The sequence below is a fragment of the Salarias fasciatus genome, chromosome 9 (genome assembly GCF_902148845.1).
Source record: "Salarias fasciatus chromosome 9, fSalaFa1.1, whole genome shotgun sequence".
Classification (NCBI taxonomy): domain Eukaryota; kingdom Metazoa; phylum Chordata; class Actinopteri; order Blenniiformes; family Blenniidae; genus Salarias; species Salarias fasciatus.
Genome location: NC_043753.1, coordinates 20,708,345 through 20,834,493, shown reverse-complemented (window position 1 = coordinate 20,834,493; position 126,149 = coordinate 20,708,345). Strand labels below are relative to the sequence as shown.

The 126,149-nt window shown below is 44.8% G+C and overlaps 8 protein-coding genes across 14 annotated transcripts; 5 read left to right on the top strand and 3 right to left on the bottom strand.

The window, feature by feature from the left end:
• Positions 1-12,802: 12,802 nt before the first annotated feature.
• On the top strand, positions 12,803-25,679 carry LOC115394137 (sialoadhesin-like). 2 transcript variants are annotated; one of them, XR_003932009.1, is made up of 10 exons: positions 12,803-12,893; positions 13,189-13,234; positions 13,341-13,733; positions 14,126-14,440; positions 14,519-14,773; positions 15,304-15,379; positions 15,496-15,532; positions 15,869-16,423; positions 23,907-23,961; positions 25,603-25,679. XR_003932009.1 is itself a non-coding variant. In XM_030099360.1 (8 exons), the coding sequence occupies exons 2-8, from the start codon at positions 13,201-13,203 to the stop codon at positions 16,124-16,126; spliced, it is 1,368 nt and encodes a 455-aa protein (XP_029955220.1). In that variant the 5' UTR covers positions 12,803-12,893; positions 13,189-13,200; the 3' UTR covers positions 16,127-16,684. The 2 variants fall into 2 exon arrangements, 1 of the variants encoding a protein (XP_029955220.1); XM_030099360.1 differs by lacking the exons at positions 23,907-23,961; positions 25,603-25,679 and having other exon boundaries at positions 15,869-16,684.
• Positions 25,680-26,257: 578 nt separating this feature from the next.
• LOC115394143 (sialoadhesin-like) lies at positions 26,258-29,502 on the bottom strand. Of its 3 annotated transcripts, none has more exons than XM_030099367.1 (8): positions 29,424-29,502; positions 29,086-29,131; positions 28,587-28,979; positions 27,879-28,193; positions 27,546-27,800; positions 27,027-27,111; positions 26,899-26,935; positions 26,258-26,706 (listed from the first exon to the last, which is right to left on the bottom strand). In XM_030099367.1, exons 2-8 carry the CDS (start codon positions 29,117-29,119, stop codon positions 26,656-26,658), a joined length of 1,170 nt encoding a protein of 389 aa, XP_029955227.1. In that variant the 5' UTR covers positions 29,120-29,131; positions 29,424-29,502; the 3' UTR covers positions 26,258-26,655. The 3 variants fall into 3 exon arrangements, 1 of the variants encoding a protein (XP_029955227.1); XR_003932011.1 differs by having other exon boundaries at positions 26,680-26,706; positions 27,027-27,282; XR_003932010.1 differs by having other exon boundaries at positions 26,680-26,706; positions 27,027-27,800.
• Positions 29,503-36,840: 7,338 nt separating this feature from the next.
• On the top strand, positions 36,841-44,124 carry LOC115394144 (sialic acid-binding Ig-like lectin 14). The gene is made up of 11 exons (XM_030099368.1): positions 36,841-36,882; positions 37,175-37,220; positions 37,327-37,719; positions 38,242-38,556; positions 38,635-38,889; positions 39,800-39,884; positions 39,976-40,012; positions 40,202-40,891; positions 41,013-41,152; positions 43,308-43,356; positions 43,811-44,124. The coding sequence occupies exons 2-8, from the start codon at positions 37,187-37,189 to the stop codon at positions 40,250-40,252; spliced, it is 1,170 nt and encodes a 389-aa protein (XP_029955228.1). The 5' UTR covers positions 36,841-36,882; positions 37,175-37,186; the 3' UTR covers positions 40,253-40,891; positions 41,013-41,152; positions 43,308-43,356; positions 43,811-44,124.
• Positions 44,125-50,046: 5,922 nt separating this feature from the next.
• On the top strand, positions 50,047-55,456 carry LOC115394129 (B-cell receptor CD22-like). The gene is made up of 9 exons (XM_030099346.1): positions 50,047-50,143; positions 50,390-50,435; positions 50,542-50,934; positions 51,321-51,635; positions 51,714-51,968; positions 52,296-52,499; positions 53,282-53,357; positions 53,467-53,503; positions 53,891-55,456. Exons 2-9 carry the CDS (start codon positions 50,402-50,404, stop codon positions 54,146-54,148), a joined length of 1,572 nt encoding a protein of 523 aa, XP_029955206.1. The 5' UTR covers positions 50,047-50,143; positions 50,390-50,401; the 3' UTR covers positions 54,149-55,456.
• Positions 55,457-56,505: 1,049 nt separating this feature from the next.
• Positions 56,506-61,875, bottom strand: LOC115394111 (serine/threonine-protein kinase greatwall-like). Its single transcript, XM_030099294.1, has 13 exons — positions 61,708-61,875; positions 61,497-61,634; positions 61,277-61,416; positions 60,830-60,918; positions 60,629-60,735; positions 60,378-60,537; positions 60,131-60,285; positions 58,906-59,967; positions 58,609-58,750; positions 58,477-58,491; positions 57,413-57,526; positions 57,233-57,334; positions 56,506-57,097 (listed from the first exon to the last, which is right to left on the bottom strand). The coding sequence occupies exons 1-13, from the start codon at positions 61,873-61,875 to the stop codon at positions 56,940-56,942; spliced, it is 2,550 nt and encodes an 849-aa protein (XP_029955154.1). The 3' UTR covers positions 56,506-56,939.
• A 2,192-nt stretch (positions 61,876-64,067) lies between these two features.
• On the bottom strand, positions 64,068-90,958 carry LOC115394099 (dnaJ homolog subfamily C member 13). 3 transcript variants are annotated; one of them, XR_003932008.1, is made up of 58 exons: positions 90,798-90,958; positions 87,506-87,586; positions 82,956-83,031; positions 82,115-82,264; positions 81,816-81,857; positions 81,473-81,673; positions 81,154-81,360; positions 80,968-81,063; positions 80,696-80,787; positions 80,353-80,519; positions 79,728-79,807; positions 79,451-79,620; positions 79,330-79,362; positions 78,495-78,594; positions 78,289-78,396; positions 78,001-78,156; positions 77,849-77,905; positions 77,624-77,745; positions 77,443-77,518; positions 76,997-77,092; positions 74,214-74,354; positions 73,350-73,367; positions 72,632-72,714; positions 72,404-72,557; positions 72,219-72,322; positions 71,975-72,134; positions 71,825-71,887; positions 71,636-71,737; positions 71,437-71,541; positions 71,111-71,313; positions 70,944-71,028; positions 70,672-70,826; positions 70,468-70,513; positions 70,201-70,355; positions 69,881-70,082; positions 69,684-69,799; positions 69,521-69,599; positions 69,301-69,436; positions 69,027-69,211; positions 68,864-68,938; positions 68,658-68,777; positions 68,171-68,566; positions 67,986-68,099; positions 67,772-67,888; positions 67,498-67,675; positions 67,301-67,392; positions 67,111-67,210; positions 66,931-67,005; positions 66,730-66,842; positions 66,479-66,648; positions 66,354-66,396; positions 66,094-66,267; positions 65,824-66,003; positions 65,579-65,719; positions 65,349-65,492; positions 65,165-65,264; positions 64,833-64,938; positions 64,068-64,424 (listed from the first exon to the last, which is right to left on the bottom strand). XR_003932008.1 is itself a non-coding variant. In XM_030099267.1 (57 exons), the coding sequence occupies exons 2-57, from the start codon at positions 87,571-87,573 to the stop codon at positions 64,333-64,335; spliced, it is 6,813 nt and encodes a 2,270-aa protein (XP_029955127.1). In that variant the 5' UTR covers positions 87,574-87,586; positions 90,798-90,958; the 3' UTR covers positions 64,068-64,332. The 3 variants fall into 3 exon arrangements, 2 of the variants coding, with proteins under 2 accessions (XP_029955127.1, XP_029955128.1); XM_030099267.1 differs by lacking the exon at positions 64,833-64,938; XM_030099268.1 differs by lacking the exons at positions 64,833-64,938; positions 79,330-79,362; positions 90,798-90,958 and having other exon boundaries at positions 64,333-64,424; positions 87,506-87,573.
• Positions 90,959-95,437: 4,479 nt separating this feature from the next.
• LOC115394151 (leucine zipper transcription factor-like protein 1) lies at positions 95,438-101,483 on the top strand. 2 transcript variants are annotated; one of them, XM_030099381.1, is made up of 10 exons: positions 95,438-95,717; positions 96,587-96,711; positions 96,837-97,031; positions 98,534-98,591; positions 98,985-99,056; positions 99,144-99,209; positions 99,300-99,377; positions 99,639-99,797; positions 100,314-100,417; positions 100,530-101,483. In XM_030099381.1, exons 1-10 carry the CDS (start codon positions 95,715-95,717, stop codon positions 100,546-100,548), a joined length of 879 nt encoding a protein of 292 aa, XP_029955241.1. In that variant the 5' UTR covers positions 95,438-95,714; the 3' UTR covers positions 100,549-101,483. The 2 variants fall into 2 exon arrangements, with proteins under 2 accessions (XP_029955241.1, XP_029955240.1); XM_030099380.1 differs by having other exon boundaries at positions 99,621-99,797.
• A 563-nt stretch (positions 101,484-102,046) lies between these two features.
• Positions 102,047-108,334, top strand: LOC115394775 (C-C chemokine receptor type 9-like). The gene is given in 7 exon segments (XM_030100123.1): positions 102,047-102,052; positions 105,865-105,918; positions 106,038-106,093; positions 107,198-107,384; positions 107,387-107,485; positions 107,488-107,604; positions 107,607-108,334. Coding segments are annotated over 6 exon segments (1,191 nt in total). The 5' UTR covers positions 102,047-102,052; positions 105,865-105,914.
• Positions 108,335-126,149: the final 17,815 nt, after the last annotated feature.

Sequence of the window (126,149 nt, the reverse complement as noted above, 5' to 3'; positions counted from 1 at the left end):
ATTTCTCTTCTTTCATACATATTTGAGTAATCTATACGAATTTTCTGTCCAAGCTCGGCCTCCCCTCAAACTACTGGAACCAGTCATGAAGCGCCAAATACACAAGCGTAGCCTCGTGGCAAAGCGCTCAATTTGTTTGCTCAAAAACTGTGTTTATCCCTCCAAAAGAAGAGCACAGCCATCAAAAGTGGCTAGATTTCATATTGAAGAGTATCCCACAAGAAACACCCTTCTTCTCTTCTTTTTTTTCTGCGACAAACATTTCACTGCAGACTGCTTCACAAATCTTGACCAGTTTCAATGTGAATTTTGTGAGACTGACTCCTTAAAATGGCGCAGTTCCTACACTTAAAGCTAGGGTAGACGATGTTGTCCAAAAGCACTGTAGCACATAAGTGCCACCGCGGGTCAGCTAGACACAGGTGAGACCACCGCCAGTGAGTTCAAACGTCCTTTATTGTCTATCAGTGGGCCCAATCCCCACCCCCCAATTCGGCAGGCTTCACCAGCCGCCGCCACACTGAGCAGTCCTTGGTCCTGGTCGTCCTGGTCATCAGCCTTTTCAGGCTTGTGTGCTCTGGCCTCTTCAGCCTGCTGCTGTCAGTCCAGCTCTCCTCTCTTCTCTCCCGGTCCAGCACCCTACTTCAAGCAGGAGAGAGAGCAATCACCTCAATCGCCAGCACCTGCTGCACCTTGGGCACAGGCTCCCTGAACCGCCTCCCTCTCTCCTGCAGCAGAGAGCAAACCACGCCCCTCCTCCACAAGCACTTTTTGTCATACTGAGTGAAATGCTCCTTGCCCCCTGGGAGAAGTCAATACATTATGTGGACGGAAAAAGGTGCGGAAAAAATCTGACAATTGTAGCGGACAAAGGACAGTAAAAACTCCGACTAATCATAAGGCGCGGACTGCTGTCCACCAAAGTGTTTTGGGGTTGTTGGATTGTGTATTTGATGAGTTTGACGAGGGAAGCAACTGTACCATCCACGTCCATTATGTCCGCCGTGAAGCTCTCCTCAGACCCACCGCTGAATAAACAACAGCTCGCCCTCACAAAAAAAGTAAGTATGCTGTTCTAAATGACTAGGGAATTGCCCTAAATGGGCCAATTTGCCAAAATGTTGAAGTATCGCTTTAAGAAACCAATCAAATCCCTTCACCGTTCTACCAGCCCCCTGCGCGTACATTTCAGTGGCGTGCACTGGCCCTGTTCAGTGTGCGCGCGCTTTGCCAAGGCACTCTCAGCGCTTGCGGCTCGCGTGAAAAATAGAACGAAGCGGAGCGGGCGCGCTGCGTTCCTATGCGCGTTGTGTGCAGGCAGTCACAAAGGTTAATAACATTGGAGGCGATCACAAACTCCGTGCGCGCGGCACTTCCGCATCCAGTGCGTTCGCTCCCAACGGAGCTCCTCCAATGGGGTGGGAGCTGGGCGGAGCCTTGGGGAGATGCTACATTCGTGCTACATGCTAGTTTTCCAAGATCGCCGACCCTAGCTTGAAACCATCAGATTAACATACAGTCAGTATCTGACATGCATTCTGAAAATAGTAATTTCCTCAAATTGAATTCCAAGGCGTGTTTAAGTGAGTGACCTCTGTGTTGATTTGTAGAATTACTAATGTTACTCAATATGAAAATACTCCATCCTGCCACAGGTGCTAAAACTACCTATAACAGCCTATGGCTGACTTTGGCAGTCTCTGAAAATCATGATACAGCTGCTTTAAAGACCCATGAAAAGAAAATAATAAGAAATCCAGTCCTGTTCTTTCAATAAACTATCATATTTACTAACAAATATGTAAATTCAGAGCTGAAGTAGTGCTTTGCTCATGTTGTTTATATGTATTCATTGAATCTATTTCTGTTTTGAATCACATAAACATTCTGATATTAGCTTTAGGAACAAAATGTTGACGATACAGCCTTAATTCTTGACATAATAGTTCAAATTACAGTTCTTGTATTTCAACAAACATTTCAAGTTAAAATGTCGACTGTTCAGAAGTTTCTCACCAAATATGTGTGTTCCAGCTGATCAGCTGCAGCTAAAGTTTTCGAGTCAGTTGAAATGTGAACAGAAGCAGAGGTGCTGCTTTGAGAAATCTTCTGAATTCTTGATCTGGCGTCAAAAGAGGAAATTATCTCTTTGTGGCATCTCCAGCTCATTGAGGTGTGAATGACTCATTTCTGCAGCTCAGCACTTCACACCTCTTTACCTTTCGCACAACAACTCAAATTCTTAACCAGTTTTTTAGGCTTGTTTTCAGTCAAATTGTCTAATTCCACATGATTTAAAAGAAATTCATTAGTTGTATTTGATTTTCTGCCAACAGAACAAATGAAAATAGTCTTGATTTAAGAAGCATTATCTTCAAACAAGATTCTTTATCCTGCTGAAACATACTTTTTATCAAGTAGAATTAGTTTGACTGACATCCGACATCCAGCACCCGACCCCCACACACCTCCTCGGCTCTCTTCCGTGTCAGACTGAGAGCTCTGACCGCAGGTTGAATCACTCTAAGAGACAAACATGTTCAACCTGCAGCCCAAGTCCGAAAAACCATGAACTTAAATAGAAAAAAAAAGAATATAAAAACTACAAAAAAATAAAGGAAAATCACAATTATATTACTGTTTTTATTTTATTTTGTTTGTTCTGTCTCACAAAAATCCCACTTCCTTCATTTTGATGACTCTTCAGCTCAGACTAAATGGAGTTCTGCAGGGTTCTGTGTTTGGGTCCATACTTTTCACATTCTACTTCGTGTGGTGCTTACCCCACCTACGGGCTTCGGTATTAGTACTCTCCTCTGGCGCAAGCCAACCACTGAGACCGAAACCGATGCGCCAATCCCCGACGCGCGCTGGCACACTGCCACGCCCCTCACCAAGGGGATATAATCAGCGCGCGCCTGCTCCACTTCCTTCTTCTTTCTCAGCCCTTGAGACATTTGAAGCTCTGTTCAAGACCAAGATTTTCAAGACGGACAAGTCGGCCCGCAAAGAGTCGCCATCCGGCGTCGGGCCGTTCTCCTGCCACAGCTGCGGCACAGCACTCCTGGAGCAAGACCGCCACGAGCGCTGCTTCACCTGCCTGGGCTGGCAGCGTCAGCGCCAGCAGGCATCCTGCCCTGCCTGCCTCGACCTATACCGCTCGAGGAATCCGAGCGGCGAATGACATTCATGGGCGCTGTTTCACCGACTCCCACTCTGGGCGATGCCAGCGCAGACTTCAACACCGTTCCCACTTCTTTCATTGACTGGGCCAAGTCGGGCGGGGATCTCCTCAGCTGCCGCAGCTCTTCTGCATCGGAAAAATCTGCTCAGCACAATGATTCCCTCTCCACGTTCTCCAGAGCCAGCTGTCAGAGTGCCCCATCCCGAGCCTGTGGAACACCTCGCGGGGTTCTTCACCTCCACTGCTGAACACATCGGCCTGGCACTCCCGCCGCAACCACCTGAGCTGACGCAGTGCGACTTCACTCTCGGGCTAGCAACCCAGTCACGGGCTCAGTCCCGGACTGCGGTGCTGTGTCCCGCCGTGCCATCGTTCCACTCCTATGTGCAGCGTGACTGGTGTGCGCTGCTTACCGCCAAGGGGGTGGTGCAGGGCTACCGTGAGTACTGCCGTGTGGACGGCTGGCCGCCTGTCTCCGGAGTACCTATGGTAGAGGACTCTGTGAGGCTCTGCCTGTTACCCACCTCCACTCCGTGGCCCGGCGGAAAACCCATGCTGCCGTCTGAAAGAGACAGGCACATGGCGGGCTTCCTGGATTGTGGTTATGCTAATGGAAATCAAGTGTTCGCCTTAGCTAACAATATGACCTTTCTCCTAGGCTCCATCGATAAGCTCTCCCACAAGCGGTCAAAACTGTCGCTGGAGGACATCGAGGAGATCCAGAACACAGCCAAGGTCCTGATGCGCATGTGCCCCGCCACTGCCATCAACAGAGTCTGCGCCATGACCAGCGCCCAGCTTGCCATGAGGCACCTGTGGCTTGGCCTCTCGTCCTTCGCTGAACGGGACCAGAAGGGGATCCTGGGGCTTCCCCTTCGACTTCCTCCCTCTTCGGTCCAGACATTCAGGTGATCATCGACCGCCTGAAGGCGGCTCTCAGCAGCTTGCCCCCCACCTTCACCCCCGCCGTGTGCCGAACCACAAGGGACGGCACCCTGCAGAACGACGGAGGTCTACCCCCTGGGATGCCGCGGCACCTGACCAGACCTGCTGAGCTGCCCACCAGTCGTCTTCCCCCCGGGGCTCCGACCAGCCGAGATGGTCCCACACTCCCGAGTCACGGTGCGCCTCGTCTGCTCGTCTACCTGCATCATCTGTTGTGAAAAATGTGACAATTAAAGGCCGTCAGGCTCGTTACATCAATAAAGAGCAGCAGTCCTTCCTATCTCACCGCGCTTGCATGACTGAAGCATGTCCAGCTCGGCAGAGCTCTCCCCCTCCCTCTCTCCGGTGCCTCACAAAGCGGAGTGCCGAGTTGACCGGCGTGCTCACGACGGTGCCCGGGCATCGTGACAAGTAGCAGCCCCCTGCCGCGCCCGCCTTGCGGAGCTGTACGGAGTGTGCCTGCAGCTTCTCAACTGCAGCGCTCGCTCCGCCGGATGCCTCCCGCCACCGCATTAAGCAGTGCCACCTCAACGCCGCTCCCTCAAGAGTTACGCCCTGTAGTTCGCGTGTTGCCCGCCTCTTTTCAAGGGGTGCCTTCATACGCGGCTGGCGTGCCCTGCGGGGGTGGCCGCTCATGGCCGATCCCCGATGGGCCCGACGCCTTACTGCAGGCATGGGGTGCCCTTCAGTCTCGCCCCGTCCTGGGCAGGAGACTCTTGGCCTGGAAGCTGAGAGGGTGAGACTAGTGAGACTAGATCTCCCCCCGGCTGTGGTATCCACCATCCAGAGCGCCAGGGTCCCCTCTACTGTCAAGGCTTACAGGTCTCGGTGGCATCTCTTCACGTCATGCTGCTCGGAGCAGGGTTGGGACCCGGTCTCCTGCGCTATCGGCGGGGTGTTGGAGTTTCTGCAGGCTCTGCTGGACAGTGGTCGCGCTGTGTCCACTCTCGTGGTGTTTGCATCGGCCATTGCGGTGGGCCATGACAGCTTCGGCCGCTTCTCTGACATGCCCACGCAGTCACCCGCTGGTGAAGCGGTTTCTAAGTGGGCCGTGTCGGCTGAGGCCGCCCACCCAGGCATGTGGTTTCCCCGTGGGACCTCTACACAGTGTTGGATGGTCTGAGGGGGCCCCCCTTCAAGCCTTTCCAGCAGGCGGAGGACCGCTTTCTCTCCTTTAAGGCTGCTCTCCTGTTGGCGCTGGCATCCGCCAAGAGGGTTAGGGATTTCTGTGCTCTGTCCGTCCATCCCTCCTGCATGGTGTTCAGTCAGGACGGGGGACTGGTGCATCTTTGGCCTAACCCGACCTTTCATCCCAAGGTGATCACTTCGGCCTTCCGGTCAAGAGTGATCTGGATCAGGGCACTTGGCTCTCTGCCTGGCTCATCAGGGGACGACCCTCGGTTGCATTTGCTGTGTCCGGTCAGGGCTCTACGTTGGTACGTTGAGCGCACAGCTGGCTTTTGCACTATGGACCAGCTGCGGTTCGGGACCAGGGGGCATGGAGCCCCGCTGTCCTCCCAGCGTCTCGCCCACTGGGTCGGGGGCATTATTGCAGATGCCTACGAGGTGCTGCATCACCCACCGTCGGCGGTGATTCGCGCTCATTCCACACGGAGCATGGCTGCCTCTGCGGCCCTGTGCAGTGGTGTCACGGTGGGTGATATCTTCCAGGCTGCCTCCTGGGCTTCCGCGTCCAGCTTTGTGCATTCATATCTGATGGATATGTGCACAGACACTGTGGCCATGTCAGATTTCAGCATGAACAGGAGTTCTGTCGCTTAACTGTGTTGGCTCTCGTCCAGTCCGGCTCTGCTTCCCCGGGGGGGATCCAGGCCGGGTGTGGTTACAGCCCGCCGTTGTGACTTGGTGTCTCAGCCGGCGTGTGTGTGCGCTGTTGTTACGGTGCTTTGGCATGTCTGCGGGCGGCGCCTCGCTGCGAGGCTGCCTGCCGCTGATGTTTGGAGGTTTTGGTGTGGCTGTACTGGACGTACGGCCTGCCTACTTCCTTTTTCCACACCAATCCTGTCAGCACGCCAGCTGGGAGTACATTTATGCCAACGGCCTCCGCCTTGGTGAGTACCAATAGCGACGCCCATAGATGGGCGAAGTACACCACAGGAAGTAGTTACTAAACGTAACTTCAGTTCTACAAGTGTGTGCGTGCCCACCCAGCTGTCTTGCTTCCTTTTCTACTGGCCGTTCAGACGAAGGAAGTGGAGCAGGCGCGTGCTGATTATATCCCCTTGGCGAGGGGCGTGGCAGTATGGCAGTGTGCCAGCGCACGTGGGGAATTGGCGCGTCGGTTTCAGATTTGTCTCAGTGGTTGGCTGGCGCCAGAGGGGAGTACTAATAGCGAAGCCCGTATGTGGGCACGCGCATGCACGTAGAACTGGAGTTACATTTAGTAACTACTAATTATACATGCTTCCTGTGGAGCAGCAGTTCACAAACTTTTTCTTGACAGACCCAAATTAAAGCATTTTTTTCTATTTAACCTTTTTCACTTTCATCAATTCAAGAGTCTCATGACTTTATGTCAAAGAAAAAAAATGTATGTGTAAAGCATTAACACAATGATTTTGTGGGAAAAAACCAAAATGAATGAAGTTTTCTATTGTCATTACTTAAATGACCACAACAATAGATACTGTTGAGACTGAATTTGCAATGAAAAAAGGATGCTTGAAACCTGTAAGTCTCAGCACTGGTTCTTTTATTCCATTAAAGAAGATGATCAGACAGAGGAAAAGATCTAAAGGCTAGCAATCAAATCAAAATATGAGACGTCTCGGACCCCCGCCCTGCGAGAACTGATCTCAGTCAGAACCCCAGGCGAAATGGTGTCTGACCGATTACAAACAAGGGATTTTATTCCCTCTGTTTGCCCAGTAAGGGAGGGGTGCTTTCCTCCACTTCTTCCTTGGATTTACGACCAGAGCAGACAGATACCAGACCTTCTTCCCAGTTCACTGTGGCAATTTTAATGGCTTGGCTTATCATGGCAGGCCATGAGTTGAGATGTTTAGACTTCTTCCTCTCTTAAAGCACTTATGCAACAATAAGATGGACTACATGGTAAATGGCAGTGGTGGGCCGTCAGGGCCTGCAAAGCCTTCTCTGCTGGCCTAAAAATTATCTGAATTACAGACTGATGTAAATTATATTTTGTCCATAAATAATTAATAAATGATTCCAAACGGTATGTTCCAGTTCCTTTCATAGTTTTCCCGTGGTTGCGCTGCTTCCAGACATGTTTTTTTCATATTAAATCATTTAACCAATCAGATTTCAGGCATCATCTGTTGCTAGGGTCAAAGAAATCTGCCCGAGGCCTTCGCTATCCGTTCCTGATGGCGCAGTGAAGTAAAGTGAAGCGTCAAACAGACAGCTGCTTCAACCAATCAGACAGTTGCTTCAACCAATCAGACAGTTGCTTCAACCAATCAGATTTCGAGTTGGCGACTCAGCGCCTTCTAGCTTCTAACAACAGCAGATCCAGGCCATCTGATTTACATTCACCAAGAGATACAGTAGGGGGCGGTATGCACCTAAGTTGTTGGTCGCCTACCTCAATTATTCCAAAGAAGAAGAAGAAGAAGACCTGAAGAGAAATAAAACTTATGCCAGAAATACCACAGGGCTAGCTGGACTTTCAGCCCTGGCTTTATGGAACTGAAACGCACGGATAATCGATATGACAGAGCAATTGAACTCTTTTTGAGGAAGGAAAGGAGGATGTATTTTGTTTTCAAATAATCGGGATTTTGGTGAGTAAAATGTTCCTCTTTTCCTAAATAATATTGTTGTTTTATTAAGTTGTTGATGCTCATTGTATGTGCACAGATGTAGTAGGAGACTTGTGCACTTCAGCAAAGGCATTTATTCTGGCTGCACAAGTATCTATCTGCTGTGCAACAACTCTTTATGTGCATATCTGCATAATAAGATTTTTTTTTTTTTTTAAACCAAGTTCACCTCGGTGACAAAATAGTTATTGAGAGGTGGATTGGTTCAGGCGGATCTGTTCTGAAGGCCTTAATGTGAAATGCACGGTCCGCCACTGGTAAATGGACTACACTTATATAGCGTTTTTTACCCTGCACTGACAGAGCCCAAAGCGCTTTACACTGCAATATCACATTCACCCATTCACACTCACACACCAGTGGAGGCAGCTGCCATGCAAGGCGCTCAGTTCATCCACTGGGGGCGATGTAGGGTTCAGTGTCTTGCCCAAGGACACTTCGGCATGCAGACAGGGGGAGACAGGGATCGAACTAACAACCTTCCGATTGAGAGATGACTGCTCTCCCCACTGTTAATCCTCTGACCAAATCTTTCTCCAAGGCTATAGTTTAACATCGTTTATAGCTCACTCAAAGGTTAAACTAAAGTGACCTTTCAAATATGCCGTCACAAGTACTAAAGCAGAGTGGTAAAATCATAGCTCAGTCACACAAATAGAACAGAAATATACAGCAATACAAAGTTCATGAAACCAGGATAAAATGGAAAAAGAAATGCAACAATAAATCGAGATAAAACTTGTTTAAATATACACAGAAAATATGGAACTTCAGTACATGCTGATTTATCTTCAGAATGGAAACAGACATCAGCTCCGTCCAATACTCTGCATGAATATAAATGTCTTAATCCTCTACAGAGCTGCACCACTTCTTATATACAGGCCTGGTTCATGCTGAGATCCAGCAAAACAACAGATTTCATGACAAAAATGACAAACATGCAGGTAGAAATGATCAGAATTAATAAAGCAGGTCACTGATGATGGATTTAACGTCTTGGGTTTCTCCTTGTGGCCCATTATGCTGGACTTTCAATCACTATGACGTCATCTGCTTCTGGTGAGTCCTGTGTGGAAATGAGACGACACACAGCAATAAAGTGTCATCCCCCATCTGAAGGGCGAAGACCCTCTCAAGTCAATTACTATGTTATTAGTTACTTCTTTACATTTGTAACTTAAAGAGTTAACGAAGGGTTGATTTTCTTCTTCTGAATTTAAAGGAATACTCCGAAGATTTTGGACCCACGCCCTTTCCCTATCATTGACAAACTTAGACAAGCTCATAAATACCAAAATCTTCGGAGTGTTCCTTTAACTATTATACTTATTAAAACAAGTTGTTTACCTTCACTTGTTTGCGGCAATGTCTCCATCTGAACCAGCTGAAAGAAGGAGAAAGTAAACCTATGAATATTTTGAACTGTAACTTTACCAAATGATGACATTGTCTGCAGATGGAAAAGTTTGTCATGTACAAAAGTAACATTTTGAGTTTTTGATCAAACAGCATTGGAAAACAACCTGAAATGTAATGTCCCATAATGCACTGGGTGGTGCTGGGTTATTGTAAAGCCCAGTCTGACTTTAATGCAGCTGAAGATGTTGGAGGACTGCCATGACAGTTCAATCATCACAATTCAGCCCCTCAGAGTGAGAAACAGTCACTTTAGAAAACCACGAGACTCAGTGTCTGTGAAATGAACTCACAACTTCCTCTGTTTGCTTTAACACCCTGTTTTTTCTCAGATGTTTATCACATAGATCCTCTTCATTCACTATTCTCCATTTGCCAAATATGATTTTAAATTCTGAGAACTGTGTTGCTGCGAATATAGTTTAAAGTTAGAAGATCAGTCATCATGCCTTGTCTGCATGTTAGAAGTTTAAAGTTCCGGTCACCCCAAACAAAAAACCCAAAGTATCATTATGAAAAACAGCAATATTCTTTAGACCCTCTAATAGATTTGTTCCCCCAAAAAAATCTGCAGAGTAACCCATTTATTCCCAGATGTTATAGCAGTAACTGAGCGTTCTTTCCCAGCTGCCCAGTAAGCCAGCACACCTGCTAACATTAGCACCATGGAACTCAGCACACATTATGAGAGCAGATGAGGAAGATCCTGTCTGATCTGTCTTTTGTTGTCTTCAAGTGTGTTTTCTCTAAATCGGGGCAGGTTTACAGATTCCTGTAGTGTGATGCAGGATTAAGAGGCTGACTGAGGATTGCTGAAGACTCTTTAGGATTGCAACTTGCTGAACAAAAGAGCAACATGGACCTTTAAGCTCATCAAAAGACAACAAATAAGAAATATGTTGAAGTAAAGGCAAAATGTTGACATAATTGAGGTTAATGTTTCATGTTCAATGAGCCAGCATCTTTTGAAAAAGGCTTTTCAGCAGAGTAATGCAGTCAGGGTGAGAGAGCTGCACCAGTCAGGCTAAAATTCAGCATCAAGACAGCCTGGAGAAGAAATTAACATCAGGAAATCCAAAACAGGCGCGGCAAGAATTAAACATTGTGATCAGAAGAGAATCCAGTCCTGCAGTGGTTACCTGTTCAGACTCCACCTCGCTCACTGACCAGCTGAACTGCTTCTTCACCTGTTTCAACATCAACATCCTCAGCTTCCTCCTCCAAGCTCCCACCACACCAGCAGCTGGAGACCTCCATCCTGCACAGAGTAAACCCTGACAAAGCCACTGGTCCTGCTCTGATTTTATGGATAAAGGACTTTTTAAAAGAAATGACTGAGAGGAAAACTGAGGACTTTTAACATGAGAAAAGACATTTTAACTCTTATTTAAAGATCATTCATTGAATCCGGTCTCATCTCCAACCTCTCATCCTGGTTCAACTTCCTCACGACCACCACCAACAGAAAACTCTCCGGCACAATAAACCAGGGCAGGAAAATAACCAGAACATCCCAACGACCTCTGACTGAACTGTACAGTTGCTCAGTGGTGAGGAAAGACAAAAAAAAAAGCACTTTGGCCTGGCTTTGTTTCTGAGGTAAATACTTCTTGATACGGACATGAATATAGGTAGATAAGAACTCATTTATTTCATTATTTAGCCATTATTTGTGCCACACTCACTGTGTTAACATGACTGTAGCTATTAAAGTAAAGCCAGCAGAGAGGTTGGCCCGCTTTCCTGGGTGGAGGTCCCTGAACTGCTTGATTCTACTTCAAATGGTATCTAGAGTTGCTTTTGACGCCTGGTCATGACGACAGTGAAGGCGTCTCTCTTCCAGAGTGTTTGAGCAGCAGTTCAGGATCTTCCCTCTGTTTCTCCACAGGCTGCAGGCTGGAGACTCCAACTTTCCCCTGGATCAACAACCTTCTGCAGTGGTGCTCGGCTTCACACTGTTCTGCTCCAGAGACTTTGTTCTCCACCGTGTGTTCCCATCTCATCCAGGCTCCTTGTTGCTGAATCCCCACCGTCCTGGTTCATGCAGCTCTTCTTGAAGCAGTGCTCACCTCTCCTTCACCTCCGTCTGACCATAGCCAGGTGCCGTTCAGAGGCCTGCTCTCTCCCAAAGTCACTGTCTCCACCAGAACTGTGTTGCTTCTAACAATCTACTGTTTTCCTGACCCAGGATCTGTTGTGTCAGAGTAAACCGTGTTTCTGGTCTATTTAAGTGCTTTAATAAATAAAGGCCAAACGTTGTGTCTGGGGTACATGCAACAGTGATACAGGAAAGGATAAATCACCGAAGCCTCTTTTTCAATGTTTGAATTTGTTTACTACCTCAGCATCAGCATCGGTATTGAGAGATGCGAACACAGTCCAGAATAGTCCCTCATGACCGACGTGCTGCTGTTCTTTGGAATTATATCCCTGAACTCTGCCTGTGTTTCTTCTGAGGACATTTCCAGACACGTGTTTTAAAGACACCAGTTTGCTGTTGCTGAGTCTCCCGCGCCTGATTAATTAACATAGTGGGTCGATTAGGGTGAATCTGTTACTGAGCATGTTTAATATTGCACTGAAGCTTGACCTGAAAAAATATGGCAAATCTAATTGAAATCACAATATCTGACAAAAAATTTGACCTTTTTGCAAAATTGTTCAGTCCAAATTCTGCAGTGCAGGTGGAAATATTCACCTCTTCAGTGCTGCTGGCCCATTTCCTGTTAACCTATGAGCTCAGAGCAACAGTCAATGGCGAGCGAACACTTGAAACATGGACACAATCAAACTTCTATGAACAATTGCTGCTAATCTTTGATCTTCTATTGATTTTCCATATTTATTTTCAAGACTACTGTTTTTTAAGTTCCTGAACGTTTGCTTGTTCTTCAGTTAAAAAAAATATAACAATAGTGATCTTGCAATTTAGAAACCCAGAAGCACAACAATCAACAACGTGGCAACTTGTACATGTTCTCTCTGTGAACGTGATGCTTTGAGCAGATTTCAGTAGCGAAAAAAAACTGTACTTCTGTGACAAATGAAGAAGAGAGAAAAAATAGAATCCATCTGATAAACTTCTGAGATGAACCAGGGTGTTAAAGCAAACAGAGGAAGTTGTTACTTCATTTCACAGACACTGAGTCTCGTGGTTTTCTAAAGTGACCATTTCTCACCCTGAGGTGCTGAATTGTGATTATTGAACTGTCATACAGCCCTCCAACATCTTCATCTGATATTAAAGTCAGACTGGACTTCACAATAACTCAGCTCCACCCAATGCATTATGGGACATTGCATTTCAGGTTGCATTCTAATGTTTGTTGCTAAAGTTAAAGAGATGTGAAGCACTGAGCTGCATGGATGAGTCACTCACACCCCAGTGAGCTGCAGATGCTTCAGAGAGCTAATTTCCTCTTTTTCAAATATCAAACCAGGAAGAAGGGAGACTTTAAGAAGCAGCAGCTCTGCTTCTGTTCACATTTCAATTGATTTGATGACTTTAACTGCAGCTGATCAGCTGGAAAACACATTTGGTGAGAAGCTTTTTAACAGTTTATTTTTGACTTGAGATGTTTGTTGAAATGCATCATGTGTATTTTGAACTATTATATGAAGAATTAAGGCTGAATCATCAACATGTTGTTCTTAAAGCCAGTGTCAGACTGTTTATGGGATTCAAAAGAGAAATGGATTCAATGTTATTTTGATTTAAGTACATGAGCAAAACAAATTTAGGAAAATTTAACATGATTGTTTTTGTAAAAGGACTGGATGTCTCATTATTCTGTTTTCATGTGTCTTTGACATGTCCACTGTGTGAATGTGCAGGTTCCAGTCAACATGTTTCTTCTTCTGACTGTTTTCTTCCTCCCAGGTGAGCTCTCTGTTGATATTATTTAATATGTTTGTAGAATAATCTGAAGGTTTTAAATCAGTGATTCTGATTGTAAACTGAACTCACAAGTTGTTTGTTTTTCCAGCTGTTTTGGTTCATTGTGCCGGTGACAAAGCTGATCTCTTCATCACTGCACCGAGGAGTCTGGAAGCAGTGAAAGGATCCTGTTTGATTATCCCCTGTAGATTCACACCTGCCCCAAGGAAAGAGAGACAGTTTGACAACAGAAGAAAAATATTTGCAGTGTGGATTAAAGATGATGCACCTTTTCAGAATCATCCAGAACGAATAGTTTTTAACAGCAGTGATTCAGTTAACTACCGTTATATCAGCATCATTGGAGACCTGAGAGAAAGAGACTGTACCACCAAGTTTGAGAGATTCAAACTTGAAAAAACCACAAAGTTCTTCTTTAGAATTGAGAATGAATCATTCAAGGCAACAGCTGCTTTAGACCCCGTTGAAATTAAACTGACAGGTAAGACTGCTTCATTTATGTGCTTTTAAAAGATAAAATGTCACATTTAAGATTTGAATCTGACTCCATGACATTTTTGATTGGATAATTTTATCATTGATGAAATGGTTGATTATTTGCTTTTGTTTCCTGCAACAACAGGAAACTCATGTCTGCACTGCTGTATCTAACATAAAACTGTCAGTATTCAGTCGAAAACAATCTGGAAATTATTGTAGTTATTGACTGAAAACTCAGTTCACAGCTTTCTCTGGATTTATTCGATGTTTAAAGTTGTTTTTCTGATTTATGAATTCATCTGAAGTGACAAAGGATTAGTTTAGTTACTAGAAGAACTTGTAGAAACTGTCATATATTGTAGTTTAAAATGTGTGTTTAATGTGAAACTGCAGGTTCTCCTCCGAGGCCCAGATTAGAAGTCTCAGCTGATCTGAAGGACCTGAAGGAGAAGAAGTCTGTCACTGTAACCTGCTCAGCTCTCACTCCCTGTTCACACTCCCCTCCTCAACTCACCTGGAGCCTCCAACAAGACGCTCACAGCCAAACTGAGGAAAACACAGATGGAACCTTCAGCACTCAGATCCAGAAGACCCTCACTCTGTCAGACACACATGATGGATTCAGCCTCAGCTGCTCTGCTGTGTATCCTGTTGCTGGAGGAGAACCTGTGAAAACACCTGAGACAGAGTTAACTCTCAGGGTTTCATGTGAGTGATCCTGTCAGCTCATCACACTTCAGATGTTTCTGATGAATCAAGTTAATCTGAGTCTTATTTTCCCCTCAGATGCTCCTAAAGACACCACAGTCTCCATCAGTCCATCAGGGAGCTGGGTGACCCTGACCTGCTCCAGCAGAGCCAAACCTGCCGTCAGCAGCTTCACCTGGTTCAAGAACAGCGACCATGGACCCATCAAAGTGTCTGAAGGAGACTTTTACACCTTCAATGTGGCCGACACAACAGATCCAGCAAGTTTTCACTGTGTGGCTGAAAAAGGTCTCGGTAATCAGACGTCATCGAGAATTCCTGTGAACAAAGCAGGTAAATGCGATGACATCACTGTGATCTGTTCGTTCATCTGATCTTATTCTGTCCACAACTTTAAATACACTGTTTAAAAAATGTTTTGATGTGAAAACACCAAACCGCCATTGCCTTTTCAGTATCCAGTTACATTACAATGGTGTTTGAAGAGAGTAAAAATACAACTATTTGAAATTGCTGCAAAGATGAAAGTTTTCAGAAATGCTCCATCTCTGTGTCTGAGTAGACCAAAGAACCACTGCTACTGCACATACGCATCTCGGCTGTAGTAAAGAGTTCTTCAGATGGACAATTACAGCGTCTTCCTCCAGTTGAACCCAGAAGACAAACCTTCTCCTGTTAATTTGAAGATAGGACTGTTGCTGGTTCAGATCGGTCTTTATCAGAACTATGACTAAAAGGAAAATCTCCTCCTCACCCCCCTCAGTCTTTTCCTGTTGCTAGATCAGAAACTATTTCAACACTAAAAGACTCTCAGTCATGTCATACTGAACATCTTAGTGTGATTTTCTCTTTGCTCCAAACAGGACAACGTGAATCTTTGATGATTGCCGTTTCAGTGAGCATCAGCTTTGTGTTCATCTTCCTGCTTTTCTCTGTCTGGTCAGTACCTTGAACTAAAACATGTGACAGCAGCAGCTGTGTATTAATGCTGGTTTGACCTCAGTCTGGACTTCTTCCCACTTCATGGATATTTTCACTTTCCTGATGTCTTTCAGGTGGTTTAAGAAGCGTCGGCGCCCACAACAGACTCAGGTCGGTACATTTCACAACGCGTGGTTTGACTGTACTCTTAGATTATATGAACCAGACATACACCAGTCAGTCAAAACATTATGACCAGGTGGCTAATATCAATGTTTTGCTGCTAAAGCTGTGCTTCTGGTGCTCCATGATGTATTTCTATTTTTCACTTGACAAAAAGCATTTCCCACTGTAAACATATATTAAGTATTTTGAATATAATTCACTTAATTCTTTTCCAATTCAATGTTCCTTATTTGCTGGCCGACAGTGAACAGAAGCTGTTCTTCAGCTCTGACCTGGACGATCTCGTTCACCTCAGTTTCCATTCAATCACTTCTTCAACAGACTCAAGCAGCAGAGCAGTTTTCCAGCCACATGGCGGCAGATGAACCAGAGAAGGACGTCAGCGGCGACGAGGGCCTTCAATACGAGCACGTCAGCTTCTCAAAGCGCAGAGATGGAGCTTTGACCGTGTCAGTGCAGGACAGCAGACAGCAGGAGGAGACCGTGTACGCACAGGTCAAAGTTCACGGGCAAGAAAGTCAGTCAAGTCAAGTTGCTAACGGCCCCGAGGATCTGTACGCTAAAGTCAAGAGAAACTAGGTGTTTCTTCACCCTCCACACCCTGCAGATTAAATCATGACAGGAGAACTTCTCACCACATGAGGCTGAGAGCAGGAGTCTGTTTACTGTATAAAGACAGAAGCAACGGTCACAAAATACAGAAGTATTTTTTGAACACATTTCATTTGAAGTTTCTTCGATTTTGTCCTTTTTTCACTCACCTCATCAGCAGGATCCAGGTCTGACCACCAAACAGGAAGAAGGAGGTCCTCCATCCTTTTATGGGGAGTTGAGTGGAGCGTCCCAAGTGTGGCAAACATTAGTGGAGCAATGCTGGTAAAAAGTATTTATTTTTAACATATTTAAAAATAAAACAGTCAGCTCTTATGAAAATTTATATTATTTTCAAATGACAGTAAATTCAACAAAATCGTTGTAAATATTTCAGCCTCATTTAAGTCTCATAAGTATAAAGCGTCATGACAATTTACTATTTGTATGCAATTATGGTGAAAATGTCAGTTTTTTTCTGACTAAAAGTGAACTATATGTGCCCATTGAGCATTTATTTATGAAAACTTGCTGGAAACATTAACAAGGCAAATGATCTGTTTATTCATTGCACCATAATAAACATCTTGATAAACACCTTAATAATCTCAGTCATATTTCATTATTGGCCCAGAATCTCACACAGTGTGTGTGTAAATGATCAGTGTTCAGTCGTCCAGTAGAACTGAGCCACTGTCCTCTTGTTCATGTGAAATCAGTTTTAATGCATCTCGTCTTCAGACAGCAAATGAAGTTAGTGGATTGATTTAAGTTTGACATCCAGATTATCTTCCTCCCACTAACTGATATAAATTCAGCTGATACCCAATACACAGAGCATCTTAATCTCATTACTTTTGTTTTCAGAGATTTAATATTCTTATGTAATTAGTAGTTACTGGATGTAACTCCAGTTCTACGAGTAAGTGCGTGCCCGCCTACGGGCTTCGCTAGTGGCACTCCCCTTGGCGCAGCCAATCAACTGAGACAACAAAAGCTCGACGCACCAATCCCCCGCCGCCCGATGGCGCGGCTCCACGCCCCCCGAGGGTATACCCCGAGCTGGAGGCAGCCATTCTCCCTTCTTCTGAATCAGCCAAGTAAGGGAAGCAGACAGCTGGGCCAGCAGGTAGGCGGGCACGCACTTACTCGTAGAACTGGAGTTACATCCAGTAACTACTAATTCTACTTCGTAAGTGCTTAGCCCGCCTACGGGCTTCGCTAGTGGCACACACCCAGGCGAAGGCCGTAGGTCGATGAATGTACTCCCAGCTGGCATGCTGACGGGATTGGTGCGTAAGATGGAAGTAAACAAACCGTACGTCCAGAACGGTCGCAGAACCCCCAAAGAACGAGGCGGGCATCCATGCGCCGAAGCGCCGCCCGCGACGTGAACAAACATCGCCACAGCGACACACACACGCCGGCCAGGGCAAGCCACAGCGGCAGGCGGGAAACCCTGGTCCGCGACCCACACAGGGAAGCGGCAGCCGGGCTAGAGGATCCAATACAGCGAGCGGCAGAACTCCTGTTCCCACGAACACCGTCACTGTAACAACATCCGCACACCGTGGCAGAGCCAAGCGGCAGGCGGGGAGAAAACTCTGGTCCGCGACCCCACCCGGGACGCGGCAGCCGAGCAAGAAGACCAACACGGCAAGCGGCAGAACTCCCGTTCCCGCTAAGCACCGTCACAGTCACAACATCAGCAGGCCGCGGCAAAAACCAAGCGGCAGGCGGGAAAGCCCTGGTCCACGACCCCACTCGGGACGCGGCAAACAGGCCAGAAGGACCAAAACGGTTAAGCGACGGAACTCAACGGTTAAGCGACGGAACTCGTGTTCTCGCTGAAACCGACATGGCCACAGAGTCAGTTCACATATCCAACAGATATGAACGCAGAGGCCAAGAAGGCAGCCTGGCAGATGTCACCGTGACACCCCTGCACAGGGCCGCACAGGCAGCCACACGCTGTGTGGAATGAGCATGAATCACTGCCAGCGGCGAGAGATTCTGTGCCCTGCAGGCAGCTGCAATAGCGCCCCCCACCCAGTGGACGTCTTTCTGAGAGGTCGGAGGCGGGGGGGGGGGGGGGGGGGGGGGGGGCACGCCCCCAGGCTCCAAACCCCACAAACAGCTGGTCCGTGGTGTGAAAACCAGCTGTGCGCTGGACATAACGCAGGGCCCTAACCGGGTACAGCAACCGCAGCCGTGGGCCGTCCTCAGATGAGCCAGGCCGGGAGCAAGCGTTTGGATCCGGATCACTCGCGACCGGAAGTCCGAAGTGATCACCTTGGAATTAAAGGCCGGGTTAGGCCAAAGATGCACAAGTCCCCCATCCTGGCTGAACAGCCTGCAGGATGGGCGGACCAACAAGGCGCAGAGATCCCCAACTCTCTTGGCGGATACTAGCGCGAACAAGATGGCGGCCTTGAAGGAGAGAAAGCGGACCTCCGCCTTCTCCAAAGGCTCGAAGAGGTGAGCCCCCCAAGACCCTCCAACACAACGTGGAGGTCCCACGGGGAGACCACATGCCTGGGGGGTGGCCGTAGCCAACACGCCCCACACAGAAACCGCTTCAACAGCGGGTGACTGCGTGCAGAGAAGCGGCCAAAGCCGCCGTAACCCGCTATGATGGCTGATGCAAACACCGCAGTGTGGATGCAGCTCAGCCACTGTCCAGCAGGGCCTGGAGGAACTCCATGGAATCCCAGGCACCGCCCACCGCGTGGTGGTCCAGGGTGACTCCCCACCCTGCGAGAGACGCATCCGTGAACACCTCGACGTGATGCGATACGCAGCCCAGGGGGACTCCTAGCATAGGAGAGCAGGATCCATTAAGAGAAGGAGATCCTGGCGTGCCCGAGGGCGGGATCGAGACCTTTCTGCATCCGTCCCGCTTCCCCAAGCAGCAGAGGCGTGCAAACCACCGTAGCAGCCTGCGCATGTGCAGAAGGCCCAACCAGAAGAAGGCCCACCAGGTGGGCCACGGCCATTAAATCCAGGACGGTCCTGACCAAACAGACCCTGACCAGAGGCATGGTCACTGCAGACCTCAGGGCTGAGAGGAGGGAGGCTCGCCTGTCCGCAGAGAGGCGGGCCGTCATAGAGAGCGTGTCCAGCTCCAAACCCAGATAAGCCATGCGCTGAGCTGGGGTGAGTGCGCTCTTGTCCCGGTTCACCAAGAACCCCAGGAGCTCTCCAGGAGGTGTCTGACCGTCAGCATGCGGAACCTCCTGGTGGCTATGTGAGTGTTTAGGACCCGCTGGTTCAAAGCGGGTCTCATGACTCCGCTCTTCTTGGAACCAACAAGTAGGGAGAATAAAAGCCCGAATGCACCTCCTCCGCGTCCAGCTCCATAACCGCGCCCCGGCGGAGGAGCGAGGACACTCCTGCTTCGAGAGCGGCCGCCCCACAGGGCATGCGAGCCGCGTACAAAGAACCCCATTGAAGAGAAGCGGGCGACAGGTGAACTGCAGGGCATAGCCGCTTCTCAGCGTCCTTAACAACCAGGGAGAAAGCGGTCCCCAACATAGCACGCCACGTCCGAAGCAGAGCGTGAGTGGCTGTACCACGGCCTGAGGGGACAGTCCACCCGTCCTCCCGGCCTCGGGAGACGGGGAACCCCCGGCGAAAGGGCTGAAGGACCATGAAAGAGCGCGGGCGGCCGCTTCGGGGCCGCGGACCAGTGCTTTGCTGGGGACAAACCCGGTGGAGGTGGCGTGATCCCGAAGTTCTCGGGTCGCTGACATTGGTGACGATGCCGGGGCGCTCATCAGCGGGAACCCAGGCTGGCACAGCTCCGCCGCTCTGACGCTTCGCTGTGCTAACACAGGCGGAAGCCGGCGGATAACGCAGCTTGGAGCGTTTATGAATGATGCCAGAGCCGGGGCGCTCATCGGCGGGGACCCGGGCTGGATAGCTCCACCGCTCTGACGCTTCACCGTGCTGACACAGGCGGAAATCAGCGGAAAAAGCAGTTTGGAGCGTTTGCGAGGTACCGGCGGGACCTCGACGGCGTTCCTCATCCGCATAGCACACGGTGGATGAGCCAGCAGCCTCAGCTCGTTGCTGTGACCCGCGTCCACGGCTGCAGCATGGCAATGAGGGGGCGTCCCATGAAGGAGCGTGGGCGGCCGCTCCAGGGCCGCGGACCAGCGCTTTGTTGGGGACAAACCCGGTGGAGGCGGCAAGATCCCGAAGTTTCTCGGGCCGCTGACCTCAGTGATGATGCCAGGGCCGGGACATTGCACGTAGCGCACGACGGGTGAGCCAGCGGCCTTAGCTCGCTGCTGCGACCCGCTTTCACGGCTGCAGTGCGACGAAAAGGGGGCGTCCCCTGTAAGAGCGCGGGCGGCCGCTTAGTGGCCGCGGACCAGCGCTTTGTTGGGGACAGACCTGGTGGAGGCGGCATGATCCCGAGGCTTCTCGGGACGCTGAACCTCGGTGATGATGCCGGGACCGGGACGCTCAATAGCGGGAGCCCAGGCCGGCAGAGCTCCGCTGCTCTGAGGTATCGCCATGTCAATACAGGCGGAAACCGGCGGAGAACGTCACTGAGAGCGTAATGAATGAAGCCGGGACCGGGGCGCCCTACGGCGGGAACCCGGGGCGGCATAAGTCCGCCGCTCTGTCGCTCCGCTGTGCTAACACAGGCAAGGGCAGGCGGAAAACGACACAGCGCGGCGGTGAGCGGGTGTCCCACAAAGAGCGCGGGCGGTCACTTTGGAGCCGCGGACCAGCACTTGTTGGGGACAAACCTGGTGGAGGCGGCGTGATCCCGAGGCTTCCCGGGCCGCTGAACCTCGGTGATGATGCCAGGACCGGGACGCTCAATAGCAGGAGCCCGGACCGGCAGAGCTCCTTTGCTCTGAGGCTTCGCCGTGTCAATACAGGCGGAAGCCGGCGGAGAGACACCGCTGGAGGTGGTATGAGTGATGCCGTGGCCGGGACGCTGCGCGGCGGTAGCCCGGGGCGGCACGGCACAGCTCCGCCGCTCTGACGCCTCACTGTGCCAACACGAGCGGAGGCCGGCGGATAAACGCAGCTGGAAGCATTGAGTGATGCCGGAAGCGGGGTGCCTTACGGCGGGGACCCGGGCCGGTGAAGTTCCGCCGCTCTGACGCCTCACTGTGCTGACACGAGCGGAGGCCGGCGGATAAACGCAGCTGGGAGCGTGGCGTGTGATGCCGGGAGTGGGGCGCCTTACGGCGGGGACCCGGGCCGGTGAAGTTCCGCCGCTGCGACGCGTCGCTGTGCTAACACGAGCATACGCCGGCGGAATTTACGGGTGCCGCCGGGGCCGCGATGCCCCACGGTGGGGACCCGGGCTGGCACACTTCGCCGCTCTGACGCTTCATCGTACTCACATGAGCCGAAGCCGGCGGATAGTGCAGCCTGGAGCGTTTGCGGGGTGCCGGCAGGACATCGGCAGCGCTCCGCTTGCGTGACACGCACGGCGGGGAAAGCTAGCGGCCTCAGCTCGCTGCTGTGCCCGCGTCCACCGCCGCCACGCGGCAGAGCGTGGAGGAAAAACCGGTGACGGTGCGTGCGGCCAGGCGGCTCCGTGTGCAGTCCGCTCACCGTTCTACGCCGCTTATCACATAGCGGGGCGAAGGGAGGGAAGAGCCCCGCCGAGCTTGATGCTCAGTCATACAAGCACGGGAAGGGGGAGGATAGCTGCTCTTGAGAGATGCAGCTGTGGAGAGGGCCTCCCATGAAGAGCGCGGGCGGCCGCTCCTGGGCCGCGGACCAGCGCTTTGTTGGGGGCGAACCCGGCAGAGGCAGTGCGGTCCCGACGTTTCTCGGGCCGCCGGCCGCGGTAATGCTACCAGGGCGGGGCGCTCATCAGCGGGGACCCGGCCGGCGTGGCTCCGCCGCCTCGCTGTGCTTAACACAGGCGGAAGCCGGCGGAAAGTAGTTTGGAGCGTTGCGAGGCGCCGTGCAGGACCTCGACGGCGCTCCGTTTGCGCCTCACGCTCGGCGGGAGAGCCAGCGGCCAAGCTCGCCGCTGCGTACCGCTAACACGGCAGCAGCGCGGCGAGCGCGTGGAGGGAGAGCCCGTGATAGCGCCGTGCGTCCGGGCTGCTTCGCGCGCGCTCCGCTCGCCATTCTCTGCTTTATCACGTAGCGAGAGAAGGGAGGGAGAGAGCCCCTCCAGCTTGCGCGGGAAGAGGGGAGGCTAGCTGCTCCTTAGTGATGTATCACAACAGCCGTGCTAATGGTAGCCCCTCACCGTCCTCTTGGCGGTGAGCGGGGCGTCCCAGACACGTAGCACGCAGGCCTGGAACGGTGGCACGGCGGGACACAGCACCGCAGTCCGGGACCGAGTCCGTGACTGGGTTGCTAGCCCGGGTGCTAAGCCGCGCTGCGCCGGCTCGGAGGCTACGGCGGAGGCGCGAGGCCGCGTTGAGCAGCGGAGGTGAAGAGCCCCGCGAGGTGCTCCACGGGCTCGCGGGGGGCTCAGGCAGTAGTACTGCAACAACACATCATGAGTAGGGCAAACTAACCTGTCTCACGGTGGTCTGAATAAGGTGGAGAAGGCGCCGTCGCGTTGCGTGGGCTCCATAGACGCGGGGACGCCGCTGCTGCTGCCGCATGCGCGGGAGCCGGTGAGACGGCGCCCATAAAGGCCGCTCGCCACTGGGTTACCTCAAGCGGCAGAGTGAGGCAGGCAGGCAGAAAGGCCGCTGACAGTGATGCCGTCAGCCGACGCAGACAAAGCAGCGCTTGAAATGATCTTGCTCGATGAGCAGGGTGATAGGCCCGACACCCGATGGCGACTGGTCACGGACAGGTCCATCCATCTTGATTTGAAGAATCTTGATCCGAAGAAACTTCTGGCTTCTTAATGTCTCAAGTGATGCTGAGGAAGAAGAAGGGAGAATGGCTGCCTCCAGCTCGGGGTATACCCTCGGGGGGCGTGGAGCCGCGCCATCGGGCGGCGGGGGATTGGTGCGTCGAGCTTTTGTTGTCTCAGTTGATTGGCTGCGCCAAGGGGAGTGCCACTAGCGAAGCCCGTAGGCGGGCTAAGCACTTACGAAGTAGAACTGGATTCCAGCATCATGTTTCAGCATGATTAATTCAGGATTTGTTGAATCAAATATGTCAATAAACCTCACATTAAAGACTGTGTGTGTGTGTGTGTGTGTGTGTGTGTGTGTGTGTGTGTGTGTGTGTGTGTGTGTGTGTGTGTGTGGCAGACACTGATGCTTCTTTCATACTGGGCTCCATCCTGTCAGATGGTGAAATTGTTTACGGGTCTTCATGAAATGTATTGTGAAACGATGTGACATCAACAGGAAAATGTCTGAAATTATTGAAAAATTATTTTTCAAAAAATGAAACGTGTAATTTTTAATGGCGGACTGTGGCGGACTGGCTGGTTCAGGCTTATAGGTGAACAGTCTAGGATCAATCTGCAGTATGTGGCAAGAGTCATCACTATTCCGAAATCATAGGAGATGGTACGCAGTCGTAGGAAAATGAATAATACCAAATCGGATCATTGCAGATGATTCTATAGCATTGCATGCGACCATTCACCTGACCTTTAAGACTGTTTCACACAGGCAGACACGATGGAGCTTTGGGTAGGCAGAGAGTATCAACACAAAGTTACATTAAAACAGCAAATAATGATGAAACAAATATACATTTTAGTCACAAGTACTTTTTTCATGAAAAAAAAATCTCTTATAATTTCTTGGCATATCAAATTGTTTTCTGAGCCATTGTTATATTTCTGTGTTTATTTTCAATCTGACAGTTTCGGTCTGCCATAGTTTTACAGCATCCTGGAAAACATCAACTTGCACAGAGAGGTAAGATTAAAAAGCTTGGAGAACTTGATTTTCTGGCTTCAGTGAACTGTATAAAGTAACTACAGCCTGGCTAAATTTGGCCAGTATTTCATTTTGTGAGGCTGAGAGCTGACCTCATTGGACTGTAGCTCACAAATGATCAAAGAAAATAAATCACCTCATGAACTTCTTGCTTTTGAGGTTGAAAATGACCCTGAACACAAGGTTCCACTGGGGACAAAGCTCCTGAAGTTGGTGTTGAACAATCAGGCCACCACAGCATCGGTGGAGAGGTCTGCAGCCATAAGAGGACAGAGCAGGGAAGACTTTCACCTCTGGCTGTGATGTCCATTGAGAGGAGTGGCTCATCAAACTGAAGTCAAAACAGAGGAGTTTCACAATGCTGTGATCAACAACGTTGTCAAGAAGGACAAACACTTGGATTTAATCTTCAATTAAAGTAACTCTGATCTCTCTCCTGTTGACGGTGTTCATTGTGTAAACCATTAGGTAACAATGCTCAAACGTTGCATTGTTGTTTTATGGATATGAAATCCGTAATATCAGATGTCAAACGGATAACCGTGTGAATGGCATGAAGTGAGGCCACATAGGCACAGTGGAGCATTCAGCATGACCTGCTTCTTTTTGGTTGTTCAGTTCACGTATTTTTTCTTGAAGTGTGGATTTCGATGAGGACCAGAGGGAGAGAGAGAGAGAGACGTTTCAGCACCACAGACAGCTCCGCGTCCGAGTTTCATGGTGGTGAAGAGACCAGCCGGAACACTGGTACACACCCCACACGAGTCGAGTTTTAATGACTGATCTCACCTTGTCAAGTCCAGGACTCTGACGCCCTCTAGTGGTCTGAGGTTTTCTCCTGAGAAAAACAAAAGCACCGTGGATTAAAGTTCATGCAGTGGATTGTGAAGAGGCACATCTCCACATTTCCGGTTTGTGCAGAAAGTTTCACAGATCATTCTCAGTCCCAGGCTGTCAGCAGCTGGTTCTGTGAGCAGCCGGTGTTGTGCCGAGATCTGCATCCCCTGCTTATAACAGCAGTTAAGGGGCGGGATGCATTATTCGGCAGATTGGCATCCCCTGGTTTTCTGGGGCAAAATAAGTTCCACGTTTATATAATTAACATGGTTTGGTAAACGTGAAACTTATTTGGGCCCCCTTTTAAAAAACAACAACAACAACAACAACAACAACAACAACAACAAAAAACAGGACACGCAAATCTCGGCAGAGACAAAGTGTGTCCTGCCGAACAATGCATCCCCCTCTTTAATGTTATGGACATTTTTCGGTCAAAACACACAAAACACGTTACAGATGCGGGTCTTTTAATCAAACCACGTGAATTATATATAAACGTGGAATAAACTATCCTGTCTTTATTGTAAATAAATGAGCTTCGGACATATTTTTCGGCATTACATTTTGAATTTCGAATCTGAACTTCAATCAAATGCTTCAACTGCGAAGAAATCCAAGCTTTCATATAGCATCTTTTCATTATCAAAAAGTACTTTGCCGTAGAAAACAGTTTGGTATCTCATAGTTTCCGTTTTAGCGGAGCGGACGTGCTCCCGCGACCAGGGGATGCAGATCTCGGCAGGCATGCATAATTCGGCACAACACCTGTTCCCCCTGCAGGAGTCCCCGGTGGAACCATCCTGTTGATCCCCGGTGACGGAGCGGACCCGCGGCGGTGAGCTCCGGAGGCAGCGGTCCGTACCTCTGAGTGTGTCCGACATCCAGCGCCCGACCCCCGGACACCTCCCCGGCTCTCTCCCCCGCAGCAGCGAGCTGAAGGCGGCCAGACGGAGGGCTCCGACCGCAGGTTGAATCACTCTGTGAGACGCAGACATGTTCAACCTGCAGCCCAAGTCCGAAAACCACAAAGTTAAACAAACAAAAAAAAACCCTTAATAAAAAAAATGGAAAATCACAATTGTATTACTGTTTTTATGTTGTTGTTGTTGTTGTTGTTGTTGTTGTTGTTGTTGTTGTTGTTGTTGTTGTTGTTGTTGTTGCTCTGTCTCACAAAAATTCCGGTTCCTTCATGTTGATGACTCTTCTACTCAGACTAAACGGAGTTCTGCAGGGTTCTGTGTTTGGGTCCATACTTCTCACATCATACATTCTTCCTGTGGAGCAGGAGTTCATTACCTTTTCTTGACAGACCCAAATTAAAGCAGTTTTTCCATTTAACCTCTTTCACTTTCATCACTTCACAGATTCTCATGACTTTATATCAAAGAAAAAACTTTATTTCTGCAAAGCATTAACACAATGATTTTGTGGGAAAAAAAAGAAAATGAATTAAGTTTTCTATTGTCATGACTTAAATGACCACTACAATAGATACAGCAAATGAAACCAGGAGAAAATGGAAAAAAATGCAAGAATAAATTGAGATATAACTTGTTTAAATGTACACAGAAAATATGAAGCTTCAATACATGCTGGTTTATCTTCAGAATGGAAACAGACATCAGCTCTGTTTAAGACTCTACATGAATATAAATGTGTTAATCCTCTACAGAGCTGCACCACTTCTTATATACAGGCCTGCTTCATGCTGAGATCCAGGAAAACAACAGATTTCATGACAAAAATGACAAAGACGCAGGTCGAAATGATCAGAATTAATAAAGCAGGTCACTGATGATGGCTTTAACATCTTGGGTTTCTCCTTGTGGCCCATTATGCTGGACTTTCAATCACTGTATTGACGTCATCTGTTTCTGGTGAGTCCTGTGTGGAAATGAGACGACACACAGCAATAAAGTCTTATCACCCATCTCAAGATCAGAGACTCTCACAAGTCAATTATTACATTTGTTGTCACGAAATCACATTAGTAGTGGAGTAACTGAAAGAGTTAATGAAGGAAAGATTTTCTTCTTCTGAATTTAACTATTATGTTTATTAAAACAACGTGTTTACCTTCACTTGTTTGCGGCAATGTCTCCATCTGAACCAGCTGAACGAGAGAAAAAATAAAACTATGAATATTTTGAACTGTAACTTTAAATAATGATCAAATGGTCTACAGATGGAAAAGTTTGTCTCACCACTCAAAGATGATGATTGTACAGTAGAGAGATACAACCTGAAGGATCATCAGTGTTTTGAGGACGAGTTCAATCCTCAGTTCACCTGCAGAGAAACACGTGAGAGTTTTCTCTAACTTTGACAATAATTCCCAGTCTTTGCAGGATCCAAAAGCAACATGAATTAAAAACAGTCTGGTGACAAACTGCTTCAACATCTCCGATAATCCAGCCAGAGACTCAGTTTAATCCGTTAGTGAAGGTCACTTCATGGAGCCTAAAACACAGATGATTTTGAAGAAGTAGTTTGTGCTTTTCAAAGGAAAGACGACACCAGAAAACACGAATTGCAGTTTGTTTTCCCTCAGGTTTCCAGTGATGGTGATATCATGGCTGTCAAATGGGTTTGTAAAAGAGTTTCTGAAAAGATTTTCCATAAAATATCCACATTAAATAGGGATGAGAGGAAAGAGATCATCAACACACATATTAATATAAATACAAACAATTGTACGAAAATTGTAAAAAGATTAAATTTACCTGCTTTGTTCACACGAATCCACGATGACGTCTGATTACCGAGAGAATTTTCAGCCACACAGTAAAAACTTTCTGGATTTGCTGTGTCAGCCACATTAAAGGTGTAAAAGTCTCCTTTAGACACTTTGATGGGTCCATGGTCACTGTTCTTGAACCAGGTGAAGCTGCTGACGGCAGGTTTGGCTCTGCTGGAGCAGGTCAGGGTCACCCAGCTCCCTGATGGACTGATGGAGACTGTGGTGTCTTTAGGAGCATCTGAGGGGAAAATAAGACTCAGATTAACTTGATTCATCAGAAACATCTGAAGTGTGATGAGCTGACAGGATCACTCACATGAAACCCTGAGAGTTAACTCTGTCTCAGGTGTTTTCACAGGTTCTCCTCCAGCAACAGGATACACAGCAGAGCAGCTGAGGTTGAATCCATCATGTGTGTCTGACAGAGTGAGGGTCTTCTGGATCTGAGTGCTGAAGGTTCCATCTGTGTTTTCCTCAGTTTGGCTGTGAGCGTCTTGTTGGAGGCTCCAGGTGAGTTGAGGAGGGGAGTGTGAACAGGGAGTGAGAGCTGAGCAGGTTACAGTGACAGACTCCTTCTCCTTCAGGTCCTTCAGATCAGCTGAGACTTCTAATCTGGGCCTCGGAGGAGAACCTGCAGTTTTGCATGAAACACACGTTTTAAAACTACAACATATGACAGTTTCTACAAGTTCTTCTAGCAACTAAACTAGTCCTTTGAGACTTCACATTTATATATCAATCAGAAAACAAACTTTAAACACTGAATAAATCCAGAGAAAGCTGTGAACTGAGTTTTCAGTCAATAACTACAATCATTTCCAGATTGTTTTCGACTGAATACTGACAGTTTTATGTTAGATACAGCAGTGCAGACATGAGTTTCCTGTTGCTGTAGGACACAAAAGCAAATAATCAACCATTTCATCAATGATAATTTTATCCAATCAAAAATGTTATGGAGTCAGATTCAAATCTTAAATGTGACATTTTATCTTTTTAAAGCACATAAATGAAGCAGTCTTACCTGTCAGTTTAATCTCAACGGGGTCTAAAGCAGCTGTTGCCTTGAATGATTCATTCTCAATTCGAAAAAAGAACTTTGTGGATTTTTCAAGTTTGAATCTCTCAAACTTGGTGGTGCAGTCTCTTTGTTTCAGGTCTCCAATGATGCTGATATCAGGGTAGTTAACTGCATCACTGCTGTTAAAAACTATTCTTTCTGGATGATTCTGAAAAGGTACATCATCTTTAATCCACACTGCAAATATTTTTCTTCTGTTGTCAAACTGTCTCTCTTTCCTTGAAGCAGGTGTGAAGCTACAGGGGATAATCAAACAGGATCCATTCACTGCTTCCAGACTCCTCGGTGCAGTGATGAAGAGATCAGTTTCTTCACCGGCACAATGAACCAAAACAGCTGGAAAAACAAACAACTTGTGAGTTCAGTTTACAATCAGAATCACTGATTTAAAACCTTCAGATTATTCAACAATCATGTTAAATAATATCAACAGAGAGCTCACCTGGGAGGAAGAAAACTCTCAAAAGAAGAAACATGTTGACTGGAACCTGCACATTCACACAGTGGACATGTTAAAGACACATGAAAAGAGAATAATGAGACATCCAGTCCTGTTTCAAAAACAATCATGTTACATGTTCCTAAAATTGTTTTGCTCATGTACTTAATTCAAAATAACATTGAATCCATTCCTCTTTTGTATCACACAAACAGTCTGACACTGGCTTTAAGAACATGTTGAAGATTCAGCCTTAATTCTTCATACAATAGTTCAAAACACACACGATGCATTTCAACAAACATCTCAAGTCAAAAATAAACTTTTAAAAAGTTTCTCACCAAATGTGTTTTCCAGCTGGTCCGCTGCAGTTAATGTCGTCGTTGAAATGTGAACAGAAGCAGAACTGCTGCTTCAAGAAATCTTCTGAAATCTTGATTTGACGTCAAAAGAAGAAGTTAACTCTCTGTAACATCTCCAGCTCGTTGAGGTGTGAACGGCTCATTTCTGCAGCTCAGTACTTCACATCTCTTTGACTTTTACACGGCAACTCAAATTCCTACCAAGTTTTTTAGACTTGCTATCAGTCAAAATGTCTCACTCCACTTGATTTAAGATAAATCCATTTTTTGTATTAGAAAATTTTCTGCAAACAGAACAAAGAAAATAGTGTTCATTTTAGGAACATTGTCTTAAAACAAGATTCTTTATCCTGCTTAAATATGCTTTTTAAGTGGATTTATCTTAAATCAAGTGAAATTAGACATTTTGACTGATAGGTGGAAAAAAAAAGTAACATTTTGAGTTTTTGATCAAACAGCATTGGAATACAACCTGAAATGTAATGTCCCATAATGCACTGGGTGGTGCTGGGTTATTGTAAAGCCCAGTCTGACTTTAATGGCAGCTGAAGATGTTGGAGGACTGCCATGACAGTTCAATCATCACAATTCAGCCCCTCAGAGTGAGAAACAGTCACTTTAGAAAACCACGAGACTCAGTGTCTGTGAAATGAACTGACAACTTCCTCTGTTTGCTTTAACACCCTGTTTTTTCTCAGATGTTTGTCACATAGATCCTCTTCATTCACTATTCTCCATTTGCCAAATATGGTTTTAAATTCCAAGAACTGTGTTGCTGCGAATATAGTTTAAAGTTAGAAGATCAGCCATCATGCCTTGTCTGCATGTTAGAAGCTTAAAGTTCCGGTCACCCGAAACAAAAAACCCAAAGTATCATTATGAAAAACAGCAATATTCTTTAGACCCTCTAATAGATTTGTTCCCCCAAAAAATTCTGCAGAGTAACCCATTTATTCCCAGATGTTATAGCAGTAGCTGAGCGTTCTTTCCCAGCTGCCCAGTAAGCTAGCACACCTGCTAACATTAGCACCATGGAACTCAGCACACATTATGAGAGCAGAAGAGGAAGATCCTGTCTGTTCTGTCTTTTGTTGTCTTCAAGTGTGTTTTCTCTACATCGGGGCAGGTTTACAGATTCCTCTAGTGTGATGCAGGATTAAGAGGCTGACTGAGGATTGCTGAAGACTCTTTAGGATTGCAACTTGCTGAACAAAAGAGCAACATGGACCTTTAAGCTCATCAAAAGACAACAAATAAGAAATATGTTGAAGTAAAGGCAAAATGTTGACATAATTGAGGTTAATGTTTCATGTTCAATGAGCCAGCATCTTTTGAAAAAGGCTTTTCAGCAGAGTAATGCAGTCAGGGTGAGAGAGCTGCACCAGTCAGGCTAAAATTCAGCATCAAGACAGCCTGGAGAAGAAATTAATATCAGGAAATCCAAAACAGGCGCGGCAAGAATTAAACATTGTGATCAGAAGAGAATCCAGTCCTGCAGTGGTTACCTGTTCAGACTCCACCTCCCTCACTGACCAGCTGAACTGCTTCTTCACCTGTTTCAACATCAACATCCTCAGCTTCCTCCTCCAAGCTCCCACCACACCAGCAGCTGGAGACCTCCATCCTGCACAGAGTAAACCCTGACAAAGCCACTGGTCCTGCTCTGATTTTATGGATAAAGGACTTTTTAAAAGAAATGACTGAGAGGAAAACTGAGGACTTTTAACATGAGAAAAGACATTTTAACTCTTATTTAAAGATCATTCATTGAATCCGGTCTCATCTCCAACCTCTCATCCTGGTTCAACTTCCTCACGACCACCACCAACAGAAAACTCTCCGGCACAATAAACCAGGGCAGGAAAATAACCAGAACATCCCAACGACCTCTGACTGAACTGTACAGGTGCTCAGTGGTGAGGAAAGACAAAAAAAAAAGCACTTTGGCCTGGCTTTGTTTCTGAGGTAAATACTTCTTGATACGGACATCAATATAGGTAGATAAGAACTCATTTATTTCATTATTTAGCCATTATTTGTGCCACACTCACTGTGTTAACATGACTGTAGCTATTAAAGTAAAGCCAGCAGAGAGGTTGGCCCGCTTTCCTGGGTGGAGGTCCCTGAACTGCTTGATTCCACTTCAAATGGTATCTAGAGTTGCTTTTGACGCCTGGTCATGACGACAGTGAAGGCGTCTCTCTTCCAGAGCGTTTGAGCAGCAGTTCAGGATCTTCCCTCTGTTTCTCCACAGGCTGCAGGCTGGAGACTCCAACTTTCCCCTGGATCAACAGCCTTCTGCAGTGGTGCTCGGCTTCACACTGTTCTGCTCCAGAGACTTTGTTCTCCACCGTGTGTTCCCATCTCATCCAGGCTCCTTGTTGCTGAATCCCCACCGTCCTGGTTCATGCACCTCTTCTTGAAGCAGTGCTCACCTCTCCTTCACCTCCGTCTGACCATAGCGAGGTGCCGTTCAGAGGCCTGCTCTCTCCCAAAGTCACTGTCTCCACCAGAACTGTGTTGCTTCTAACAATCTACTGTTTTCCTGACCCAGGATCTGTTGTGTCAGAGTAAACCGTGTTTCTGGTCTATTTAAATGCTTTAATAAATAAAGGCCAAACGTTGTGTCTGGGGAACATGCAACAGTGATACAGGAAAGGATAAATCACCGAAGCCTCTTTTTCAATGTTTGAATTTGTTTACTACCTCAGCATCAGCATCGGTATTGAGAGATGCGAACATAGTCCAGAATAGTCCCTCATGACCGACGTGCTGCTTTTCGTTGGAATAATATCCCTGAACTCTGCCTGTGTTTCTTCTGAGGACATTTCCAGACACGTGTTTTAAAGACACCAGTTTGCTGTTGCTGAGTCTCCCGCGCCTGATTAATTAACATAGTGGGTTGGTTAGGGTGAATCTGTTACTGAGCATGTTTAATATTGCACTGAAGCTTGACCTGAAAAAATATGGCAAATCTAATTGAAATCACAATATCTGCCAAAAAATTTGACCTTTTTTCAAAATTGTTCAGTCCAAATTCTGCAGTGCAGGTGGAAATATTCACCTCTTCAGTGCTGCTGGCCCATTTCCTGTTAACCTATGAACTCAGAGCAACAGTCAATGGCGAGCGAACACTTGAAACATGGACACAATCAAACTTCTATGAACAATTGCTGTTAATCTTTGATCTTCTATTGATTTTCCATATTTATTTTCTAGACTACTGTTTTTTAAGTTCCTGAACGTTTGCTTGTTCTTCAGTTAAAACAAATTTAACAATAGTGATCTTGCAATTTAGAAACCCAGAAGCACAACAATCAACAACGTGGCAACTTGTACATGTTCTCTCTGTGAACGTGATGCTTTGAGCAGATGTCAGTAGCGAAAAAAAAAACTGTACTTCTGTGACAAATGAAGAAGAGAGAAAAAATAGAATCCATCTGATAAACATCTGAGATGAACCAGGGTGTTAAAGCAAACAGAGGAAGTTGTTACTTCATTTCACAGACACTGAGTCTCGTGGTTTTCTAAAGTGACCATTTCTCACCCTGAGGTGCTGAATTGTGATTACTGAACTGTCATACAGCCCTCCAACATCTTCATCTGACATTAAAGTCAGAATGGACTTCACAATAACTCAGCTCCACCCAATGCATTATGGGACATTACATTTCAGGTTGCATTCTAATGTTTGTTGCTAAAGTTAAAGAGATGTGAAGCACTGAGCTGCATGGATGAGTCACTCACACCCCAGTGAGCTGCAGATGCTTCAGAGAGCTAATTTCCTCTTTTTATAATATCAAACCAGGAAGAAGGGAGACTTTAAGAAGCAGCAGCTCTGCTTATTTTCACATTTCAATTGATTTGATGACTTTAACTGCAGCTGATCAGCTGGAAAACACATTTGGTGAGAAACTTTTTAACAGTTTATTTTTGACATTAAAGTCAGACTGGACTTTACAATAACTCAGCATCACCAAGTGCATTATGGGACATTACATTTCAGGTTGTTTTCCAATGCTGTTTGATCAAAAACTCAAAATGTTACTTTTTTTTTTTTTACCTATCAGTCAAAATGTCTAATTCCACTTGATTTAAGATGAATCCACTTAAAAAGTATATTTCAATTGCAAGATCACTATTGTTATATTTGTTTTAACTGAAGAACAAGCAAACGTTCAGGAACTTAAAAAACAGTAGTCTAGAAAATAAATATGGAAAATCAATAGAAGATCAAAGATTAACAGCAATTGTTCATAGAAGTTTGATTGTGTCCATGTTTCAAGTGTTCGCTCGCCATTGACTGTTGCTCTGAGCTCATAGGTTAACAGGAAATGGGCCAGCAGCACTGAAGAGGTGAATATCTCAACCTGCACTGCAGAATTTGGACTGAACAATTTTGCAAAAAGGTCAAATTTTTTGGCAGATATTGTGATTTCAATTAGATTTGCCATATTTTTTCAGGTCAAGCTTCAGTGCAATATTAAACATGCTCAGTAACAGATTCACCCTAACCGACCCACTATGTTAATTAATCAGGCGTGGGAGACTCAGCAACAGCAAACTGGTGTCTTTAAAACACGTGTCTGGAAATGTCCTCAGAAGAAACACAGGCAGAGTTCAGGGATATAATTCCAAAGAACAGCAGCACGTCGGTCATGAGGGACTATTCTGGACTATGTTAGCATCTCTCAATACCGATGCTGATGCTGAGGTAGTAAACAAATTCAAACATTGAAAAAGAGGCTTCGGTGATTTATCCTTTCCTGTATCACTGTTGCATGTACCCCAGACACAACGTTTGGCCTTTATTTATTAAAGCACTTAAATAGACCAGAAACACGGTTTACTCTGACACAACAGATCCTGGGTCAGGAAAACAGTAGATTGTTAGAAGCAACACAGTTCTGGTGGAGACAGTGACTTTGGGAGAGAGCAGGCCTCTGAACGGCACCTGGCTATGGTCAGACGGAGGTGAAGGAGAGGTGAGCACTGCTTCAAGAAGAGCTGCATGAACCAGGACGGTGGGGATTCAGCAACAAGGAGCCTGGATGAGATGGGAACACACGGTGGAGAACAAAGTCTCTGGAGCAGAACAGTGTGAAGCCGAGCACCACTGCAGAAGGTTGTTGATCCAGGGGAAAGTTGGAGTCTCCAGCCTGCAGCCTGTGGAGAAACAGAGGGAAGATCCTGAACTGCTGCTCAAACACTCTGGAAGAGAGACGCCTTCACTGTCGTCATGACCAGGCGTCAAAAGCAACTCTAGATACCATTTGAAGTAGAATCAAGCAGTTCAGGGACCTCCACCCAGGAAAGCGGGCCAACCTCTCTGCTGGCTTTACTTTAATAGCTACAGTCATGTTAACACAGTGAGTGTGGCACAAATAATGGCTAAATAATGAAATAAATGAGTTCTTATCTACCTATATTCATGTCCGTATCAAGAAGTATTTACCTCAGAAACAAAGCCAGGCCAAAGTGCTTTTTTTTTTGTCTTTCCTCACCACTGAGCAACTGTACAGTTCAGTCAGAGGTCGTTGGGATGTTCTGGTTATTTTCCTGCCCTGGTTTATTGTGCCGGAGAGTTTTCTGTTGGTGGTGGTCGTGAGGAAGTTGAACCAGGATGAGAGGTTGGAGATGAGACCGGATTCAATGAATGATCTTTAAATAAGAGTTAAAATGTCTTTTCTCATGTTAAAAGTCCTCAGTTTTCCTCTCAGTCATTTCTTTTAAAAAGTCCTTTATCCATAAAATCAGAGCAGGACCAGTGGCTTTGTCAGGGTTTACTCTGTGCAGGATGGAGGTCTCCAGCTGCTGGTGTGGTGGGAGCTTGGAGGAGGAAGCTGAGGATGTTGATGTTGAAACAGGTGAAGAAGCAGTTCAGCTGGTCAGTGAGGGAGGTGGAGTCTGAACAGGTAACCACTGCAGGACTGGATTCTCTTCTGATCACAATGTTTAATTCTTGCCGCGCCTGTTTTGGATTTCCTGATATTAATTTCTTCTCCAGGCTGTCTTGATGCTGAATTTTAGCCTGACTGGTGCAGCTCTCTCACCCTGACTGCATTACTCTGCTGAAAAGCCTTTTTCAAAAGATGCTGGCTCATTGAACATGAAACATTAACCTCAATTATGTCAACATTTTGCCTTTACTTCAACATATTTCTTATTTGTTGTCTTTTGATGAGCTTAAAGGTCCATGTTGCTCTTTTGTTCAGCAAGTTGCAATCCTAAAGAGTCTTCAGCAATCCTCAGTCAGCCTCTTAATCCTGCATCACACTAGAGGAATCTGTAAACCTGCCTCGATGTAGAGAAAACACACTTGAAGACAACAAAAGACAGAACAGACAGGATCTTCCTCTTCTGATCTCATAATGTGTGCTGAGTTCCATGGTGCTAATGTTAGCAGGTGTGCTAGCTTACTGGGCAGCTGGGAAAGAACGCTCAGCTACTGCTATAACATCTGGGAATAAATGGGTTACTCTGCAGATTTTTTTGGGGGAACAAATCTATTAGAGGGTCTAAAGAATATTGCTGTTTTTCATAATGATACTTTGGGTTTTTTGTTTGGGGTGACCGGAACTTTAAGCTTCTAACATGCAGACAAGGCATGATGACTGATCTTCTAACTTTAAACTATATTCGCAGCAACACAGTTCTCAGAATTTAAAATCATATTTGGCAAATGGAGAATAGTGAATGAAGAGGATCTATGTGACAAACATCTGAGAAAAAACAGGGTGTTAAAGCAAACAGAGGAAGTTGTCAGTTCATTTCACAGACACTGAGTCTCGTGGTTTTCTAAAGTGACTGTTTCTCACTCTGAGCTGCTGAATTGTGATGATTGAACTGTCATGGCAGTCCTCCAACATCTTCATCATGCATTAAAGTCAGACTGGACTTTACAATAACTCAGCACCACCCAGTGCATTATGGGACATTACATTTCAGGTTGTATTCCAATGCTGTTTGATCAAAAACTCAAAATGTTACTTTTTTTCACCTATCAGTCAAAATGTCTAATTTCACTTGATTTAAGATAAATCCACTTAAAAAGCATATTTAAGCAGGATAAAGAATCTTGTTTTAAGACAATGTTCCTAAAATGAACACTATTTTCTTTGTTCTGTTTGCAGAAAATTTTCTAATACAACAAATGGATTTATCTTAAATCAAGTGGAGTGAGACATTTTGACTGATAGCAAGTCGAAAAAACTTGGTAGGAATTTGAGTTGCCGTGTAAAAGTCAAAGAGATGTGAAGTACTGAGCTGCAGAAATGAGCCGCTCACACCTCAATGAGCTGGAGATGTTACAGAGAGTTAACTTCTTCTTTTGACGTCAAATCAAGATTTCAGAAGATTTCTTGAAGCAGCAGTTCTGCTTCTGTTCACATTTCAACGACGACATTAACTGCAGCGGATCAGCTGGAAAACACATTTGGTGAGAAACTTTTTAAAAGTTTATTTTTGACTTGAGATGTTTGTTGAAATGCATCGTGTGTGTTTTGAACTATTGTATGAAGAATTAAGGCTGAATCTTCAACATGTTCTTAAAGCCAGTGTCAGACTGTTTGTGTGATACAAAAGAGGAATGGATTCAATGTTATTTTGAATTAAGTACATGAGCAAAACAAATTTAGGAACATGTAACATGATTGTTTTTGAAACAGGACTGGATGTCTCATGATTCTGTTTTCATGTGTCTTTAACATGTCCACTGTGTGAATGTGCAGGTTCCAGTCAACATGTTTCTTCTTTTGAGAGTTTTCTTCCTCCCAGGTGAGCTCTCTGTTGATATTATTTAACATGATTGTTTAATAATCTGAAGGTTTTAAATCAGTGATTCTGATTGTAAACTGAACTCACAAGTTGTTTGTTTTTCCAGCTGTTTTGGTTCATTGTGCCGGTGAAGAAACTGATCTCTTCATCACTGCACCGAGGAGTCTGGAAGCAGTGACTGGATCCTGTTTGATTATCCCCTGTAGCTTCAGACCTGCCCCAAGGAAAGAGAGACAGTTTGACAACAGAAGAAAAATATTTGCAGTGTGGATTAAAGATGATGCACCTTTTCAGAATCATCCAGAAAGAATAGTTTTTAACAGCAGTAATGAAGTTTACTACCCTTATATCAGCATCATTGGAGACCTGAAAGAAAGAAACTGCACCACCAAGTTTAATGTATTGAAACTTGAAAAATCCACAAAGTTCTTCTTTAGAATTGAGAGTGAATCATTCAAGGCAACAGCTGCTTTAGACCCCGTTGAAATTAAACTGACAGGTAAGACTGCTTCATTTATGTGCTTTAAAAAGATAAAATGTCACATTTAAGATTTGAATCTGACTCTATAACATTTTGATTGGATAATCTTATCATTGATGAAATGGTTGATTATTTGCTTTTGTGTCCTACAGCAACAGGAAACTCATGTCTGCACTGCTGTATTTAACATAAAACTGTCAGTATTCAGTCGGAAACAATCTGGACATTTATGTAGTTATTGACTGAAAACTCAGTTCACAGCTTTCTCTGGATTTATTCAGTGTTTAAAGTTTGTTTTCTGATTGATATATAAATGTGAAGTCTCAAAGGACGAGTTAGTTGCTAGAAGAACTTGTAGAAACTGTCATATATTGTAGTTTTTTTTTGCTCAAAACAGGAAAATTTGCCCAGATTTAAGAATATTTAGCTTATTTCTAGTAGGGCTGTTTTTGCAGTGAAAAGATTAGTTGAGTTTTTAGAAGAAATTGAACAAACTGTCATGTTTTACTTGTGAAATGTGTGTTTCATGCAAAACTGCAGGTTCTCCTCCGAGGCCCAGATTAGAAGTCTCAGCTGATCTGAAGGACCTGAAGGAGAAGGAGTCTGTCACTGTAACCTGCTCAGCTCTCACTCCCTGTTCACACTCCCCTCCTCAACTCACCTGGAGCCTCCAACAAGACGCTCACAGCCAAACTGAGGAAAACACAGATGGAACCTTCAGCACTCAGATCCAGAAGACCCTCACTCTGTCAGACACACATGATGGATTCAACCTCAGCTGCTCTGCTGTGTATCCTGTTGCTGGAGGAGAACCTGTGAAAACACCTGAGACAGAGTTAACTCTCAGGGTTTCATGTGAGTGATCCTGTCAGCTCATCACACTTCAGATGTTTCTGATGAATCAAGTTAATCTGAGTCTTATTTTCCCCTCAGATTCTCCTAAAGACACCACAGTCTCCATCAGTCCATCAGGGAGCTGGGTGACCCTGACCTGCTCCAGCAGAGCCAAACCTGCCGTCAGCAGCTTCACCTGGTTCAAGAACAGTGACCATGGACCCATCAAAGTGTCTGAAGGAGACTTTTACACCTTTAATGTGGCCGACATAACAGATCCAGCAAGTTTTTACTGTGTGGCTGAAAATGCTCTCGGTAATCAGACGTCATCGTGGATTCCTGTGAGCAAAGCAGGTAAATTTAGTCTTTACAATTTTTGTACAAGTGTTTGTCTATATTTATATCCATATGTGTGTTGATGATCTTTCTCTTTCCTCTCATCCCTTTTTAATGTGGATATTTTATGAAAAATCTTTTCAGAAACTCTTTTACAAACCCATTTGACAGCCATGATATCACCATCACTGGAAACCTGAGGGAAAACAAACTGCAATTCATGTTTTCTGGTGTCGTCTTACCTTTGAAAAGCACAAAATACTTCTTCAGTATTGAGAACAAATGATTCAGGTTATCAACGACTGCTGATCCTCTTTTCAAAAAACTGCAAAGTGTCACGCCCTGTGCCCCTGTGTCCTCATGGAGGCGCTGGGGTCCTGTTCTGTTTGTCTGCCCTCATGTTCTCCTGCCTCGTTACTCCCTGATGTGCCTCACCTGCCCTGCCATGTATTTAAGTCCCGTGCTCCAGGTGTGTCTTGTTGGCTCCTTGTGGGTCTGTCTGTGTGCCTCCATGTCCCTACATGCACCTCCGCTCCGTTTGCCTTTTTGTTCCTGTGTTCCTGATTTGCCTTGAGTTCTGGATTCCCTTATTTTTTGACAATAAACACTTTTGTACCCCGCCTGGCTGCCTGCGCCTGGGTCCTTCCACCCCGCACCCGTGACACAAAGTGACATTTTTATGTGAATATTTTTTGAGAATCAAGGTGATTTTCAGGTTAAACAGTTAAAATCATCTGTGTTTTTGGCTCCATGAAGTGACCTTCACTAACAGATTAAACTGAGTCTCTGGCTGGATTATCTGAGATGTTGAAGCAGTTTGTCACCAGACTGTTTTTAATTTATGTTGCTTTTGGATCCTGCAAAGACTGGAAACTATTGTCTAAGTTAGAGAAAACTCTTAGTACTAAGATCATGTGTTTCTCTGCAGGTGAACTGAGGATTGAACTCGTCTTCAAAACACTGATGATCCTTCAGGTTGTATCTCTCTACTGTACAATCATCATCTTTGAGTGGTGAGACAAACTTTTCCATCTGTAGACCATTTGATCATTATTTAAAGTTACAGTTCAAAATATTCATAGGTTTATTTTCTTTTTCTTTCAGCTGGTTCAGATGGAGACATTGCCACAAACAAGTGAAGGTAAACACGCTGTTTTAATAAACATAATAGTTAAATTCACAAGAAGAAAATCTTTCCTTCATTAACTCTTTAACTTACTCCACTAGTGTGATTTAGTGACAACAAATGTAATAATTGACTTGTGAGAGTCTCCGAACTTGAGATGGGGGATAACACTTTATTGCTGTGTGTCGTCTCATTTCCACACAGGACTCACCAGAAGCAGATGACGTCAACAAAGTGATTGAAAGTCCAGCATAATGGGCCACAAGGAGAAAACCAAGATGTTAAAGCCATCATCAGTGACCTGCTTTATTAATTCTGATCATTTCTGCCTGCATCTTTGTCATTTTTGTCATGAAATCTGTTGTTTTGCTGGATCTCAGCATGAACCAGGCCTATAAGAAGTGATGCAGCTCTGTAGAGGATTAACACATTTATATTCATGTAGAGTCTTAAACAGAGCTGATGTCTGTTTCCATTCTGAAGATAAATCAGCATGTATTGAAGCTTCATATTTTCTGTGTACATTTAAACAAGTTTTATCTCAATTTATTGCATTTTTTTCCATTTTCTCCTGGTTTCATTTGCTGTATCTATTGTAGTGGTCATTTAAGTAATGAAAATAGAAAACTTAATTCATTTTATTTTTTTCCCACAAAATCATTGTGTTAATGCTTTGCCGAAATAAAGTTTATTCTTTGATATAAAGTCATGAGAATCTGTGAAGTGATGAAAGTGAAAGAGGTTAAATGGAAAAACTGCTTTGATTTTGGTCTGTCAAGAAAAGGTAATGAACTCCTGCTCCACAGGAAGAATGTATGATGTGAGAAGTATGGACCCAAACACAGAACCCTGCAGAACTCCGTTTAGTCTGAGTAGAAGAGTCATCAACATGAAGTAAATTGAATTTTTGTGAGAAAGAGCAAAATAAAATAAAAACATAAGAACAGTAATACAATTGTGATTTTCCTTTTGTTTTTGTTTTTTTAACTTCCTGGTTTTCGGACTTGGGCTGCAGGTTGAACATGTCGGCGTCTCACAGAGTGATTCAACCTGCGGTCGGAGCCCTCCGTCTGGCCGCCTTCAGCTCGCTGCTGCGGGGGAGAGAGCCGGGGAGGTGTCCGGGGGTCGGGCGCTGGATGTCGGACACACTCAGAGGTACGGACCGCTGCCTCCGGAGCTCACCGCCGCGGGTCCGCTCCGTCACCGGGGATCAACAGGCTGGTTCCACCGGGGACTCCTGCAGGGGGAACCGGCTGCTCACAGAACCAGCTGCTGACAGCCTGGGACTGAGAATGATCTGTGAAACTTTCTACACAAACCGGAAATGTGGAGATGTGCCTCTTCACAATCCACTGCATGAACTTGAATAATCCGTGTATCATTCGTTCAATTGATATTCAATTAAGAATCAAAAAACAAAATATTGAAAAATGAGTCGTTTTTCCTTTTTTCGTTTTTAAAATGAAAAGAAATAAATGAAAATTGGTTTGTTTTTCAATATCCCGTTTGTTAAGACAGATCAAATAAAGGAAAGTTGAAAAACGGCCACAGAGCAGACTTTAATGTGATTTTTCAATTTCTTCGATCGCCATGACCCGGAAGTTCTATCGTCTGTGTTTTGGTTTTTGTCGGCGGGAAGGTGGGCGGGTCACGGGACCCTGTGGGTCAGTTTAAGGCCAGCACACACTACTATACACTACTACAGAAGGATCAGGCCGAATTTTGCCCCGATCTTCTCCTCCCGACCGAAGCCGACAAGGTCCGACTGTCGGGAGTAAGATAATGATCTCGGGTCTGAACTTCGTGTAGTGTTCGGGGGGGTTCAGAGAGATGTTTTCAGGTCGGAGCCTCTCGGGAGGCGTCAGAAGGGGAGATCGTAGATAATGAACATGTTTAATATTTCTGATCGCAAATCCTGTGGTGCGTGGAGCTCTGAGAGGCGCTGATCAGCTCCGAGCAGACCTGTCCACACCCTCGAAATAAAGCTCCCTGATTGGCTGGTGCTGCTGCTTTAAAAAAAATCCCCTCTCAGCTGTCAGAGATGGAGATGTATGTGAAATATATTCACTATATGACAGTGAAAGAGAAAAGTCAGAACTCCTAATCTCAGCAGTGAAGAAAGTGAGAGGTTAATCCTCAATACCTGGATCGCTCCTGGATAAACTGTATTTCCTCCATTCAGACCCAAACTCCGATCTGCTCATTCATCTGCATCGCCAGTCCTGCAATAATCCCGATGTTTGAATTCATGTCCACTATTAACCATCATGGAAAAAAAAAAAAACAACAACTTTCCCTGCCTTCAGAGAGACGAGCGACGCATAATGAAATTTACCTAATCGCTTAAGAGCAGTAGCAGACTCTGACAAAGCTACTTTTTTAAATCACCAAATATCTTAAATCATTCTTTTTGTCTCCAGATTGGATAGTTTACACCAGAATAAAATCTCGTTGAGCTTTGATTAGGTAAATTTCATTATTCGTCGCTCGTCTCTCTGAAGGCACGGAGTCAGGATATTAAAGTTTTTTTTTTTTTCATTTATTTTTTTCCTCATTCTTCCGTGATGGTTAATGTAGGACTTGCGATGCAGATCGGAGTTTGGGTCTGAATGGAGGAAATCCAGTTTATCCTGGAGCGACCCAGTTATTGAGGATTAACCTCTCACTTTCTTCACTGCTGAGTTTAGGAGTTCTGACTTTCTCTTTCTTTCTTTCTTTCTTTCTCTACTCGGAGCTGATCAGCGCCTCTCAGAGCACCACACTCCACAGGATTTGCGATCAGAAATATTAAACATGTTCATTATCTACGATCTCCCCTTCCGACGCCTCCGGAGAGGCTCCGACCGGAAAAAATCTCTGAACCCCCCGAACACTACACGAAGATCAGACCCGAGATCATTAGCATACTCCCGGACCTTGTCTTCGGTAGGGAGGAGAAAATTGGGGCAAAATTCGGCCTGATCCTTCTGTAGTGTGTGCTGGACTACAGGTTGACGTGACCCGCCCACGTTTCCCGCCGGCAAAAAGCAAAACACAGACGATAGAACTTCCGGGTCACGGAGATCGAAGAAATTGAAAAATCACATTAAAGTCTGCTCTGTGGCCGTATTTCAACTTTCCTTTATTTGATCTGTCTTAACAAACGGGATATTGAAAAACAAACCAATTTTCATTTATTTCTTTTCATTTTAAAAACGAAAAAAGGAAAAACGACTCATTTTTCAATATTTTGTTTTTTGATTCTAAATTGAATATCAATTGAACGAATGATACACGGATTTTGAATCCACGGTGCTTTTGTTTTTCTCAGGAGAAATCATCAGACCACTAGAGGGCGTCAGAGTCCTGGACTTGACAAGGTGAGATCAGTCATTAAAACTCGACTCGTGTGGGGTGTGTACGAGTGTTCCGGCTGGTCCCTTCACCACCATGAAACTCGGACGCGGAGCTGTCTGTGGTGCTGAAACGTCTCTCTCTCTCCGTCTGGTCCTCATCGAAATCCACACTTCAAGAAAAAATACGTGAACTGAACAACCAAAAAGAAGCAGGTCATGCTGAATGCTCCACTGTGCCTATGTGGCCTCACTTCATGCCATTCACACGGTTATCCGTTTGACATCTGATATTACGGATTTCATATCCATAAAACAACAATGCAACGTTTGAGCATTGTCACCTAATGGTTTACACAATGAACACCGTCAACAGGAGAGAGTTCAGAGTTACTTTAATTGAAGATTAAATCCAAGTGTTTGTCCTTCTTGACAACGTTGTTGATCACAGCATTGTGAAACTCCTCTGTTTTGACTTCAGTTTGATGAGCCTCTCCTCTCAATGGACATCACAACCAGAGGTGAAAGTCTTCCCTGCTCTGTCCTCTTATGGCTGCAGACCTCTCCACCGATGCTGTGGTGGCCTGATTGTTCAACACCAACTTCAGGAGTTTTGTCGCCAGTGGAACCTTGTGTTCAGGGTCATTTTCAACTTCAAAAGCAAGAAGTTCATGAGGTGATTTATTTTCTTTGATCATTTGTGAGCTACAGTCCAATGAGGTCAGCTCTCAGCCTCACAAAATGAAATACTTGCCAAATTTAGCTAGGCTGTAGTTATTTTATACAGTTCACTGAAGCCAGAAAATCAAGTTCTCCAGGCTTTTTAATCTTACCTCTCTGTGCAAGTTGATGTTTTCCAGGATGCTGTAAAACTATGGCAGACCGAAACTGTCATGATTGAAAATAAACACAGAAATATAACAATGGCCCAGAAAACAATTTGATATGCCAAGAAATTATAAGAGATTTTTTTTTCATGAAAAAAGTACTTGTGACTAAAATGTATATTTGTTTCATCATTATTTGCTGTTTTAATGTAACTTTGTGTTGATACTCTCTGCCTACCCAAAGCTCCATCGTGTCTGCCTGTGTGAAACAGTCTTAAAGGTCGGGTGAATGGTCGCATGCAATGCCATAGAATCATCTGCAATGATCCGACTTGGTATTATTCATTTTCCTACGACTGCGTACCATCTCCTATGATTTTGGAATAGTGACGCCTCTTGCCACATACTGCAGATTGATCCTAGACTGTTCACCTACAACCCTGAACCAGCCAGTCTGCCACAGTCCGCAATTAAAAATGAAACATGTTTCATTTTTTGAAAAATAATTTTTCAATAATTTCATACATTTTCCTGTTGACGTCACATCGTTTCACAATACATTTCAAGAAGACCCGTAAACAATTTCACCATCTGACAGGATGGAGCCCAGTATGAAAGAAGCATCAGTGTCTGCCTGAACAATGTGAGCCAGGAAAACACACACACACACACACACACACACGCTCAGTCTTGTATTTCTATCCTCGTGGGGACCGTCCATTGACTCCCATTCATGTCTAGCCCCTAACCCTGACCCTTACCCTAACCCTAACCCACACCACAACAAAGCCTAACCCTAAAGAAATGTTTTTGCACTTTTACTTTTTTCAGTAACAACAACATGGTCAAGAAAACACTGTTTCTCCTACTTAGGACCAGAAAAAGGTCCCCACAAGGCACGTCGTTCCACGTTTTGCTATCCTTGTGGGGACATTTGGCCCCGACAAGGATAGAAATACAAGAACACACACACGCACACACACACACACACACACACACACACACACACTCACACTCACACACACACACAGTCTTTAATGTGAGGTTTATTGACATGTTTGAATCAACAAATCCTGAATTAATAATGCTGAAACATGATGCTGGAATCCAGTTACATAAGAATATTAAATCACTGAAAACAAAAGTAATGGGATTAAGATGCTCTTTGTATTGGATATCAGCTGCATTTATATCAGTTAGTGGGAGGAAGATAATCTGGATGTCAAACTTAAATCAATCCACTAACTTCATTTGTCGTCCAAAGAAGAGATGCATTAAAACTGATTTCACATGAACAAGAGGACAGTGGCTCAGTTCTACTGGACGACTGAACACTGATCATTTACACACACACTGTGTGAGATTCTGGGCCAATAATGAAATATGACTGAGATTATTAAGGTGTTTATCAAGATGTTTATTATAGTGCAATGAATAAACAGATCTTTTGCAGAAACAGTGACTTGTTAATTTTTCCAGCAAGTTTTCATAAATAAATGCTCAATGGGCACATATAGTTCACTTTCAGTCAGAAAAAAACTGACATTTTCACCATAATTGAATACAAATAGTAAATTGTCGTTATACTTTATACTTATGAGACTTAAATGAGGCTGTAATATTTGCAACGATTTTGTTGAATTTACTGTCATTTGAAAATAATATAAATTTTCATAAGAGCTGACTGTTTTATTTTTAAATATGTTAAAAATAAATACTTTTTACCAGCATTGCTCCACACAGAATAAATTGAAAAGAATGTCAAATAACAAGTAAGACAGACAAGCAAATTCTATTTACAAACAGGAATAAGTGATAAAAAAAATGAACTTTCAATATATATGTGTGTGTAAATAATTACGTTTCCTCAGGTGTAGTTCTGTGTGCAGGAGACCTGTTGATATCCCTGTTGCCCCTCCCATGTGACCAAAAATACAAATTCACACAACAGCTCCTCATCACCAACTAACAGTTTCACTAAAGTCATCAATGAACACAAATCCAGGAAAATCAAAGAATTTACAATGATTAAAATATTCATGTTCCATCTAATGTTTGCCACACTTGGGACGCTCCACTCAACTCCCCATAAAAGGATGGAGGACCTCCTTCTTCCTGTTTGGTGGTCAGACCTGGATCCTGCTGATGAGGTGAGTGAAAAAAGGACAAAATCGAAGAAACTTCAAATGAAATGTGTTCAAAAAATACTTCTCTATTTTGTGACCGTTGCTTCTGTCTTTATACAGTAAACAGACTCCTGCTCTCAGCCTCATGTGGTGAGAAGTTCTCCTGTCATGATTTAATCTGCAGGGTGTGGAGGCTGAAGAGACACCTAGTTTCTCTTGACTTTAGCGTTCAGATCCTCGGGGCCGTTAGCAACTTGACTTGACTGACTTTCTTGCCCGTGAACTTTGACCTGTGCGTACACGGTCTCCTCCTGCTGTCTGCTGTCCTGCACTGACACGGTCAAAGCTCCATCTCTCCGCTTTGAGAAGCTGACGTGCTCGTATTGAAGGCCCTCGTCGCCGCTGACGTCCTTCTCTGCTTCATCTGTCGCCATGTGGCTGGAAAACTGCTCTGCTGCTTGAGTCTGTTGAAGAAGTGATTGAAAGGAAACTGAGGTGAACGAGATCGTCCAGGTCCAGGTCAGAGCTGAAGAACAGCTTCTGTTCACTGTCGGCCAGCAAATAAGGATGAATGGAGCACAATGAATTAGAATTGGATGCCATGACAGTTCAATCATCACAATTCAGCCCCTCAGAGTGAGAAACAGTCACTTTAGAAAACCACGAGACTCAGTGTCTGTGAAATGAACTGACAACTTCCTCTGTTTGCTTTGACACCCTGTTTTTTCTCAGATGTTTATCACATAGATCCTCTTTATTCTCTATTCTCCATTTGTTAAATATGGTTTTAAATTCTGAGAACTGTGTTGCTGCGAATACAGTTTAAAGTTAGAAGATCAGCCATCATGCCTTGTCTGCATGTTAGAAGTTTAAAGTTCTGGTCACCCCAAACAAAAAACTCAAAGTATCATTATGAAAAACAGCAATATTCTTTAGCCCCTCTAAGAGGTTTGTTCCCAAAAAAAATCTGCAGAATAACCAATTTATTCCCAGATGTTATAGCAGTAGCTGAGCGTTCTTTCCCAGCTGCCCAGTAAGCTAGCACACCTGCTAACATTAACTCCATGGAACTCAGCACACATTATAAGATCAGATGAGGAAGATCCTGTGTGATCTGTCTTTTGTTGGCTTCAAGTATGTATTCTCTAAATCGAGGCAGGTTTACAGATTCCTCTAGTGTGATGCAGGATTAAGAGGCTGACTGATGATTGTTGAAGATTCTTTAGGATTGCAGCTTGCTAAACAAAAGACCAACATGGACCTTTAAGCTCATCAAAAGACAAAAAATAAGAAATATGTTGAAGTAAAGGCAAAATGTTGACATAATTGAGGTTAATGTTTCATGCTCAATGAACCAGCATCTTTTGAAAAAGGCTTTTCAGCAGAGTAATGCAGTCAGGGTGAGGCTCTGCACCAGTCTGGCTACAATTCAGCATCAAGACAGCCTGGAGAAGAAATTAATATCAGGAAATCCAAAACAGGCGCGGCAAGAATTAAACATTGTGATCAGAAGAGAATCCAGTCCTGCAGTGGTTACCTGTTCAGACTCCACCTCCCTCACTGACCAGCTGAACTGCTTCTTCACCTGTTTCAACATCAACATCCTCAGCTTCCTCCTCCAAGCTCCCACCACACCAGCAGCTGGAGACCTCCATCCTGCACAGAGTAAACCCTGACAAAGCCGCCGGTCCTGACAGGCTCAGCCGCTGGCTGCTCAAGGAGTGCTCGATCCAGCAAGGTGGGGCGTCAACCAGGCTGTTCCAGCACCTCCTGGACACGAGCACCGTCCCCAACCAGTGGAAGGACTCCACCACTGCATGCAGGATCATGCTTGTTGACACAGTCACCAAACAACTGGACTCTATACACACACACACACACACACACACACACACACACACACACACACACACACACACACACACACACAGTCTCGTATTTCTATCCTTGTGGGGACCGTCCATTGACTCCCATTCATGTCTAGCCCCTAACCCTGACCCTTACCCTAACCCTAACCCACACCACAACAAAGCCTAACCCTAAAGAAATGTTTTTGCACTTTTACTTTTTTCAGTAACAACAACATGGTCAAGAAAACTCTGTTTCTCCTACTTAGGACCGGAAAAAGGTCTCCACAAGGCATGTCGTTCCACGTTTTGCTATCCTTGTGGGGACATTTGGCCCCGACAAGGATAGAAATACAAGAACACACACACACACACACACACACACACACATACACACACACACACACACACACACACACACACACACACACACACACACACACACATTTTAATGACGACAGTGAAGACGTCTCTCTTCCAGAGTGTTTGAGCAGCAGTTCAGGATCTTCCCTCTATTCTGCACAGGCTGCAGGCTGGAGATTGCAGCTTTTTCCTGGATCAACAACCTTCTGCAGTGGTGCTCGGCTTCACACTGTTCTGCTCCAGAGACTTTGTTCTCCACCGTGTGTTCCCATCTCATCCAGGCTCCTTGTTGCTGAATCCCCACTGTCCTGGTTCATGCAGCTGTTCTTGAAGCAGTGCTCACCTCTCCTTCACCTCCGTCTGACCATAGCCAGGTGCCGTTCAGAGCCCTGCTCTCTCCCAAAGTCACTGTCTCCACCAGAACTGTGTTGCTTCTAACAATCTATCGTTTTCCTGACCCAGGATCTGTTGTGTCAACATAAACCGACCCACTGTGTTCATTAATCAGACGCGGCAGACTCAGCAACAGCAAACTGGTGTCTTTAAAACAGGTGTCTTGAAATGTCCTTCATCAGAACCAGAAGAGGAGTTTGGGGATTTAAGCTCAAAGAAAAGCAGCACGTCGGCCATGAGGGACTATTCTGGACTATGTTAGCATCTGCCACTGCTGATGCTAATGCTGAGTGAGCAAACTAATTCAAACTGTGAAAAAGAGGCTTTGGTGATTTATTTAAGAAATACACCTTCTCCAAAATCATTCAGTCCGTCTTCTGCAGTGCAGGTGGAAAAATTGACCTCATCAGTGTTGGCCCATTTCCTGTTAACCTATGAACTCACAGAATACAACAGTCAATGGCGAGCGAACACTTTCTGAAACATATACAAAATCAAACCTTTACAAAGAATTGTCGTTTATCTTTGATCTTCAATTGATTTTCCATCTTTATTTGTTTGACTATTGTTTAAGTTCCTGAACATTTGCTTGTTCTTCAAGTATATATATAAAAAAAAAATAACAGTGATCTTGCAATTTAGAAACCCAGAAGCACAACAATCAACAACGTGGCAACTTGTACATGTTCTCTCTGTGAACGTGATGCTTTGAGCAGATGTCAGTAGCGAAAAAACAAAAAACTGTACTTATGTGACAAATGAAGAAGAGAGAAAAAATAGAATCCATCTGATAAACATCTGAGAAAAACTAGAGTGTTGAAGCAAACAGAGGAAGTTGGTTAGTTTGTTTCATAATGACTGAATTCTCATGGTTTTCTCAAGTGACTGTTTTTCATTCTGTGGAGACGAACTATGATTACTGTACTGTCATGGCAGCCCTCCAACATCTTCATCTGACATTAAAGTCACACTGGACTTTACAATAACTCAGCACCACCCAATGCATTGTGGGACATTACATTTCAGGTTGTATTCCAATGTTTGTTGGATAACGTTAAAGAGATATGAAGCACTGAGCTGCATGGATGAGTCACTCACACCCCAGTGAGCTGCAGATGCTTCAGAGAGCTAATTTCCTCTTTTTTTAATATCAAACCAGGAAGAAGGGAGACTTCGAGAAGCAGCAGCTCTGCTTCTGTTCACATTTCAATTGATTTGACGACTTTAACTGCAGCTGATCAGCTGGAAAACACATTTGGTGAGAAACTTTTTAAAAGTTTATTTTGACTTGAGATGTTTGTTGAAATGCATCATGTGTATTTTGAACTATTATATGAAGAATTAAGGTCTGAATTTACATGTTTGAGTCACAGAGTCTCAGGCATGAACTCATTTCTGTTGTCAAATTTAGAAAAATTTAACATGATTGTTTTTGAAACAGGACTGGATGTCTCATTGTTCTGTTTTCATGTGTCTTTAACATGTCCACTGTGTGAATGTGCAGGTTCCAGTCAACATGTTTCTTCTTCTGACTGTTTTCTTCCTCCCAGGTGAGCTCTCTGTTGCTATTATTTAATATGTTTGTTGAATAATTTGAAGGTTTTAAATCAATGATTCAGATGGTAAATTGAGCTCACAAGTTGTTTGTTTTTCCAGCTGTTTTGGTTCATTGTGCCGGTGAAGAAGCTGGTCTCTTCATCACTGCACCGAGGAGTCTGGAAGCAGTGAATGGATCCTGTTTGATTATCCCCTGTAGCTTCACACCTGCTTCAAGGAAAGAGAGACAGTTTGACAACAACAAAAAAATAGTTGCAGTGTGGATTAAAGATGATTCACCTTTTCAGGGTCATCCAGAGAGAATAGTTTTTAAAAGCAGTGATGCAGTTAAATACCCTTATATCAGCATCATTGGAGACCTGAAAAAAAAAAACTGCACCACCAAGTTTAATATTTTCAAACTAGAAAAAACCACAAAGTTCTTCTTTCGAATTGAGAATGAATCATTCAAGGCAACAGCTGCTTTAGATCCTGTTGAAATTAAACTGACAGGTAAGACTGCTTCATTTATGTGCTTTAAAAAGATAAAATATCACATTTATGATTTGAATCTGACTCCATGACATTTTTGATGAAATAATCTTATTATTGATGAAATGGTTGATTATTTGCTTTTGTGTCCTACAACAACAGGAAACTCATGTCTGCACTGCTGTATCTAACATAAAACTGTCAGTATTCAGTCGAAAACAACCTGCATATTGACTGAAAACTCAGTTCACAGCTTTCTCTGGATTTATTCAGCGTTCCAAGTTGTTTTTCTGATTTATGTATTATTTGAAATGTGAAAGAATTAGTTTAGTTACTCGAATAACTTGTAGAAACTGTAATATGTTGTCGTTTTACAGGTAAAATGTATGTTTCATGTGAAACTGCAGGTTCTCCTCCGAGGCCCAGATTAGAAGTCTCAGCTGATCTGAAGGACCTGAAGGAGAAGGAGTCTGTCACTGTAACCTGCTCAGCTCTCACTCCCTGTTCACACTCCCCTCCTCAACTCACCTGGAGCCTCCAACAAGACGCTCACAGCCAAACTGAGGAAAACACAGATGGAACCTTCAGCACTCAGATCCAGAAGACCCTCACTCTGTCAGACACACATGATGGATTCAGCCTCAGCTGCTCTGCTGTGTATCCTGTTGCTGGAGGAGAACCTGTGAAAACACCTGAGACAGAGTTAACTCTCAGGGTTTCATGTGAGTGATCCTGTCAGCTCATCACACTTCAGATGTTTCTGATGAATCAAGTTAATCTGAGTCTTCTTTTCCCCTCAGATTCTCCTAAAGACACCACAGTCTCCATCAGTCCATCAGGGAGCTGGGTGACCCTGACCTGCTCCAGCAGAGCCAAACCTGCCGTCAGCAGCTTCACCTGGTTCAAGAACAGCGACCATGGACCCATCAAAGTGTCTGAAGGAGACTTTTACACCTTAAATGTGACTGACATAACAGATCCAGAAAGTTTTTACTGTGTAACTAAAAATTCTCTCGGTAATCAGACGTCATTGTGGATTCATGTGAACAAAGCAGGTAAATAGGCTCTAATTTTTCTGACAGACAGACAGACAGACAGACAGACAGACAGAGATGTGTTTTGATGACTGTCTATTTCCTCTTCCTTGGCCATATTTCATGTCAGTACAATATTCAGTTCCACTGCTATGCAGATGACACTCATATCTTCTTTTCCATAATTAGAAACATTCAAACCCTCAACTTTTTTAAAACTCATCTTAAAACTTTTGTTTTTATACAAGCATTTTACTTTTGACCCTGTTGGTTCACTGCTCATTCCTGATTGTTTTTTACTTGTTCAATTGATATTACTATGTGTTTGATTTTTTTTAACCCTTAAAGACACGACAGCCTCCATCAGTCCATCAGGGAGCTGGGTGACCCTGACCTGCTCCAGCAGAGCCAAACCTGCCGTCAGCAGCTTCACCTGGTTCAAGAACAGTGACCATGGACCCATCAAAGTGTCTGAAGGAGACTTTTACACCTTTAATGTGGCCAACACAACAGATCCAGCAAGTTTTTACTGTGTGGCTGAAAATGCTCTCGGTATTCAGACGTCATCTTGGATTCCTGTGAACAAAACAGATAAATGGGACAAAATCACTGTGATCTGATCCTTTATCTGATATTCTGCCCACAACTTTAAACACACTGTTTAAACAATGTTTTGATGTGAAAACACCAAACCTCCATTGCCCCTTCAGTTTCGAGTTACACTACAATGGTGTCTGAAGAGAGTAAAAATAGAACTTTTTGAAAATGGCTGCAAAGGTGAAACTTTTCAGAAATACCCCATCTTTGTCTGTGCAGACAGAAGAACCACTGCTACTGCACATGTCAATCATGGCTGTAGTAAATAGTTCTTTAGATGAGCAATAACAACGTCTTCCTCCAGACTGCCATGACTCCCAGTTCAGATTCTCCTGGACTGGGTAGTTTTAGAGTTGAAAGTCACCTGTGGTTCCTCCTGGACTGGCGGTGTGGTCTTCTCTGAGTTGATTCTCTGTGGCTCCCTCAGGTTTAGTGGAGTTGCTGTGTTTCTTGGTTCTGGGCTTGTTTGCCTCATTTACCAGCAGTGATGTTGCTAAAAGCTGCTCCACATCAAGTTCCAGTTGAACCCAGAAGACAAACCTTCTCCTGTTAATCTGAAGATGGAACTGTTGCTGGTTCAGATCGGTCTTTTTCAGAACTATGACTAAAAGAAAAATCTCCTCCTCACCCCCCCTCAGTCGTTTCCTGTTGGTAGAGGAGAAAGTATTTCAACACTAAAGACTCTCAGTCATGTCATACTGAACATCTTAGTGTGATTTTCTCTTTGCTCCACACAGGACAACGTGTTCCTTTGATGATTGCTGTTTCAGTGAGCATCAGCTTTGTGTTCATCTTCCTGCTTTTCTCTGTCTGGTCAGTACCTTGAACTAAAACATGTGACAGCAGCAGCTGTGTATTAAAGCTGGTCAGTCTGGACTTCTTCCCACTTCATGGATATTTTCACTTTCCTGATGTCTTTCAGGTGGTTTAAGAAGCGTCGGCGCCCACAACAGACTCAGGTCGGTACATTTCACAACACGTGGTTTGACTGTACTCTTAGATTATATGAACCAGACATACACCAGTCAGCCAAAACATTATGACCAGGTGGCTAATATCCCTGTTTTGCTGCTAAAGCTGTTCTGACCTGTCAAGACATGAACTCCAATAGATCACATGATATTGTTCTGTGGCCTCTGGCTCTACGTGATGTGTTTCTATTTGTCACTCAACAAGAAACACTTCCCACTGTAAATGTATATCAAGAACTTTGAGTATAATTCACTTCATTCTTTTACAATTCAATGTTTCTTATTTGCTGGCCGACAGTGAACAGAAGCTGTTCTTCAGCTCTGACCTGGACGATCTCGTTCACCTCAGTTTCCATTCAATCACTTCTTCAACAGACTCAAGCAGCAGAGCAGTTTTCCAGCCACATGGCGGCAGATGAACCAGAGAAGGACGTCAGCGGCGACGAGGGCCTTCAATACGAGCACGTCAGCTTCTCAAAGCGGAGAGATGGAGCTTTGACCGTGTCAGTGCAGGACAACAGACAGCAGGAGGAGACCGTGTACGCACAGGTCAAAGTTCACGGGCAAGAAAGTCAGTCAAGTCAAGTTGCTAACGGCCCCGAGGATCTGTACGCTAAAGTCAAGAGAAACTAGGTGTTTCTTCACCCTCCACACCCTGCAGATTAAATCATGACAGGAGAACTTCTCACCACATGAGGCTGAGAGCAGGAGTCTGTTTACTGTATAAAGACAGAAGCAACGGTCACAAAATAGAGAAGTATTTTTTTGTGACCTCCACCCTGTTACAAGTGTAGAATTTGTACACATTTCGTTTGAAGTTTGTTCCGTTCAGTCATTTCTTCACTCACCTCATCAGCAGGATCCAGGTCTGACCACCAAACAGGAAGAAGGAGGTCCTCCATCCTTTCATGGGGAGTTGAGTGGAGCGTCCCTGTATGGCAGAGATGAGAGGGAACTATATAATATTGTTGGATTCTTGTTCATTGATGACTCTGTTGAAACTGTAAGATGGTGATGAGTAGCTGCTTTGTGAATTTGTATCTTTGTTCCATTGATGGTCACATGGGAGGGGCAGCAGGGACATCAACAGGTCTCCTGCACACAGAAGTAAACCTGAGGAAACAGAGCTAACCACTGCGCCACTGTGCCTCAGCACACTTTACAGCGATATGTTTAAAGTCCTTTTTTCTCATTTATTTCTGTTTGTAAATCATGTTTGCTTTTCTGCCATATTTGATGTTCTTTTCTATTTATTCTGTGTGAAGCAACATTGTAAAACAATGAAGAATTTCTATTCTTTCTTTATCTTTGCAACATATGTATTGGGAAATGTCACATTTTTTGTGACAATAAATTGCAATAATAGCAAATTGTATGAATCTGATGTTAACATTTTTCCAAATTATGGTAAAATAAACAAAATGCAAATGAAAAATTTCACCTAAAGTCTGACAAAAAATACGTTTATGGAAAATTTACTATTGATGTTCAATTATGGGGAAGAAGTTAAACTTTTTATGACTATCCGAAGAAAGGCTTAATAATCTCAGTCGCATTTCATTATTGGTCCAGAATCTCTCATAGTGTGTGTGTGTGTGTGTGTGTGTGTGTGTGTGTGTGTGTGTGTGTGTGTGTGTGTGTGTGTGTGTGTAAACATCACTGGGAATCATGCAGTTTAAAAGTTGCATAGTTCTGCTTTAAACTGCAGAAATTCGGTGTCGGTGGAGGATCCCCCTGTGAGCAGAGAGGAAAGCTGATGAAATACGAGGCGGACGCCACCGGGTGGGAGCAGAAGCACCAGAACCGCTGGTCAGACTTTTCCATTACTGTACCGTTTAGCTGATCTTTTCACCATGAAGTGAAAACATGTGAAGAAACTGTGTATAAAAGCAGCTTTTATAAACTCTACATCTGCCATGCAAAATCCACACAGGATGATTTCAAAGCTGGAGCTGTGAGGATCGTTTATTAAATATATTTGTCAATAAATACAGTAAATTTCTCATTAGTCGTGTTTGTATGGTTGTTTTTTTTTTGTATACCTTTATTTGAACAATGATATGAAGACTCTGCAGCATCCAATTATATTTTTTTATCAATCCATGATTATTTCAGAAATGTCAAACTAAATATATGTGTTATATGTGTATTCCTATGCAAACATATGTATTTCTAGATAGGTGTGTGTACATAAGATGTATTTAATAGGTGTATATTTATATTCATAAAATGTTAGATTTATGTATTTTCAGATAGAGCTGAGGTTAAATCCGTTTCTTCTTTCATTTTCTTTGAGTTTTACACAGTAATTACTGTCATTATGGCTGAATATTGTAAGTTATATCTCTTTGCATATATAAAAAAACTGTTCTCGCCCTTCCTGGGTGGTACGTCCTTCAAGCCCGGGTCCTCTCCCAGAGGCCTGGGAGCTGGAGGGTTCTGCAGGATCTCAGCTGTTCTGTGCTCGGTGGCTGCGGTTGGCTGAACTGAGTATCTGCCATCAGGTTTAGTTTCTATTACCAGCGACAAACTTCTTTGATTTAATACCACATATGACGGGACAATGATACATATACAAATGTTTATGCTGGTTCAGACGTTACATTTAATAGTGGTATGATTTATAACACTGAAATATGACTGACACTCTGGAAATCTGCTGTTTTCTCTGATCTCTCAGCTGTGAACACCTCTGATGTTTTCTCTTTGACTCTTAATCAGACGTCTCTCTTTCACACGCTGAAAGCTCATCCTGCGACCCTGCTTTAGCCCACAAGCCACACATTTGACACACCTGCCCTCAAAGCATTCAGAAGATCACTGAACTCTGAAAAATGAACATTATTAACAACACTTATGTGGTCTCACCAAATGGAAAAATAAATTGAAACATACAATAATCATGTTACAAACACATTTTATTTGTATTTTTCTTTTCTCTTACAGTCAAAACATACAAACTGAACTAGTAGTGTGGGACGACAGGAAAGACGTGACATCAAAACTAGGAACAAAAGCAACATATTAACAGAAAAAAAAACATTTTTGGAATAATATCAAGTCTTTTAAAAATATTGAAAATATTGAGATAAACTAACTAGCAAGATATACAAATGAAAAAATGTCATTTGCCATGTATATATTAGTTGGTGTTCTCTTCAGAAGCATTGCAACACTCAGCAGCAGTGTGTGACAATGAGAGGAAAGAGGAAACGCACACATTTCAAATCTATTTCATCAGGAAGAAACAAACCGTATCTTTAATGAAGCCGATGTTAGCAGTCCATGCTCGTAACTCAGTGTCTCTTATAACTGGTGATTGCACATGTATAAAATGGTTTAAAAAGAGACCAAACATTCAAGAATCCCCATTAATGCAGTGTATTGTGAAGGAAAGTGACGGCGAGGTCAGGCTGAGCTGCGTTCACAGGCTGAAGCCGGACACGGCGATGTGCTGCGCGCTGTTTCGGGCGTCGAAGTACGAGGTGTCCGTTTCGTCCTCCGGCTGCGGTATGAACGGCATCGCCTGGTTCTGCAGGTTGTCCCAGTCCAGGCCGTCAAACAGGGGGTGGCGCTTCAGCTCTGGTGGAGGGAAAACACACCTCGCATTAACACAGCACCAGGACATCTCGGTTTTCTTTTGAAAAACTAGAAAATTTATTGCCGATGAGCATTATTTATTATCAATTTGTGTCTGAAACTGAATGAGGCCCTCACCCTTTAGTCCCGCCCGCTTGGTCATGTCCATGGTCAGAAGGATTTCAATGGCGTTCCTGGCGTTAGCAGACAGCTCCTCTTCCCCCTCAGGCCAGGGGATATCTGAAACGATTCATACAGTCTTTTTTCTCTCTGCTGACCCCCGTGTGTGTGTGCGTGTGCGTGACGTCTGGTTCTCACCTCTGTTGAGGATATTCTGGAAGACCAGCTGAGGCGTCTCGTCGTTGAACGGCGGCACGCCGGTGAGGAACTCGAAGAGGCAGACGCCGAGCGCCCACCAGTCCACCATGCAGTCTGGCAGCGTGCCAGGGGAAAGAAAGCGGAAGAGTCACATTTTCTTGAGGTTTTGAAGACGTCCCTGTGTGCTTCCTGTTAGAGTGAGAGCCCACTGTATGCACTGCGGTGGCAGAAGCAGGTGCTGGCGTTAAGCTGGGGGCCGAGGGAAGGAGATGAACTCATTCTACACATCAGCATTCATACTGGAAGGAAAGCTGCACTTCTTATCACACAGCTTCGTTCATGTCACAGAATCAGCGCTCATGAATTCAAGCAGCAATCCAGTGGAAATGTCACCCCCGGGGCATTAAAGCGTTATCACCAGCCGGTCAAGATAGCTGTTATTAGACCACATTTAGTGTGTCAGCGGCTGAACATGAAAAGTGATGCAGGCTCAACGTCCAGACACCCATTAGAGTCCAAAATGTTTCAGCTTGAACGGCTCTGATTCTCCAGCTGCTGTTAGCCCTGTCACAGGACATGCCTGGACTAAAAGGTGGGATTTGAACCTTTTAAAAGTTTTTATTATCTGAGGAACTCATACATGTTACTGGAGCGAGCTCTTCTTGTCGCAGAGGTGTTTATTCAGCTGATACGGTTAAACCAGTTCAGTTGCACTGCAGACTTGGATAGTTTCCACACAGGATCTCTGTCCAGCCATAACAGAAACTCAAACCCGGGCCATCCGACATCGAAGCTTCAAGACTTAACCTGACGCCCCGTTATTAGTATGGTAATCCAACAAATTCACACATGAACCCAGTCAGACAGCGTCACTGCTTCATAGTCCAGGCCCCAGACTGGAAACACCTGATTGGTAATGACAGACTCAAACCTCCATCCCTTTCCCGCCAATCAGGCCTGTTCACCAATGCAAAGGGGGGGAAATGGTGGGGGGAGGGGGAATCAGCTCCTCTAGCATGATTAGCAGGCTGGGTGAACATGCGAACTGGCTTTGATAAACTTACCGCACTGACCCATACCTGAAACTAAAGGAAGACGCCCGTCACATGAGCCGCAGGGCCAAACATGACAGCTCTTCATCAAAACGGTGCATCATGGTCATTTGTGGGACTCTTCCTCTCTCTCTCATTTCTTACCGTGGGGTATTCCCAGAAGAAGTTCTGGAGCCAAGTAGTCCGGGGTTCCCAGGATGGGAGCGCCCTCGACAGGCTGCGCCCCCCTCCGTACACTCTTGGGGGTCCTGAACGGGGTCTGAGAGGTCGACATGGGCTGAGGAGTCTGGTGAGGGAGATGAAAATGAGGATAGATGTTAAAAAATCAATGAATTAATTAAGTCCATCCATATTTTAGTAGCAACTCCTGATCAGAAACGAAGCCCGAGACACTGGACGTCTGAAACCGCCACTCTAAAACGATGTCAGTGTTTCTCCCACCTGACAGAGGGATGCGCTGGAGCCGGATCGTCGCTGCACTGGCGTTACAGTCCCAGACACCGAATGATGAGAAGCTGCTGCGGACGTGTCCATCCCGTCCAAAGAGCCCAGGCTGAGTCGAGAGACCCCGGACAGGTTAGAGCGGTTAATGGAGCTGCAGTAGCTGCGGAACGCAACCACGTTCCGCGGCTTGAGGAAGGCGGGGGAGTGCGCCAAGCCGCCGGAGACTTCATCATGGAGCCGGTTGAAAAAGAAACCCTGAGATTCTGCTCTCTTCCCGAAAAGGCCGAGTTTGGGTGTCTGGTTGAAGGCAGCAGACGGGGTCTGTGGTGGCAGTTCGATCATGGATGAGTCTCCATCCTCCTGCTGCTTCTCGTATGAGGCTGAAATACTGGCTGTGAAAGGATTCGACTGCTGAGCTGAGTCAAAAGTGAGCGATATCTCGTGCGCGGACCCGTCAGAGTCCAGACTCAGGCTCCTGCAGACGTCGATGTCCCCGGGAGGAGGTGAAAAGTCTTTACCTGCACTCTCAAACACGTCCTCGGCGGGCTCCTCCAGCTCACAGAACAGACTTTTAGCTACTTCTATCGGGCTGGATCGCTTCGGAACCGGATCCTCGCCTTCCCCAACCGTGTCGGCCGAGGCAGTAAAGTTGTCTATCTGGACGGTGGAGAACGCTCCAGTCAGACCCGTGTGGAACCTCGCCGGCTCCTCTGGAATCTCACAGCCTCTCTTGTAGTCCGCGTCCCTCTTTTTGGCTCGTCTCTCCACAGGCTCGGGACTTCTTTCTACATCTGAAAATGTTCTTTTGACTGATGAGGGGACTGCAGGTTGACAGCCATGTCTCATTGAAACAGACAAATCCTCCTGAACTGTGGGAACAGAGACAGGTTTTCTGCTATGAGAGCCATTTGCTGTGAGGCGGTCTGATCTCAATGGGTTGCTTGACTTCTTCGCAGAGAGGCCAGCGGTGCCTGAAGCTGTAGGGACACGGTCCCGCTCCGGGTCTTTGGATTCAGACGGTCTGTTCAGCTTTTGATCACTGATGTGTTCATTTTCTTTCTGCAGAGAAAAACAAAAATGATTGGAAACATCATAACGAGTAAAGCGCCGAGGTAAAAATATGCAGACATTACAAAATAAATTCAAACTGAGGCTGTTGTGGAAACTCCAAGCATAGTCAACATTACTGATACGGTGGATCATTAGGCTCAGGGTCACCGACCTCGTCACCCTCCCCCTCCCACATCGGACTGATGCAGCCCTCCATGTCGGTGGTGCTGCCTGCACTCATCGTCTCAAGCCTCTTTCTGCTCTGCAGCAAGGATTTAGTCAGATTTTTGGACGAATGATGCGGACCGAGTGCAACACTGTTTGGTCCTGTGACAACACAGACAGCCGCAAAGTTAAACACGTTTTTTTTTTTCTTTCTAAATCAACATGACAATTTTTCAATATCCAACATGACATACCTAACTTCCAAGGATAGCAGCGTGGAGAATACAGCTGCTCTTTTGACTTCACCACGGGAGAGCCAAGCGAGTTATTCTTCTGTTTGATCTTACTGCAGGACATGGGGCTGGACACAGCAGATGCACTGCAGTGACGCTTCGCTTCTCCCGAAGGTGTATTCTGTATGATTTAATGAAAGGACAGAGTCACAGTCACATTCAAACTAGATGCAGAGTCCCTGATTTGGGTATGATGACTTCAGATCACTTACAAATCCAAGGGAGCTGATGAGGGAGAGGACTTGGCCTGGCGTGCGGAAATAATCCTTCTTTGGTTTGGCCAAGGATGGAGTTGTGAGAATATCCATTAAACTCAGCTCTGATACATATAAATTCAGAAATATTAATAAAGTACCACCAGCGGCGATGGAACAGCTTTTTTTTTCTTCTATAAAGCTGGTAGGACTTCTTACCTCGATCAAGCTTAACTTTTGAAAGGCCAAAGTCTGTGAGTTTGATGTGACCTTCGTTGGATATGAGCATGTTGTCTGGTTTCAAATCCCTAAAACAAATAATGACACAACACATGCCAATCACTCTGTTACACACAGTGGACAAATAACCCGAAGAAATATCCAAGTATATGGATGGACTGAAAAACCAAAGATCCAACAACTTTGAGGGGAATAATGTGAGGAATGAATTAAAAATAAAATAAGAAAGATGGACGATGACATAGTTCAGGTTTTCTAACTTGTAAAGACCAAACCGCATTTATTTCAGACCCTGGGTTTTTGTCTGGTTGCAGTCAACAGAGTGTGACCACTCAGCATTATTATTAATGTTTAACAACAACTGAAGACACGGTCTCTGTTTGTCATGTAATGGACAGGAGAAGAAGCCTGATGGTGTCAGAGTACCTGTGGATGATACCGTGCCGGTGAAGGTAGTCCAAAGCTTGGGCGACCTCAGAAATGAATTTCACGGCCATGTCCTGATCGAAATATCCGTAAATGTGAAGAAGAGATTTGACATCCCCCCCAATGAGGTACTCCATGACCTGTACACAGCAGGAAATACACATCCGTAAATAAAAACCTGTATAATAAAATAAAAACATCTGTTTGTTGCAGGATCTACCAGATAGATTTTCGTGGCTGTCTGAAGAGAGTAAAACAGGTGAACCACGAAGGGACTTTTGCTCAGAGCGAGTGCGTCTCTCTCTGCCTTCATCTGGCCCGTCATGTTCTTATCGACCATGTCGGCTTTCTTCATCACCTGAAGGGTGAAAACAACAGAATCAGCGCTGTTCTGGAAGGATAAAAGCCCGCAGCAAGTTGAACTGACTCACTTTGACAGCATAGAGACGCGCATTGCTCTTCTTCCGAGCCAGGTAGACCTTCCCGAAAGCTCCGCGGCTGATCGGCTTCAACACCGTGAAATCCTCGATGGAGGGCGGCTTCGGGACTTCCACAGACCTCTCGTTCGTCCCCGAGCCGCGGTTCTCCTCCACATCCATTTCCTGCTGCTTAGAATGACCGTGAAATGCCTCTTTCTGAAGGTAAAAGCGGTCACATGATAATAAAAACAGGCAACAACGGGTTTGTTTTGAAATTTGAATTCTCCGCTTCACCAGGGGTCCTCCGACGCCACGACCTCAGTGCAGGCGTCCAATGAACTGCCTGAGCAAAAATCACAAAATAGATTTGAAAGTGTTGTTAAATTTGGTATTTATTTTAAGTCAGTTTTTACGGTGGACCAGTGACTAAATCAAATCCAAGTTTGTTCATTTGAGAAAAACAAATGTGATTGAAAACCTTATATTTGAAACTAAATGCTCAAGCCGTGATCTTGAATTTTTAAAAAATTTTGAAAATGAAAAACACTGACCAGTGTTTTTCATTTGTCTAACACTAACCCTAAAACACACTAAATGAGAGCAAGTGTATGAAAACTTTTTTCAACTTAAATATAATTTTGATTCAGCTCTGGAATTCTTTTGATAAAATCATTTTATTTTCATTCATAAAGACCTTTTTTAAATTTACGGGTTTTTTTCAGGTGCAGGTATGTGTTGTTTTCAGTTTTTTTTTTTTTTTTTATCAAATTCAAATCTTGTTTTCGACTTTAGAATTTTAAAACTTTCTTTGACCCTGTTCTGGCGTGGGGGGCGTGGCATCGACCGAGATGGGCGTGGCTTTTTGAATGGCAGCATAGTGAAGAGAGCTCCTGAACCCCCATGTAGTTTAACCTAGTTAGCTCATTGCAAATTCCATCTTTGTGCTGTTTCCTGGTGCTTTTATTTCACTTTCATGCATGAACTTTAAGCTATATTTGCAATTTTGCTTTGACCCCATGGCTACATTACAGTCATTAAAAGCTGAGGGCATCACTGCTGATCTTGACTTTGTAAATACTGCTCTCTAGTGGTCAATCTGAGTCATTGATGAAAAAGGTACTGCACAATCATACATGTTAATCTTTCCTAGCATTGCAAGCTGATTTTGGTTGAATTTTGTTTCTGTAATTCATGTTTTCATCGAGATGTGGGACTGGAGGAGTGAAGGCACTGTGGAGCCATTTTGGCCCGCTAATGCCGGATACCCCAAAAAATGCTCAAAATCGCACCACACTTCATTTTTCCTCTAAATTTGGTGTTTTCATTGAAGTTTAGACCCAAAAATCCACCTTTTCCCATAATAAATAATAATCCCTACAGACAATGCGGAGGACACCATAACGATTGCATAGTTTTAAAATTATATACACAGACGTTATTAAAAATGCATGTAGTGTAAATATAAACACACACACTTTGTGTATATATATTTATCCCTGCACATTCGGTGGTTTTATTTTACCACATTTCAGCCTGCAAATTGACTCAAAGGTACAACAGCCATATATCCAAACACAAAATTGCCAAATCCTGACTAATCGGAGCCAAATATGTCTTTAAATTTAATCGGAGACTTTATTTGCAGGCTGATTCCCAAAAATTTAATGTAGAAATGATTCTGAGATTGTTGTGATGTGCTGAGATTCTCCCATTAAGCACAAGCGTAGGTACAAAAGAACAACACTGTGGGTTCCCTTTTATTCTTAAAAATTTATGTACAAGTGTGACTGATTTATTTTTTTTTTCAATGTACATTCAATATAGAAAGTTTATATACGTAATATTACATTGAACATTTCACAAATTGCACTAGTCTTTCACATAGATTTATAATCAGAGTCAAAGTCATTCATCATGTCAGCTGAAGCTCATGTTCCGGTGTGGTTATTATTCACTTATAAATATTCTAGTGCTTTTTGCATTCTGGAAGGGAGAATTACTTAAAAAAAAAAAAAAAAAGAGAGAGAGGGAAAAGACAGGAGACTGAACGAGACCAGAGGAAAGAGGCTGAACATGAGATGAGCGTGTGTGTCTCATTTTGGATCAGATCAGACGAGAGGCGGGCATCAGTCTGAGGGCTAAAGTGACGTTTGTCATCCCGGTTAACAGCTTTTCATTTTCTGAGGGGTGAATAGGTCCTGTGTGCGGATGCGTCACAAACCGGCCTCAGTCAGAAGAGCCATGGGGTGAAATTCGGCCAATCAGGACAAGAACAATAAGAAAGCGGATTAGAGAAGATTTACCAGTAATGAGCCTCAGTCCCCAAGAAAGAAAAACAGTAAAAAATATATTCATTACAAAAAGTAAACTTCTTTTCATTTCACCGGGAGAAACAAGAAAAAAGTAGCACAGAAACAAAAATGTGGTCATCTGTTAAAACGAAGCGCTTTCCAAGACTCGAGTGCCGTTTGTAAAAGTTGGGCGGTCGGGGGAGGAGAGTGACGGTCCGCTTCTCCCCCCGCTGGGTTTTGAGTTGGGGCTGTTTTTGTCCGTCCCCTGCGTGACGGGGGGGCCGATCGCTCCCTCTCTGAGGGCGGACGGCGTGCCCCGGCGTGGCTGTGCCAGTGTCCTTCAGCCTTAGTCTCCGCTGTCGTTGTCCACGGGGGGTGGGACGCTGGACATCACTGTGGTGCCCGTTCCTGCTGTAAGGTAACCTGCGACTCCTGGACCTGCGGGCGAGAAGATGGGAGGGGGAGGGGGTGAGATGCCGCTCAGGTGGGACTCAAGAGGGGAACCACTGTCTAGTGGACAACTACAGTGATGCTACGGAGCTACAACAACTACTGAGTGCATGAAAAGATGATCGCCACATTGACTACAGTCACGTTTGGCACATGAGATCTGAACATGGAGTGAAGGGATGAACGTTTTATTTGGAGAATATCTGCTCAGGAAAACAGAATTCTAGCATCAGTGATCTCTGCTGTATCTGTGCAGCTGTTTCTGCTGCTTTACGGCCACTTCACTCACTCAAACACTGCACCTCCCAGGCGGGAGAAGATGAGATGAGAGGTGGGAGTGGGAAATGAAAGTGAGGGGACGAGGATGGAGGCAGTAGGAGCCAGGTCAGAGTCTACCTGCATTAAGAGCAAGAGAGAGGAGGGCTGCGAGGGCCCGGCTCAGGAGTCTAGAGCCCGCCTCGCAGAGGGCTGCTGGCGGCCAGGAGAGAAGGAGTGGAAACCCCTGAGGAGCAGAATGTGGAGGAGAGAGAGGAAGGAGAGGGCAGAGCCGGGAAGTTAGAGGACACGGACAGGAGGAGGAGGGTTGCTGGGTTTAAGCACAAAGTGAGGAGTCAGCCACCAGGTGGTGTTTAGGGTAGAGCAAAGCATCGAGACTCATCAACATGCGAGAGAGGACAACACAGAAACACAAAGAAAATTCTACAGCAGCCTGGAGGGAAAGGCGGTACCTGTCACGTAGCCGGCAGTCTGAGACTCTGTGATGAAAAGGTCGTGCTTCTGGTCTTTGAAGGTGCTCCACACCGAGGACTTCGCCAGGATTTCATTCACCTGCAGATCAGAGACAAACACAGGTTTCAGATCAGGGAAACAACCACAGGGTCACACAGAGAAGCTCCTGGCTTTGAACTGCACCTGCTCTCCGTACTGCAGACTGCGAGTCATGGATTTGAGAGCTTTGACGATCTGAGCCTTGGTGGCTGAGGGGTTGTCCAGCGTCTCCAGGCCGATTCCTTCCAGCAGTTTGAGGAGGTACGGCACCAGCTCCACTCTCAGAGCCTGTCGGGCGGCGAGTCGCACCGAGTGTCATTCAGGCCGCATCAGACACGACGAGGAGTAAACAACACGGCCATAACTGTGTGTACCTGCGCCACCAGCTCCGTCTGCTCCTTCTGGAACATGCGGTTGAGAGCTTCACAGGCCAGACCGGCCATGTCTGCCCGGCATTTCATCCCAGTCATCAGCGGGCCGATGGTCTCCAGAGCAGCCATGGAGCGCACACACAGCTACACAACAACACACACGTTTAGCCATAGAGTCAGAGAAGACTGAGCTCGGAGCTTTAAATCCAACAAATCTGGCGTTTATTATGAAGTTTTCTTGGCGTCACCTCGTTGTCTGAGAGCACGTGGATCAGGCGGATGGAGCTCTTGGGCACGGCGTTGTTCTTGTGGTTGAGCGCGGCCAGGATGCGCGGCAGGTGGCCCAGAGGAGGAACCTGGTCGGCCAGCTGCGTCTGAGCGCTGAACAGGCAGACCGCCGCCGTGGTGACGGTCTCCAGAGCCTCGCCCTGCAGCACAGCACACGGTCAGGTGGATCTCCGTTCACTCGTGTGGGTGTAATGTGTGTTGTGTTGTATTTCCCCTCGAAGGAAGCTCACGTTGGGGTTGTTCTTCTCCAGCAGCTCGGTGAGCGTTTCCAGGAGAGACACCAGGAACTCTCGAGGTTTGCGCAACACCCAGCCAGGCTGAGCAATGAAGATCCGCAAGAAGACTCCGCCCACTTCCAGTTCGCCCTGCCCGGCTCCGTAAGCCACTGTGAAGTCCTCTGGCAGCTGAGCGAGAGAAACAGGTTTTATTTTTCAAGCTGAACAATAATCACTGCATATCTAGATCAACAAGACCACAGCGTCATACTTACTCTCCAGTTCACATCAGGATTATCCTTCTGCTGCTTAAAGTGCCTGAAAAAGAGTTCAAAGTGTCAGAAAGATGCCTGCGGCGAGGCGAGCCGGACGTGAGCCGAGCTGAGCGGGTGTCACATACTCCAGCATCATCTCCCGCACAGTGGTGGACACCTTCTCCCTCGAGCTGTCGTTCCAGATGAGCTCGGGGTTTTCGTGCGTCCCCTCGAATATGTGCACGGCCGCCTCGGCGTTGTCCCGCATGGCGTCCATGAACACCCCCGGGAGGAAGCGTATCAGGGTGAGACGCACCTGGAAACAGACCAAAAAACGGGAAGCGCGTTGAGGATTTGAAAACTAAAGAAAAAGAGACGCGTCTTTTCGTCTGCCGACCTTTGGCCCAACCAGCTTGTCTGAGGTCATCTTGGAGAAGAGCTCTGCCGTCTGCGTGCGGACCTGCGGGTGTGTGCAGTTACAGAAGAGGTCCAGCAGATAGATGAGAGCGCCTGCAGAACACACAGGGAGGGAGTCATCAACACCCGGGCACGACAACGTAGAGATTTATGAAATCCTCACTAAGGAGAAGACACCGACCTTTGGCCATAGCCTCTTTGACAATCTTTGTATTTGAAGTCAGTGCATAGAGAGTCTCCAGCACCATCTGCCTGCCTGAACAGATGCAAAGAAGCACATTAGTCTAAAAACAGCGCCTGGAAAACAAACGGGAACAGATCGGACTGACAGGGAGTCTGATCGGGTTTGGTGTCTTCTTACTGGAGGGGAGCGAGTGCAGCAGTAACAGGAGGTTGGACAGCACCATGGACTCGGCAATGTTGCTCACACATTCCTGGTTGGACGTCACTGTATTCACAACCTGCAGAGACGGAAGCAATAAGATTGCAAAGCAGGACAGAGTGGAACTTGTGGTGATCAGATATGAAGACAGTGAGCTGTCGGTGCGAACCTCCAAGACCAGCTGCTGCACTCTGCCCGCTCCGTGAACCCGCAGCAACGAGAAGAGCAGCTTGAAGTGACCGATGCACTCCGACTCCGACCCTGCCATCGCATCAGACAGGACTTCAGACAAGAAGCTCCAAACAAAAACATGTTTAAAAAAAAAACAAACTGGAGCATTATGGGAGTGAAAGCGACGCATCTCACCGGGGTTGTTCTTGATGACGTTGCGCAGAGCCTCCAGAGCCATCTCAGCGAAGCGCAGACGCTCGGCGTGCTGCTGGGACTCCACCTTGTTGCTCTGACTCATGGCCAGCAGGGTGTGGAGGTACTGAGCCTGAGAGCCGACGTAGTCCAGCAGACTGGCCGCGAACGCCTTAGGAAACTAAACACACCGATGGTGGAGAAGAAAAACTAAACATTAGCATTACTCAGATATTTTAAAATTATTTAAGAAGTTTTACGAACGTATTAGATTCACCTCCAGTGGGAAAGTCGGCTGTTCGTTATAGACTCGAACAAAGATCTCTCCCACTATCAGCTCCTTGCTGTGATCGGAGAACAAAAACTCTGCGCCGAAGCTTTTATCGTTCTCTCCCTGTGAGGAAGCAGAAGACAGCGAGGATCAAACTCCGGGCGTCTCGGAGGCTGATTGATCTGACTGGAGTCTGAACGTGGTCTGCAGCGGTCTCTACCCTCTTGATGTTCCCCTCCTGTTGACCCTCCAGAAACTCCAGCAGCTCCGCTCTGGTTCCGTTGTTCCAGATCAGGTAGGGATTCTCCGAGTTGCTGTTCAGCAGCTTCAACACCTGGCGGAGAGAGGCGTCTGTCAGCGGCGGTACTGAGCCACGCTTGCTTGCGACCAGCGGCGTTTACCGACCTCGGCGGGCGTTCCCGTCCCCAGCTTCCTGGAGATGTACGGCGTCAGCATGGCGGCCAGGCTCTTGCGGATGGTGGGGTTCTCCGGGGGCGTGCCCTCCACGCCGTTGGTCTCCGACACGGGGGTGTTTCCGTCGGGGCTGTGGGGGATCTGCATGTAGCCGCCCAGGCGGCTGAGGGCCACCATGCTGAGCTTGGCCAGGCTGTTGGCGACCTCCTGCTGGTTGGTCTCCTGGCTGGCCTGCACGCCGCTCTCCTCCAGGGTGTAGTCGTAGTTGAAGAGGTGGACCAGCAGGTGCCAGAGCACGCCGGCGTGATACAGGTGGGTCTGCAGGAAGTAATCCACCGCGAAGGAGCTCACGCACTGAACCGCCAGGGCTGCAGTTTTCGGAAGACCCTGAGTGAGAGGAAGGACGGCGAATTCTGAACGTCAAGTCACCGCATTAGCGTGAACAATCCACTGAGCAGGGAAGCCATGCAAATCTCACCTTCCCGTAGTACAGGATGTGGCAGAGGTCTCGGATGATGTTGGGCATTTCGACAATCTTCTCTCTGCACTCCTCGAACTGCGCTGCAACGCTGTAGCACTTGCAGATGTGCCCGCACACCTGCGGCACAGTTAAGGGTTGAAAAAAATGTTGGCAATCATGATATCTCTCCAGAGAGGAGAATTTCTTTTTCTCCTGATTCCTACCTGCACAGCCATGTCTTCAGGCTTGCTTGATGCAGTCAATACAGCAACACACCGAGAGAGAGCCTCCAGCAGGACCTGAGAAGATGTGAAGCGGTAAAGGTTATTTTGGACGTGATCGCAGTGGGAAGTTTCGCTGCGGAGCGGGCGAATCGGGGTCGGTTACCTCGATGCCGTTCTCGCGGCGCAGCTCCTCGGCGTTCAGAGCCGAGCAGTTGACCGTGTGGAAGGCCAGCTCGGCGGCGGCGGGGAGGAGAGGCGAGGTTTTGGAGAAGAGCTGATCGTCCGCCGTCTCCATGGTGATGGTTTTGATGAGCATGGGGTAGCCGGCGTACTTGTAGGGCTCGAGCTCTGTAACGCCGACCAGGACCCAACGAGTCAGGTGAAATCATAACAAACGTCCAGCTGTTTGACGACCTGCCAGGTGTTCCTCTGCTCACCCTGCCGGTGCCGGTTGAAGAGGATGCTCTGGGCTTTGAGGATGAGGATGATGTTCTCTGGATCGGGGCCGTTCACGATCCGGGCGGACTTCGTGCAGAGGAACTCGTAGGCTTTGTTAACTTTCTCAAACATGTCCTAAAACACACAAAACAATGACATTAAACCGGTTCTTATCTGGCACATAAACCTTTGTCTGTGTAGTGATGTGACCAGACGTACCCTGCCCTCTGGGTTTTTATCTGGATGGTATTTCTGTGCGAGCCTGAAGTAAGCTTTCCTGATTTTACTCTCCTCATGCCTGAAACACGGGAAAAAAGACGAATCATTAATGCAACACATTATATTCAAGCGTCGGTTCAAATGATGAGTGCCCTCCACTCACTGTCCCTGTCCTTTGGGGAGGTTGAGGACTTCGTAGGCGTCGTCCACAGACATGGAGGGAGGTTTCTTCTCCACTTCCCTCTTCCAAGCTTCAAGTGTATCTTTAAGCAGCTTCACCTGAAACACATCAACACCATGTATGAGCCGCGTTCGATCGGTGGGAACAGGCTGGACGCAGGAGCAGAGCGGCAGACGTACGGCATCCCGGATGGGCCAGTTGGGGAAGCGGGTCGTGTCGCACAGATGCCTGAGGTAGTAGATGTTGCAGAAGAGCTCGAAGTCGAGCTGAGGGAAGCTGATCACGGGGATGGGGCAGTACTGGTAGAGGGCCCGGGTGTTGCTCTGCAGCCGAGGGCTGAAGTCGGCGACGTGCGCTGCTATCTTCTCGATCATCATCCGCCTGAGTGCAGAAAGAGGCGCGAGTGAAACCCGAGAGGCTTTCATCACTCAGCCTCTGTAATATCTCAGCATCTGTCGTGAAAAATGGCGCAATCCTGCGCAGAGATGAAAGTTCCCACCTCATCTCGCTGCTCCAAATGGCCTCCGGCGTGTCAAATTCTCCGAGGAATATCTCGGAGAAGCGCTCGGCCTCGTAGTTCTCCAGGTAACACACCATGGCCTCCGGCAGCACCGGCCCCAAAACGCTGCGCTGCACGATGTCCTGACCTTTGGACTGGAGAGACAAGACCACAGGCCTGTGTCACTTTCAAACAGACATCAGAGTTACAGCATCCGGTGCATGTGCCGTAATGAGGAAATCAATAAACATCGATGAAACCAATCACCTCCTCTGATCTGAAGGCTTGCTTTAGGTGGGTGTATTTCAAGAACCTGAAGAAAAGCAGAAAAGTCAGACATCTTGTACATCTCTTCCACAACCTGGTGTTACATTGAATCTGCATAAGTTGGTGATAAAATAACCAAATAAATGTTTTTTGTAAATTAGCTTTAAATAAAAAATAAAAAAGTGAGATGCTGTATGTTTTCACCTGGCCACAGGAAGCACGTTGGAGCCCGTGTACATCATGATGAAGAAGAAGACGCCGGTTAAATAGAGGCGCTGCAGATTCGGGTTGTCCTGCATCACCAGGAAGAGAACATTGGCCACCTTCTCCACAAGAATGGGGTCAAAGGTCAACAGCAACTAGAGAGAACAAAGCACAACAACAGGAAAACACAGACAAGTCATTAGTTTCCGTCAATAATCAAAGATGTTATGATGAAACGATGTCGGATGTCAAACAGAATGAAGAGTGAATACCTGGACGATGTGTGGGAGGCAGGCGTTGTCGGTGATCATCCTCTTGATTTTAGGTAAAGGACGGATGATCGCGTTGTCTTGGTCCCTGAGACAAAAACAGTTTGTTACAGTCTGAAAGTTCAAATCAACCGAGTTGGGAAACCTGTCAGACTTCTGGTTGATCCCACCTGCTGGGGTAGTAGGAGCACATGGTGATGAGCATGTTGAGGATGAGCGTCGCCAGGTCCGACTCGTTCATCACGGCCTGTCCTGAGGCCAGGAGGCACCACTTCAGCTGAGGAATGGCCTGCAGGGGGCGCCACCCGTCCATCCCCTGAGCCCAGCAGCGGGTCTTTGCTGTCAGGACACCAGTGGTCCAGAACTCCTGCATCTGGGGCCCGGAGACAGGACGATAAGTGGAAGTGGCTTCCATCCATACTTACAAGTGAGGTGGTTTGAATTCTGAATGTATTCAGACTAGAGACGACTGGAGAATTCACTAAACTGGACAAACCTCCTCGAAACTGAAAGGTCCTCTTCTTTCTTTGTCTGCGTTTCCGAAGTACCACTCCTTCTCGCTCTCCCTCTTCATGTCTGGTGCAGCCTCCAACACGTTGGTCTGCGCAGAGAGAAAACACCGTTTCATGCTGAAGGATCTTTATCGATTATCAGCGGCGTCGAGCGCGGTGCAACTGAGTCGTTCGGGTTTTCACCTGCAGCGGCACTGTGGCTCTGCTGGTGTGGAGATGGGCCAAGGTGAGCAGGTCCACTAAGATACGAACTCCGTTTGAGTCCATCACCTCCTTCACATTTTTCTACAAGACGGAAAAAGAAAAAAAAATGTCAACAACAATCAAAACTCCGGTCAATCAGAATCACAAAACAAACAGATTCCAGCTTACCCGGTTGAGGATGAGTTTGTTGAGGAAGAGAATGAGTCTGTCTCTTTCCAGTTTGTCTGTGCACTGCAACCACAGAATTGCTTTTTACATTTCAAGGTCAGGGAGGAAAACAGAAAACAAGCCCTTCTCTACGCTGCTGCCTGAACTCACCCTGTCCAGCATGCCCACAATGTATTTAGTGTCGGTGAAGGGGCCGATCTCCTCGTAACACTTCCCGTAAACTATAGCGAGCGCCTGCAGGCACAGGCACTTCATCGTAACTTTGGGTGTCAGCAAAAAGCGGTGGTAGAGCTCGTTGAAAAACTCATACCTGAAAGTGAACAGGAGGAAAAAGCATTAATTATCTTTTTGGATTAAACGCCGGCTAATCGGCTCGATGGAAAAAGGTTCTCACGATCTCTTGATGGCGCTCGAGTCTTCATTTTCATCCTCCTCCAGCAGCAGACGCAGGTAATAATCCCCGATCTTTATCTCATCTGAAAGGCACTCGTATCTCACCTGCACGGCGCAAAACAAGTCCAATTAAGTTTCTGCAGCAGCGCCGCGTAATTCTGCTTTCGTCTGTTACTGCGAGCAAACCTCGAACTCCTGGTGGTTCCAGGAGATGACGGTGGCGCTGCCCAGCTCGCGGTCCACGCTGAAAGCTCGCATCTCCCCCTCCAGAGCGTCCCGCAGCTCCTCCCTCGTTTTCAAGTTCCAGATGAGGTTGGAGCGAGCGTGGTCGAGCTGGAATCTTCACAAGAAGGAGAAGAAAGATTGTTACACAGGCCACCCAGTAGACTGACAGGAGCTAGGATCGAGTCGTACCTGTAGTAGAAAAGCTCCCAGTTTGACTCAATCTTTATCCTCTGCCGTCTCTTTCTCAGGATGACAGGCTTTTGGTTGGGATTCTGAAATTAAATGACAGAACAGAAACCTTAATCAGACTTATTTTCACTCGCATTCTTGTTTTTAATTGCCACAAAAAAGCTTTGTGAAGTTAAAACAGCTACAAGATGAGCAACGATATGGACACAGAAGAACACCAGACATGAACTGAATGTCACTGATGAATGATGGAAACAATGTTTTTGAAGAGAGTTAAAACAATGAAACAAACACCCCCCCAAAAAAGCAATGACATATGACCGACACAAGAAACACAAAAACCAAACGGGATCCCAAAAGTTGTGGATTTTTCACAGTGAAAGAAAGGTCTTGACATGTAGAGCGTTTTCTCTTCCTTTACAATGATTTTCATGACTCAAAGTAAGAAGGTATGAAAGAGGAAGCTGCGCCTCCAGAATCACTTTGTGTTGTTTAATGCAAGTTAGACCACTTGTAGAGTTTTTACAAAAGCCTGCAGAAAAAAGAAATGTTTGTACTCAACATAAGCAAGTGTTTTATGTGTTACCAGTTACAGAAGTCAACACACACACACACACACACACACGCACAGTATGTCACATGGAGATGGAAAATGGTTTGCTCAGGAGGAAGAATGTGGAAAGAACAGAGTTCGGATCCCATTGGCCAGTTCACTTACCAGGTTATTTCTGTCCTGCTGCATTGTTTGACAGCAGAGAAAACCACACAAGACAAGGGGAGGGTGGGGCAGAGACACACAGAGAGATTACTCTTCCTCACATATCAAACACAACAACAGGGTCACAGGCTACGTCACTACCAATACATACAGGCTGGCACGATAAAATAACTTCACTTAAAGTTGAATGACTGATTATTTGCTCAATTATTGAATCTTTAACCACAACCACAACATAATTCATTAGAAATGGAGCAAATGATAAAAGATGGGAGTGATTAGCCGTCATCCAGCAAAAGCAAGCCAATTAATACATCTGGCCGAGGTGAGTCTGGGTCATTGAAGGCAGGGGGGGGGTAAACACGGGAAAATACAGGTGAGGAAAATAAAAATTGATTGAAGCAACACAGAGCAAGCTGGAGTGACCCGAAGCTTTCTGAAATCGAACAAACTCCGCCACGTCTCAGTAAACACAACAAGCACTGACGTTTTCCTTCAGAGAAAGAAGCGAACGGTTCCCATCCTGAAGCCCATCAAAACACCAAACACACAAACACAAACCTGCAACCTTTCCCTAATTAACCTTTAAAAACAAAGGAAAACAGCCGCAAGCAATTTCAGAGGCAAAAAGGCAGGATAACAGTCTCAAAGACGTGTAAACGCGGCTGTTTCTTGACACATGCTGGCGGCACCGTGTCCATGCACAACAGCAGCAGCAGCTGGAAATGAACCCAGTTTTGCATCTGGATGCTTCAGCAGTGTTCAGCGAGGAGCAACAGGGGAAAAAGGCACCTGGGCGGGTCCAGACGGCAGCAGAAGCAGCAAAAAAAACTGAATTCACACAAAAAGAGAGTCACGCTTTACCTCCTTCTGGGCGATGCCCATCTTATCCCTCCAGTGCATCAGCACCAGGTCGGCTTTCTCCTTGGCAAACTTCTCCACCTCTTTGGCTGCTTTGCCTGCTATTCGCTGCCACTCGGGCACTTTGTTCCGATTTAGTTGGTCCTGTTGGAAACAAAAAGACAAAATCTGCATTTGCACCAGGGGTTAAAGTAAAAAAAAATGATTTGACTGAAAATTTTCGAACATTTTTTTTTTTTAAGTGAAACTTTGTGCTTTCTTCTCAATTTAGATTTGAACAATGTCCTTTATAACAAACAGCATCGATATTATGGTACAGCCAAATCTACACCACGGTTAAATTTCTCTTAAGATTCATAAATTTGCATTAATTGAATTTTTTGTTTTGACTGATTTGCTGTCTTTTTCTTAAACAGGGATTGAAGAGTATCTCTTTATAATGATAAAACTGCCCAGAAAGGATTATTGAATTGCTCTGAAATTTATACCCTCAAATGGAGGCTGAATGGACTCAAATATTTGTGACAACTTCTATATGTCAGTGGCTGCATACTGGTTGACTCTGTAGGATACATCTGTACTTAACTTCCTCCTCATCTCTCTCTAAGGCACACACAACGGCTGGTGGATGCCCCGTGCACGCCACTCATGTGGGTTCAGTAGCACAGCTTTTTGTCATAGTTTAATCATAGTTTAACACACAACCACATCTATGCACACACTGATAACTGACAATCTGTGAAGTTTTTCACATTTTGTAAATAAAAAGTGTTTAGCCCTGCATCCTCGCCTCTTTGCCGGTCTTTGTTGCAGACTTGGAGCTCCTGGTTATAAAACACACAGCTTCACTGCGAGGTAAGGCTGGTCTCTGTACAGGTAGGTAAAACAATCTCTCTGGTCTCTTCAATGCTTTAAGAGCAGCAGAAACCAGTATTAATGAAATCATAGATATGAATCAATATAATTAGACTGGGAAATATTAAAAAAGACTGACTTGAGTTTGAAACATTTTAATACAAAAATAAAATCTTTATTGACAATGATATTATGCAATAAAATCATTCAGGAACTGACAAGAATTTGTAGTGAAAATAAAACTGCATGAAACTGAAGAGGAGAAAACAACAGAAAATGTAAAGCCGGCCTCCACACAGCTCCAGAATGAGGAGGAGACTTTGACAGGGTTTCCTCATCCTTCATCCCACCAGCATCTTTGTCCACCTGCCACAGTAAAAACAAAAACGGAAATTATAAAAGAAAACACCACTGAACAAGCCCTTAAATAGTATATTAATATAATATATAATCAGGAAGCAGTCTTGGGTGTTTTACTTGTCATCAATAGGATAACACCTGTTAAAGTTGTAACAAAGCAGAACCTTCCTGCAGTCAGCATCAAACAATCCATTTTTTCCAATTCAGGAAGACCTTAAATTTCACTGTGGTTCACTTCAAGTCCCAATTTCTCATTTACTGTGTCATAATTCATTCATTTTAACTTAATTTTGTAAAGAAAAAAAAACACAATCAAAGAGTCTGCCTTTTTTGTTTCACTGTGAATTCAGACAAAACATTAGTGAATTTATTTTATTTTATTTGGATGTTTCAGACTTCCAAATACATCTAAAGTTTCTCACCTTGCTCAGGTGGTTTCAGTCACCTTGCTCTTGTAAGTTAACATTGCCTGTGACTGATGATTCTGTCAACATAGAATCATTTGAAACAGTGACTTCTATATCTTTTTCTGTAATGAGCATAAGGCTATGGCTGCACAGCTACAGCAAGTAATAGCAGTGTGTATCAGTTACCTGTTCTTCTGCCATTGTTCCCACAAAGAAATGACTTCCAGCAGTTTGGTGAGCAGAGGATGAAAAGTTTGCCACTCCGTCCTCCACAGTTGTCGCCGTCGCTGTTCTAAAAATAGAATCGCCGTCCATGCCGTCACCGCGGCTGTGCAATATTTCACCAACTCGTATCTTAAAGCACTGAAGCCCACTGGCTGAGGGCACAGTAACATTCTCCGACCTGAGCATGATCTAGGCGAGCCCTCTGAGCCCCTGACATGATTTAACTTTTAGCTAGGAGTCCGAGTTTTAACTTGAGCGGGCCTGAAAACGGACAGCCTCCATGCGTTGGTTCCCAGACCCCGAGGAGACGCTCTGACTCCCGCGGTGTCCTCCCCCGGCTGGAGCTAGCTAGCCTGAATAAGTAGCTCCTGATGCCCCGTGTGCTTTTAACGCTGCATTGTTCTTGTAGATTGTGTAAATCAGGTCATGTCTTCAAAACCGCAATGATGAATGTATACAGCGGAGAAACTCTTCTTCGGCTGTAAATTCAAGGCTATGTGAATATGTACATGTACTTCCCGCATCACCTACAAAATAAAAGTCCCCATGTACTCCTGCTATCAGGATAGATTTATTGTGACGAGGTGCGACAACAACAAAGCCTGTAACCTTGCGCAAATTACATTTTAGACCAAATGAATGAAACAACTTCATTGAAAAAGCACGCAAGCCAGAAAAAGAGGCACCCAGTCAATATGCGCTCATGATACGTTAAATTTTTACGATACGATAAATTTTTCAACTGACGGAATTCCGTCGTGGCAACGGAACTCTTTAAGCCCTGATTTGCACACAGAGATGATCCTCTTTAATTCTGCAAAAATAAATCCTCCATCAGCCATATCATTATGACCACCTGGCTTTAAAATATGCCTCCATAAAAAAAATGTGTTCTTCATTCCGCCTCTCAGAGGTCATAAGGTTGAAAGTGCCAGGTACCGTTGCAATTTTCAAGTTGTCCCGGATGTGCATTCTGTCCACGTCTTTCTCCGGGACGGCGTCCGGACTGTCGAGGTAAGCCAACAACCCCGTCGGCTGGGCATTGAATGAGGAAGAAAAACAACAGGATCAGGGACAGTGGGTGGAAATTAGTTTATAGATAAAAACAGAAGCTGGCTAATCTTCAATGCAGAGCTGATATCTGATTTTTCAGACAGGTCAGAAAGAACACAGTCAGTCTAATCTCGCCTGTGAAGGAACTAGTCAGCATTAGGTCAATAGATCTCCTGACTAAATGCTAAAATCTTGAAATGTTAATGTAATCTCATGTAATGGAACTATTTGTTTTCCTCCAAATTTGGCTGGCGTGCATGATTTTATGCATCTATTCACTAATAAATGCTGATGTTGGACATGCTTCAGATAGATCTCATCTGCAGGCTCACCAGTATCCTCTTCAGGAGGTTCATGGCCACGGGGTTCTCTGCCGTCCACAGTCCCACCAGGTGACGACTCAGCTGCCTGACAAACATCACACGGCAGCAGTTGAGGTCCCCGATCGGCGGCATCAATGTTTCAGCTGAGGGAAGTACGGAAAACGTCTCCATGGAGGTGTGTGACGCTCACCTGTTGGTGAGCATCCGCTGGTCTGAGCTGATGGTGAACAGCGACGTGTGCAGGTGCCTCGGCAGGGCGCCCTCACTCAAGGCCAGCTCCTGCATTTTAGTGGCGATGTCCTTATCGCCCTCCTGAATTTAAGCAAGGCAGTTTTTATTATCGTCATAAATCGCACACTGAGGGAGATCATTTCGTTTTAGGACTGCAGAGCTCTTTAACCTTTGGGAAACTCACCTCAATGATGGCTTTCATCACCAAGCCGGCTCCCTTCACTATCGCCATCGAGGGATGCTGAAAAACAAAGACAACAAGCAATACAGACCAATCTGATGGATATGTCAGAGTCTTTTCTACTGGACACTCCTTCACTCTTTGTTTTGCTGCACCTGGAAGAGTTTGAAGAGGGTTCGTCCGTTCGAGGCGACCATCTCCAGCAGCATGTCGAACTGCTGCCCCTCCGTGGTTTCACTGTAGGGGGCGCAAAGGGCGAAGGTCAGGAAGTCCAGCAGGGAGCTGATGACCAGAGCTCCCGTTCCATGGTCCTACGAGAGAAAAAAGGAAACAAGGGAAGCAACATTGAGAATATTTCAGATGTAAATGTGCTGAAATATATTTAAGCAGCATGTCTGAAAGGATTCAACCGAGCTGCTGACGATAAAAAGACGCCAACGCACCACGTTGGTGATGAATTTTTCAAGAAGGTTTTCCAGGAACTTCTTGGAGGACAGCAGAGACGCCTTGTTCAGCTGCTCCTGCCTCAGGTCATAATCATCGTGCATCGGCTGGAGACGAGGATAAGAGGAAACGTCTCAGTCAAACGTCAGGAAAAACACACAAAGCTGTGTGTGTCGCATTTTTCTGAGTACACGGTGACACTTACACACATGAGGGCACAGAGCATGTCTATAGCAGCATGTGTAACACCGTTGTTGTTCCGTTTTAAAGCTTTGACCGTCTTCACTCCCAGCTTTTCCCTGAACCTGCAACACACAGACAAATTCTCATATTTAAAATAGGTTTGACATGTGAACGCCAGGCCTTGAAAGCATCGAGGAAAAAACAAAACCACTTAAACGCAACTGAAAATAAATCATAAATACTGTTATAAAAACGGTCTGGGGTTGGATACACAAAGAATTCATTGCTTCAGAGGTGGCTTGTTGTTTCTTTTTGCTGATAAGCAGCTTTTAAGAGCAAATCATGTTTGTTTAAACGCTTATTTATAAAAATTAGTGTCTCGTGTGTGCATAAATGAAACGCCAAGCTACACCAGCAATGAATCTGTCAGGAAAACCAATTTGGGCTCATTTCTTTCACAAGGCACGAGGAACAAACAGTAAATACAGTTCCTCTCATACATCTCAGTGACCCTGAAAGACTGCAAAAGGATTCCCTCGCAGGAAGGATAACAGGAACGTAAAGAACCGAGTGGCCAAAGTAGATCATGGGAGAGAGAGACAGGCACGGCTATGAGAGGATGAGATGGCGGCCGTGGAAGTTTAAGACAAATTGCGGCAGACAGTTGGGCTGAAGGGAGTGAAGTGACATAGCCTCCTTTCTGAAGTGCCTGTCTTTAAGCCTGAGATGAGAGCAGAACAGAGATAAAAGAGGAAAGGGCTGACAGACATCAAGGGAACACTCTGGAAAAAAGATCAAGGACATATAAAATACAGGCAGACAAAAGGGCAGACTGAGATGTATGGATTCATATTTACGTTGCATCTGTGAGTCCAGACCCTTGACCAGACCTTGAAATGACAGAGCATGGCTGTTACCAGCAGCTCCACTAAAGAAATAAACAGACAGGTGAAGTGACGGATGTGCAGCGGGTCTCACTTCGGCAGCTGGGTGAAAGCCTGGAAGCCGGCCTTCGAGGCCACCAAGCGCCGGATGGCCTGAAAATGGCTTTCCAGCTCGGCGTTCAGAGCAGGCAGCTCGGCCTCCTGAGTTAAAAGAGCCAGGATGGCGTTGTTGATGAGCTTCTCTTTGTTCTCGGAGAAAAGCCCCTGAAGAGAAGAAGGAAAAACAATAAAGGGGACGGAGAGGAAAATGAACACGGATTCCACTTCAGCAGATGGATGGACTTAATTACATAGGAAGTGTGCAAACTCACATCTTGGGTTACTGCATGCAGCACTCCGCTATAGGATATGTTGGCGTTAAATCTGAACACTGCGTCTGCGAAGTTTCCATCTGAGAGGAGGAAGGAGGGATGGAACAATTCAAGACAAGAAAGAATCGCTTGCAGATGTAGACGCAACGTGATTACGACATGTGGAGAAATCTTCCACCCGTCCAGTGTCGGATGCTTTTCAATAACATCACTGGCCTTCTGACAAGCAATAGAGAAAGACCATACATCCTCCTGTTACTGGTAGAAAAGCACCTGTCTGTGCCTTTAAATCAATAAGAGGAGAAAAATGTAGTTCAGTCATGTGGAAAAAGCTGGATAGTTTCCATTTGGTAAAAATATACATTTAAATAGTACAAACTGGAGCTGTGACAAACGTTAAGTACACATAGTCACGCACTTATTCTCAGGTATCATGCAGACTTTGAAACGTTTGTTTATGTTTACTTAAATAATTATTTAAAATCTTCCGGTTTTGAACAAAACACCAAATTTGGCAACTTGCAAAAACCACTGCTCAGCATTAAGAGCTGCTCTTTAAGTCTTTATTTACAGTTTAAGGATGTTATTAAACTCCGGTCTCATGAGACGAGGAGCTCCGACTCACTCGGAGGTGCTGCCAGGAATTTGAGATGTAAACTCTCCACCTCCTCGTCCACGGGCATGCTCAGCAAGCCCCACCTCTGCCCCCGCTGCGTGGGCGCCATCTTGACGCAGACGTCCCTGTTGCCTGATGCACGGACTCCATCGAGCAGGCTGGCCAAGAGCGAGTCCCTGCAGAGCAACACGCAAACACTCAGAGAAGCGGTGTGAGGTACTCGTGGTGCATGTCGAGCAGAGTTAGAACAGCAAATGTGATGAAATGAAGGAGAATTTTCCACTAAATGTGCACCACTGGGGCTGCAAAGTCTCTGCAAACACAAAGGAAGACATATACATGGTGTTTGTACCTTTCAGTGGAGGAGAACTTCCTGATCTGACCTCTAATGAATTCAACTGTGAACACCTGAGGGTTGTCGGCGTCACAGATGAGAGCAAACACCTGGAGGGAAACCAGAACGCAGAGGTGAAAAAGGAGAGGGAGGGGAAGGGGCGGCTGACTAACGTTATGCAGACTCAAAGGCTTTGAGCATTGACCTGCAGTTCATACATAATGAAGCAAAAACAAGCGGTTCAATTGACGCGGATCCCCACTGGGGCTGTGAAACAGTAAGATGTTCACCTCTCCAAAGGGTTTAATGGTCACTATGTTGTATGAAGCTGGATCTCTCTCCACTAGACACGTCTCTGTCAGGGCCAGGATGCGCTTTACAGGCTCCTAGAGGAGACGAACACGCAGCAAAAACATATAAGAGATCATAAAAGATATAGAGAGAAATAAGGAGGACGAAGGCCGGCGTGTGCTGACCGGGTGTCGAGGGGTGATCTTCTGCACCACGAACTCTGCCAGAGAAGTGATGCTCTCGTCCGAGCTGTACTTCCCCAACCTGTCGGTCACGAAAGCCTCGAAGGTCAGGGCCTCCTTCCTCAGCCGTAGCGTGATGCCGATGAAGTTCCCGGCATGTTCGATGGCGCTGCTGATGATTTCGTCCCGGTGCTCCGAGGCAAACAGATGCTGTGACGAGGACGGGGCAAGGAGAAGGAAATGAAGGCAGGAGCTTCATCTTCCTCAGCGAACATGTGAGGCGCTGAAGCAGATATAAAGGATAAATAAACTAAAAGCTCACCAGCCTGCTGAAACCACCGTAAAGGATGCAGAACCCCCCTTGGTAGTCAGAGACTTCCACAAAGCCTTCCACGTTCCGGTAGTCGTAGGAGCAAACCACTCGGTTAGTGTGGGGGTCGATCTGGTCGATGCCGCCGGGCCGAACCTCTAAACACACCGACTTCCGCGTGTCGCTCCAGTGATGCTTGTAGCAGTTGTATCGCTGAGATGAAACACGAAAAGAAGAACTTTCATTCAGGTACATCTCGAAAAAATGCAATGAATTAATTCCCGGAAAAAAAAAAAAATGAAAAAAAGCAATTTTTAAATTTTTTTCAGATTCAACTGTATTCAACAGTACTTACCCTGCCTGTAATCTTTCCTTCTGAAAAATCTGTTCTGAATCTCTGCAAATGAGCAAAAAGGAGCGAAGGATGAGTCGTATAAGTTTAAACAGATGCAGTTTAATAATATGTGGATGAAAACACATTCTTCTTTCACAAAGAGCAAAGTATCTGCTGGCTCTGTATTTCTGATCAATGATCAAATGCTGCAGACAAATCTGCAAACATGACACAACGACAAACGCCTGAACAAGCCACAAGGACACCAGAGTGGAGGACTTCATGTAGGAAAGAGATGCAGAGTGACGGTTCCTCCTCACCAGTGCTTCTGTGAGCAGCTCTGTCCGATGCTCGGTCGAAAACTTGAGCGTTTCCGACTTCTTGCCGCTGCCTTTGCGGAATGTGAGGTTGAACTCGGTCCCCTGACCTTTTCCTACTGGACCGATACTGCAGATGTCTCCATAAGGCCACTGAAACGCAACCAACAGACAGTATTATTCATGTAGGATCAGTTCGAACAGGAGGGAAAGGAGAGTTGGGCTGTCTGTGTCGCTCCTCGTTCTCACGGCTGCGTCACTGCAGAACAGCAAAACCACAAAACCGGTTTTGTCATGTTTGTGGTTTTGTGGTGAACTCTGCTTTATACCATCAGTGGGATGAGTTCCCCCAGGCGTGGGAGACTAACAAATAATTTTCTGAGGCTTTGTCGGCAGTGGAGGGAAGCTGCCTGTGTTTGGACCATTCTCTGCTTTTTGTAATATGTTGACTGAAACTGGTAACTCTTACATCCTGGGGTTGATCTAGAGTTCTGCCTCGCAGCAGAACGAAGGCCTCAGACACAATCAAACATGCACAATGACGGGTAACTTGGTGATCCCATCGGGAGGCTGAGAATACCGGCACTAGACATTCCTGACGAGCTGCCTAAAGACTTTAAAGGTCTGCGTCTAAAATGATTTGGATCGGAGAGAGGAAGACGAGCAGGTGATGCTGAATGTGCACCGCCGTGTGGATTATTTCCAGCCAAACAACAACCGTGTTTCAGCTCTTAGTTTTTGAAGCGGTTTGCTTATTTAAAAATGTCTGATATTCTGCAGTGTCAGCACATTCCACAAACATCTGTGAGGCTCCCGAGTGACGATGCAGTTCCCGCACACTGACCTGATTTGTTACTTCTAGCGTGGTTGGGTTGTAAGTGGTAATGCCATGTGTCCCCACTGAGAAGACCCGCTTGTACCTGGAAAACACACACACACGCACACACACACACACACACACACACACAGGATGAGTCAGAGACAGAGAGAAAAGACATGAGAGAAACACCTACAGCAGCAGAGACGGTCTCATAATATTTGCGGTGAACGTGAGAAACGGATCAGTCGAGTGGCGGATCCCGTTACCACGGCAACCCCGAACGAGCCCACGTTCACCTTTATTATTTCACAGAACCCCTCAAGACTGACATTTAACACGGGCAGAAGTCAGACGGTGATGAACGAATACTTTCCACTGAGTCGAGTTTTGAAATTAAAATTCACTGATCAACTCGTGGAAACAATGGAGGCGAAATCATCACAACGGTTTTCACAGTGGGGCTTTCTTCCACGCTAGGAAGGAAGTGCGAAATTCTCTTTTGTCGCTCCATCTACATGTTGCACTGAGCGAGCGGCGTGGCGCGAGTGCGTGCGTCTGAGCACACGGGCTTCGGGAAGCGTGGTTTGGCAACACTTCCACTTGGCCTTTCTGCTGAATTTCTAGCATTTTAGCCATGTTTTGATTTTTAAAAATGAGTCATTGGAGGATTTTGACTGGTTTGTATTTTGGGAGGGGAGTTAAACATTAAGCTGTCTTTGCATGTTCGTCTGTGTACATAATGTTCCTGCAAGCTCTTAATGACTGTTAGCCTGTTCAGTCAACATGCTGACTGGGCTTCTTTCCTTTTTGCACATCCTCATTATGTCCTGATAACAAGAGGCCTGCTGAAGCTAACATTCAGACAGCCAGCCCCACCAAGCAGAGCAAAAAGAAAGCATAATCGAGGGGTTATTTCCACAAAATGCATTTGTGCACGGATTGCATGACTAACACAGACAGACAGAGCGGGCAGAGCGAGCCTGAGGCGAGGCCACAGAGCTCAGGCCTCCTTCACTCTCCACAATTATACAAGTGTCCCTTCTGGATGTGTTCCTCATTAGGGTGGCCATCTCCAGGCCTTCTTCCCCACAATTTGGTTATTTCAGGCTGCAGAGTCTGTATAACTGTCCACATGTCTTGACCTTGGTGCTGAGAAGACAGCTCAACTTGGGTGTCAGCATTTTTCATTCTCCGTCATCTGATGGGATCTTTTTCACATCAAATTTAAGTGAAGAGACAATATTCAAATTTATTTTATTGTAGCAAATAAAGACATGATATGTCTATTTTGCATCTGTCTGCTAAAACTTATGAATCGCAATTTCCAAGTCATGATGCGGCAGTTCAAATTCACATCAATACAAGGACGTGTGCACAAACCTGCAGAGGCCTGGCTTAAACCGGTGTTTGGTATCCCTTCACAGAAAACTGTTTATATCATTAAGTTTGGTCGTCACGCACAAGCAGTGGATGTTTTCTCACGTCCATTTGCAAAAACAAAATGTCAAGAAATGTGTATTTTTGAGAAGTTTCTTCAACCCTATGAGAAGAACTGACTGGAAATCTAGCTGTAAAAGTACAGCCCGCTCCAGAAATATGATCAGTTACAGGTAACAGTTTGGTCTCCATTCAATCCTACTGTACAGCACGACTTTAAACCTCTTCCTTCCACTTTTGGGGTTTCATAACATCAAATTTGGCAACTTCCTGAATCTGACTAAACTGTCCTCACAACTGCTTCTCCTCATCTAAAAAAAAAATGATTTAATTCTCACAAAGAGAAAGACTCAAGATTTCATATAATCTCATGCTGAACACAACAACATAATCCTCCATGCAAGAATTAGCACAAACACTAGATTAGGGAAAAGTATCACAACACAATAAAGGATATTCACACAAAGAATCAACAACAATATAACAAATAATTAAGGTAAAAAACTTAATGAAAAAAAAAACAAAAACAAATGAACAGTAAAAAAACATTCATTCAACAAAAGTTGAGGAATGTGAGTCCTTATTTTGAAATACTGATCAAGTCTCTTATCTTTGTTGCTGTTTTCGCCTTCTAAATGGATCATTTATCCAGGTTTCCTCCAAAAAACCATTTCTTCATATTTTCAGTTTATGTGTGATTTTCATGAAAACGTCCTCCATTATCGACTCCCAGGTTTTATTATTTGGTGCCACTGAGCTGAGCCAGTTCTTTGCGTTCGGTTTCTGGCTGCTGCTGAGACGATCTTAAACAGGTACAGGTCCTCTATTCGGATGGTCCCTTTCTACTGACCCAGATCTCAGACCGAGCGGGTTTGGAGTATCTCACGGCCAAATATTTCTCCCAGGAAGGCTGGATTTTGGCACAGTATTGACTTTACGTGTGTGATTTGGTTCCATGTGCCAACAAGATCTCCAACAATATTACTGAACTTTTATTTTGATTCTAATTTGGGGTGTAACGAAGTAGTTATTATTGTCTATTTCATCATAGTTTTCCTGACAGAAAGTTTCTAAACATCTCAGCTATTTGTGTGTAAAACAGCAACAGAACATCGGCCTCAGGTAGATATGAATTCACAATCACAAGTCAGAGAAAAGAAGGTCAATCAGGGAGGAAGACACACATCAATCTCACTGAATGAATGACTGAAGTCACAAGATCTGATTATCGCATGTTCATGAGCGCAGAGGTCGTAAATGTTTTAACAGCAAAGGAATGCTACAACAGTCAAAGTCTACTGTGACCCTACAAGGGTTTCTGCATTACAACTTAGACTTCTAGCACCGTTTTCTGATTTAAAAAGGTATGTAAATGTAATACACCTGGAAAAGATGGCACGTGTTCAGTGAAACTGTCCACTGTCACACATGTCATCAGTTCATGGCAAACATGCTTCTTATGCACGGCCAAGAGCTGTGACAATATATTGCAAACTGATCATGACAATGTCCACATTTGCAATGTAAATATTGCAAAAATACTGGCTGAACTGCCACAGATTTGCATCCAAGCTTTCCATATCAATATATCTGGCCAATCAGATGGAGGCTTACTGCACCCTTCTGTTGACAAGGAATCATATCCCTGCATTACTCCAACGTCACACCTGGTGACAACGGGGTGGAAACAGAAAAAAATCATGGAAAAATTACAGTAATATCAATCCTGTTTGAAATGCAAACACGTGTTTGGTGCAGTTGCGTCTGTTCATTTCAAACTCCTCAGTCTGATCTGGCTGCTAAAATTCACATACATATGTCTGCAATTGTGGTTTTACATCTCTGATAAACCACAGCAATGCAGTACAGAAGTGGCTGGGGTTTGGGACCCCAACCAGGGACGATGGCTGGGCCTGAGCCGTTCCGTTCTGACAGTTTTTAAATTCAATTTGCATTTCACATTTAAAAAAAAAAAAAAAAAGGAAAAGAAAAACCAAAACACCATCTTCAGTTTAACACACATCTAGAAAACTATCAGGCTCAGCAGGAGGGTAGAAACAGCAGGACTAATTCAGATCACTCAGTCTGCCGCGGATCGTACATCAACGCTCGTTTCAGCTTTAAAACTCGGCGAGCATTAGCAGGATGAGCCTCCGATGATGGCTGCTGCTCCGCAGCGCCGCTTAAGTTACCTTACCCAAGTCGATGCAGAGCCTTAATGGCACAAAGGCATTTAGAGAGCAAGTATTGGTAATGTGATCCCACCGACGCACTACCCAAGCTGGAGCTTGCTCATAGTGTTTATCAAAGCACCGACATGACGGACACTGGAAAACCAGACAGTATTATGTATAAAAGATTATAGTTTTTTTGATGCTATTTCAGACACTGTACATCCTAATCATTTCACTATAATTGAGACAACACTAACAATTCATATTACCTCCGTTCACCCTGCACAAAGGTAAGGCCAGGTAATCAATCAGATATTCCCTGCCTCTTTTCAGTCTGGATTTGTTATGACAACAAGATAAGCTTTGGTCAGGATGTGATGTAAGGTAAAGATAACTCATCCATCATCACCGCAGTGAAAAAATAACCCGCTGCTGTCGGGTATCCTCCCCACCATCAGAGACTGTTCCATGTGTCAGAAACTGAACCATTTCAACAGTTAAAGAACACCAAGCTTTAAAATCACTGGAAGAAACGCACATGAGACAACAGAGAGACAGACTAACAATGGTCTGCATTGTTTCACGTTTAGCTGTTGTTGCTGAAGGATCCTTTCTTAGTTTAAAAGTCAGGTATTGTGCAAGTCTGGATCCAGGGGTGTCATCTTGCAGAAGAGTGTTTTTGTTGCTCTGTGCTACATTTCATACGATAGCACAGCTCTGCAAAACACGCCGATCACAGAACTGCTGATCGGAGAGCAGGGGCTGCAGTCTGCAGACCTCCTGGCCTCGGCTGGCACGAGCAAGTCAGCACAGCTGAAGCTGAGTCAGGACGTTCACTGATCACCTTTGAAAATAAGGGCTTGTTTAAAAAAGACGACACGAATGAGAAAATGGTGCACAAATAATATCAATCAGGCAAAAAAAAAAAAAAGAAAAGAAAAGGACAATAAGTTGGTGTCTTACTTTCCCCTCCAGGAGTGTTTGGTGGTGTAGAAACAGGCCAAGTCTTTGTTCTCTTTGACAACATTCATCTTTTCACAGGACCTACAACACAGAAACAAAGATTCACTGTCAGACCAGCGGAGAAAAATTAATGACTGAAACAGAATCTTTTTCTTTTTTTTTTTTTTTAACAAGTAACTACTACATCCAAGTTTATGTGGCACACATTCCAATATATACAAACACACACTTCACACAGTCATTCAACATTTTCTGTCCCGAATGAGAGACTCCCCCCCCCCGGACACTCCCTCTGCTGAGGAACTAATGCTGAGTAAAGTGATTAACAAACAGTGGAGAGGAACCACGACACACCGATTCCTCGCCGTTACTCTCAGAGCATCCGCACGTGTGCTGGAGACACATGACTTTTTATTTTTATTAACCATCGCCAAAGACCCTCAGTCTCTCTCATGCTTCGTTCCATCGGCTCATTTCAAACCAAAGCGCAACTAAAGTTATTGAGACATAAATTCCTGAGCAGAAACCGAGAGGAACTGAACAAGTCTAGATTTATACGGGTGTGAAAAGATTAAAACGGTTCAGCAGTTGAACGTGTGAGAACAAAATCAGGTGTAAAGTAATAGATTACTGATGCCTGGGGGAGGAAAAGTTCAAGCAGTGTCTTAGAATGGATTTAAACTTAAACTAACATTTTCCTGATCAAATCAGGGTGGAAATAAAGAAGAATTCACCTGGATTGCTGGAACACCACTCAAATGGGATAAAATCTCTGTCATATAATATTAAAAGTGTGGCAGTTCGGGACAGACTGAAGAAAATCCAACATGATTGGATCACAGAAAATGCACCCATCAGTACATAATAAAGCAAAAGGAGGGAATAACTGTCTAACCTATCCTCGGTGCAGTAATTTGCTGGCGACTGCACTGTGACAACGGGAACCTGTGTCAGCACTCTGCCAGGATCCTGGAAAAATCTGACTCCAGTTTTCCTTCCTCTCCTTTTTCAGCAACCAAATGAAGCAGGGAGCAGCAAATAACGAACAATTTATTGCCTCATTATTCACAAAGGAGGCAAATATCTGATGGCAGAAGAACAGGATGCAAAATTAAGATGTCAAAAGAGGATAAGAATATTTTAAAGTTGCCCTCATGCAGAGCGTAGTCTGGTCCAGAATGAGGTTTTGCACTGAAATGTTTCATTCAACCATAGAATCTGCTACAAAGCAGGGAAATGACGGCATGCAGTGAAGATGTTAGCATGAAATACTGCATGACTTGTGCTTTGATGCAGCAGCGGGTGGAGCACACTCCAGGATTTGGTCATGTGATAACCATTCCCGATGGTTCCCCTTGCGTGCACACAAGTCAATAACCATTTATTTGTGGAAAATTTTTAAGTTCTATAAAAGAAATGAAAAGGACAGTGAGGTAAATCCAGACATGGTGCGAAGCCAGACAAAGCTTCCAAAGGTATGCAGTCATATTCTGAGCAGGTTTTAATATCCTGCTCAAAACAAAGTTATCCTTAATTATTCACTGTTCTGATTGTGGAAGCTCAATCTTTAAGATCAAGTAACACTGCAGTTCTCACATGACAGTATACAACTGCAAAAGGATACAGTCTCAATAAACAAAAGGGAATGTAGGAACACACTTACACAATCACTTAATCAAGTGACTTCATAAGTTTATGTTTGCTTGACGTAATTGTTTTAGTCTCATGAGTTAAAAGAAAACGTTAAATCACCTGCTTGCTTTGGAAAGCAAAGATAACAGGCAATGTGCCTCAACATCAGAATGGGTACAAGGGTTAAACTATCATGTGATACTGCAACATTATGTGACCCAACCCATGCTTTTATATCCCAAGTTTAAAATGTGTTCCTTTGTCCAGGTGTAGCACTACCTAAAAATACAAAGAAAGTAAAATGAGCTGAAGATAATTGAAATAACAATACATATCTCAAATAACAGTCCCAATCTGAGGTCCCCTCTGTTAAACATCCCACAGTTTAGAAGGAGGATGAAACACAACTAGGTATTTTATGAATGAGCTTCTACTCTTCAAAACAACTTTCCTGCAGACTGACGAGCTGCTGCTCTTCATTTATATGCCTCTCACTTTCTCATCAATCCAGGACGGCCTTTTCAGTGTTATCATATGATCTAATACCAGGGTGGCAGAAATATGGCACGCTGAAGGCTGCTGAAGTTACACTTCCTGACAAGCAACAGGCTTTCTCCAATGACTGTTGACAGAATCACAGAACAGGAAAGAAGATTGCAGATTTTCTGTTTTAATTACAAATTTCTGTTGCTTACTATAAGTTTTTCCAATGTGCAAATTTATGCACAAACACATCAATGTACCAGAACAAAGGGAAATCAATGAAAGGTGGAGCAATTTTGATGGCATTTCACTGGTCTGACCCATTTGAGAGAAGATGAAGCTGAATGTGACACTTATTTGTTATTCGCTGTACATAAAGGGAATGTCAAAAGTTTTCACTGGTTCAAATGTCTTCCTTGACATTTGTATTAGATGATCTCATTTGAATTTCAAAACATATATATAGTAAAAAAAAAATCCTTATAGTTCATAATCATATTTTTTTTCTATTTGTCTTTACAAAGCCTGCATTGTGCTTTTCCTACTCTCAAACTTTCTTCTGCATTGGATACACATTGCAACATCTCCCGACATCTGTCAATTACATGAAGCAATCCCTCGACCAACACAGGAAACTTGCTCAGCTTCATGTTGTGCAGCACTTGAAGAATTTCAATGATCTGGGAAAGCCAAATCGGCAGCTTCTATTCATTTTTTTTGCTTTGCTGCAGGCAACAGATGCAAAAGATTGCTAGTAATCTAGAAGCGTCAAAGGGATTGATGGCACGTCTGACCCCCCCGATCTGTCAAACAGATCCATGTCAGAGAGAATTAACGTTACCTGGGTTTCCAGCAGCTAGCTAAACTCTGCTCCACTGCAACGGGCCCTCACGCTCAACTATCCGTCTAAAAACAAGTTGGGTTACGTGGACATTAAGGCTTCAAATACTGAGTATTAACTGTCAGCCCGTGTGTTATTGCTTTCAGTGTTTGCTTGCTGAATGCGGAAAAGGCTTGGCTGAGGCAGGCCAGTGTTGGCTTAGCCACAGGCTAGCGGCTAGCTAGCACGTCGCTCCGGCTTCTTTAATGGGAGAATTAGCTCGTCGCATTAGCAGCGGGGTTCACTCAAGCAAACATGGACAAGAACAAAGTGGCAGCGGCTCCCGGTCGCGCTCACCTGTAAAATCGCTAGCGGGCGTTATTCGTAGCCGTCCCTGAGCCCCCCACCCTCCTCCGAGTGCGGCCGGTGGCTCTCAGTTTTCCTGCTCTGATGCTGAAGGTGCTCAGTTGTGCCGTATTCCCCCCAACAGGACTCAGGACGCTGCCATGTTCCTGATAGCTACAAGGAGCCAGTGCGCATGCGCGCGGCCTGCCTGTCATGCGGCTGTCAGCTGATTGGTTTGTCGAGGAGGATTTCTCCACTCAGTCATCAAAGAAACACTAAATTCACTTTGCATTCACAAAATACCGAATTATGCACGCTTTATGGGCAATCACCCGAGTCTGACATTCATGTTGATATAATGCACGTGTGAAATCTAATCTGCATTTCACTAGTTCCTCTCTCCCTCTCTCTCTCTCTGTCTTTTTTTTTCTTTTTTCTTTTTTTTTTTACTTTTATCTATCTATTTTTGCAGGATGAGGGTTTTAAAGTGATTCAACTTGATCATCTGAGCACATCAATGGTTTGCTGACTGGAGTATTCGCCTTGGGTTTAACGGGGCTTTCCTGCCATCTATTGGCGCTGTTACATCAGTGCACCATCCCCAGAAGGCCAGTGTTGTGGTGTTAAACATACATCCCGTGGCCCAAAACCGGTCCGCCACAGGGTCTCATCTGCATGTAAAGTAAAAGCCATAAAAAGGAAATAAACTTAAAGAAAAGAGGCAAGGATGAAATAAGTAAAGTAAAGCATGAAAATGAAAAAGGAGATTTTGAATGATTTTTTTTTTTTTTTTCAGTAAAACGAACTGCTGTTGCACAATACTAAATTTTGAAAAAATGTGGCATGGTTTGGTAGTTTGATCAACGAAGATACAGTATGTCACCTGAAAGCTGTCTTTCACTTCAAGTGATAATTGTTGAATTTCCAAATGCAGCTCTTTGTTTGCTCGTATGAAAAAAATCCAAGACAAATTTCAAAGAAAATAGAGATGTGGACAGACTCTCTTAATTGTTGTTCGTGCATGTGGAGAGAAACAACAAAAAATGTATGATAGTTTAAAAATTGACAAAACCACTAGGCAATGCTTGAGAGAGCGAGAGAGAGAGAGAGAGAGAGAGAGAGAGAGAGAGAGAGAGAGAGAGAGAGAGAGAGAGAGAGAGAGAGAGAGAGGGGCTTTGAAAAGAAAAAAATATTAAAAAGCTAAATAGAGTAAAATGACCATATCAGCTAAGATGGAACCTAACCGTGAAACAACCAGTTTTTAAACAAAATGATTTGAAGAAGAACAATGCAGCTAGTTCACCTCTTATATAAAAATCCACCAATGTCTATTGACCCCAACAAGTTAAGAAAATCTCCATACACACGGAAATGAGTTCATAATAAAGCAGCATTGTCACACACACGTCCTCCCACATGTCACACATGCTCAAAGCCAAAGAATAAATAGTTTTGCTTTTAATCCATAAAACCATGTTTTTGCGTCACATCACAACATATTTCCTTCAGTGATGTGAAATGTGAACAATTCAGACATCATCACTTTATTCCATCAGTCCATTACTCAGATGATAAACTCCTAAAATATCTCTAGTGTATAAATTACACCTGCTCCCTCCTGCCTCTGTGATTCCTCTACTGAACAATGCTGAACTCCTCACCATCATAATGGAGATGAATTCTCCAATTCTCTTCATGTCTGTGATTTAAACTTGATGATCCTCATGTTGCTCTTCACACTGCAACTGTAATACATGAAAGTGCTGCTCTGAGGCACGCACATGCACACAAACAACCTTTGAAGAAAATCAGAGACAGCCCATATAGTCCCATACTGCCACTTTCACAACATGGCAAAACCAGTCTCTGAAGGTTAGAGTTCATTCTCAGTTCAGCAGGAGGAAAGAAACAGCAGGTGTCAGAAGATGGAGGAGGGAACAACGTACATCTTTTGCCAGCTGCTCATAACAAACTGTCAAAACAGGCAGACGAAGGACACCAACCACCCTTACACACGAAAGAGGAGGAACTAAACTCTTACATTTCGAGAAATCTTTCTTGTTGGTGACAAAATGTAACAAAGTGAACAAGCAGTAATTATGTATTTTTTCAATCTAATGGTTAATTACTTTCTATACACATTATAAACAGTAAACCAACTTCTACCATGCTGGCTTTCATGAACCTTCATCACATTTCTTCTCAGTTTGACTATTTACTTCTTCATCTGTATTAATCTCTAAAGTTCCTTCAGCTTGCTCCTCAGAGTTCTGAAGTCCTTCAAAGACATTGTTCATAAATGCAGCAATGCTTCAGGTTCAGAAAGGGGACAGCGATTGTCAATATGTGGATCAACCCAATCGCATACTTTCAAAAGGAGGAAAACCTCCTACGCCTTATTATTTCATTTCCTCAAATATGCTCAAGTCCCAAATACCAATGAGATTAACATCATGGTATTTAATCTCATAGACATCCAGCAACTTGCCAATTGCCGCCCTGGCTCGGTTGCTGGATTTCTGCTGCCAGAACTCCCTTGAAAAAGAGATCCTGTAATCCCAATGGCACTCACCAGGTTAAATAAAGTTAAGTACAATAAAATCTACAGATCTTTGTACATGTTTCATTTTAAAAGAGGCATGTCATCCACAAATCATCTGTACATTCTTTATACAGATTAGAGTCTCAGAGGCTGGAGCATATTTCATATATCACTGAGTGAAAGGCAGATCCTGGACAGGTTAGTGAAAGATTTATTCTGAGGGATGTTTTAGTTTCTGTTCAGACATATTTGAACGTGAGCTATTTCTGATAAGTAATGTCATACTTGTCCACTTCCATTCCCAAGCAGGGAAGCCTGGGAAAACCCTCCAGCGTCCAGCACTCATTATCAGGTGTAGGAACACCATGCAGGAAAACCCAGATCAACTTAGGCTTAAAAAACAAACTATGCTGGCATACAAGAGTTATTTTGTGAATGTTATCTAAAACATTTGTACTCTAATCACCCCTGCTAACACTGACTCTAAATAGTAGGCTCAGGTTCAAAGTACGGTGTTAAAAATGATTGGTTCAAGCCATGTTCACAGCCTCCAGCCTTGGTGGCTTGTGAATCATTTATGAGTAACATCTTTAAATAAACTTACTAAAAGCTGCACTTACGCCTCCATCTGGTGACTTTACATGAACAGGCAAACAGTCATATGCTGCATTTCTTTCTGACAAGATCCACTTTCTTATATATTGGAAAGAAAATGTAAAGTTAACAGTGTAACAGAGCGAACATGGAGAATTCAAGGAAAAACTTAAAGCAGTCATATATGGCTCAGCATGCAGTGTTTAGTACCTATATTCAATTATAAGTGACTCACCGTGATTGAAGATAAAGGGGAAACATCTTGGCCTCTGTTTGCTGACTGATGTTGCACACTGAACTAGAGGCAGATCAGAATGGTCACGTTATAAAGCATCTGATTAGGTGACCAATCATGTGCTGCCAGTTAGTCTAATTCAATTACAGCTAGAGAGACATGAGGAGGAAAAAAAGGCCTCCTTCTGTCTTTCCCAGAATCCCCCTAAAGGAAATGGGAAGTGAAGTTCTCCAGGTTCTGCTGATAATGTTGATTACGTTAAGACTGTATCAATAATGTTTTATGGTTTTGATTAGATAATGTAACTCTTTATGAGTTTTAGATTTGGAGAAACAAGTTTATTAGTGGTTTGCATTTTATCCTTTCAGCAAGAATGTCACAGATTTGAGGCTGAGCTTTCTAATGTGAGGTTTTCATGTTTTCCAAATGTTTGGTTTTCTCCAGATTCTCTGGTTTTCTCTCAGTCCATACTTGAGGCCAGTGTGTGGCTTTGGTTTGTGAACATGTGTGATTGTGTGTTTGTCCAAAAATGGAGCTGTGATCTGTCCGGAGAGTATTCTTCCTTACCAGTGTCACAAATTCATGAATAAATCCAAGGAATATGCATTATTATCGCATATAGTGACATTATAGTGTATTACAATATTAAATGCTGCATATACTGCATGGCCCAATGTGGTGATGAATTTGGATTTAATGATGGATTTCTGATTCAAAATTCTATTTACAAGGTAAAGAGTGGTAAAGAGGAAAGGCAGAGGTCACTGGAGAGTCACCCAGTTCAGGCTGTTCATGGGGAGTTCTCAGTCAAACTGCTTCCCCATCAGAGTTTTTAGCTCTATACTGCCACCTCCTGATGGACATCACGTACTAATACAGGTTTGATGGGTGAACAAAGACAAAAAAATCCTGACTTTATATCACTCCAATATAGTTATAGACACAGAAAAAAGTATTGTACTCTCCAGGTAGGTAAGGTAGATGCTTAGCCCGATTACTTACCCTTTTCTATCTCTGTAAAGTCTGAAAAAAAGTAGCGAGCATTTTGCAAGATTCAGGACACCCCGGAAAAAAGAGCATTAACTTTTATTGGTTTGAAAATACAAGTCTATAATGGAATAAATCTCAAAATATTAACCTGAAAGTCGGGATACGTTAGCCTGTTTACGTAACATGTTTTTTTTTTCGCATCACGATGCAGCGTATTTAGATGAGGATTAATCGCATTGCTTTTTGTACGTGGTGTCCTTGAACGCCCCGCCCGTAACCAAGGTACTGACGCTCTTTTCCGTTACCAAGGCGCTCTCGAGGCAAACAGTAGCTTTGGTAGCCATGCTAGCAAATCTGCGAGATAATCTCATAGCTATGATCTAACCCGTGTCCAGCCTCTTCACTGTGGCGAATATAAGTGCCCGGGAGTTCAGGAGAACCCTCGACTCCAACGTGTTACGTCTGCTGTCTAATCTGTGGCCTACATTAGACTCACACATTCTCCACTCTCTTCTTTGGACCACAGGCTAGCTAACTTAGTTCGGCTAACACCACTTCCACAGCCGTCATGGTGAGTAGCTGCTGCGGTCTGCTGTCTAGGCCGCCTCTCTGCTTTTAGGAGTTTAGCGTGATATCTCTCGCTTCCGAACAAGGCTTAGGAGTTACAGTCAAAGACGAGCTGATGGCTAGCGATAGCGTGCAACCTCCCCGGCTCATTAAAAAAAGGCCCTGCTGGATGTTAGCAAGAGAAAATCCTCTTCAAGTTAGCTGATGAGATATTCTGTGTTTTCTGTGGTGTCTCTCTGTCCATATTTAGCACTTCAAATGATAATAATAGATATAATTCCCCTCAGCTGAAAGCCAAACAGACAAAAGATTTTTAAAACTAATACAACTAGAAGTAAAGGCTGAAACTGTAATAAAAGACATAAATTAAGTCAATAAGGGATTTAAAAGTGCTCACATAAATAAATGATGAGCACATCATTATAAATAAACAGTGAAAATCATTTGACTGACCATAAAGCCATGTCATCACATTAAAGTGGGGTTATGACTTGAACAATATTGATTAGAAAAGGAACTCATTTTGAGTAGTGATGATTTTGCCTCATCACATTTATTTTCATGAGGTTTAAGGTACCAGGTAGCAAAACAAAACCATTAGCCTCTATCTTGGCTGCAACAAGGTTCATATGGGAGCACTATTTCCGTGATGTAGCACAGAGCCAATCCCAGGTGATCTGTGAAAAGTGAAATGTTAAAAAATTGCTCTCTGATTCCTGATGTGATGAAATATCTACACTGTTTCATTTGAAGAAGTTGCAGACTTAAGGGTGAATTTTAGTTTGTGTGAAAAAGAAGAGGGCAACAGTGACTTAATCTACAGAAATCCCAGTTTTTGTGTCTAACCACTATCGATGTCTTGTCTTCATGTAGGCTGAATTTGGTTTTAACGAACACCATCAGAATGAAGTCATCAATTACATGAGGTTTGCACGTTCAAAAAGGGCCCTGAGACTCAAGACAATTGACTCGTGCTTTGAAGAGCTGAAGGAGAGCAGGTAAGTTGTCATTACTCTTATTATTATCATTATTATTACTGTATATTTGTTTTTGTGCCCGTGTCTGTAGAAGTAAGGCATGACAGACTGCAGTTTCCGGAGGTTGTGTGTGTTTCTTCCTGCAGGCTGGTGGAGGAGACGTTCACCGTGGACGAGGTGCGGGAGATGCTGGACGGGCTGCAGGTGGTGGTGCGCGGGGAGGTGGAGATGGAGCTCATCAACACGGCCCACACCAATGTCCTGCTGCTCCGCCAGCTGTTCTCCCAGGCGGAGAAGTTTTACCTACGACTGCAGAGCGACATCTCAGAGCTGGAGAATAGGTGAGCCACCAAAAACAGGAATAGGTTTTATTGAGGTCATAAAAGAACCGAAAACAAGAAATTGCAGTCCGATTGCAAACAGATTGTCACAGATGCGAGATGTGATAAAAGTCTCTGTTGAGAAGCGTTCCTCTTCAGTGTGCGATAGGCCACTTCCTCTCCAGCAGTGTGTCGATGCAGGTCTTTCATATGTCATACCAGGTTAAAAGGTCACTGTCACAAGATCAGCCCTCCTTTCCACAAGGCTGCTTACATTCTTTTTTCCTTACAGTGACATATACTCGACCCTTCCACCACATCTTCTTCCACCTGCTCAGTACATTTAGCTTAAAGCAAAAAGCATATTTTTTATTCATGTCCGCTTCTTTGCTTCTGAATTTAGATTTCAATCAAATGTTCTCGAAAGACATTTTAACACTGATATTTCTGTCTACTCTTTGTCTCCTTTACATGCTTTCCTACCTTTGATTTGTGAATTAATAAAAGTCCACAAATGCAATAAATACTTTATAAATAGTGATTACCACAACTTTTATTAAGTCCACAAATTTTTAAGTCCACAAATGTAATTCGCAGAAATAGCTGATATCCTCAAAACTGACTTGGTGACTGCTGTGCAATGTGTTTACATGCACTTGGCAGCGCTCTGCTGAATGATCTGAACATTACCATAAATCTGATACAGTGAACTGTTGAATGCATGTTGTTTGCATCTGTTGTCACCATTTTTCTAATTATTTTCATAAGTTAGAAGCATCCGTCAGGTTGAATAATACACAAAGCCACAACTATGCAAAAGAGGGTCCATCATCTTCACTAATCACGTGTCTGAAACTCAACATCAGCAGCAGGGGAGGTTTGAGCAATTATTCAAATTTCAGATGTAAACCACACACGTCTCTCTCTGTTCCTCTTTTTGCTCGTGAGATAAAGAAACAAAAGTATTGTCTTCACATCCTAAGTCATGTGAGCTGAGTCTGTTTTCCAGGCTGATCGCGGCGAAGCTTCGCTGCACTCAGGTGAACTTTGTGTAGCTTTTGACCGAGGTAACCCTTCACCGTATAAAAGCAACTTTTGGAAAACAAATTCTTTTGTAAACGTGCGCATGGGTGGGTTGATGAGCCGCCCGTGAAGCCCCGTTCACAGCTCTCAGTGATACGTGACATACAGGGCGTATATACCTAGGAGCACACCCCGCATCACGGTGTACGTGGCTTTCGCTGCTTTTAAGTAAACCACATTAAGACTTAGAAAACTGTTGTGTTTCACCACAAGTGTGTATCTGAAAAGCACTCCTCTGAAAGGAACGCCGTCTTTTTTTCTTGCCAAACATTTCTGACCACCAAAGTCGACGGTTGTAGTGTTAGAAAATATAAACACAGTGGTTTTACGGCAGCGGTTATCAGGTGACAGCTTTCTGTTTAGTTTTCACATTGCCTTTCACCGTCATTAGTCTGTTTTAAAACACTTGGTCTCACTCTTTTTTTTTCTTGCCCATGCAGGGAGCTGTTGGAGCAAGTAGCTAAATTTGAGAAGACCGACTTCAAAACCGCCGATAAGGTGAGCGTCGTGCGCTCCTCTCCCTCACGTGTGGGACCGTCAAGCACCGCCATGATCTCAGCCGTCATTAATCATGCAGGTTTAGTATATTCGACCCCACATGAAGTTCAGTAACGTGAGAGCGGCCATGCATTCCTGCACATCTGAGGTAGTTTTACGTGTCGGGTCGCCGAGCGTTTGTAGCTAGCTGTGCGGGTCAGGAGTCACACCTCGCTGCGGATGCTGCGGTTTTAGTGCCTTAAATACATATTACTTTTCGAAGCGTAATGCTTCGACTTCTCTGCTCACACCTCTCTCAAATGGCACGCGCAAACGAACCACAGCGTGCTGGGAAAGGCAAGAGATGAGCGATGTGAAATAACACTTACATGTTTATTATTGTTTTATTTGCAGACAAGCCAGGAAACAAGCAAACCCAAGCTCGCACCTCTGAACGAGGGCGGCGTGTCTGAACTTCTCAACAAGGTTCAAAACAACACTTTGTTACATCGATTACCAGCACGGATGCTCCTTCATCACCATTTATCACTGTTTCTCTACTTGCCTCTTCAGGAAATCGCAAGACTACAGGAGGAAAATGACAAGCTGAAAGCCAGGCTCCGCACTTTAGAGTCTCAGGTATCAATCAAAAACAGGTTTATGCACCTTTTGCATGGAGCTGCTGAAAGCAGTTCTGCTACTTATTACCTTCCCTGTTAATTTCAACAGGCCATGAGTGCATTAGATGAAAGAAGCAGGGCGGAGAGAGCTTTGAAAGACCTCCAGAAGGTGCAAGGTGAACAACAGGTACTCTCCCCTGTTTGGCTTATGCAGCATAATCATTTCCTTTTCATGTCATAATTCTGATTTATTTTAATTGTCCATCTGCCATTTGCATTTATCTGCTAATCTGGACCTAATGGTATGTATCCACCTAGTCAAAGTGCGACTTTTAGCTTTAGAGGACGTAGATTCTCCAGTGTGAGGATGTTATAGCGGCGACGGCCAATCACGTCGTCTGATCTCAAGCTGAACTCTCTTCCCTTTAAGCTGGCCGCTCAATCCCAGGAGATCAACAGTCTGGAGGACACGGTGGCGGCTCTGAAGGAGGACTACCAGAGGTCTCTCAGTGCCAACGCTGCATCCCAGAAAGATTTGCAGGAAAACCTGATCTCTGCCAAACACGAGCTTCTGCGAGTGCAGGAACAGCTGAGCCTGGCAGAGAAGGTACGTTGATGGAGGAAGGCCAACGTCCACCGCTGATAAAACTAACAGATAAACTCTGTGAAGGGAAACTATCACTCTCTGTGACTGTCTGAGGGCCTGAGGGCCATGCTCTTTCTCTTCTCGTGTGGTAGCACTCTCAAATAAAGTTGTGGTGACTGACGTGGGGAGTGGGAGGTGAAAACGCAGAACACTACGAGGCTTTCCTGTTATGTGGCTTCTGCAGTAGCTATATGAGATCATATTCACTTATTTATGTAAAATAACATGAATTAGCTGCAGTTTCGAAAAATGTGTTCTGAAATTGACCTTCACACTCATGAAACAAACAAGCCACTCGTTCTTTTTAATACCTCTGAGCAGGAGGAAGGAGGGCGTTTCAGTGTGAAGCTGTATTAGATTGTTTCTTGAGCTGCGGCTGATGCATCCACCCACCAGCTGTCACACGCTGCTTCCTATCACCTTCACCTATTTCTGTTTTTGCTGACACCTCTGGCGCTGCGTTTCTGTGCCGCGTAGGAGCTGGAGAAGAAGTTCCAGCAGACTGCAGCCTATCGCAACATGAAGGAGATCCTGACCAAGAAGAATGAGCAGATCAAAGAAATTAGAAAACGATTGCAGAGGTGAGCGCTGACCGATGCTGAGAAAGCATCGCAGGAGTTTATTTCACAGGGATGTGCTTTGTTGTGATTGGACACAGTCTTGACCTCCCCCTCCTGTCTGACCCTTTTTCAGGTACGAGCCCAATGAATGAGTTGTTCCCGGACAGCTGCTTTAACAGAGGTCCACCAGGGAAGACGGGACCGGAACGCGTGGCTGCGGCTTGGACAAGAACCACCAGTTCGGCTTTAGTGCGGAGGCGGTGCGGGGAAAGCGGGACGCGCTCCAATGTAGTGGAGACAAAACGATAACCTTTTATCAGCCGTGCTTTTCATTTCTGTCCGTCTCAGTTTGGAGCTCACCCTCAGCAGCCAGCAGACCCCCCCCCTCAGTGCTCTATGCAAACACTAACTCGTCCCTGTTCAGAGGCCTTGTCCGTTCGCTGACTTGGGCAGATGTGTTCCGTCTGCCTGAAGCTTTGCAGTCTTCTCTCTCAGAGGGTTACGGCTACTGTTTAGCTTTCCTGCACCAGGTAGTTGATTACTGATGGGTTTTCTTTTTTGATGAGTTTTAATTTCATTAGATTTTTTTTTTTTTTGCTGTGGCAGATCTGCATTGGATCACTTCCAAGTCGACTACAGGCCAATTCAGCAACAATCAGCGTAACAGTAATAAAAAAAAGAAGTGTGTTGACTCCTTGAGGGTACTTCTGCTTTTATTTATGACCTAACCTCTCATTAATATTTCACACAAGAATATTTCCAATCAGCTTGCATTGTATGGAAGTATCATCATTGAAAACACATTAATTTATTGTTTTTTTTTCCTGCTGTTACATATTAAATGCCATGGATCGTGATCTAGAATGACTTCCCTCCTCAGAGGGCCTAGCATATTTTGTCTGGAATTACCGTGTTCTTTTCGTATAACTGTGGGTGATGAAGTATCAGAGGAAATGAAATCTAATATCCATGATGTTCATGAAGTAATGCTCTTGTAGAGTATGATACGTCAGCCCTCTACTGTACTAGGTGTGCATTTGTTTGTATCGTGTAAAGTATGGGGTAATAAAAGCTGGTACCAAAAGTGTGTGTGTGATCAGTTTTGGTAAGATCATTCAACACTCTTCATACTTTTTTTATTTTAAGTTGTGGACATAACTTTAATTTTACATGTACAGTAAATCACTGTCTGTGGAGTTGTGTGATTCAGCCAGAGGGCAGCATACTGTAACTATAGTGGCTGCACAAACTGAATGATTGATTCAATCTTCATCTTCCTGACACCTGTTTGTTTGCATATCATAAAACTGCATGTAACATGTAACATGTGTAATGGGCATATTTACTAATTAGAAATGTAAAGTACTGAAGTAAATTAATTACAAAACGGCCAGGTCTGTTTTAATCAAAACACCACTAACAGATACATCAACGCAGACATCTCCAGATAGTAGGAGCAAAGAGACAGAGTAAGACACCAAGCGTGAAAACATTTATCAACATTACATAATGTGTAACAGACGTCTTGGTTGTGGCTTGTTTGTGCTAAATTTTCGGAGCCGTTATGAAAGTGGTCACAAGCTCTCGACTGTTGATCTCCTTTTGTCTGCAGTGGAGCTGTGAAAGCCACAGGTTCTTGACGTGCGTGTGCTTTTCGTTTTTTTCTTCGTACAGAAACATTTGGGGAGGAGATTTGTATCAGTCAAAGAAGAAAAAGTAAAAGCTTTAAGATGATCCTTTAAATCCTGCCTCATTTCCTGTTTTACATCCATTGAAAAAAAAAAAAAACAATCATAATGATGTCCTTTCAAATAAATGCTTTCTCATTTCATCATAAATAGTACGAGCCGTGGGAGAACTGAATGTCAAGTAGCGATGCAAATACTGAACCTGTTCGATGCCTGTCAGAGCATGAAATAAATCACAGCGCTCACATACACAGGAAGTGGTAACTCCTGTCTCTGTGTCTCAAACTGCTGCTCTGCACTGACAGCACTTTCACACAACATGGGATACCGGCTCATGAGCGTCAGAGGAGCAGGCCCGATTCTCACTCGGCTTCCTGCTCGCAGAGAAGGCCTCACAACGGGGCTTTCTCCGTTTTACCAGCAAGACGTAGAACTCTGGTGTTTTGGTTTTTCTTCTTCTGTGAAATCATAAGTCAGATGTTGGCTTGTGAGGATTTCTTCAGTGCAAGGCGACGTCCACAGTAGGAAATACATGAAATGAACCAGAGTGTGTTACTCATGCGCAGCAGCTGGATTCAAGCCTGCAAATGTCTGCATCAGTTAGAATCTGCATCATCTCAGTATTTCTGAGTAACCCACCATGGCCTGATAAATGTCCTCAGAAATCAATGAGAACAAATCAGGAATCTGTGCTTCTCTCTTTCACAAAGTTCTTCTCTGTGCTTCTGTCAGAAAACTGAGTCAACCAGGAGTTTCTGAATGTCTCTGCCTTTGTCGTGATACAGATCTAGATTGCGTAGACGGGTTTTCATGACCTGATTTTCATATAATTCAGTTTAAAGCGGCGCAGCTTCAGCACAGAAAGCTGAGTTTGATCGGTCAAGCATCACTTAGGTTGTCAGCAAATCCAAATTTATCTCTCTGCTTGGTTAGTTAGACTGAAGTGTCTCACTTTCGCGTCTGCAGCCATCCTCACTTCGATGATTAATACTCGTCTTTTGTCACCGTGAGAATTTTTCACAAGCCGATGTTCTGATAACCTCTGCGCATAGAGAAGCGTCGTGATATGACTACTCCCAAAACCTAAAGAGACGACGTGATCACATTGACTTCAGCTATGCTTCATGAGGAAAAGCACCGTCAGTAATAATCAGATGGTCAAAGGGGGACAAAAAAAAACTCAGGTTTAAGGTCAGAGTTTCCAATAAATGAATGAAGTGACCCTCTGAGAGTTTTCAGCCGAGACGTCTCCGCTGTGTTTCTTTGCATCATAACTCAGTCTTTTCTTGAAGTCTAAGGAAGGCACGACTGTTTCAACAAGAAACTTTTTCATTCACCAGTAGGTTTTGACACTTCAACAGTCAGCAGTCAAATCTTTTCCAAGTTATAAAACTGAGTTGTCTGCACAAAGTTTGTTGATTGTCGATCTTAACGTGCGATGTGGTGAACTCCAATTCGTCCCCATAAGATTGTCTACAATGAAAATTTGACTTCCTATTGTTTAAAAGTCTGTTTCTGCTTCATCTCCTTTGTCACTCTCACACATCAAAACAGGGCGATGATCAAGCCGCACGATGGCAGTTATTTACCACCGACTGCGGGGAGGAGGTGAGAGAGAGCTCTCAGTCTGCGACTTGCTTGAAGAGTCTGTTCCCAGGAGGAAAACACCGGGCCGATCATGACACAGCCGCTTCCTCCAGCCCCGCTGTGAACAAAACCGAGAAACGAAACCAGTAATTGGCAGAAATCTGAAGGGTTGATGGCCCACGCTCATCCTCTATCATGGAGGCCTCAGTGTAAATAAAGAGAGAAAGAAAAAAGAGGCGAAACTTGAATGATTGACAGAAATATTAAGATACGACTGCTTTATTATTATAAACTCTGTTTCATAATTAATCCTGTGACGTCCTCCGTGTTTTCTAGGTCTCAAGATGAGTTGATGATTTTTGTTGGGGCTTCTGGAGAAACACTTGTCATGACCGGAAACTTCATGTCACACTCATGACTTCTTCCTTTTTTTTTTCCTTCTTCTTTTGTTTTGTAAATGTGTTTCCCTTTACAACCTGAAGTACCAATGAATTTAGACATATCTCTTGTTGGGTTGATGGTTGTTTTTCTGAACTCGCTAAATGAGTGTTTCATTATCTGCGCTGGTATTACTGAGCATGACGCTCAAATGACGCTGCTGCTGCTAGATCATAACAAGAAGGTACTTTTCGATGACATGATGGCCCCCTCAGTCCACTCCAAGAAACACATTCACCTGTTTGTATGATGCGTCACACCGATGTGTGTAATGATATCCACTTTGTCTGCAAGGCCCAGTTGTTTTTTTTTTACCTTTGACCTGATTGAGAGTTATCACTCACTCTGACTTCCATGTTTCATGGGCTCAAGCTTCGCATCTATGTTTTCTGACTATCGGACATTTTTCCGTGTTCAGTGGTTGGATAATCTGCAACATCTAAAGCGGTTTCCTCCGCGTCGAGCAAAATATTTATCAAAACACTGAGGCCAGCGCTGGGCCCTCAGCAGATCTCTGATTCAGCGATACGTCCTGAAGCTTTTTGTTTCTCTGCAGCAGAAACCGCAACTGCTGAAAGAAGCTCACCAAAAAGTAGATTTGTATCTCATTGTTTTATTTTCTGAGGCTTTTCATTTTCCTTTGCCTCATATTTGAATTGAATCTATAACCTATCTTTAATGATACATTTTTATGTATTTTAAGAAGGTGCAGATGAAAGAGTTATGGAGGATTTTAAGATGGTTGGAAAAGGTAAACTATGCTGCAGACAATATTTGAAGACTTACCAGATACTTCTGGTGAAATATGATTTGTCACTTGGACTTTTTTTTTTTTTTAAATTTCCCAAAAGATCCTATCAGTTGTTCACATTAAACAAGCGTCATCATTTAAAACATTTCATTATGACGAACAGTTACTACACAGAGTGAGGCGAAGCATGTGTGGTTTGAGAGTTAGGGGTTGTACATTGTGGTTCAGGCTGTGTGTGTGTGTGTGTGTGTGTGTGTGTGTGTGTGTGTGTGTGTGTGTGTGTGTGTGTGTGTAAGAGGAAAAAAAAACCTGTTCAAAACATGCTTATGGGTTTGATATTTATTTATTTTCCTACAAGACATAAAGACATTTTATCACCATTAGAACTTGATAGTCAAATCAATATTACATCTCTGTCACTTCAGCACACCAGTTTATTCCAAAACGTGACATCTTCACAATAAACATGGTTGGTACAACCGTGGTTTTAGACTCTGAACCTCTGAAAAGGCTTGACAAACCGGAGGCGTTTACAGCATCCAGCTGATCTCCACCACTTTGAATTCTAGACCTTATAGTCGCACTTCAGGGTTTTCTGTTTCGTACATCACTCATCTGTGGCACTAAGTGGTCCACCTGTGTATACAAAGTGTGCCAAAACTGGATGAAACCTCAGGAGAATGTGGGCGCCCCGCTTTGATTTAAGCCCCGGGTGAGAGGCTGAAACTGATGTGCAGCTCTGTGACATTTACAAGTCACACGTTTCAAGCCGCAGCACGCCTTTGCTGTGTTGTTAGACCGAACTGAACCAAAGAATTGCACTGCAGGGAGACGTGTGTGTGTGTGTGTGTGTGTGTGTGTGTGTGTGTGTGTCTGTGTGTTTTTTTAATGCAGACCGAGATAGGGATGGTGTGGTGCACACGCACACGCAAGTGCACATGACTCTCTGGCTGATGAGGAAGCCATATAAGAGAGAGGATGAGTGCAGCTGGTGGAGCTGACAGCAGGACTGCTCAGACAGAGAGGTACTTGTAGGTCTCTGCATCCACACAGCATGGGTAAGAGATTTACTGGTTGTATTGCAGTTATAGAGGCAGTTTCTACTCGTGCTCTGTGTTTGTCTTCTTGTGCTATTGTGATTTTCACAGCTTTCTTATTTTCTCACGGTTCTTTGTAGAGAACACAGGAAATGAAACTACTGGGATGACTTTTGGAACTTTTTCCGCTTCAACTGTAAGTGCGACTTTTGATGTTAATTTCTGCACTGATTTTTTTTTTTTTTACCTGCTGCAAACACTATGAGCCAGTAATAAAGGGACTTCAGTTCTTCATGTATGATGGCATGGTTTCGTTGAAAAGAAAAGACTGAAGCTGCGACTGTAAAGTGAGGGTGTTTGTAGACAAAGAGAGGAAAAACTGTGAACTAAAAAAATTTTGTTTAATTGTGTTTTTAAAGAATACTTTAACAGTCAGGGTTTCAATACAAGAATGCACTGCACTTGCATTGTATCTTGATGTATCTATTTTTTTTAATGCATATCAGTGAATGTAAAATCTCATAAGGGTGCAGTAAATAAGGCAGATTTGACAAAAGGTGACTTTCCATTCTTTATCCCAAACATATCAGAAAACATACTTGGTTGCATTTATATGAAATAAACAATATAGTAAAATAAAAATAAAGAATTCTGGTTGGGTTAAGCTTCCTGAAAGTCTTATTATTTAAGTAAAATAATTCTAAACATAGCCAGTCATACAGCACTGATCACTCACAAGTTTGCCATCGAGCCAGACCTTATACTATCTCTTAAAACTTCCTTTTCAATGACACTTAAAAGCATGGAGTTTATGATGCATGTTGACTTATCTTAAGCAAATGTCACAGCCGTATCAGCAAATGTTCCATTGTGTGTGAGCCGCTGCACCGCGCAGTTTATCTCTGCTCTACATCTGAGCGCGATGCCTGTGGGGTACTGATGTGGGCCCCTGCATGGAGCCCCTCCGGTCGGTTTTGCCCCCCTCAGGTTTGGAAAGCAGCAGGAAGCCGAGCGGTGGTGTGGTTTCTCCTGCGCAGACACAACACCTGCACCTGCCGGCAGGCTGCTCGTCTGCTCGCTCTGGTTAGCTCGTACGTCACAGGCAGGGCTCCGTGTCACCTCAGCGTGTCCCCGCTGAGAGCATCACGTTATGAAACCGTGCAGAACTTCATCAGTTGGTTAACAACGTGAAAGATGTGTGTGTATGGCAGGAAATGAAAACAAAGGGAAAGGAGGTCAGTGGACGTGCAGCGCACGTCTGTCTTTCACTCCACGTCACGCTTTCTGCTTCTGATTGCAGGACCCAACCGACTACGTCTATGATTCGGGTCCGACCTTCGAGTCGGGCCTCTGTGAAAAAAGCTGGGTGAGGGAGTTGCGCGGCCAGTACGAAGCGCCCATCTTCTCCGTCATCTTCATCCTGGGCGCGCTGGGCAACATCCTGGTGGTTCTGATCTACACGACTGTGCGCAACCGCCTGAAAACGATGACGACATGTACCTGCTGCACCTGGCCCTGGCCGATCTGCTCTTCCTGTGCACGCTCCCCTTCTGGGCCGTGGACACCGTCAAGGGCTGGGACTCGGCGTCGCCTTCTGCAAAATAGTCTCGGCCGTCTACAAGATCAACTTCTTCAGCAGCATGTTGCTGCTCACCTGCATCAGCGTGGACCGATACATCGCAATCGTACAAGTCATAAAAGCGCAGAATTTAAGAAGCAGAGGCTGTTCTACAGCAAGCTAGCCTGCCTCACGGTGTGGATCGTCTCTGCTCTCCTTGCTCTTCCCGATTTTATCTTTGCCCAGGTGAACGCTGGAAAATTCTGCGCTCTTGTCTACAACGAGAGCACAAACAACCAGACCAAGATTTTTGTGCTGTCCTTGCAGATTTGCATGGGCTTTTGCCTTCCGCTTCTCATCATGATCTTTTGTTACTCCGTCATCATTCACACCCTCCTGCAGGCCAAAAGCTTCGAGAAGCACAAGGCCCTGCGCGTCATCTTCGCCGTGGTGTTTGTGTTCATCCTCTCTCAGCTGCCCCACAATGCCCTGCTGATCGTGGAAGCGAACCAGGCTGTTCACACCACTATCACCGACTGTGGAGTTTCAGGCGCAGTCGACGTGGCCGGACAGTTCGCCAAGACCCTGGCGTACACTCACGCCTGCGTCAACCCGCTCCTGTACGCCTTCATCGGCGTCCGCTTCAGGCAGGACCTCCTGAGGATCGCCAGGATTTGTAGCGGTTGCCTGGGCGCAGGAGGACTCAGCAAATCACAAGCAGTCCCCAAACGTCCCTCCATCATGTCAGACACTGACACCACCCGGCCCTTTCCATATAAATATGGTCGTTTACCTCAAGTCTTAAACCTGACACCTGAACCTTTCGTTTATTTGGTTCCCCAGCATTACCTTCTATCAACAGAGCATTTCAACAGGTGAAGGAATCAAACGTGGCAGCAGTGTGCAATCAGATTCTGACTGGTACATGTGCATTCTACTTCTTGGACTACTTTAAAAACTGTAACATAGTGTATATACTATTGTTTTTTTTCTCTGTGTGTATTAGTTTCAGTATATTTCTATCATATAACTGTAGTTTGCTGCTGTAGTTGGTTTTTTTTTAAATAAAAACTGTGTTTTGGATTTTTTTTCCAGACAGAATCTTAATAAAAAAAAACCCTAAAACCCATAGAGGATGCTGTATTTAATGGTTCCAACAGCAAAGTCCAGGCTGAGCACTTGCAAACACACAAGTGAGAGTGAACGCAGGCCCAGAAAGGAAGCTGGCAAACTGATGGAGGGCTTTCACTGATACAACGGACACACTGTGGTCGGAAACAGGGTGGCATGTGGCCAGGTCCATCCGCCGTCACTCTCGATCTGAGTCTGTGTCATCGTGTGTGCGCCGGCGCTCTCGATCACTGAAACTTTATCTGAGTTTAGCTCTGACTGCACGGCTTGAACACTAACTGATCAGTCAAACCGACGTGCTGGCGGTGTCCTCAAACTCACCTCACGGCAGCTGAGTCTGAAAAGGAGGTGACAGACAGGCGGAATGGTGCCACAGCCTCAGATCGTTTTCATATTCCGCTGCAGCTGTACAGTGCAGAGGAGTTCAGCTTTACCACTGCGTGCTCTGATGTTTACAGCGTGTTTTTAGGCCGCACATGCATGAGTGCCTTTGTAAATCAACATCATCAACCTTAAGCTACTCTCTAATCAGCATCTCGATATCAAATGTATCAAGAGGTATGGAAGGAAAGTGTTCACCAGCTCAGATTTAGACACAATATTTGAGAGGAAATACAAAAAAAATGTATGATCTTTGGGAGAAAAAACAAAAGTTCAGTGTAATGATCAATGGCAACGCTTAAAAGTATTGTCGTCTTTATTAGATTTGGATGTTTGTTTTGGATTTAAAGTCGATTTAGAGTTGGAAATTCAATTAAGTGACCTCAAATTTGATCTGGACCGCATGCCATAGCTATTTACACACTAGACATCAACAACTCACAGCTGGCAGAGAAAGAGGGAGACAGAGGCATCAAACGTACTGTAAAAAAACAAGATCTGAGATGTTATTGTGGTCACTGAGGTTGGCCCCAGACTAGTGCTGCCTACCTGCGCTCAATTCAGGTGAGACCACAGGCTTTTTCGGTTACCATCTCCATTTTGTACCACGTCTCACTGTCACGACAGGAAACCATCAGTCGAGTCAATAACACACGTTCCAGCTTCACAGCAGACACCGATACCCCCGGTGGTCCCGGGACAAGACGTGATGGGCAATTACCTTCATCCGGAGAGCGGTTTGCTTTGAACGCAGTGTTCACGTGTTCGGCTCATCTGAAACTCGTGTGTGTGTGTGTGAGTGAGTGGCGTTTCTTCTTGTGTGTGTGTGTGTGTGTGTCTCATGCCCCTTTCGAAAACAGCAAAGATGTGTCACATGTTGCAAAATCTGGCTTCATGTTTCACAGCTATCAGTGTAAAGAGGCAGTAATCTGTGAGGAATGAGAGGCCGTTTCAGAGGTTTGAAATAGAAATTCAAAAGACATTCTGTGATTCAAAGATGGCAGAATTCTCTGGGGAATTGTGATTTATTATTGTTTTTTTTTATATATGAGAAGATAAAACAGGCTAAAACTAATAATTTGTCACAATCTAGTAAACATGAAACAAACTTGAAAATACCAACTTCAGATAAACTGATTCCTGAATTTTACTGCAGGAGCCTGCTGCTCAGCTGGCAGAGAAGGTCACCGTCTGACCTAAAGGTCAGAGACTTGATACCCATCACCAGCTGTTCTTGAGCTGAAGAGTCCCTGGGAAAGGCGCTGAACCGTCCAGTTGTTCCTAATGCTGCGTGAGCACCTTGCATAGCGGCATTCGGTGTCTGATCGTGTTTCTGCAAGTTTCCTGGTGAATCATGATGACAGTACAAATAAAGTTGACTGAAGCAGTATTAATAAATTCCATATCCCATCACAGTTTTACTACTTTCTTTAGTAAGGATATATATTTTATCACCATTTCAGTCACCATGAAGTTATTGATGTATCTGCTCCTCTTTATTCAATTTTCAAGGCCTTTAATATTGTTCATAAATACAATGTGATCAGCAGGAGGCTGGATTACTTAATGAAGCTGGGAATCACTTACTTTATCTCTAGCAGTTTATACAAGTCTAGCTTAAGGGTGTTATGTCTGTTTGAGCTTTTCGGGTCAGGCTGGATCCTATTTATAACCACTGTACGCAGAAAACAGGATATCTCCTTTTCACCACCGATGTCTGAAGCAGTGTTAATTTAGTTCACAGTCTTGGCTGACCAGGACAGAAGTAGTTTATCTGCATAAAGAAAAGCTGCTGTACAGTCTGTCAAGATAATTTTCCCCTCATATTTGTGAGAAATGTTTTATCAGTTAAATCAACTAATGGCTTCAGAGGCTGTGATATCTCTCTACATGAACTGAGAGCAAGTGGAACAGCCAGCCCTCAACACTGCTCTTTCTGTTTTCCTTTTCTTTGATGTGAAAAAGAAGCACAACACAATTTTATGCTCAATCAAAACACTTTACCCGAAAAAAAAGATGTAATTCATCCAGTTTATAACTACAACTTTATTTAGTTCAAGCTCCGCTGTTGATTAATTCACATTAATTATAGTGTTTAAATGAGATTAAGGAGTCACACATGCTGGTCAGTCATACTACATTTATGTGCAGTTGATGAAAACAATTTATTTACAAGCAACAATGATGAAAATTGCAGAAATGATCAATTTCTTTTTGGGGAAATGGAGCAGAGTGTAAAATCCAGACTGAATGAAGGGCCCGGTGAAAACAGCAGTGTCCTATGAAGTAACGTATTCTACATTTCCTTCTAAATGACAAAAAGTTTGTAGAAAAAAAAAATCACATACACACAAGTGTACCAGCTCCGTCCCTACAGCGAGGCACGGTGGTGGCAGCATCATGCCGTGGGGATGCTGAACAGAAGGAACTGGGAAACATGTTGGCTTAAAAAGACATCCTGGATGAAAGTTCCTCTTTCAGCATCCTGAAGCAGACAGCCAAGATATGAAAGCCATCTTCAGGAATGCTTAGTGAACGTTCTTGAGCGGCCACAGAGAGAGAACAGACCGGAATCCGTCTGAGCAGACAGATCGGAGTGATCAGGCTCTGACGCCGTCCGTCTCACCTGATCAAGCCTGAGTGGAGCTGCGAAAAGAAAGAGCCAACCTGTCCACGGACGGCTGGGCCAGGATGTCTGCTGCAACATATTCAAAAACACTTCAGGCTGTAAATGCATCAACTTCATAATGAGCTCAGGCCGTGAACACTTTTACATCTGACTCAACATTATACATTTGCAAACATTTCAATGAAATTTGCTTTCATGTTGCCATTACAGGGAACTGTGTGCAGAATTTTGAGGTTAAAAAAATAACTTCATGCATTTTGGAATAAGGTTGTAACATAAAGTGTGGAAATAGTGAAATGATATGAATCGTAGCAAATTCATGAACATATTGTTACACTGAAAACAGTGTGCGAAATATCATTTAACCACACGTCACTCCTGAAGGTGAAACAAGCATGTGGTGAGAGTTCAGGTTTGTGCATTGTGGTTCAAGTTATTGTGCTCTCTCTCTCTCTCCTCTCTCTCTCTCTCTCTCTCTCTCTCTCTCTCTCTGGCTTTGTTTTTGTGGAAATCATTTAATAATACATACACACACAAACACACACACACACACACACACACACACACACACACACACACACATACTAGCCTGAGGACAAACACTGGTGGACGGGGTTTCAGAGCTTTCAGCAGATTTTCAGAAACATGCACAAAATAAAGCTTGTTTAATCTCGGACGCAAAGAAATTCCAAGAGAAAATATAGATGCAAATAGGGAAGTTTTATTTTATTCATTCATTTTGTACCCTAAAAATTGCATAATGTTGAAATTGTCAAATTATACAAATATATTTCCTAAAAGGTTTTAAAACGGGTTCTCACCTCTATGCAATGTAACATAAGGAATCATTTGTAGCTGTTTACAGGCCAGTGTATTGTCATTTCACATCCTTTGACGTTTAAGTTTGGTGATTTCCGCCACAAGATGGCGCAGTTTGCACAGCAGAGTGAATCTGTGGTTTGGATCTCCAGACACACCGCTGGAAATGCCTTTCGCCCCATCTAGTGGCCGGGGTCACGTTTTGCATGAAGGAAGGATTCTGAACTTTACAGAAAAGTGGAAAAAAAGAAACAAAAAGAGCAGATCCGCACCGCGGAGTGAAGAATGCAAAAGACCCACAAGTAGAGCAGCACCTGTGTTTGGAGGCATCCCATCTATCTTTCTGCACAGGGGACCGTGTGTGTGTGTGTGTGTGTTGTGTGTTGGTGTGTGTGATGTGAAAAAAGATGGATGTAGGGAGGACGCGCAGGAGTCTCTGACTAATAGGAGAAGCAGGGTAAACACATGTGACCCGCTGACACTGAGCAGGCTGCAGTCTGGTTTCAAACACTCCGCGGTCTGGTTCCTGTGGACGGCAGAAAGCCTCGGGGACGGCGGTGTGTGTGTCGACGAGACCCGGCGGCTCTGAGGGCCATTCACTGCAAAAGCGGGTCACAAATAGCTGCTGGTGGATGTTGGGGCCTGTGAGGAAAACGTCAAAATGATGCAGATGCAGAGAGAAGAAATGAAATGGGAAAGGAGAGGCGTCCTTTATCCAGGGAAACAGGATCTTCATTCCACTCTGCGGCATAAAAAAGAAATGTAATAGAACTTGGACCTCCACAATTCCAGCCCAAACAGGGAGCCTCTTATCGTCCGCCATCTCTCCCACAGCTAATATTTCACTTCAGCTCCGGGGCCCACAGAATGAGAGACGTTTCCATTTCATGTCAGTCATTTCCAGGCCTGTGTGTTACCTGTGTGGTGATAAGTGTTTGACTGACTGGGAGTGTCGTTAGTCACTGTCCGGCCCCGAGTGACAGCCACAGATTGACGCCGATGAGAGAGGAGGAGAGGAGGAGGGGAGGAGGAGAGAGGCCTGCTGGGTTCATGGACAACACAAACCTGGAGCGTCTGCATCGACACACCGACGACGACAAAAACAAAGTTACGCATTAAAGCACTGAGCACGAGGCGTGTGTGAGGAGATTTTCAATCAGCACCCAGTTTATGTGTCTGTTTAGTTACGACATGCTTAAATTAGTTTCCAGTACAAATAAATCACAAAGCACACTTGAAAGACCCCCACAACTGAGATGAACCAGGGGTTTTCTCAGTGTGACATGACAGTGCTAACCACTGCCCCATCACTTCTCCATTAATTCTGATGATTAGGGTTTTATATTGAATTTTGCATACAAGGCAAATTTGGTGTTTTGCAAGAAAATGTTAGTCTTAATGTTTAGCCTCTGGGCTACACGTTTAATGCCATGAGGTGCATTTCCATCAGATAATATATGGGTTTTGATTGATTTGAAATCAAGATGTGTTGCCTGTGAGTGACTTGGTTTTTTTCAGACACTGCAGTTTCCGTATGAGAGGATGGAGATGATAAATTACCAGTGATGTCTTCTACATTTCCCTCAACAACATGTTAACCCGATGGAGGCCGAATCACAACTGAAGCGTTGGACGATTCCACAAAGCTTGTCTTTAATGTTTTGCATCCTAATCATTATTTGAATTTTCCCATTTCAGCTGTAGACGACAGTGTGAACACTGTGATGAAGTACATTACTGATTATCATGTGACACCTGGTGTTGCCTCAAAATGTGAAAAAAGAAACAAAAACTGAAGCAGGTCAGATACGCTTTAATGTAAAATGACTTCACAAAATCACTAATTTGCTTTGCTACAATAACATATTTAAATATTTTTTTCTAACTCTGCTAGTTTGTTCATTCTGAGGAAATCTCCACCGGACTAAAAGGCGTCATGAACACAGGATGTGTCGAACGCCCTGCTGGACCTGGACGCCTGCCGCAGCTGGGATGGCTTTAAGACAAGTCACTTTAGTAAAGAAGCATCACAGTATTATTATTATCACTCAGCTGGGATTGCATGGAGAGGAGAATTCAGTTGAGTCTCTAGCAGGACGAGCGGCCGGCGGGTCTCAGCGCTGTCCTCTGATGAAAGTCCGTTCATGCTGGGCAGAAATCATGGCCGCCAAGAGGAGGTGTTAGGCTGTGAGCAGTGTGTGTAGGCAACAGAACTGCTCCACACAGGCCTCGTTTCATCCCCATGGAAGACAATGCCGCAGCGCATCGAGGTCGTATCTTCAGGGAGCGGCTGGCGGAGACCGCAGAACCTCAAATAGAGTGACCTACACCTCCTCCAGACCCGAGTCCCAAAGAAAACCTCTGGGATCGTTGAAACCACCAAGGCATTTTAAGAAGTTTCAAGATTAAAAACATGCTACGGGTCAGTAAAAACACTGAAAACTGGGAGAACCCAGCAGTAAGATTTCAATCCGTCCACAGGAAGCAGACGACTTTAAAGTTCTGGCTTGAATGAAGAATGAAGTTCGCAACACTTTCAGCTTTTCAGAGACAAATTACGACATTATTGTTTGCTGCATTCGTCTCACTGTTGGCAAAACTGGACAAAAAATAAAAACAAAACAAAAAAAAAAAACACAAAGAAACAAAAAGGAAATAACACAACACTTCAAGGCCAGAAAGTTCAATCTCTGGACATCTGTGGAACATGTTTTCACCCTCACAGTCTCTGCCTTGCCTTTTAGCCGCTCTTCCAGGAGCGAGGCGGTAAGCTGCGAGATGGACGGGCTGAGCGTTGCAAGGTTTCCAAAAGCGAACAGAGTCTGACTGCTGCTCTACCTGAGGAGCAAAAACAAAAGAGCCATCTCTACCTGTAGGACTGTGGGAGTCGAGGCTTTGATCTGGACCAGAAGAGAGAGTAGTTTGATGAAATATTGATGCTTTTTTTTTTAACTGTGTCCTGAGGGAGCTCAGTCTGCTGGCAGGATGTGCGCGCTGATCCACTCCACCGCTCCGCGCCTCGCTGGATGGGAACGGACTGGACTCAATGAGCGCTATCAGCCCTAATGGGCCTAATGATGACCCCCCACCCCGGGCCCGGATTGGTCAGGGACCCTCTTTTTTTCCTCTCGGTTGATCAAAAGAAGAGGTTGCGCTTAATCAGTCAGCACCAATTGGAAAAAACACGCCGTGCTGATGCGTGTCTGACAGCCAGCCTGCTCAACAAATCTCTATCTGGCGCTGCAGTGGTAATTGTTTGACCTTGAAGCAGCTTTAAATGTACTTGTTGTGTGCTTAACTCCATGATCACAAAGCCTGCACTTTAAGTTTATTTGGTGCCGAAGTCAAAAATTAAACAATTCTCTGTACTAATAATACAGCGCTCGAATCTTTCTTTTTAAGTAACCAGGGATTCTTCTGGCCGACGCTGGTTTGGCTCAAATTTTGAATCACTGAGACCTTGTTAATCCCTCTATCACACCCCCGCAACATGAATCCAAATGGAGAAAGTTTGATTTGAGTTTGTATGAGAGTGACCCACATTCTTAAAGCAACAATGATCTCCATGGAAGAAGAAGAAGAAGAAGAAAATCTGAATATTGATAAATTGCCTAGAGTGCTTTTGTCTGAAAGTTAAGAGGCCAACACACTCCAATCAGAGTGTAAAGAGTGTGAAAAGCGAGGGGGGATTTATCACTCTCCCATGCTCACGTTCGTGCACAGATAGACGGCGGGGCATAATGACTTCTGCGGGAAAAAAGCAAAACGATTATTTGAACTTGAAGCAAGAGGAGAGGGAGGGGGGGAAATGGAGGGGGGAGGGGGGGGTGTCAGGAGGAGCCAGGGGCAGCAGATAGTCTGGGAAAGGTCTCGCGTTAAAGTCGAATTAACATGCCTTTCCATTGGAGTCCATTAGATAATCATATTCATGCCACACAAGGCTCAAAACCCTCTCTGTTTCATTATTCCCTTTTAATCCCGCCTGATAAGGCGGCGCAGGCGTCGTGGTTTTATTATGTCGTCATTTGGAATCCACATGAAATCCCCACGGGACGTTATCGTTGGGAAATTGCTTTAAGTAGCCCAAGTGGATATAGTTCTGCGTTTATTATTTCTGACGGATTCAAAATAACTGCAAATACCCTTTTTCTCCCACCCCTCCGCCCCGATTATTGGGGGCTGAGAGTCTTATCAGTCATTCGCACTAATGGCCCACTCGAGCCACCCGATACCTCCGGCGGGGCAGAGGAGGGGGGCTGGGAGAGGAGGGGGGGGGGGGGGGGGGGCGGCGCTTCACAGTCCTGTAGGTACAGGTACAGCACATGTGAGCAGCAGGCAGCATGGGCAAGGATGGAAACACACCACACACACACACACACACACACACGCCGTAAGTGAGAGCTTTTCTTCAGGGTGTGTTTGTTTGGCGCCAAATCTGGAGTTCCTGGCAAACAGAGCAAATGTCAGGTTACGACAGTCATTAGCGGTTCAACACACTTGTGGTCTGGAGATTAAGGCAAGGAAACACTTGACTGAATCCTTTAAGGCCTTTATTAGAGAGAGTGTGTGTGTGTGTGTGTGTGTTTGGACACAGAGAGGAGACGGGAGGCGGCGAGAAGCCGCTGAAATACCCGGACTCAACATTTTAATTCATGACAGTTAAGAGGAGCAAATAAAAAGCGATCTGGGCTGCCTTTGGAAACGAAATGTTGTTAACGTTTAACTTTGAGATTCAGCTTTTTGCTTTGATTTCTCTGCTTTTCCACTTGAGTCAGAGAAGTATTGCCTCAACAAGGCGGGAAATGTTTGTTGTGTTGCGTTTGACTTGCTGAACACCGATTAGAAACCAGGAATTGTTTGTCTGTTTTGATTTTAAAAACGTATGCACAACAATTTGGAAAGTGTAGAAGCAAAAACCTCAGACCAAATGAATGAGAAGAAGTATTTAAAACCCTAAAATTTTACCAGTTCATACGATTACATGCAGTCAATAGTGGACATTCACACACTGATGTTCTGCTTAAACAATAGCATTCATGTGAGCACAACATTTTCAAATGTGTACTTAAATAAATTACATGTAAAATACTTAACAAACAGGAGGGAGTGCAAGAAATTACTTCAAGAACGTAACAGAATTCAATTGAATTGTCAAATAAAGGCATTTCTTTCAGGTTTTCGCCAAAAAAATCTACATTTATATTACCTTTTTCAGTCAAAACATAGATCAAATGAAAAACTACTGCAGTTTGTTTATATAATGCAAGAATTTGCTTTAAAAATTAATGTATTTATTGGTGAAAAATGCAAATTATAGGATTACAAGGTTAAATATACTTCATATTTTCTAAAATAACACTTACAGTGACTTTCAGTTAATACTTTCTATTCACAAACAGGACTTTTACGAGTTAGTTCTGTTAATAAAATCCTCACTATCTCCTCTACTGTAACTGTCCTGAAAGGCTTTAGTGTCTCCGCAGTGAGAAACACTCCGGCATCTGTCACGCCTCTGCTCCTCGCAGCGCGGCTCTCGCAGCCACATCTGTGTGGATATATATGCTTATTCTGCTGTATCCATTTCACAGTGACATCTGTCCAGCGGCGAAGAATTAAAGGCAGAAATCCAAATGCCTACACAACAATCTGCCAAGTATTGATTTACTGTTCCTGGGGTAACATACATGGACGGACCCGGCGCCGCATAGCATCTCAGTGAGATCATCTGAAACCGGGACGGCGCTCCGTCCGCTGGTCCCCATCTGAAAGAAATCAGCAGAAAAGTGGCGATGGAGTGTGAGGGAAGGTGGCTGTATCGTGTGTGTGTGTGTGTGTGTGTGTGTGTGTGCCTCCCTGTCTGTACATCTCAGGGTCTGGAACAAACAGTAGTTCCTTCTTAATTGGGGTGAGATCTGGGGCTTAAAGGGGGCCAAGAAGGGACCTGAACCCCTTTCTTTCTCCTCCAGAATCGCTTTGGCTACAGAGGTGCGTTTGATGTGTGCTTTGGCTCTGCGAGTCCTACTTTGGAATATGTTCTTGGGAGACCATTGGTTACTTGCCTCCAGGCAGAATCTCAATCCCCAGGATCCTGGCCCTCTTTGATGAAATACTTTCGGGAGCCGCTAACCCTACTGATGCCCATGTGTACCTCCTCCCTCCTCCTTTACCCTCTTGTTCTCCACCGCCTCGCCCCCTCCCCACCCTTTCCCCCCTCCACTCCCGCCCTTTTCCCCGCCGCTACCACCACCACCACCACCACCTCCTCCACCACGTTCCTGGGATTCTCTTTGAAGATTCATAACAAGGACTTTATCTCTGTGTAGTCCGGGCCAGATGAGCACCGTCTGACAAACTGACAGGAGAATTAGTCGTGTCTTACAGAGCGCCTTTAACTGTCTCCTGCCTTCCGCCGCTGCTACGCCGAGCCACCAGCTCTTTCTGGGATTCACACCGATATCAGGCTTTTAAGAGCATATTTTATAGCTTCCTATTTTCATATATCCTTCATTAGTAATATCTGAATCAATTCCACTTCCCTAACACACACACTTGCACACGGGTTTCAGTTTTGACGTCTGAAATCCATCTTCATACTCCGACAAAGTGGGAATCAAACATTTCTAACGATGACAGAGACGCTGACAGGCCTGACAGGAGATCCCAGGTCCTGATTGATTGAGACGGTAATTAGTCGATGTCGACTTTATCAGCATAATGAGGGGAAGTGGCTCCGAAACGTCCTCCGAAGGCGGAGGATTTCTTCTCCCAGTCAATCACGTTACGCCGATTTCTTCATTTGCCACAGCGGCTGATTAGATCAGGATGAAGAGGCCAACTGCACTTTGACGGACCTGACCTCTCGGCCACACACACACACACACACACACACACCCACACACACACACACACACACTAAAGTCCGAGGTAAACGATTAATGGGTGATTTTGCCTCCCAAACTCCCACCTCTTCATTGATTGGGACCGCACCCTAAAGACCCTTCTTACCACATCATTTCCCTGTATATTGATTATGTATATTGATCACACCTCACCCTACAGGAGGGCTTCACTCAGCATTAGGTAACACTCTGAGGTCCGGAAGACTGATCAGCCCTCATGGAGTCACCTTTCAGCTTAATTGAGAGGGAATTATCAGATTTATTTAATGTCAACAACTTCACTGTAATTAAGAGCCTTTTAAAAAGTGTGTGAAAAGTGATGGCGAAATCAGTTAAATAGTAAGATAGAATATTTTTTCAAACAAATAAACACTTTCTTTCACCTGAATTGCAGAAATATTGAACAATTTGTCCTGAAACTTCAGTCATCCTGACTGAACCTGGATGTGTTTTCACTTGTCTGTGTCAAAACGGGTGACGCTCAGACAGAGGTCGCCATGCGCGTTTTCCGTTGAAACACTTGGGGAAAAAAAGTGCGTAAAAAAAAAGCAAAAGAAAGAAAGGAAGAAAAAAATGTGCAAGAAAGAATGAAAAGAGGGTGCAGAAATTTCAAAAAAAAAAGGAGGGAGGCAGTGAGTAAAGGAGGGAGCAATCCGAAGGGAGGAGTCAAGCGAGGGAAGGAGCAGCTGGAGTCCCACACTTCGCTCTCTCTCTCTCTCTCTCTCTCTCTCTCGCTCTCTCTCTCTCTCTCTTTCTCGAAAAAACGCACTAAATGCATTAACAACTCTCCACGCGCTTCCCTGACGCCCGCGTTGTTTTTCCGCACATCTGCGGTCTGCTGTCGGCAGATATTATCGGCGGGCTGATGGTGTCGGTCCGGCGGTGGTTGAACACAGCAAACTGTGAGAAGGAGGGGAAAGACGGACAAGAGGAAAAACTCTGGCAGCGCCGTTTTGGAGTTGGAGTTGCAGCGTAAAAAAAAAAAAAAAAAAAGGAGAGAGAGAGCGAGAGAGAGAGAGAAAGTCCCAGGCAACTCCAGAGGCACATCTGCCACTTAGGAAGAAGAGAAGAAGAAAGAAGAAGCTTTTTTTTTTTTTTTCTGAGAAGACAAGGGGAAAAAAAGCATCCAAGAACAAGTAAGTAATCTGGTTGTTGACGCACACTTTACGCGAAATACACTTTGTGGATAATGTGGCGCTCTTTTGTGTGTCCTCTTTTTTTTTTGTTGTAAAGTTTAGAGGAGCCAGTGAGAGTCTAAAAAGCTGAAAAGGTTTCATGTTTCAAAACGTCGGGATTCAAGCAAGTTCAGCTGAAGTGGATTAAGTTCGGCGACGCTCGCGTGAAAGAGCCTCGATCTGGGATCTCTTCAAAAAAAAAAAAAAAAAAAAGGCTAAAACTCAGCACAGAGAGCTGCACTTGGCCTGGACGTGATTTATTCCCTGTGAAATAAGCGTTGGTTGTTAGAAACCCTCCCCCGGATGGCACACTTAACAAGTATCCCGCAGACAGATGTGCACATTTTTAAAAAAGTCTTCATGAAAGTTGCGTAAAAGTTTGGCATCCGTGCGTAAAACGCGTTTTTCCCCCCTCTTTTCCTCCTCGTTTTGCTGGTTTTAGAAAAGACTTTACAAAAAAACAACACGTCTAATGCACTGTGGAGAGTTTTGGAAACTTTATGAACTTCTGCAAACTTCATTGGAGCTTTACCTCCTGGAGAAACGCGCGCGGGGGTGTGGTGTGGCGTGAAGTGTGTGTGGGGGGGGGGGGGGGGGTCGTGCATATTTATGTGCATGTGTGATCATATTTCAGTGTCTGTTATTGATTCGCTTTATCCTGTTAGAGCCCCGCAGACTCACCGAGGCGCGGAGAGGCTGTCCGGTCAGACCGAACCTGAGCCTGACTCCTGACCTCTCCACACGCACACAGTCACTGTCCACAGACCCAAACATCGACTTCTTATTTTAAAACATCTATGTTATCCCCAATACCAAAGTTAGTTTGTATTTTAAATAAAAGACAAGCAAGAATTTTCTGCAGTGCATGTTGAATTAAATTTTTTTTTTTTTGCAAATGCAATTTGTAACAAAACAGTTTTTCCTCTCAGCAGTTTTATTATTTTTGTAAAAGTGTCATATCTGTAAACCTGAATAATTTCCCTCATTAGTGCCTCTGAGTGTTGATGCACAAATTTAGAATTTTAGGCGGCTGATCTGAAGGAGGGAAGCTTGAGCACATATCTGAGTGTGTTTTAAGGTGTGAGTGTGTGTGTGCTCTGGGAGAATTACGCCCATTACAGTGGGCTGCGGCCCAGTGGGGGGCCATGTGGGGAGTTTTCAGGGGTGCCAGGAAAAGAAGAATGAACTTTTCTTCTTTTGAATTTTTTTTTTTTTTAGATTGAAAAAGGATTTATTTAAAAAAAAAAAGAAGAAGTAGACGAAGTGCAGCATAAAAATCAACTTTCCCATGAATAAGATGAGAGGAAAAAGAAAAGGAAACATAAATATGTGTTCATTTTGGGGGTCCGGGACATGAAAACGTCTGGAGCCCCCCGAGTCTCCACATGTGCAGATATTTGTTTGAAAGTTTCCCTCCTGTCCTCGCCAGCTGTTCCACATTTTATCTGCTTGTCTGCTCTCGGGTTTCATCCAGACGACGAGGGTCCGAGGTGCTCAGCCATGCGGTGCAGCTCAAATCCTCCTCTCTCTTTTTTTTTGACACATGGCAAATTATTAACGGGGGTCTGGCCGCCCTGAGACGGAGGAGCGAGCTGAACACACACCAAATGAGATGTTTAACAGCACGAGCTCGCACAGATAAAAATCTCCTTTCAGCTATTTTTATGAGCTCGCTCCATCATTCATCTTGCTGCTGGATTTGGCTTTGAGCACAGTTTTTGCAGGTCTTGGTTACACTTGTCCAATAAAATAAAAAGAGGGACTGTCACATAAACTGTCATTTAATATTTCCTCTGTTTTATTCAAAAAAAAACTAAATAACAAGTGCAGGGCCCGCAGCTGGAAATTTATCACTGTGTCTAAAGTCCTGTGTTCACAAAAATGAAAAAAAAAACAAAGAAAACAAAAAATGAGGCCTTAAATCATACAAATTTAGGCCTGTTGATAAATGTTAAAATTACAATTTGAGGATCATTTTACCTGTGATTTCAATTGTTGGGAAATAAAAACATTTTTGATTCTTATTTTGCAATTTTAACATTTTATCACAGCATCAATCATTTATTAATAACTCATTATTTCATGTGTTCAGGCCACAATTACAAATGATCTCTTTTTGTATAATAGAAAAATAAGCCGTCTTCATGACTGTCAAATAATGAAATTAGTTGTAATTATTACGAATATATAAAAAAGAGTCACATATATGAAGGATTAGATATTCTTTTATGGCTTGTTTTATGTAATTGATGGTGTTAATTTATATTTTTACCCTAAAATGTACACTTTGTAAACGCATCTGGAATAATTTATGTCGACTGAAGGTCATGTGATAAAATTGAGGGAGAGTAATTGCTTGTTATATTCAGTATTTATTCTACATAACGTCATTTCCACAGGTACTTTTTGACCAAAGGTAAAGTCCAAGGTTGATGCTCACTCCTCGCTGGTGCACCTTTCACCAGAAAAAGGACTTTTGTCTCATTATGATGCAGCAGCAGGGATGAATGCAGCAGTGTTTAAGATGCTAATCTGCTGGAATGAGATGCACAACTCCGAGCCATACGCTTACTGTAGCCAGGAAAGATGCATCACCGCCGCCGCTCTGCGCTTCTTCAACTTCCAGGCGCGGAAGGGAACAGGCGGATAACGCTCCGCTCTGCAGGAATCCGTCCGTCAGATAGCGGCGGCGCGCTGCTTTATCTCCACTTTAAGCGCTCCTTTTTAGCAGCATTATGCACGGCGGCGCTGGCCCGGGACACCTGTGACCCGGTGACCTGGCAGAATAGGAGCTGTCATGTTAATGCGGGGAGATGACACGCTATTAGCTTTTTGAGGTATGGCTCGCTCCTTCTCTGCAGGGCCTGGCTTTCACAGCTAAAGGCAGCTTCTGTCCCCGGGCCTTTGTTTTTGCACCCTGCAGGGAGAATACCTGTTCTGGCTTTTTGCATGCAGGAGGCCCTGATGAGCCGGGCTGTCGTGCTAATGCCGCGAAAATGAAAGGTGATGTGAGGGAAGTTGATTGTCTCCGAGATGATGCTCATGACAGCTTTCTTTTTTAGTGTAATCTTTGTAGGTTTTTGTAGGCTTGTGGAATTATTTCGAGTTTCTTCACAGTTGTTAGGAATTTCAGACAGTCGTAAGTGGTTCGCTTGTTTTCAGGAAACCAATCCGCAGTGGAGTCACTTGACCGGTGAAAGTTTTGTCGTAACCCGCTGTGTGTTATTAATAGCTGCTGCCTCCCTCGCATAAAACTGATATCGCTGCATAGATTGCCCCCAAAAGACATCTCCCACTTTGATGATTTGCTACTTTGATATGTTGACATCAAATGAAACAGACACAGTGGGGAAAGAAAGAGGACAAGTCAGACAGAGGTGGTGATTGAGGGGGAAAAAGGCTGTGTGTGAGTGTGAGTGTGTGTGTGCTGGTGTGGTTTGTGAAAAACTTGGGCCCCAAGATGGCAAACCTGAGGAGCGTCAAAAACGTCTGGATGCATTTGCGTACGAGCAGAGACAAGAAGGGGTCTTGGGTGTGCGCGGGCTTCTCCTTGGCCTCCTAATCCCCAGGCCCAGCCATCCCTTCAGGGCATGCCTCAGATCTGACTCTCTGGCTCTGTGCGTGGACGACCCAGCTCCGCCAGCAGATTTAATATGCTATGTGTTCCTGCTCCCCCGGCAGCCCCCCCCCCCCCCCCCCCCCCCCACCTCCCTCCACCTCCACCATCATTGTCCCAGAGCGGGACCCTCGCTCTCCTCTTTTCAAGGAGTCTGCTAAAGGCACCTTTCAAGCCGGGCGATGTCTTTGGATAAGATGAACGTCGGTGGGAAAAGTAGCAGCGAGGAGGCTCCAGATAGCACAGCGCAATTTTAGATATGTATATTATTCACATCAGGAATCTTAAAAAGAAAACAGCCACAGACCCAGCCGTCACCACGCCATGCCGCTCTCCTCCAGCTTCAACATTTCATCCCTTTTCTCTTCGTCCTATTTTTTTTTTTTTGTCTTATTGGTAACTTTTTTTTTTCCTGGTTTGTACGACATTAAAAAAAAAAAAAGGTGGGGGAAAAAGAGGCATGCGCCAAAGTGGCCTTAGTGGAGCTAAAAAAGAGAGAGCAATGTCTTTTTTTCCATTTCTGCTGCCTTTTTGGAAACTACCTGACAATTAGCCCGGTCAGCTGCTCTCCCAGAGTAAAGCTAAGAAGACTGCAATTTAAAAAAAAAAAAAAAAGAAAGAAAGGAGAGCGAGGGAAAAAGAGAAGAAAAAAACAGTCACATAAGTTTGAATGAAGTGATTTGAATTTCCAGGTGATGGATCTGAGCCGGACAGGTGAACACAGGGCCTGTTGTGGGTCGGGGGTGAAATTTACTGCGAACGGGCAACGAGCGTGTGTGTGTGAACGCAGAGTGTGCCAGCGTTTGCGTTTCACACACGGTTGACGGCAAACAGGACAGGTCTCGCCTGCACGTGGCTGCCACTCACCCCCCCACCCCCCACACACACACACACCCCACCCCCAAAACCCCCCCGTTCGCTGTGGCTGCTGTAAAAATGTCTTTAGGTCTGTGGTGTGAGGTATAGCAGCAAGAGGTGAAGCGCGCCGGTCTGAGAACCCATTTGTGTGTGTGTGTGTGTGTGTGTGTGTAAAGTTGAGCGCCTAAAGAGACAGTTTCCCGGGGCTGGGGCTGTTTCTGCAGATGTGGCATTGTGTCAGCGTTGATGGGAGCCGGTTGTGGCATCCGTGAGGGGGTCTGCGCTTTCTTGTCCGGGGTGCTGATCGGGAGACGGATGAACTGGCCGCTTGCCGCGAACAATGATCTGTCACACCGTCTCTTCAAGTGTGAAGCCCGCCTGCTCCAAGCAACGTTTCTTTATTTCTTTGTTTTCCTGTCATAATTTTTGAACTTAAAAAGCCAGTTTAAGTTTGTCCGAAACTGTCCGGTGATGAAGTGATGTGTCGTCACGCGATAGCGCTCCACCGTGTGCGTTTGCGGTCCCATGCTGCTCGGACTTGTCTTCCGGGGGAGTTATCCCCGAATCTTGCCGCATCCCGGAGTGGAGGTCAAGGAGGCGTCTTTTGTTTGAATGTCAAATGTAAATCCCAAGGTTAATACCTGAAAGCAGCGCGGGGCCGGCCTTTCTCTGGGCTCTCCAAACATGCTTAGAGGAGTACCTCTTCCCCCACTCTGCCCCTTCATTTCCGTCTGCTGTGGACTTCAGGGCAAGTTGGGAAAGAAGGGTTTTGTGTGTGTGTGTGTGTGTGTGTGTGTGTGTGTGTGTGTGTGTGTGTGTGTGTGTGTGTGTGTGTGTGGTGGTGGTGGTGGGTGGGTGGGGGGGGGGTATACCATATAAACCTCATTCGTGTGTTCTGTTCAGTAATGAATGCTAACAGACCCCTGCTCTAATAATGCCTCATCTTGGAAAAACAAAAAAGAGGAGGGGGGGGGGGCTCTACTATCTGAGCAAATTTCTGCCCCGGCCCGAAAGAGCCCTCCTTTGACAGCGCAGCATTTGAAGACTAATCGTTTTTTCTCATGCAAAGCACGCTGTTTTAAGAGCCCGGGCCACGGAAAGAGAGGGTGCTGTGTTTTAACAATACTCCGCAGGGAGCGAGGAACAGGATTCAGGGAGGGGAGGTAGGTTTGAGGGGCGGGCGGGC

Coding starts and splice junctions, on each gene's coding strand:
- LOC115394151 (XM_030099380.1), top strand. Junction 96,712..96,836: donor GAAGAGCTGAAGGAGAGCAG/GTAAGTTGTCAT, acceptor TTCTTCCTGCAG/GCTGGTGGAGGAGACGTTCA. Junction 99,210..99,299: donor TCCGCACTTTAGAGTCTCAG/GTATCAATCAAA, acceptor TAATTTCAACAG/GCCATGAGTGCATTAGATGA.
- LOC115394099 (XM_030099267.1), bottom strand. CDS start 87,573: ATGAATGTTGTCAAAGAGAACAAAGACTTGGCCTGTTTCTACACCACC. Junction 70,827..70,943: donor GCCTCCCACACATCGTCCAG/GTATTCACTCTT, acceptor TGTTCTCTCTAG/TTGCTGTTGACCTTTGACCC. Junction 65,265..65,348: donor GTCTGCAGTACGGAGAGCAG/GTGCAGTTCAAA, acceptor TCTGATCTGCAG/GTGAATGAAATCCTGGCGAA.
- LOC115394144 (XM_030099368.1), top strand. CDS start 37,187: ATGTTTCTTCTTTTGAGAGTTTTCTTCCTCCCAG. Junction 37,221..37,326: donor GAGAGTTTTCTTCCTCCCAG/GTGAGCTCTCTG, acceptor TTGTTTTTCCAG/CTGTTTTGGTTCATTGTGCC. Junction 39,885..39,975: donor ACAATCATCATCTTTGAGTG/GTGAGACAAACT, acceptor TTTTTCTTTCAG/CTGGTTCAGATGGAGACATT.
- LOC115394129 (XM_030099346.1), top strand. CDS start 50,402: ATGTTTCTTCTTCTGACTGTTTTCTTCCTCCCAG. Junction 51,969..52,295: donor GATTCATGTGAACAAAGCAG/GTAAATAGGCTC, acceptor TAACCCTTAAAG/ACACGACAGCCTCCATCAGT. Junction 53,358..53,466: donor TTCCTGCTTTTCTCTGTCTG/GTCAGTACCTTG, acceptor GATGTCTTTCAG/GTGGTTTAAGAAGCGTCGGC.
- LOC115394111 (XM_030099294.1), bottom strand. CDS start 61,875: ATGGATGTGGAGGAGAACCGCGGCTCGGGGACGAACGAGAGGTCTGTG. Junction 60,736..60,829: donor AAAAGTTAAGCTTGATCGAG/GTAAGAAGTCCT, acceptor TATATGTATCAG/AGCTGAGTTTAATGGATATT. Junction 58,751..58,905: donor CCAGCGCATCCCTCTGTCAG/GTGGGAGAAACA, acceptor CTCCCTCACCAG/ACTCCTCAGCCCATGTCGAC.
- LOC115394137 (XM_030099360.1), top strand. CDS start 13,201: ATGTTTCTTCTTCTGACTGTTTTCTTCCTCCCAG. Junction 13,235..13,340: donor GACTGTTTTCTTCCTCCCAG/GTGAGCTCTCTG, acceptor TTGTTTTTCCAG/CTGTTTTGGTTCATTGTGCC. Junction 13,734..14,125: donor CGTTGAAATTAAACTGACAG/GTAAGACTGCTT, acceptor GTGAAACTGCAG/GTTCTCCTCCGAGGCCCAGA.
- LOC115394143 (XM_030099367.1), bottom strand. CDS start 29,119: ATGTTTCTTCTTTTGAGAGTTTTCTTCCTCCCAG. Junction 27,112..27,545: donor GATTCGTGTGAACAAAGCAG/GTAAATTTAATC, acceptor GTTTCTCTGCAG/GTGAACTGAGGATTGAACTC. Junction 26,707..26,898: donor ATTGCCGCAAACAAGTGAAG/GTAAACACGTTG, acceptor ATTTCCACACAG/GACTCACCAGAAACAGATGA.